Raw genomic sequence first — 121,896 nt, forward strand, 5'->3', positions numbered from 1 at the left:
CTGAAGTTCAAGTGAAGCGAGAAAAGAAACAGGTATGCGAAGAAGTGAAGACAGAGACCATAAAATGTCAAGACCTAAGAAATTTATTTTAAAAATGATTACATCCCTTGAAAGTTTCCATCTTCATTCCCCACAAAAATTTTGCTAAAAACAAACATTCTCATAAGTACTGAATCTTGAATATACGAGTGGTTGGGAGGAGACCAATGGAAAGTTCCCACTCATCCAGTCTGACCACAAATATGACCAAAATTTTTGTAGCCGGGTATGAGGTGTAAAAAAATAGAGGAAAGGCTAAGGTCATATTACTGCTTCCTTCTAGAATAATGGAAGAATTTCTTTGAATTTCAGCAAATATCATAGGGCTCTATAAGATACTCATTGTGGACAGGCGTTGGGAGTCCTTAATCAGTCTTGTCAGCCAACAAATACCTATCCATAAAAAACTTCCGATGCATCAGGAACTGTGCTATTTATTGGGGATAAAGTCTGAGAAATATAGACGGCAGCCTTGCCTTCATGAAGTGTGCAGTCTGGTGAGGGAAGAGAACATTAAACACACATTAAATGTGAATGTGATAAGAAGTATTGAGTGAAGCATGGGTGGCGTGGCTGCTGGTAAGCAGCGTGCATGGTCAGGACACAGCTGGGCATGGCGTTTCCTCTAAAAAATGACTTTTAGATTGAGACCCAAAAGAGAAGACAAAGAACCATTGTCAGCCTTTCCGACCAGATTCCTGTCTTTCCAAAGCTGGAAAATAAAACCCAAATTCTGTGTCTAGCCTCTCTGTCCAGAGGTACCTTTAAAAACAAGAGTGTATGGTTTCAGAATCATGGAATTCTAGAGGCGAAGGCTTTGGGGACTGTCGGTTATCTTTACCATCAGTGGAAAACTGGCTTGTGTTACCACTGTCTCAAATCATGTTATACTGCAGCTGCCCACTGTGAGTAGAGGAGAGGGATGTGAAAGCAGGAGGGTCTATTCCAGGTAAATCCTTCCTGAGAAAAGGCAGGAGTCACATTGCTCCAATAGCAAACTGGAGAGGACTTAAAAAGGGGAAAAATTTTATTTGGACATTTCTGATGACAGGTAACAGGAACTCAGCTCAAACTGGTAGAAGCAAAAGGAAGCAATTTATTGATTCAAGGAACAGAAGAGTCTGGGTGTTGCCATGGGGCTTGCAGCGCTACTAGATCTAGATTCTTGAACAATGTCCTTAAGGATATAGATCTTCGTCTTTGTCATTGTTTTTCTTTGTGTGGGTTTCATTGTCCATCAGCCTCTCTTTATGCAAAGATGATATTACAAGGCAGCTCCTGGCTTAAATGGCTCATGGAACCTGTGATCTCAGAAAAAAAATTGTTCTTCCTTACCAGTGACTTTATTACTTATCAAAAAAGGACACTGCCTGGTTCTACTTAAGTCATGTGAACATCCGCAATCCAGTCACTAGGTCCAGAGGATGGAGTACTCTGGTTGTCCATGGTCTCGTGCCAGCTCTTATGATGGGAATGCTGTGGTCCCTTGATTGACAACCCCATTCCAATCATGGAGAAGGTAGAGGCAGCTCTCAAGAGGAAGCGTCATAGAACAGATGAAAAAGTGAGTTAAGTCCACTAAAGAAAGGCGCATTTATGTATTCTTCTCCTTTGAGCTTACATTTGGCTCCTGTAACTAGAGGAAGAGTAGCTATGATCATCTGTTCTTACAGTTAATCCAAATCAACTGTTCTTACAGTTAATCCTTGCTCTGCCACTTGTTAGTTTGTCACTTTGAAATTTAAGCATCCTTGTGTGCCAGTGAAGATTATATATGCATCCATGGCTTAGCAGTACTCCATTCAGCATGGATTTGCAGCAGCATTAATCCTCCAGCACAGAAGATACTGACCAAAACGCAACCACGTGCCTTGCAAAGGTTTCATTGATATGCATGGAACAAGCCAATATATATATATTTTTAACATCTTTATTGGAGTATAATTGCTTTACAGTGGTGTGTTAGTTTCTGCTGTATGACAAAGTGAATCAGCTTTATGTATACATATATCCCCATATCTCCTCCCTCTTGCGTCTCCCTATCGCACCCCTCTAGGTGGACACAAAGCACCGAGCTGATCTCCCTGTGCGATGCAGCTGCTTCCCACTAGCTATCTATTTTACATTTGGTAGTGTATGTGTGTCAACGCTACTCTCTCACTTAGTCCCAGCTTACCCTTCCCCCTCCCTGTCCTCAAATCCATTCTCTACATCTGCGTCTTTATTCCTGTCCTGCTCCTAGGTTCATCAGAACTATTTTTTTTTCTTTTTTTTTAGATTCCATATATATGTGTTAGCATACGGTATTTGTTTTTCTCTTTCTGACTTACTTCACTCAGTATGACAGACTCTAGGTCCATCCATGTCACTACAGATAACTCAGTTTCGTTTCTTTTTATCAAGCCAGTATTTCTTTCGTTTGCTTGCCTTGGTCAGTCTTTCTGACACTAACATCAAATTTACTCAGATAACAGGCTTTGAATTGTCAGCAAATTGTTTGATCATTTCCCAAAGGAACCACATGGGGTGTTTGGTAGGCCGTGTGGCAGCTCCCATCTGTAGAGGTGAAATGGATGTGCGTGGTCCTCTATGCTGCAGGAATAATTCTAAAGAATTTTGTGAAGTAGTAAATCAGCACCCCCTCCCCTATGCATATGAAATATATCTTCATGAAGTTTAACCTATTATAACGTTAGAGCTTTAATTTCCAGGAACACGTTTTCCTACTTGGAACAGGACCTGTAATAGTTCCTAACTCAGGGTCGCTGCAATCAGGAAATGACTTGGTCCAGTTAAAGCACTTGCTGGCTGGCACACAGTGAGTTCTCTATCATGTAGTTGTTATTATTCATTTTCTTTTTCTTCTTATTATTTATTTATATTTATTTTTAAAATTTAGTTACTTATTTTTGGCTGCATTGGGTCTTCGCTGCTGCACGCTGGCTTTCTCTAGTTGCGGTGCGCAGGCTTCTTACTGTGGTGGCCTCTCTCGTTGCGGAGCACGGGCTCCAGGCGCGCGGGCTTCAGTAGTTGTGGCTCACGGGCTCTAGAGCGCAGGCTCAGTAGTTGTGGCGCACGGGCTTAGTTGCTCCACGGCATGTGGGATCCTCCTGGACCAGGGCTCGAACCCATGTCCCCTGCATTGGCAGGTGGACTCTCAACCACTGCGCCACCGGGAAAGCCCCTATTATTCATTTTCATCAAGTATCTGTTGACCAACTACTGTGTTCAAACCATGCAGACAAAAGATATTTGTGAAACGTATGAAATAATTTTAGGATAAAGAGAAAGATGCTCTAAAGGGATCCAAGGAAAGACATTCCTGGGGTTAAGTCTTTGGGTCTGAGCAGTTCCTGTCACCCAATAAAGCAAATGTAAAACACTAAACAAATCAAGAAAGAAATCTCTTAAGATTAAAAAATAAAACTAGAGAAAACATGGTTGAGTTATGCAAATTACTAATTTTGAAAAATCAGTGTCTAATTTAATCTCTATGTTGCAAATGAATTAGGATATTCTGAACAAGACTGAAAAAAAAAGCTGAAATTTGGGTTGATTATGTGAGGATTAGATCTGTTATATCCAATGATCTGTTTTAAAGTGAACATTTCTACAATTCTTCACTCCTTTCTGTAGTGTGCATATGATTTCATGGGATTTTCTTGCCACTCAGGCAGACAGGGCAGGCTATCAGCCACTTCCTTCTGGACAGGCCAGCCCCAGGCCTCAAAGGAAGGAGCCAGATTCTTCTGCACCTTTTCAGAGAACTTCTTCACCACAGATTCATGTTGCCAGTGTTGTCTTTGGGGATGCCAGAGAGGGTCTGGTACTCAGGAAAGAGCTGGACAAATGCCTCCCACCCAAAGGCCTCCTGGAGCTGGGAAGAGAAGGAAGGGGCAGAATGAGATGTCTGGTCTACAAAAGCCACGCCCCCCCCCGACACATACTCACATAAAATTACATGGTAATGCTTAGTTGTAAGCTATCTTTTAACACTGATTTAATTCTCAACAGTGGCTCTCTCCTTCTCCATTCTCTCATATGCTCATTCCAGTGACTGGTGTCATATCTTATTCTGCCTCACTCCAGTCTCAGAGATGGAGTCTGTGCTTGCACCTTACTTGGTCTCTAATAAATGGTAGTTACTTTTAGTATTTTTCTCCTAAGCTTAGTGGTAAATAAAGATTTTAATCTGACATAGATGAGGATCATCTTGTGGAGCTGAAAAGTGGAATCCTTCCACTTGAAAACACAGATACCACCCAGATGTAAAGATATTTTTGTTCTTTGTTGAAGACTCGACTCTTAGTAAGACTGCCACATTGTCTTATGGAGACAGGCAGATGTGTAAAAAGAATGCATTTTTTTGTGTGGGTAGAGCTAGGATGAACTCAGACATAGGGAGAGATGTGTACTTAGAGTCAGTTCCTGGAAGGCCCTCTGAAAAGGATAGTTGGGATTATAGAACTTGAGAGCTAGAAAGGACACAATCCTGGTCCATCATTTAGGAATCTATGACCCTGGAGAAGCACTGCCTTGAAGACAAGTTAAAGTAGAATGTCTCAGCCAACACCACTATCATTCTTTCATTATTGCTCAGCTGAGATCACAGACTGAGCCATTAGGAGATATCTAATACTAATTATAATCAACTTATTAAGTTACATTAAATTTTAATTAATTGAATTGAATTAAATAACTGACAACCTGGGGTCATTTCAACACAATTGTAACATGGGGGAGCAAGTAACTAACATCTCAAAGGAACATATTCAGGGAAGGCTTCTTGGAGAAGGTGACAATGGTCTGATTTTGAAAGACGGACAGTTTTCTTGGTATATAAAGAAGGCAAAACTATTTTGGTGAGAAAGAGCAATATTTGCAAATGTACAGAAACATGGACCATGGCAGTGTGTTCTGAAAACCGTAAACAGTTTGGATTTGCTGGCGAATGAGTAAGAAGGCAAGAATCTGGATCTCGAGGCAGGAGGAGAAGGCAGAGCCAGTTACTAAAGAGTGTGGCATTCTACTGGAGGCACCAGGGAGTTACTGAAGTTTTATCAGCTGAAATGTATGTTTTTTTTGTCAGCACCTTTAGAAGACAGGTCAGTTGGGGTCATGGATAGAAGCAGGGAGACTAGTGAAGAGGCTATTGGAATAGCTTGGATGACAGACGCCCGGGACTTGAATTTTGACCATGTGGTGGGAATGGAAGGTGAGGGGTCAGGGAGGTGGCCGCCTGGCCTGAATCCAGCCCCAGAGCTATGGAAGTCCAGGTAGAGAGCAGTGAAGGGAGTCTGCCCCCAAGGGCTTTGAATTGAACTTGTAGGTCAAGCTTCTGGGACACTGACTCTTTCATGCATGTGCTCAGACAGATTAGTTATTGCTAAGGAAAATGGAACAGTCCAAATTTATTGTGCGGCCTGAAGTAATCTCGGAATCTTTGGAATCGTGAACATCCAGACGGCGTGCGGTAGTGCCAAAGGCGCGGGGGTCTGGAGTCAGAACACCACACCTGAGTTCTAGGTCTTCCCCTTTCTCTCAGTTTTAAGGTCGATGACAGACTGCTTATGCCCTTTAACCTTCAGCTTCTGCACTTGCCAAATGAGGATTGTGATAATACGTCCTTAATGTGTTTCACGAGGCTGGCAAGGATTAGATGGGGGAAATGGAAGGGAAGGCTTTGAAAAGCTGAAAAACACTACACATGTTACTTCTTTTATAATGGAACTAGGACTTATCCACACTTGGGGTTTGAGTAAGAAGATACCATTTTGAGAAACTTGCTACCAGGTCACTTTCCCCAGCCTGTGTCCTTGTAATGCATTGTTGTAGTGAGGTGATGTTCTTGTCTTCTGAACTATAAAGATAACTCAGGAGAAACCACTCAATTTTGTATTTGGCAAAGCTGCGAGTCTACCTCAGTTTTCATGGCCAGAACTGTGTTATCGTGCTATACTTTTCACAGTGATTCTACCCACTTTCATTTATTTCCACAAAGTTCTGAGGTGGAGGGGAGGAGTAGGACACACATCATTATCCATTTTAGACATGTGAAACCTGAGCCACAGAGAGACACCACCATGCAGCCGTCTCCCATGTCCAGGGGAGGCGGTGTGCCCATGGCTGGTGGCGGTGTTGAAGGACTTGTAGTGTGGTCCCCGTTTCCCTCCATTTCTGCTCTGTACCTGAAGATATGTTTCCAGAGCCAGTCAGGGGGGTTCCCTTGTCCATGTGCATTTTGATCCTCTGCTCCCGATTTTGAGGACTCAGACGAGAATGGGCCTGATTCCCAGGGATGTCCAGCACTGTCTCTCTCACATAGACTGACCAGAGGTTGCACAGGGCCTCACTGGTATGAGGATGGATAATCCATCCAGAATGCTTCAAGTTGCGGCCCATCTCGTGGAAGAGACCCCAGTGCCTTTGGATCTTATGATCGTCTCATCAAGGAACACAGGCACTGACTGCACGTGGCACATGATGGGGTATCCAGACTGCACCCAACCTGAAGGAAGCAATGAGGAAGAAGAACTGAGGTGATGAACGATGTTCTTTGTAGATTATCTCTCTCCCACCATCCCAGGAAGCCCAGAACATTTTAAGTAGTCCCAGATTAATCAGAAAAGCATCCAACTTTACCCTCTTGTCCAAGCTTATTTGTAATCTAGCTGGTCTCCTTCCCAGTTTCTTGGACTTCTTCATTTTCATCCCTACTTGACCCCAGGGGTATACATACATGTAATGTGACTATTAGTGTCATCATTCCTTTTTTTTTTTTTTTCCATTTTTGCATGGGTGACTATTCCCGTGAATTGCTATGTGGGTGATGTGTTTCAGTGCCATGATGTCCTGTGTCTGCATTTGGGACTATGAGGGAAAACACTATAATTTCTCCCTTCTCTAATTTAGTCTTAATCCGTTTTATGGAATCATTTTGAGAGCCTGAGGACGGCAATCAGACTTCCTCATTTTTCTCTAAATACCTACCTTTACTCCAGGGTTTATTTTTTAAAACATCTTTATTGGAGTATAATAGTTTTACAATGGTGTGTTAGTTTCTGCTTTATAACAAAGTGAATCAGTTATACATATACATATGTCCCCATATCTCTTCCCTCTTGCATTTCCCACCCTCCCAACCCTCCCTATCACACCCCGCTAGGTGGTCACAAAGCACCAAGCTGATCTCCCTGTGCTATGCGGCTGCTTCCCACTAGCTGTTTATTTTACGTTTGGTAGTGTATATATGTCCATGCCACTCTCACTTTGTCCCAGCTTACCCTTCCCCCTCCCCGTATCCTCAAGTCCATTCTCTAGTAGGTCTGCATCTTTATTCCCGTCTTGCCCCTAGGTTCATCTGACCATTTTTTTTTCTTTTTCTTTTCTAGATTCCATATATATGCGTTAGCATACAGTATTTGTTTTTCTCTTTCTGACTTACTTCACTCTGTATGACAGTCTGTAAGGTCCATCCACCTCACTACAAATAACTCAGTTCCGTTCCTTTTTATGGCTGAGTAATATTCCATTGTATATATGTGCCACATCTTCTTTATCCATTCGTCTGATGATGGACACTTAGGTTGCTTCCATGTCCTGGCTATTGTAAATAGAGCTGCAATGAACATTTTGGTACATGACTCTTTTTGAATTATGGTTTTCTCAGGGTATGTGCCCAGTAGTGGGATTGCTGAGTCATAAGGAAGTTCTATTTTTAGTTTTTTAAGGAACCTCCATACTGTTCTCCATAGTGGCTGTATCAATTTACATTCCTACCAACAGTGCAAGAGGGTTCCCTTTTCTCCACACCCTCTCCAGCATTTATTGTTTGTAGAGTTTTTGATGATGGCCATTCTGACCGGTGTGAGATGATATCGCATTGTAGTTTTGATTTGCATTCCTCTAATGATTAATGATGTTGAGCATTCTTTCAGGTGTTAGTTGGCAATCTGTATATCTTCTTTGGAGAAATGTCTGTTTAGGTCTTCAGCCCATTTTTGGATTGGGTGTTTGTTTTTTTGATATTGAGCTGCATGAGTTGCTTGTATGTTTTGCAGATTAATCCTTTGTCAGTTGCTTCATTAGCAGATATTTTCTCCCATTCTGAGGGTTGTCTTTTGGTCTTGTTTATGGTTTCCTTTGCTGTGCAAAAGCTTTTAAGTTTCATTAGGTCTCATTTGTTTATTTTTGTTTTTATTTCCATTTCTCTATGAGGTGGGTCAAAAAGGATCTTGCTGTGATTTATGTCATAGAGTGTTCTGCCTATGTTTTCCCTCAGAGTTTGACGGTGTCTGGCCTTACATTTAGGTCTTTAATCTATTTTGAGTTTAGTTTTGGGTATGGTGTTAGGGAGTGTTCTAATTTCATTCTTTAACATGTAACTGTCCAGTTTTCCCAGCACCACTTATTGAAGAGGCTGTCTTTTCTCCACTGTATATTCTTGCCTCCTTTATCAAAGATAAGGTGACCATATGTGTGTGGGTTTATCTCTGGGCTTTCTATCCTGTTCCATTGATCTATAGTTCTGTTTTTTTGCCAGTACCATAATGTCTTGATTACTGTAGCTTTGTAGTATAGTCTGAAGTACAGGAGCCTGATTCCTCTACCTTTGTTTTTCTTTCTCAAGATTGCTTTGGCTATTTGGGGTCTTTTGTGTTTCCATACAAATTGTGAAAATTTTTGTTCTAGTTCTGTGAAAAATGCCATTGGTAGTTTGATAGGGATTGCATTGAATCTGTAGATTGCTTTGGGTAGTATAGTCATTTTCACAATGTTGATTCTTCCAATCCAAGAACATGGTATATCTCTCCATCTATTTGTATCATCTTTAATTTCTTTCATCAGTGTCTTATAATTTTCTGCACATAGGTCTTTTGTCTCCTTACCTAGGTTATTCCTAGATATCTTATTCTTTTTGTTGCAGTGGTAAATGGGAGTGTTTTCTTAATTTAACTTTCAGATTTTTCATCATTAGTGTACAGTAATGCTAGAGACTTCTGTGCATTAATTTTGTATCCTGCTACTTTACCAGATTCATTGATTAGCTCTAGTAGTTTACTGGTAGCGTCTTTAGGATTCCCTATGTATAGTATCATGTCATCTGCAAACAGTGACAGCTTTACTTCTTCTTTTCCAATTTGGATTCCTTTAATTTCTTTTTCTTCTCAGATTGCTGTGGTTAAAACTTCCAAAACTACGTTGAATAATAGTGGTGAGAGTGGGAAACCTTGTCTTGTTCCTGATCTTAGTGGAAATGGTTTCAGTTTTTCACCATTGAGGACAATGTTGGCTGTGGGTTTGTCATATATGGCCTTTATTATGTTGAGGAAAGTTCCCTCTATGCCTACTTTCTGGAGGGTTTTTATCATAAATGGGTGTTGAATTTTGTCAAAAGCTTTCTCTGCATCTATTGAGATGATCATATGGTTTTTCTCCTTCAATTTCTTAATAAGGTGTATCACATTGATTGATTTGCGTATATTGAAGGATCCTTGTATTCCTTGGATAAACCCCACTTGATCATGGTGTATGATCCATTTAATGTGCTGTTGGATTCTGTTTGCTAGTATTTTGTTGAGGATTTTTGCATCTATGTTCATCAGTGATATTGGCCTATAGTTTTCTTTTTTTGTGACATCTTTGGTTTTGGTATCAGGGTGATGGTGGCCTTGTAGAATGAGTTTACGAGTGTTCCTTCCTCTGCTATATTTTGGAAGAGTTTGAGAAGGATAGGTGTTAGCTCTTCTCTAAATGTTTGATAGAATTCACCTGTGAAGCCATCTGGTCCTGGGCTTTTGTTTGTTGGGAGATTTTTAATCAGTTTCAATTTCAGTGCTTGTGATTTGTGTGTTCATATTTTCTGTTTCTTCCTGGTTCAGTCTCGGAAGGCTGTAGTTTTCTGAATGTGTCCATTTCTTCCAGGTTGTCCATTTTATTGGCATATAGTTGCTTGTAGTAATCTCTCACGATCCTTTGTATTTCTGCAGTGTCAGTTGTTACTTCTCCTTTTTTGTTTCTAATTCTGTTGATTTGAGTCTTCTCCCCTTTTTTCTTGATGACTCTGGCTAATGGTTTATCAATTTTGTTTATCTTCTCAAAGAACCAGCTTTTAGTTTTATTGATCTTTGCTATCATTTCCTTCATTTCTTTTTCATTTATTTCTTATCTGATCTTTATGATTTCTTTCCTTCTGCTAACTTTGGAGTTTTTTTGTTCTTTCTAATTGCTTTGGGTGTAAGGTTAGGTTGTTTATTTGAGATGTTTCTTTTTTTAAAATTAATTTTTCTTTTTTTTTTTTTTTTTTTTTTTTGCGGTACATGGGTGTGGTACATGGGCCTCTCACGGTTGTGGCCTCTCCCGTTGCAGAGCACAGGCTCCAGACGTGCAGACTCAGTGGCTATGGCTCTCGGGCCCAGCCGCTCTGCGGCATGTGGGATCTTCCCTGACGGGGGCATGAACCCACATCCCCTGCATCGGCAGGCGGACTCTTAACCACTGCACCACCAGGGAAGCCCTGTTTCTTGTTTCTTAAGGTAGGATTGTATTGCTATAAACTTCCCTCTTAAAACTGCTTGCTGCGTCCCATAGGTTTTGGGTCATCGTGTTTTCATTGTCATTTGTTTTTAGGTATTTTTTGATTTCCTCTTTGATTTCTTCAGTGGTCTCTTAGTTATTAAGTAGTGTATTGTTTAACCTCCATATGCTTGTATTTTTTACAGATTTTTTTCTGTAATTGATATCTAGTCTCATAGCGTTGTGGTCAGAAAAGATACTTGATACGATTTCAATTTTATTAAATTTACCAAGGCTTGATTTTTGACCCAAGATATGATTTTAAAGTCCATTTTGTCTGATACGAGAACTGCTACTCCAGCTTTCATTTGCATGGAATATCTTTTTCAATCCCCTCACTTTCAGTCTGTATGTGTCCCTAGGTCTGAAGTGGGTCTCTTGTAGACAGCATATATATGGGTCTTGTTTTTGTATCCATTCAGCCAGTCTAGGTCTTTTGGTTGGAGCATTTAATCCATTTACATTTAAGGTAATTATCGATATGTATGTTGCTATTTCCACTTTCTTAATTGTTTTGGGTTTGGTATTGTAGGTCTTTTCCTTGTCTTGTGTTTCCTGCCTAGAGAAGTTCCTTTAGCATTTGTTGTAAAGCTGGTTTGGTGGTGCTGAACTCTCTCAGCTTTTGCTTGTCTGTAAAGGTTTTAATTTCTCCATCAAATCTGAATGAGATCCTTGCTGGGTAGAGTAATCTTGGCTGTAGGTTTTTCTCCTTCATCACTTTAAATATGTCCTGCCACTCCGTCCTGGCTTGCAGAGTTTCTGCTGAAAGATCAGCTGTTAACCTTATGGAGATTCATTTGTATGTTATTTGTTGCTTTTCCCTTGCTGCTTTTAATATTTGTTATTTGTATTTAATTTTTGATAGTTTGATTAATATGTGTCTTGATGTGTTTCTCCTTGGATTTATCCTGTATGGGACTCTCTTGCTTCCTGCACTTGATTAACTATTTCCTTTCCCATATTAGGGAAGTTTTCAAGTATAATCTCTTCAAATATTTTCTCAGTCCCTATCTTTTTCTCTTCTTCTGGAACCCCTATAATTCGAATGTTGGTGCAGTTAATGTTGTCCTAGATGTCTCTGAGACTGTCCTCAGTTCTTTTCATTCTTTTTTCTTTATTCTGCTCTGCTGTAGTTATTTCCACTATTTTATCTTCCAGGTCACTTCTCCGTTCTTCTGCCTCAGTTATTCTGCTGTTGATCCCTTGTAGAGAATTTTTAGTTTCATTTATTGTGTTGTTCATCATTGTTTGTTTGCTCATCAATTCTTCTAGGTCCTTGTTAAACGTTTCTTGCATTTTGGCTATTCTATTTCCAAGATTTTGGATCCTCTTTACTGTCATTATTCCTATTCTTTTTCAGGTAGACTGCCTATTTCCTCTTCATTTGTTAGGTCTGGTGGGTTTTATCTTGCTCCTGCACCTGCTGTGTGTTTTTCTGTCTTCTCATTTTGCTTAACTTAGTGTGTTTGGAGTCTCCTTTTCGCAGGCTACAGGTTTGTCGTTCCTGTTGTTTTTGGTGTCTATCCGCAGTGGCTAAGATTGGTTCAGTGGGTTGTGTAGGCTTCCTGGTGGAGGGGACTAGTGCCCGTGTTCTGGTGGATGAGGCTGGATCTTGTCTTTCTGGTGGGCAGGTCCATGTCCAGTGGTGTGTTTTGGGGTATCTGTGGCATTATTATGATTTTAGGCAGCCTCCCTGCTAATGGATGGGGTTGTGTTCCTGTCTTGCTAGTTGTTTGGCATGGGGTGTCCAGCACTGTAACTTGCTGGTCGTTGAGTGAAGCTGGGTCTTGGCGTTGAGATGGAGATCTCTGGGAGATTTTCGCCGTTGATATTACGTGGAGCTGGGAGGTCTCTTGTGCACCAGTGTCCTGAAGTTGGCTCTCTTCTCTCAGAGGCACAGTCCTGATGCCTGGCTGGAGCACCAAGAGCCTTTCATCCACACGGGTCAGAATAAAAGGCAGAAAAGAAGAAAGAAAGAGAGAAAGAAAGGAAGAAAGGAAGGAAGGAAGGAGATAAAGTAAAATATATAAAATAAAGTTATTAAAAAATAATTAAGAAAAAAATTAAAAACAAACAAACAAAAAAAATGGACGGACAGAACCCTAGGACAAATGGTAAAAGCAAAGCTGTACAGACAAGATCTCACACAGAAGCATACACATACACACTCACAAAAAGAGAAAAAGGGGAAAAAAAATACATGTTTTCTCCCAAAGTCCACCTCCTCAATTTGGGATGATTCGTTGTCTATTCATGTATTCCACAGATGCAGGTACATCAAGTTGATTGTGGAGATTTAATCCGCTGCCCCTGAGGCTGCTGGGAGAGATTTCCCTTTCTCTTCTTTGTTCGCACAGCTCTCGGGGTTCAGCTTTGGATTTGGCCCTGCCTCTGCGTGTAGGTCGCCTGAGGGCATCTGTTCTTCGCCCAGACAGGACGGGGTTAAAGGAGCAGCTGATTCGGGGGCTCTGGCTCACTCAGGCCGGGGGGAGGGAGGGGTGCGGATGTGGGGCGGGCCTGCGGCGGCAGAGGCCAGCGTGATGTGGCACCAGCCTGAGGCGCGCCGTGCGTTCTCCCGGAGGAGTTGACCCTGGATCCCGGGACCCTGGCAGTGGCGGGCTGCACAGGCTCCCCGGAAGGGGGGTGTGGAGAGTGACCTGTGCTCGCACACAGGCTTCTTGGTGGCGGCAGCAGCAGCCTTAGCGTCTCATGCCCGTCTCTGGGGTCCGCGCTGTTAGCCGCGGCTCGCGCCCGTCTCTGGAGCTCCTTTAAGCAGCGCTCTGAATCCCCTCTCCTCGCGCACCAGGAAACAAAGAGGGAAGACAAAGTCTCTTGCCTCCCTGGCAGGTCCAGACCTTTCCTCGGACTCCCTCCCGGCTAGCCGTGGCGCACTAATGCCCTGCAGGCTGTGTTCACGCCGCCAACCCCAGTCCTCTCCCTGCGCTCCCACCGAAGCCTGAGCCTCAGCTCCCAGCCCCGCCCGCCCCGGCGTGTGAGCAGACAAGCCTCTCGGGCTGGTGAGTGCCGGTCGGCACCGATCCTCTGTGCGGGAATCTCTCAGCTTTGCCCTCCGCACCTCTGTGGCTGTTATCTCCTCCACGGTTCCGACGCACCCCTTCCGCCACCCACAGTCTCCGCCTGCGAAGGGGCTTCCTAGTGTGTGGAAACCTTTCCTCCTTCACGGCTCCCTCCCACTGGTGCAGGTCCTGTCCTTTTTCTTTTGTCTCTGTTTTTTCTGTTTTCTTTTGCCCTACCCAGGTACGTGGGGAGCTTCTTGCCCTTTGGGAGGTCTGAGGTCTTCTGCCAGCGTTCAGTAGGTGTTCTGTAGGAGCTGTTCCACATGTAGATGTATTTCTGATGTATCTGTGGGGAGGAAGGTGATCTCCACGTCTTACTCTTCCGCCATGTTGAAGCTCCTCCTGTATTTTTAAGAAGTTACTTAGAATCAAGTCCCAGCAGAGTTTATTGTTGTAGTTGTTCGCTTATTTGTTTCGGTGAAACGCAATGAGCTGATTCTAAAATTTAAATGAAAGCAACAAAGAACCAAGAATAGTTGAATGTTCCTGAAGGAAAAAAAAGGTAGAACAAATATCAAGATTTTTTGTAAAAATATTGCAAAAGCATAGCATTGTCATAGAGATAGAAAAATTAATCAACAGAAAGGAAGAGAGAGCATCCAGGAAGGCCCACCCATATACAGACACTTGACCCTGTAGATGAGGGGGGGGGGAGCTTTTTAATGAACAATGCTATGATAACTGGGAATCCATGTTTTTAAAAACTGAAATTGTGTTTCTACTTCACACTACACACAAAACTCATTCAAAGATCTAAAATTGAAAGAAAATTTATAAAACGTTAGAAGGATACTGTAGAAAAAATATCTACATGAAGTATGGGTAAACAAAAAAATTAAGATACAGACAGCACTAACCATAAGGAAAAGATTACTAACTTTGACTACATAAACTTAAGAAACAATGTTTATCAAAAGATACCCTAAGAAGAAGGGCAACCCAGAGTGGGAGAAGTTATCAGCTACACAAAGAACTGACCACAGTTATATACACAAAATATCATGACACAGAAAATCCAACAGAAAAATGCATGAGAGACTTAAATGGGCACTTCAAAAACAAAACCAAAAAAAAATCTAAATGTCTAATTAATATATGGAAACTGTTCGACCTCATTAGTGACCTCTGTGCTGGATCTCTGAACATGTGAGATTTTGCATGAGCCGTTTAAAAGCAGTCTCTGTTTCCTACAGCTCTCTGGCTCTCCTGTACACAGGCCCCACAGGCCTAAAAGCCAGCTGTTTTGGGGCTTATCTTCCCAGTGCAGGACCCCTGGGCTGGGAAGCTCCATGTGGCGCTTGAACCCCTGGCTCTTTTGCGAGAGCCTCTGCAGTTGTGATTATTCTTTCATTCAAGGGTCTTCTCCCCGGGGTGTGGGTGTTGACTGCACTGCATTTCCACTCCGCCTACCCAGCCTGTGGTTCCTCTTTACAGCTTTAGTTGTGGAAAATCTTTTCTGCCATACTTAAGGTCATTCTCATTGATAGTTGCTCTGTAAATAGTGTAATTTTGGTGCGCTCATGGGAGGAGGTGAGCTCAGGGTCTTCCTACTCTGCCATCTTGGCCACACCTCCTACAATTATTATTTGAATTGTGCATATGTTTTACACAATTTTTTTGTGAGCATGATGCATTTCATAATAATAAGAATATTGTTGGGTTGCTTATTGTGACTCTAAAAACTCCAAATTTAGTTATTAGAGCACATTCTAACTTGTGTAGAAATCATGACAATGTTCATAAAAATACTTTTCCCCCCATTGTTAAAGTCTGTGTTATAACAACAGGATTATGGCAAGTAAAGATGAAAGTCCTACTTGCTTCTCAGTTGTATCTTATTGCTTCTTCATTCAAATTGTCTGTCCCTAGCACAGATTCAAAGAATTTCCATGTTTCCTCTAAATTTGATCTTTAAATGTCTTAAGACTATATCCCAACTCCCAACCCCTACTCCAAGGTCTCATTATCTCTGGAGGGGTTCCCAAGAGGTTTGAGTATTTTTGCTAGGAAATCATAATAGCCTAGTCAAATTAATTTAAATCACTATTGCCTTAAACTGAGAACTGTGTACATCAAGGAGTCTTGCTTCAAGTAAAGACAAAGAAAAATAGAGTAGAATCTCCCTCAGTACTATCTGTTCTTCTTTGTCCTTTTCCACTTGAGTGTAGGATTTTGGTAACAATTAAAGGAATACATTGACTCAGATCCTTCTAAGGGCAACCAGCTGTTCACATTCATACAACAATTTCTTGCCACTAGAGGAATAGCTAGAGCTCCCTAGAACATGAGTTCTGATTAAGATATCCACTGCATAATTCTGCTTAGAATCTTTTCATATATATATACACACACACACTTTTATGTATATTTGGTTGGTATCAATATATGAGACTAAAATTGTACTTAATCTGTATATTTGACCAGCGCTTTTCAGATTTACTTGTTCTATATTAGTTTGGATCCAGTATACTAATTGTCCCGCACACTAGCGCTTGATCCCAGGTTCCAGATCATCGGAGGTGGTGCAGGAATTTTCTTTGTACCTAAACATTTGATTCTGCAGCCTTTCAGGATCTTTGGGCAGGACATAGATGTTGCTTTCAGTGCTGTCTTAAGCAGGGCCACAAAGTTCTTGACAAAAAGTTTGAGAACAGAGAATCAAAACTAAAGACCCATGAGGTCAGAACTCTGCTCTTAAGAGTAGTGTTAGAACTCCCTGGTCATGGATCCTATTTTGATGAGGTGATGAATGACCAAGATATGGATGAAACTCCTCATGAATTTATTTCCAAATGTACTTGGACATTTTTTTGGCAGAGGTCTTATTAGCCTTAATTGTCCTGTGGCTGGAGATATTTTCGTTACTCAATTTTTAAAAATATATATTTATTTATTTTATTTATTTATTTTTGGCTGCGTTGGGTCTTTGTTGCTGCGCGCGGGCTTTCTCTAGTTGCGGTGAGCAGGGGCTACTCTTCGTTGCAGTGCGTGGGCTTCTCATTACGGTGGCTTCTCTTGTTGTGGAGCACGGGCTCTAGGTGCGTGGGCTCAGTAGTTGTGGCTCGCGGGCTGTAGAGCACAGGCTCAGTAGTTGTGGTGCACAGGCTTAGTTGCTCCACAGCATGTGGGATCTTCCCGGACCAGGGTTCAAACCCGTGTCCCCTGCATTGGCAGGTGGATTCTTAACCACTGCGCCACCAGGGAAGCCCCATTACTCAATTTTTAATAAGTAGTTTGTAGCACTTGACGTCCTTCTTTGAGTAGCTTTTTTCCCCCCAAAATTGGACCTTAGAGGCACCAAGCGGCCAAGTTTCCTTTTCTCTGTGGCAATGAGACAAATGGAAAGGCAGCCTGTACTGTGACCTGAAAAACTTGTAAACATCTTACTACTTCTTTTCCCCAGTGGGAGGTCACTAATTTACACATGTCCCAAAGCATTAGGCTGGAGAAGCCTAACCAAATCTTGAATGGGCTACCACTAGTTATAAGGCTACTAATCTTTGTACCTCTTTCTTACAAGAGCTAGTGTAAATGAGAGAAAGGTAATGTTTATTTTGGGAGAATATTTCTCTGTGGTCTGGATGGCCCCAGAGGTATATTTTGGGAAGCCTCTTGGGCTTGTTCTAATAATCATTTGTTTTATGAAAGTCATAAATTTAGTAAAAAGTGTTAACTAAAACTTTATATGTGTAATTGATAACGGCAGTAACTCTTTTGTATGCCAAGAATCTAAATCCATTTTAACAACGTTATGAGCTAAAGAGTAGATGAATTTGTTTCCATTCCAGTTGAAGCAAATTGATTTGGGTGGTTTTTTTTATGGATGTTAAAAGTGAAGAGCATATTGACCAATCTGTTTCTTCATGGGAAGAGTCACATGAATATGTCTTTTAAACTAAAACTAAGACAGAAACAGAGTTTGCCTCCATGGGAATAATTACACTGTTACAATTGATGGTCAGGAGCTGTAAGGTTTTCTAGGTGGCCATAAGGGGGAGACAAAGAGCAACATAGGCGACCAGGGAATGTACAATGCCAGAGATTTAGTCAAGATAGAAGATCACTTTAATTCCCTTTAGAAGTGCTTGTTATTTTATTTCAACAGTATTTGCCACAAGTATGAGGTGTTGTGGTTCCATTTAGTGTGACCAACCACTAATGCTTTAATTTTTTGAAATTAATTGTCCATTCTTCTAATAAGTCGCTGGCTATCTCGTGCTCAGGGGAGATAAGATAGAGGTATAGTCCTTTTTAATTTCCTTTAAAACTTTAAAGTAGCCATTATTACTTCCCTGAAGTATCCTATGGTGATTTCTTTCCTTAGAAAATTATCCAATTTGCTAGAAATTTCGGTATTTCAGATATTCGATCTAGTAACCTATAAGAATGCATGGGCTCCTTTGTCTAATAAGTCTTAGACATGAGGATGGAAGTTTGGGTATCCTTAAGAAAGAGCAAAGGACACTTGGATACAAGCCCTGAGGTTAAGACAAGCTTCCTCCAGGACTCCACGAAGTTGTTATTTGAAGCATAGGATCTTTAAAACCTTTCAGACTTGGTAGGGCAGGGTCTTGGTATTGAGGGATGTGTGCCTTGGATGCATGACCCTAATGGTTAAATAATTCCTGTTTGAGTAACTAGAAGTAGTCTGTTTGGTTTTTAGTAGTTTTTATGTGGTCATTTGTGACGCAGTAGCCATACCCATAGTTCCATGCAAGTAGAGCTACAGGTTGTGGCAGACCCAGTAATATAGTGTACGGTAGTATATAGTGTGCTGGCTAAAGTGTGGGTCCTGAGTCCAACTTCCAGGGACAGAAATGTGGTTTCACCACTTGCTACCTCTGTATCTCTGCTTCTTTCTCTGAAAAATGGAGACAGTCATAGTACTTATTCCATAGGACTGTTGTGAGGATAAACAAATCAAAAGCACTTATAACAGTTCCCTGGCAAATGGCATTCACCGGACCTGCACAGACATCCTTCGGAGCAAGTTTGCTCTGGAATACAGAATACTCTGAGAGTGTCACAGGTACACGCAATTAATTCTGAACTTAGAAACAAGCGGCAGAGCCACAGTCTCTCTGTAAGAGGGAGAAGGGCTCCAACTTCCACTACAGAGAATGTGGGGAAAAGTCAGGTTTTGTCTTTGTCTCTATGGCAACCTCTTAAACCCAGCATTATCCATTCATTTACTCATCCCTAGCATCACGGGTAAGAACACCAGTTCTGGAGTTGAGTTGCCTGCGTTCAAATCCTTTCTCTACCTATAGGGAAGCTAATCACATGCTGAGACAACCAGAAAATCAGGTACCAATATTTTCTTAGAGGTTAAATTTTGTATTTAATAAAAATTCAATAATGAACATGGCATAAGTCAGAACTTTGTTGAACTTCCATTTTCTCAGTGAATTTGTTTCTAAATTGAAAATCATCCTTGGAGACAAGCTCTACAGTTTTTTCATTGCTGTGGGCTTCAGTCAAGCCCCGACTCTTTCTCTTGTTAGCTTTGTGACTTCAGAAGCTATTTAATATCCTTAAGTGTTCACTTTCTCGTCTATGAAATGGGATAATAATATCCGTAAGATAACTCATAGGAAATACCTCACACGATGTCTGGGACATAAAGACTGTTCATTATGTGTTAGGTGTCTTTACTTTTCTTTCAATTAACAAATATTTACTGAGTACTTTTCATGTGAAAAGCACCTGACGAAGGACACTAGTGAAATAAAAGGAAATTATCCTAGAATTGGGAGAAGGATGTGCTGATGGGTTTCAGAAAAAGACATTCCCTAGGTTAGTTCTCCACCTGAGGAGTCTCTCTGTTTTCAACAAAGCTAATGGAATGGTATTGAAAACAACAAAAATATGGTTTAAAAGCAAGCTAGAGGAAAATGGGTAGATGTACACCCATTAATCCTGAGGATGCATCTCTAATTGGAATGCCACCCAGCCAAAGAGCCGGGATGGGTTGGAATGAGATTATGAGAAAGCTTGGGGATGCTGGTTTGTGGGGTAGTAAGTGAGTGTGGGTTAATTCGGTCTACTGCACTCAGGAATCCTGTTCCATTGGAGCCTGTCCTGGCCATGGCCCTCTCAGCACAGTAGCTGTCGATAACTGACAGTGCCTTGATTCCAAGGTGACCAGAGGAGTCAGACACCTGTTTTGTACTAAGACCCAATGGGCTTATGGAGTTGGTAGGGCTGCTGGAATGATTTTTTCCTTTGGTCGAAGCAAATGTACTCGAAGATGAAACTAACCAAGAAGACCAAACCCCAATAGCTTTGTAACCTCCAGTTTGAGTTCATACCACATTCTTGGGCTTAGGTTATACCCAAGAATCTTTCCAGAGGCAGAAGAAAGGACACATAGGATGGGCTAGGATCGTGAGGACTATCACTGATACCATGTCTGGGAACAGCACTGGTGTTCACTGAATACTCTCACACAAGACTGAATGCTGACCTCAGGGAGGTTGACTCTGAAGGGAGATTCAGTTTTCAGGTTGTCCACATGAAAGTGGGCAGACAGGCTACTGTGGGGCCTGGTGAAAGCTGAAGAGCTCCCTTATATGCGTCTGCAGGTTGTGTTCAAAGACGTTCACCATCATCAAACAATAGATTTTTATCCCATGTCATGGATAAGAATCCAGATGCAGACGGAGTTCAGTGATTTTCCGTAGAACCAAAGCTGGTTCAGGGCTCTCTCCATCATACCAGGCTGTCTCGCTTGCTGTTAGAAAGCTTCTCAAAGCAGAAGTTAAGAGCTTTGTTCAGGGCTGGCTGGGGTGAGGGAGTGATACCAGATTATAATGGAATCCATGGTCTTTAGAACTACCGGTCATAAATAGAAGCAAAGAGCCTGCAGAAACTCAAGATGCCAAGACGAAACATCCTCTTCTGGAGGATGAGGATGGTGAAGCAAGGCTCTTGATGAGAGCAAGAGCACCAGCAGAGAAACAATAAAAGAAGCACAGCAGCCTGAGAAGGTTGGTCCCATTGTGTCTTAGGACCTTAAAGGCCTTCCTGAGGAAGGAAGTAGGAAGTAGGAGGTAGGAAGGAAGTAGGAAGTAGGATTCAGGCTCAGGGTACACTAGGCAAGAAAGAGGGTGGCAGAGTTGGTGAGTGATCACCCCCCGTCCCGCACACACACCCCTTTGTGCACATCTTTTAGTCCTCAGTCTGGATGTACATCTGCATGGGGTTTTCCTGCCACTCAGGCAGACAGGCCAGGCTCGCAGCCACTTCCTTCTGGACAGGCCAGCCCCAGGCCTCAAAGAAAGGAGCCAGGTTCTTCTGTACCCTTTCAGAGAACTTCTTCACCCACAGATTCATCTTGCCAGTGTTGTCTTTGGGGATGCCAGAGAGGGTCTGGTACTCAGCAAAGAGCTGGGTGAATGGCTCCCATCCAAAGGCCTCCTGGAGCTGCAAGAGAAGGAAGGGGCAGGATGAGGTACAAGTTTGTGAAAATACCTGCAACATGCGTGTTCATGAGTGCATCTCATTTCTGGTGATTTCTTCCCCTTAATCATTCACTAGCTTCACTTCTCTGCTTACCCTTATCTCCCCATCTCAACCCTGCACATAAACACAATCTTATTGGCTCATTCCACTTCTTGGCCACAAACTCTGTACCCCCTGAATGTAGTAGGGGACTACATGAAGACCCTAATGGCTGAAAAGAGGTAAATACTCAATAAATGACAGTTATCATTATTATCCCTATTTTAAAAAATAATATCCCCAGTTCCTAAGTGTTTCCCAGGCATCAGACAGGTTTGAGCCTGACTGAGATGGGGATTTTGGGAGCCAAAATCTGGGCACTTCCGACACCTTCCAGACAGAATAAAACCTTCCAGACAGAATAAAACCTTCCAGACAGAATAAAACCTTCCTTCCAGACAGAATAAAACCTTCCTTCCAGACAGAATAAAACCTTCCTTCCAGACAGAATAAAACCTTCCAGACAGAATAAAACCTTCCAGACAGAATAAAACCTTCCTTCCAGACAGAATAAAACCTTCCTTCCAGACAGAATAAAACCTTCCTTCCAGACAGAATAAAACCTTCCAGACAGAATAAAACCTTCTTCCAGACAGAATAAAACCTTCCTTCCAGACAGAATAAAACCTTCCAGACAGAATAAAACCTTCCAGACAGAATAAAACCTTCCTTCCAGACAGAATAAAACCTTCCAGACAGAATAAAACCTTCCAGACAGAATAAAACCTTCCTTCCAGACAGAATAAAACCTTCCAGACAGAATAAAACCTTCCAGACAGAATAAAACCCTTGTTTTTTTCTCTTTTTCAGCCGTCTCAGAGCTGTGACTATTTTCAAGGCTACTGTTTTTCTCTGTGGAACACTGCCTTTGGGACAAAACAAGGAAGAAGCAGGTATGTCACAAGGGGCTCAAAATGAGAGTGACTCATACTTTACAGGGAACAGCCCACCTGAAAGCCATGGGCAGGAGACTCTTTTCAAGATTATAGAGATTTAGAATTAGCCGGGATCTTGAGGTTTCCGAGACCACGCCCTTTTGTGGAGGAGAACCCTCTGACTCTGAGGGGCAAAAGCCCGAGGCCAGATGGCATTTGGACCGGCCTCCCTCTGCTCTCACTGTTGTGCTCTCACTGCTCATCTGCTCTCACTGCTTGGCCTTTGACGATCGTCCTGCTCATCTCTCTTAATTAGTACTCAACAAATGAAACATTTATCACACACATAACGTTAAAAAATGTCTACAATGTGCCGGGTATTTCACTAGGCAAAATGATTAAGGCTCTTGTTCATCTGGAGGTCACTGGTCAGTGGGAGAGACAGACGTGTAAGTAAACAAATTACAAAAAATGTTGGCTTGTCAAGGAGATGATGTCGGGAGAAGAGGACAGGAGAGCTGAATTTTGACAGGTGACTTGACAGGTAACAGACAAGGTGTTCAAGCATGTTGCAGCTGCAGGAAGGAAACGTGAGGAGGTATAGGAACGAAAACAGCAAGATGTGTTCATAGCGGGAAGCAGCTCGGTAAACTGCAGGATAATTATGGAGACAGGAAATTGGGAGATGGAGATGGAGGTGTTGGCCAAAGCCTGATGAGAAAGGGCCTTCTGCACCCAGCTAAGCAGCTTCCATTGTATTCTGTGTGTGAAGGAGAACACTTGACGAGCTTAAACATGGAATATTCAGATTATTTTGGAAGTGGTGTGGAAGATGGATTATAGGTGGTTGAAGCAAGATGCTGGAAAGACTGAGGCGGCTTTTAAAACAGAAGAGGGTCCTGAGGATCTATGCTAAGGCAACAGCAGGAGGAATGATGGCGAGCAGACCTCCCCCAGGTGAAGAAAACAGAAGGTATCTCTCTGTCCTGGGACCAAGTCTCAGGCTCCAGGGTGAGGGGTCTCCCCAAAGCTTTTGCAAAATGATATTCATGGTGAGTGGGTCAGTAGGTAGGGTGGAGTTAGGGCTTTGCCTTACACTTCAGTGGCAACTGCCATGTAAGGTCCCTTTCCCTGTAGACCCTCAGACTGGCTCTAGAAGAATCCTGAGCTGATGCTACACAGTTATCTCATTGACTGGGGCTGTCTCACACTCACTCTTCAGAAAATGAGTGAAAAAAGAAAAAAAACTCAAAGGGAGGGTTCAGAAGTGCAAAAGCCTGGGCTTGTCGTTAGCTCCTGATTTTAGGTTCTGGGTCCATCATTTAAATGTGTGACATTGGGCAGGATGCTTAAACTCTCTAACTCAGTATGCGCCTGTAAAAAGTGGGCAATACCCACCATCTAAAGAGTCATGGTAGACAGTATAGGAGATCTGATATGGGGAGTGGCTTTGACAACTTGAAAATATAAAAATTCAAAGCAGGATGGGGGAGGGGAAAGGGATTTATGCTTATTTCATAGGAAATCGACTCACTTTGGGACTTCGGTGTTCTTCTGTTGGGTTGGTTATTTACTTATTCATTCTAAAGACATTTTGGGTTCAAATGGGTGATGGAAATATGAGAATCTCGTTGACAGATTTACCTCCTAAGAGGCCTTCTTGTAATGGAGTTGCCCCTAACACATCACTGTAATTATGAAGGGATGCAACACTCACTTGACGCATAAAACTAAGGTGAGGGAAAACGAAGCAAAGCAAAACGATCGCCATTTCCAGGGCACCTACTCGGGGACAAGGGACGGACGAGTGAGTGGGAGCGCTGGGACTCAGAGCTTCTGCTCTTGACCGATATACCCAGAGACTACACTCTCTACTTCTTTTCTTTTCACAGTATTTTTCATTTCCTCTTACATATCATCACAAAACCACAGTACGTGAGTGGGACAGGCATCATTATCTCCATCTTAGAGATGTATGACCTGAGAAGCACCGCCATGCAGCCAGGGGAGGTGGTGGGCCCAGGCTGATGGGGGTGGTGAAGGAGTTGGAGAGCTCCTGGGATCCAGGATGCTACACGACTGAGGGTCTAGTGGCCCGCATCTCCCTGAATTTCTGTTCAGTACCTTTAGATACGTTTCCAGAGCTGTCCACACATTCCAGTCGTTCAGGGGCGCTCCCTTTCCCAGGTGTGTTTTGATCCTTTTCTCTCGTTCTGGAGGGCTCAGAGCTGGGTGGGCCTGAGCCCTGGGGATGTGCAGGACCGTCTCGTGCACATAGACTGACCAGAGGTTACAGGTGGCCTCGGTGGTGTGTGGGGGGAACTCCCACCCGTGCTGCTGCTGGTTGTGGCCCAGCTCGTGGATGGCTCCCCACAGACCTCTGCTTCTCATGCCCATCTCACTGATGAGCTCCTGCACCGACGGCAGGTGGCACATGATAGGGTATCCTGAGTGCATCCAGCCTGGGAACGCAAAAGGAAGAGTGAGGCATGGTGGGCGTGGTCCACCCAAACCCATCTCCCTCCATTCCTCTCCATGGTGTATCTTTTTCTCGCCATCCTGGCTGCCACCATAATTCCAGAATCTCCATGCTGATTGGAAAGCAGATGCTTTCTTTGACTTGGTCTGAAGAGTCCCGACCCTTCTTCCCGGCCTCCACACTGGAGTTATGCCTCGCCTTCTCTCTGGCCCCCCAAATATTAACACTTTATATACTCATTCTCACTATAATTCAGTGCTTTCTTTTGTGTGAGTTTTCTTTGCATGTGAGTCTGCAACATTAGGTCCTGTGTCTGAATTTGAGATCCCTGAGGCTAGGGCAGTGCCGTTCCTTCTCCTGTGTACGCTACTGTTGGCCAGAGTTATACTTTTTAACAGTGAAAATCTTGTAGTTTTTTGAAGATTAGAAAACAGGTCCAGAGGAATTTTCCACATGTTGGAACCAGATTTCCGTGTGTTTTTTTTTTGTTTTTTTTTTTAAAAGATGGCCTTCTTTCCTCTAAACCACTGAATACTTAACATAAACCTCTTTACTCTCTCTTTTCATTGCCAACACGTTTGAAGGAGATATTTCTGTTTTAAACTCTCCTTGAAACAACACTCACTGCCATCTTGTACTCCTGGTACCAATTTTTCTGAGACTGTTCTCCCTCCTGTGAAATCTTACGCTTTAGATGAACATGATTTACCTTTTCACATGTAAACATCTTTTCATCTCCATCAAAGTCCATGTCTTGAACATCTTTTTTTTCCCTTACTTTACTGGTAAAATTATGCCTTACACATATTGGACGTTTAAAAAAGGCAAAATAGATGTCAGCAGAAGGAAGGAAATAAAGATCAGACAGGGAATAAATAGAGATTAGAAAAACAATAGAAAAGATCAATAAAACCAACAGCTGGTTTTTTGAGAGGGTAAACAAAATCAACAAACCCTGGCCAGGCTCACAAGAAGAAAAGAGAGGGGACTCCAATAAACAAAATAATAAATGAAGGAGGAGAAGCAACAACTGACACCACAGAGACACAGAAAATCACAAGAGGATACTATGAACAGTTATATGCCAACAAATTGGACAACCTAGAGGAAATGGATGAGTTTCTAGAAACACACAGCCTGCCCAAATTGAGTCAAGAAAAAACAGATAATTTGAACAGACCAATTGCTAGAAGTGAAATAGAACCTGTAATTTAAAAAACTCCCTACAAACAAAAGTCCAGGACTGGACGGCTTCACAGGGAAATTCTACCAAACATACAAAGCAGAACTTAACCAATCCTTCTCAAACTCTTCCAAAAGATGGAAGAGGATAGAACACTCCCAAAGCCATTCTATGAAGCCGCCATCACCCTGATACCAGAACCAGACAAAGACACTACAAAAAATAAAAATAAAAAACTACGGGCCAAAAAAAGGCAAAATAATTAATAAATGGTGTCCACAGACTAGGAGCATCCGTCTAGAGCACCCACCGGCTGAGATCTGCACATCAGCAACAATCCTCTCTGGACGGAGGAAAGGAAAGGGCTGGGCTGCCAGCCTGGCTATAGCCCGCATCATCTCATCCCAGAGGTGGAGTAAAGATTCGGGGTCCTCCAGGGCCTGGAGGTCTGCAGTTGGCACCGTCAAGATGATGTTGTCTGTTGCCAGCTCTCCCCAGGGAGCTGTGCTCTCTTGGATACGCCTCTTCCACTCCTCCAGGGATGTCTTACCTGGGAATAAAGGGCATGGAACCTGTCACCCACTTCCTCAACTTTCCTTGAGCTGAAAAACACAACTGGAACTCCAGGAGGAGGACAGTGAAATGATGAACTACTATCATGTGGGTCTATGTGCTGTGAAGTGAAGGACAGGCCCCCAGACCCTTCCCTCTGTTCTGCCCGGAAGTCTCCATGGCCACAGGGAGTCCCTCATCTCCTACCTCCACTGGCACCTCAGACAGTCCCTCCTCCTTCTGTCCACCAATCCTCTTCCCTCCCCTCCTTCAACCAGCCCATCAACACCACAGCACCCCCGGCTCTCCCACTCCCCTCCACGTTCAGTCCACTCACCCAGCCTGTAATATGGGGCAGGCACAGCCCTCTTGATGGTGACGGACACGGGGCCCAGTTTACTGCCCTTGGGCACGATGACATAGAGAAGGCCACCCCAGAGGCAGGAGACTGACAGTTTGGTCCTATCCATGCAGCACTGGTGAGTTACCACAGGGGCTCGAGACAGCTTGCTGGCACTCGTCAAGTCATCGGTGTGGCAGCCAATCTGTACCTGGAGAGGCGATTCCACCATGTGTGCTGTGGGTGTGTGGTACTGTGTGGATGGAGGGTATTAAAAAACTCTAGCTTCCCCTTTCTATGAGCAGTGCATGCAGACCTGTGAGCTTTTAGCACTCCAAAAACCATATGGACTGAAAGGTACGCAGAATCATTTTTCTAGGGATTTAAGCAGCTCCACAATGGACCACGATCAGGCAGACCAGGCATAACCCCGAGACTGACATTGACTAGGGTCCCGTGGTGCCTCTGTACCAGGCAGAACCTGGGCTCTCGCTCCAGGGTTCAAGCCCCTGACGTGATTCCGATGCTGGGAATGAGGCAGAGGGAATCTTCATCTGCCCTTTGTGCACAGACAGGAGGCCTATCCAGAGGCAGTGGGATATGGGGTGATGGGGGAGAACTGGTTCTGTCTTCCCCCTTTGTCTCAGCCTCCCCTCCTGGTCAGGTAGATGGAGTGCATTTTGTCTGGAGTCCTGTGACTGCTTTTCTTAGGTTTAATGTAAGCGAGCTCGAGAAAGGAGACTAACCCAAAAGAGACCCTTACTATGGTAAGAAGTGACCCTCAAAATTGAGGCAGGAAGAATTTTACTTCTGCATGACGGCCTATTTTTGTGAGTGACGGGGTTAAGTACACCCTTCAGTGATCAGGGTGAAGAGGTGAAACCCAGAAAGGCCGCGTTGGAGAAATGAGTGAGGTTCCGAATACGTAACAGACGCTCCTTCGCCTCATAGCCCTGTCGGGAGGTGGAAACCTGAGAGCTTGTGTTTGAGGACTGGATCTGATGTTAGGAGCTCTGGCATCTTCAGTCACTCCCTTAGGCTCCGTGAAACTTAGCTGTTTCGTCTGTGAAATCTGTAACGTGGGCAGAACAATGCCTTCCTGCACTCCTGGAAGAAGTGTCGCGAGCTGGATGAGAATGAGGCTCTGTGGCTCTGAGATGTGGCAGTGGCGTTCTGGCCTTACCTTCAGGCCAGCAAAAACTGCAGCTTCAGACAAGGAGACTTCTGCATTTTGTCCATTTGGGAGGTAGAGCCCTGTACTCACCCAGGAATCACCGCTGCCTGACAAAAGCCATAGGAAAGGCTGAGTTATTCCCCCACCTGACTCCACCCAACCTGGAACCTCACAGCCCCTCCCAGAGGTGCAGCCCTGCCCTGCGCACCTCATCTCATCCATGCTGCTTGCATCCATCCCACCTAATCCCTGAGCAGAACCCCAACCCCCGTCTCCTGGGAAGAAGTACCTGTTAGAGAATGGAGCTGGCCTACCTGAGCTTCAGCACCTGCAATGTCCTGCAAATCTCGCTAGCCCCACCTTCCCCCAGGTCCCTCATTCTGTACCTGGGTTGCTTCCATCAATCTCCACTGTGATGGCGTGTTCTGAGGGGTACGAACTGGAGCTGCAAGACCAGGTTCCAAGCCCCTGTGCCAGCTGAGAGCAGTCTGTGCCGGAGCGTGCCAGCTCCGTGGCCAGGCAGAGCAGTGCAGCCTCATAGGAGTCACTGGCAACTGGCTTTTCCCTGCTCACAGCTGGGAGGCCCGACAGATGCAGCATCTTCCTCAGGAGCCGGTGCAAGGAAGCATAAGCAGGGACCCCCTCTGCGGGGATCTGCAGGAAGCCTGCTGCATCTGCTCCCAGTTTGGCCAGCCAGCTCTTTTCCAGGTTCCCACCCCCGCGGTTCACGATAAGCTGGAATTCGGACAGTGCCTTGCGGAAGTGGTAGCTCTGCTTCTCAGGGGTAGGGACAGGGAAACAGCCTGGCTCCAGAGTCCGAGCTAGGATACTGAGGCCAAAGCAGTTGAGTATGACGTTACCAGGGAAACTAGCCAAAGTGGAGCGGCCGGGGTTCTGGGAGGCCCACCACCAGGCCTGGCCCCCAATCAGCAAGCCCCCCCCCTCAGCCACAAACTCCTGCAGCTGCTGAGCCTCCTTGTCACTGTAAGCCACGCAGCAGTAGACACTCAAGTCAGCAGTCAGACGGGGCTCCAGACTGCACTCCAGGCCATGTTCTGACAGCAGGGCACACAGATTCTTTAGACATGTGTTCACCCCAACTTTGCTCGTCTGGCCTCTCGCCAGCCAGCGCACAGCATTGAGCAAAAAGGGCCCCATCTTGGGCGTACAGAGCATGCCCTCGTGGGCAGCCAGAACCACGCGGCCCCGGCCATAGCGGGCCGCTGCCAGGAAGCAGCCGAGAGAGGCATCTAAGCCCAGGGGGAAGGCCAGGGCCCCATGCACCAGCAGCTGCGACGGGATTCCCCCTGTTTTGATGTCCAGCTCTGAGATCCCTTCCAGGAGCTCCTGCTGATCCTGCCCGAGATCCTCCCCAAACCTGGAAAAGAGACAAAGGAAAAGGAACAAAGGGGCTACAGTCAGTGAGTGAACCACTGAAATGAGCTCACTGAATAGAGCAATCTGTGTGGGTACAGAGATACACAGTTCATGCCAATCATCTTCTTCTCGCTAAGATTTGAGATTTGAATCACTCGTGTGACTCGCTTTATTGCAGTGGTCTGGAACTGAACTCGCAGTATCTCTGAAGTCTGCCTGTTACTAAACGTATAAATGAATTGTTAGAAAAATGGATCTGTTATTCTTAGAGAAAGTAGTCCTACTTAGACATTTTTCAGAGTAACATTTCTGTAAAAGAAGGCAGTAAAAATCAAATCCCCCTCTCCACGTGCTAGCACTGATCTAGGAACATGTTACAAGTAAACTATTTAATACTACACTTGAAGATTTATACAAACACACTCTTTTTAAAAATTGTCACTTAGGTGATTCTAATGTGCAGCGCAGAAGGACAGCCACTGCAGGCCACCTTCTCCAACTCTGAAGGCACTCCAGCCATGTGGCTGACAGGGTCTTGGTGCTCCGGCCGGGTGTCAGGCCTGAGCCTCTGAGGTGGGAGAGCTGAATTCAGGACTGGTCCACCAGAGACCTTCTGGCCTCACATAATATCAATCAGTGAGAGCTCTCCCAGAGATCTCCGTCTCAGTGCTAAGACCCAACTCCACTCAATGACCAGCAAGCTCCACTGCTGGACACCCCATGCCAAACACCTAGCAAAAAAGAACACAACCCCACCCATTAGCAGAGAGGCTGCCTAAAATCATACTAAGTTCACAGACACCCCAAAACACACCACCGGATGCGGTTCTGCCCACCAGAAAGTCAGGATCCAGCTGCATGCACCAGAAGACAGGCACCAGTTCCCACCACCAGGAAGCCTACACAAGCCACTGAACCAAACTTACCCACAGGGGGCAGACACCAAAAAAAATGGGATTACGAACATGCAGCCTGTGAAAAGGAGACCCCAAACACAGTAAGTTAAGCAAAATGAGAAGACAGAGACATATGTAGCAGATGAAGGAGCAGGGTAAAAACCCACCAGACCAAACAAATGAGGAGGAAACAGGCAGCCTACTTGAAAACGAATTCAGAATAATGATAGTAAAGATGATCCAAAGTCTTGGTAATAGAATGGAGATAATACAAGAAATATTTAACAAGGACCTAGAAGAACTAAAGAGCAAACAAACAATGATGAACAACACAATAAATGAAATGAAAAATTCTGTAGAAGGAATCAATAGCAGAATAACTGAGGCAGAAGAACGGATAAGTGACCTGGAAGATAAAATAGTGGAAATAACTACAGCAGAGCAGAATAAAGAAAAAAGAATGAAAAGAATTGAGGATTGTCTCAGAGACCTCGGGGACAACATTAAATGTACCAACATTTGAATTACAGGGGTCCCAGAAAAGAAGACAAAAAGAAAGGGACTGAGAAAATATTTGAAAAGATTATAGTTGAAAACTTCTCAAACATGGGAAAGTAAATAGTCAATCAAGTCCAGGAAACACAGAGAGTCCCATACAGGATAAATCCAAGGAGAAACATGCCAAGACACATATTAATCAAACTATCAAAAATTAAATACAAAGAACAAATATTAAAAGCAGCAAGGGAAAAGCAACAAATAACATACAAATGAATCTCCATAAGGTTAACAGCTGATCTTTCAGCAGAAACTCTGCAAGCCAGGACGGAGTGGTAGGACATATGTAAAGTGATGAAGGAGAAAAACCTACAACCAAGATTACTCTACCCAGCAAGGATCTCACTCAGATTTGATGGAGAAATTAAAACCTTTACAGACAAGCAAAAGCTAAGAGAATTCTGCACCAACAAACCAGTTTTACAACAAATGCTAAAGGAACTTCTCTAGGCAGGAAACACAAGACAAGGAAAAGACCTACAATAACAAACCCAAAACAATTAAGAAAATGGTAGTAGGAACATACATATCGATAATTACCTTAAATGTAAATGGACTAAATGCTCCAACCAAAAGACCTAGACTGGCTGAATGGATACAAAAACAAGACCCATATATATGTTGTCTACAAGAGACCCACTTCAGAACTAGGGACACATACAGACTGAAACTGAGGGGATGTAAAAAGATATTCCATGCAAATGGAAATCAAAAGAAAACTGGAGTAGCAATTCTCATATCAGACAAAACAGACTTTAAAGACTATTACAAGAGACAAAGGAGGACACTACATAATGATCAAGGGATCGATCCAAGAAGAAGATATAACAATTGTAAATATTTATGCACCCAACATAGGAGCATCTTAATACATAAGGCAAATGTTAACAGCCATAAAAGGGAAAATCGACAGTAACACAATCACAGTGGGGGACTTTAACACCCCACTTTCACCAATGGACAGATCAACCAAAATGAAAATAAATAAGGAAACACAAGTTTTAAATGGTACATTAAACAAGATGGACTTAATTGATATTTGTAGGACATTCCATCCAAAAACAACAGAATACACATTTTTCTCAAGTGCTCATGGAACATTCCCCAGGAGAGATCATATTTTGGGTCACAAATCAAGCCTTGGTAAATTTAAGAAAATTGTAATTGTATCAAATATCTTTTCTGACCACAACGCTATGAGACTAGATACCAGTTACAGGAAAAAAACTGTTAAAAATACAAACACATGGAGGCTAAACAATACGCTACTAAATAACCAAGAGATCACTGAAGAAATCAAAGAGGAAATTTAAAAATACCTAGAAACAAATGACAAAACACGATGGCACAAAACCTATGGGATGCAGCAAAAGCAGTTCTAACAGGGAAGTTTATAGCAATACAATCCTACCTCAAGAAACAAGAAAAATCTCAAAAAATCAACCGAAAGCAATTAGACAAAGAACAACAACAATAAGAAGAAAACCCAAAGTTAGCAGAAGGAAAGAAATCATAAAGATCAGATCAGAAATAAATGAAAAAGAAATGAAGGAAACGATAGCAGAGACAAATAAAACTAAAAGCTGGTTCTTTGAGAAAATAAACAAAATTGATAAACCATTAGTCAGAGTCATCAAGAAAAAAAGGAAGAAGACTCAAATCAACAGAATTAGAAACGAAAAAGGAGAAGTAACAACTGACACTGCAGAAATACAAAGGATCGTGAGAGATTACTACAAGCAACTATATGCCAATAAAATGGACAACCTGGAAGAAATGGACAATTTCTTAGAAAAGCACAACCTTCCGAGACTGAACCAGGAAGAAATAGAAAATATGAACAGACCAATCACAAGCACTGAAATTGAAACTGTGATTAAAAACCTTCCAATGAACAAAAGCCCAGGACCAGATGGCTTCACAGGCGAATTCTACCAAACATTTAGAGAAGACCTAACACCTGTCCTTCTCAAACTCTTCCAAAATATAGCAGAGGGAGGAACACTCCCAACCTCATTCTACGAGACCACCATCACCCTAATACCAAAACCAGACAAAGATGTTACAAAAAAAAGAAAACTACAGGCCAGTATCACTGATGAACATAGATGCAAAAATCCTCAACAAAATACTAGCAAACAGAACCCAGCAGCACATTAAAAGGATCATACACCATGATCAAGTGGGGTTTATCCCAGGAATACAAAGATTCTTCAATATATGCAAATCAATCAATGTGATACACCATATTAACAAATTGCAGGATAAAAACCATATGATCATCTCAATAGATGCAGAAAAAGCTTTTGACAAAATTCAACACCCATTTATGATAAAAACCCTGCAGAAAGTAGGCATAGAGGGAACTTACCTCAACATAATAAAGGCCATATATGACAAACCCACAGCCAGCATCGTCCTCAATGGTGAAAAACTGAAACCATTTCCACCAAGATCAGGAACAAGACAAGTGTGCCCACTCCTACCGCTATTATTCAACATAGTTTTGGAAGTTTTATCCACAGTAATCAGAGTGGAAAAAGAAATAAAAGGAATCCAAATCAGAAAAGAAGAAGTAAAACTGTCACTGTTTGCAGATGACATGATACTGTACATAAGAATCCTAAAGATGCTACCAGAAAACTACTAGAACTAATCAATGACTTTGGTAAAGTAGCAGGATACAAAGGTAATGCACAGAAATCTCTTGCATTCCTATACACTAATGATGAAAAATCTGAAAGAGAAATTAAGGAAGCACCCCCATTTATCATTGCAACAAAAAGAATAAAATATCTAGCAATAAACCTACCTAAGGAGGCAGAAAACCTGTATGCAGAAAACGATAAGACACTGATGAAAGAAATTAAAGATGATACAAATAGATGGAGAGATATACCATGTTCTTGGATTGGTAGAATCAACAGTGTGAAAATGACTCTACTTCCCAAAGCAATCTACAGATTCAGTGCAATCCCTACCAAACTACCACTGGCATTTTTCACAGAACTAGAACAAACAATTTCACAGTTTGTATGGAAACACAGACGACCCCAGGTAGCCAAAGCAATCTTGAGAAAGAAAAACAGAGCTGAGGGAATCAGGCTCCCTTACTTCAGACTATACTACAAAGCTACAGTAATCAAGACAGTATGGTACTGGCACAAAAACAGAAAAATAGATCAATGGAATAGGATAGAAAGCCCAGAGGTAAACCCACACACATATGGTCACCTTATCTTTGATAAAGGAGGCAAGAATATACAGTTGAGAAAAGGCAGCCTCTTCAATAAGTGGTGCTGGGAAAACTGGACAGCTACATGTAAAAGAATGAAATTAGAACACTTCCTAACACCATACACAAAAATATACTCAGAATGGATTAAAGACTTAAATATAAGACCATACACTATGAAACTCTTAGAGGAAAACATAGGCAGACACTCTGTGACATAAATCACAGCAAGATCCTTTTTGACCCACCTCATAGAGAAATGGAAATAAAAACAAAAACAGATGGGACCTAATGAAACTTAAAAGCTTTTGCACAGCAAAGGAAATTATAAGCAAGATGAAAAGACAACCCTCAGAATGGGAGAAAATATTTGCAAAAGAAGCAACTGACAAATGATTTATCTCCAAAATATACAAGCAGCTCATGCAGCTCAGTATCAAAAAAACAAACAACCCAACCCCAAAATGGGCAGATGACATAAACAGATATTTCTTCAAAGAAGATACACAGATTGCCAACAAACACATGAAAGGATGTTCAACATCACTAATCATGAGAGAAATGCAAATCAAAACTACAATGAGGTATCACCTCACACCAGTCAGAATGGCCATCATCAAAAAATCTACAAACAATAAATGCTGGAGAGGGTGTGGAGAAAAGGGAACCCTCTTGCACTGTTGGTGGGAATGTAAATTGATACAGCCACTATGGAGAACAGTACGGAGGTTCCTTAAAAAACTATAAATAGAACTACCATATGACCCAGCAGTCCCACTACTGGGCATATACCCTGAGAAAACCATAATTCAAAAAGAGTCGTGTACCACAATATTCATTGCAGCACTATTTACAATAGCCAAGACATGGAAGCAACCTAAGTGTCTATTGACAGATGAACGGATAAAGAAGATGTGGCACATATATACAATGGAATATTACTCAACCATAAAAAGAAACGAAATTGAGTTATTTGTAGTCAGGCGGACGGACCTAGAGTCTGTCACACAGAGTGAAGTAAGTCAGAAAAAGAAAAACAAATACCATATGCTAATACATATATATAGAATCTTAAAAAAAAAAGTGGTTCTGAAGAACCTAGGGGTAGGACAGGAATAAAGTCGCAGATGTAGAGAATGCACTTGAGGACACGGGGAGTGGGAAGGGAAAGCTGAAACGAAGTGAGAGAGTGGCAATGACATACATACACTACCAAATGTAAAATAGTTAGCTAGTGGGAAGCAGCTGCATTTCATGGAGATCAGCTAGATGTTTTGTGACCACCTAGAGGGGTGGGATAGGGAGGGTGGGAGGGTAACGCAAGAGGGAGGGGATATGGGGATATATGTATACGTATAGGTGATTCACTTTGTTATATAGCAGCAACTAACACAACAATGTAAAGCAATTATACTCCAATAAAGATGTTAAAATATTGTCACTTAAATCTGATGAGCATATTTACTACTTCTTATTGAGAAATGGTCAAAATGTAATGAATTGAGGAAAGATTTTGTATTTCAAGAATTTTTAAAACCCATTTGTAGATACTTTGTCAAGCAACAGGAGACTGGTTAAAGAAGTTATGGTTAACTGTAGATAGCATATCATATGGCCATTAAACTAATTACTGGAAAATGCTTCATAGAAAAAATTTTAAGTCAGATTCTAATATACTATGCTCTAAATAAGCCACATTTTGCACAACAAACTGCCAGGAACAAACAAACAAACAAAAAACAAAATCCACAAGACCAGAGAAACATTATCCAGAGTATGTTTATCAAAATGTCCTCAGTGATCATCTTGGCTAGTGGGATTTAGATGATTTTAATTACCTTTATAAAACTTTGTCTCATAATAAAAATCAAATGTTAATAAAAAGGTTTAGTCACTCAAGTAGCAAAACATTACTGAAGAAAATTCCTCCAGTACAGTTTCTCCTTAATTTCTCTTTAGCATGAAAATGGAGACACACGTTTTAATTTTGTCATTCCGTTTTCAACTAACATGGCCAAATGTCAAGAGGGTTCTGGCATCAGTTTAGCTTGTACCTTTTTTCCACCTGTAGAGGCTTAAAGACTTATTTTGTGGGGCAATGACGTTGAGCCACAACACTTAGCTTCCACACTAAGTGTTCTGCCAGAATCTTCTGACGGGCACCTTGTGAAGTCCAGCTACTGATAAAGCACCTTCACTATGGAGAGATGTGATAATGAGACTGGGAACCTGAAGGTTTACACTCATGTGCTTATAAAAATGTCTAACCGCCGCTGTCCAGCTTAGCAGGTCATTGGTGGACTCTGGCTCTGACTGGTCAGGATGATCCTGCTTCCTCCCTTGGCAGAGGAGCTGGAAGAGCCTGTGAAATTTACATCCCCTCTCCAAGCCACCACTTGCGTCTGGGAGTATTCAATAAAGATGACGTCCCTGAGTTGGCTAACATAGTACCTGATATATAGTAAGTCTTCAACACATGTTAGTGGGTATATAAAACACACAAATACACACAGAATATTTATCTGATAATGAAAGACTTCATATCTGATAGACAGGGACCTTAATACCTAAAAGTACTAAGGGTATACAGGGTTATGGGTTGAGTTGTGTCTCCTCCAAATTCATTTGTTGAAGTCCTAACCCCCAGGACCTCAGAATGTGACCTTATTTGGAAATAGGATCATTGCAGATATAATTAGCTAAGTTAGGATATGATGGGCCTAATCCACCATGACTGGTGTCCTTATAACAAGAGGAAATTTGGCCACAGACACGCACACACATAGGGAGAACGCCATGAAGAAATGAAGGTGGAGATCAGGGTGATGCTTCTGCAAGCCAGGGAAGGCTAAAGATTGCCAGGAAACCACCGGAAGCAGGAGAGCAGCCTGGAGCTTATTCTCCCCACAACCTCAGAAGGAACCAACCCTGCCAACCCCTTGATCCCAGATTTTTAGCCTTCAGTGGTGTGATGACAAAATTCTGCTGTTTAAGCCAGCCAATCTGTGGTACTTGGTTATGGCAGCCCTAGGACGTTAACACAGTCACAATTCTGAAAACTGATCCACACAGGACACTCTGGGGGTAGGAGATCTGTAAAATTGGTCTGGATGTATCCTAACATTCTTGGACTTACTTTTTTTGTTTTTAATTAATTAATTTTTGGCTGCGTTGGGTCTTGGTTGCTGCGCGCGGGCTTTTCTCTAGTTGCAGCGAGCGGGGGCTACTCTTTTGTTGTGGTGCGTGGGCTTCTCATTGCAGTGGCTTCTCTTGTTGCGGAGCACGGGCTCTAGGCGTGTGGGCTTCAGTAGTTGTGGCTCGCGGGCTCTGGAGCGCAGGCTCAGTAGTTGTGGTGCACGGCTTAGTTGCTCCGCGGCATGTGGGATCTTCCCGGACCAGGGCTTGAACCTGTGTCCCCTGCATTGGTGGGTGGATTCTCAACCACTGCGCCACCAGGGAAGCCCCTTGGACTTACTTTAAAAACACTGATAACTGAATCAGAAAGTTACCCAGGGGTAGGACCATATCTTGTGTGTCTCTAGTTCCAACAGCACCTAGTGTGGTGTCCGGTGGGAAGTACTACCTAGCGGTAGTAAGACATGCCACAGAAATGAGGGGGCAATCATGTAAAATTAACATGCAGTGGGCTGAGAGCAGCCCTCTGAGCTGCAATGCCTCTCACCTTTCTTCTGAAAAAGGACTCACCCTCTCACTTATACAGGAGTACATGTGTGTATATGTATTTATATGTGTTTATATATACACATAGGCATGCATATATACACAGAGACATGTGTGCACACCCATGTATGTATACATATACTATATATGAAATGATTATATGGGCCTGAGGAAAACTATGGAAGATGACATCCTGGGTTGTCAACATGGTTCCGGGGAAGGGGTGGGAAGATGGTGTGCAGAGTACCGTGAAGGAGGAGCAAATAAAAGCCTGGCGTTTAATCATACGACAGCTTACTATTTATCAGTTACAAGCAACAGGGAGACCTCTGAGAACTAACGTGGTCAGATGTTCCGAAACAGTATTTTGAGTAAAAATTTTAAAAATAAAAACTAACAATTTGGTGATACAATTTATATAAGGCAAAAACAAAACAAAATAAATATATGTCAATATATATGTCAAAAAAGTCAGGAAAAAAATCACAAGAGTGTAAGAAGTATTCTGAATTGTGTGATGGAGACAAGGGGCTGGTATTGAAAGAGCTGCTCAAAGGGGACTTGTCTCATCAGTATTTGTTTTTCAGATACGGAGAAAGTATGAATATATTTCTCAGGTAATTAAGAATTAAATTTTAAATGTTAAGGTAACTGATGGAAAAATAGAACTGAGAAGCGTAATCTACAAATATGCTGGGAGAATTTAAGGAGTAGAGAAAACTAGGTCAAATACTGTAAGGAAGAAAAAATGTAAAAAGAAACAAAGTATAAAAACAAAACCGGGAAACAAGGCAAGAGTAAGAAATACACTTGACTTATCACTATCTAGGACTGGATTAAATTTGTATACGAAGAGACAGATGCTCTCAGACTGGGCTAAAAACATCTAGGTATAAGCTGCTTACAAAAGACACAATCGAAACTATCAATAAATGGTACACAAAGATTGAAATGAGGAAATCAACAAAGGTATATCTGGAAGATACAACAAAAAGAAAGCAGAAGTGCCGGTACTAATATGAGAGGTAATTGATTTCAAAGAGGAAAGAATTAAACAAAAGATGAATATTTTCTATGAATAGAAGTTAAGCCTTCCAAAGATATAATTTTCATTAATTTTTATGGGCCTAAAAACAAAGTGCTGAAAGCAAAAACTGCTACAAAGAAAATTAAAATTTGATGAATTCATAATCACATTTGAAAATAGTCACAGATCTCTCAGCATCCAATGGATCAATTAAAAAAAAAAAAGAAAAAAAGGATAGAGATGATTTGAGCAGAATGACTGACAAACTTGATTAGAACCAGAACACAATGGTGCAATATCGCCTGGAATCTGAGGGTGAGAAAGTGAGAGCCTAGAATGCTGTGCTCTGTCAGTTCGTTGTGTAAATATAACAGAAATGAAGGCATCCTCAAACGTGATACATTAAAAATATAATATTTTAGAACACACACACAGGCATAGACAAGCAATTGACAGGATCCATATCAAACTTCTAAGAGCGTCTGCCTTAGTCCAGAGGTGTGAGACTGGGAACGGTGGTGTGGGATGAAAGACACTTTGCCACTCTCCTCTATACATTTTTTAATTGGAGTATAATCGCTTTACAATGTTGTGTTAGTTTCTGCTGTACAATGAGGTGAATCAGCTCTATGTATACCTGTATCCCCTCCCGCTTGGACCTCCCTCACCGCCCCCGTCCCACTCATCTAGGTCATCACAGAGCACCGAACTGAGCTCCCTGTGCTGTACAGCAGGTTCCCACTAGCTATCTATTTTACACATGGTATCTATGTATCTTATTTATGTCAAACCTAAGCTCCCAGTTCATCCCACCCGTCCCCTCCCGCCCCCCGACCCGTGTCCACACATCCATTCTCTACATTGCGTCTGTATTCCTGCCCTTGTATTTTTCATTATAAGCTTGAATTCATTTTGAAATATTTTTTGTAAAACGGTGAAATGTTTCGGGACTTCGCTGGCGTTCCAGTGGTTAAGACTTTGCCTTCCAGCGCAGGGGTTACGGGTTCAGTCCCTGGTCAGTGAGCTAAGATCCCGCATGCCTCGCGGCCAAAAAACCAAAACGGAAAACAGACGCAATATTGTAACGAATTCAATAAAGACTTAAAAATTGGTCTACATCAAAAAAAAAAAAACCTTTAAAAAAATTTTTTAAAAAGGTGAAATGTTTCTCAAAAGAAAAGAAAGGAGCGAGAGAGGGAGGGAGGGAGGAGAGAAGGAAGAAAGGAAGGGAGGAAGGCTGGACAAGCAAGCATAGAAGATGGGATGTCAAGGAATTCTCAACAGATGTTTCTATTTACCAATATTTGAGTCTTGTATAATATCTATTTACAGTATTTAAGTTTGTATAATAACAATGAAAGTAGCTATTATTTAATGAGGTTTAATATATTCTAGGCATTTACACATACAGATCATCTCGTTTAATCATTATAATAAACCTGAAAGTTATTATTCTTGCTTTATAGATGAGACAGAAAAGTTAGGCTATTTGCCCCATGTTTCTTAGCTAATAACTGGAAAGGACAGGAAACAAATCCAGGGTGGTTTGTCTCTATAAAGCCAATGATGTTGTCCACACACCAATAATCTCTCAACTACTGAGTTTTGAATGAAGACTACAGTTGGGTATGCGGCAATCAACAGGTATATTTTGTGCAAAAGAGGCTTTAAGTAGACATGAAAGTGTGAATATACTGCATTTATGGAAAAGGAAAAGCATGTGCTCCTTCAGAGCTGGAAGTGCAAGAGAGGGCACTGAGGAAAGGAAGGGAGAGGTGGCAGTGCTCAGGTACCAAATCACACCTGAGCAAACAGGTGATACAGGAGATGGCTTTCTGATGGAGATTTAAAACCTGTCATAGTAACGACAGCAATGATCAGAGAGTTCAGTGTGAGGCGAGCTGCTGTCATTGTCACCATGCATTGGCCTTGTCTCTTCTCTCCCATGTGCTGGCTACTAGACCTATTTCACGTGGGGTGTTTGCTGCTTAATTTGTTTTCTTCACTCTGAAATTCCCCCTTTTCATCTCATTCTGTCTCTTGTTTTATATAACATACATTTTTAGAAAGTTCTGTTAGAGCGTGAAGCATTCTCAAGGAGTGAATGTGTCCTCATTCATGTATTTATTCACTAATTATATAGTCTGCAAATATTCTGTTCTGTTCATTGGGTCATATTTTTCTTCCAGCCATGATTGATTCTGTTGTCTTTCCACACTAAATTTCTGTCTAATATTTCCCTTTTAAATTTAATATAGCCTTTTTATATAGTTATTACATAGTTTTTTTTTTTCACCATGGGCATGAGCAGATCTTTTGCATGTTCTGATATCGTGTGGGTGAGGTCCTCTGATGTTCTAAGTTACCCCAGACCAGTTTGTTTGTAGACACGTGCCACATCCACCACCTTCTCAAATTACATTGGGGTCTGTAGAATGCTTCCTTCCACTTTCTTATTGCTTAACGTCTGTATCTCTAACTGAAGCCAAAGATCGGCTGGGGCCTATTGCTGTCCTTACTGGGGGCGTGTCCCTCCCCTCTTTAGGGACCTAAAGCAAGGCCTACTCCACCCAGCCAGGCATGGAATGCACTGGAGGTGTTCAGCCCACCATTGTCTTTGGAAGATGGCGAACTCCAGCATCCCTTTCTGCCTCCACCAAATTCTGAAGGAGCTTTGCTGCTTTTACGTTTGAGGGTTTTTTCCCTTAAGTGTCTACTCACCCAATTTGTTCATTCTTCTACAGCATGAGAAGGCATCAGTGATACTTCTTGGATTTGTTTCAACTTTTTCCTGTGGTTGTGCATTGTGGGTAGGTACAGTCTCAGGAGATGCTGCACACCGTGCCACACATCAGTCACCTGGCACTCCCACCGACTGTGCTTTTGCAGTACGTGGGATCAGCATCAGAACCTCCACATTTAGTTGTTTGCTTACTACTTTTCATTCACTTGGTCAGATTTGGTGGAGAGGGCAATTCTGGGCTCTAGGCTCATTTCACACTACCTTTACCTGGAAACTCTATACATTTATGGGTCTTGAATATGAAAACAGAACAGTGCTGCTTACAAGCTGAGAGTCCTCAGACAAAGACCTTTGCACTCTATGGGAATGTGGTGATGATCAAGAGAGAGAACACATAATCTTTAAGAGAGGCATAAACCTAAGCTACTAGTTTGTATTTACTTTTATATGAGCAGCTCCTAATACACTCTAGGCCTTGTAGGTTATGCCATGTGTAAGAGTAATGAGCTGCTGATCTGAGATTAATTTTTCCCCGGACTCTCCTGTGTCTTGGTATAAAAGCAGCAAATGCCTTTGGGTCTGGCTTTGCACGTTAAAGTACAGGCAGGACCTCCTCAGGTGTGTAAAACTAGGTGTGCAGGCAGCTTTTGCCCTTGGGGACAGGACCTTTGAGAGGATCTTTTGTTGGTTTCATGAGACTGCTCCTCCCCTGGGCAGACAGGGCAGTTCCCTTAAGGAGCTCCAGAGCCTCCTGCAGCAATTTAAAGTCAGCAAACCTGTTCGGTCAGCCCAGGAGCCATTGACCAAGATTTGTTGGCAGGAAAGTTCACTGAAAACCTCAAAGGAGACATGCATGAAGGCGGCAGGAATCTGAGCTGAGGGCCTGGGCACCGTACACGCCTTTTAAGACTTTAGAGTTGATGGGGTCAGTCAACTCCAGCTCAGTTTTGGGCTGAGGCTGGAAGCCTGAGACACAGCACATTCTATAACTTGAAGCTGTCTGTAGGCTCAACCCTGGTACCCAGGCCACCCTTTCCTTTCTCGTGGTTTAGGATGTGTATTCGTTCATATATTTATTCATTAATTTACACAGTCTACAAATACCTGTTTCTCTCTACCATGTTTCACACATCAGGCACTGAGAATAACGCAGCACACGTGACAGGCAAGATCAGTGCATCCCTGGAACTTTAGTCTTTGGTTGGCTAGACAGGTACCAGCAAGCACACATGTTGGGTATTTACAGATTGTGATCACTGATGTTCAGGCAAGAGATGAAGAAAAGTGAAACTGGAAGTTTAGTCTTAGTTTCAAGAGTCATTGAGGAAGACTCCCCTGAGGAGGGTGTTTGAGCTGAAACTGAATAAGGAAAATAAATTGGCTTTTCAGGAGCTGAAGGAAGATCCAGAATAGGAAGAGAAATTTGAAAACCAAGTCTTACATTCAGCTTTGCCGGAGCTACCAGTGTAATTTTTTCGATTAACTGAATTTCCAAATATCTGATATTTTGTAAGACAAACTGTAAGGAAAAAATGTTGCCTGCCATCCCAGTTCTACGAGGATCAAGCCATTGGCCAGTGCGGTCACGCACTGAATTATATAAAATTCGAACACGAATCTGATCAAGCCTCTCAACCAGGTGGTGGGAAACTTTTTCTGAGCAGCCCAGTAATAACTATTTTAGGCTTGTGGGCCACATGCTTTCCACTGACACAACTCAACTCTGCCACTGTAACTCAAAAACAACCACAGGGCTTCCCTGGTGGCGCAGTGGTTGGGAGTCCGCCTGCCGACGCAGGGGACACGGGTTCGTGCCCCGGTCCGGGAAGATCCCACATGCCGCGGAGCGGCTGGGCCCGTGAGCCATGGCCGCTGAGCCTGCGCATCCGGAGCCTGTGCAAACAACCACAGACAATTTGGACACAAATGGACACCGCTGTGTTCCAATAAAACTTTATTTATGTAAACAGGGCGCTGGCCCACAGGCCATAGTTTGCCAATCCCTGCTGTAGAATCCAGATTGAACTTCCAATTTACAAGAAATATAGAGAACAGAGGAATACATTTAATGACACCACAGGGATTCAATCAGCAAAACTCAGATTGTTTTGAAGGAAACATATTCTGTACTGTGGGGAAACTTCAGGACAAAGTACCTAGTTTCTTCAGCAAAAAAGCAGCAAGAGATAAAAAGAATTGGAAAAGAAACTCAACATTATATGAGACATAAAATTGATATCAAGCAATCAAAATATTTGGGTTTTAATAAAAGACCAATTCCAACAAACAGTGAAAAAATAAGACAGTTATGGAAACGAATAATGACATTAAGAGAGTATTACTTCTTTTGGGTATGATAATGGTGCCTTGTGGTTATGTTTTCAAAACGATTTACATCGTTAGGGATACATATGAAAAAACAGATGGAATGATATGATGTCTGTGATTTGCTTCAAAATAATCTGGGGTGAAGCGGGGGTGTGGCTACAGATAAAATTAGATTGACTGAGTTGGCTGTTACTGAGCTTTGGGTAATGGCTGCATGGGGGCTCTTTGTACTGTTCTCTCTACTTTTGCATATCTGAACTTTTCCATAATTAAAACAAACATAAAACATACTTCAGATTCAGTGGCAGAGATGACAACTGTAGGCGTGGATGAAGAAAAACAGGTTTAGTTTGATGGACAGGAGTCCTTTGGAACAATTAAGAGCAGTTAGGTTGATGGGATTTAACCTTGTTTGTCCCTTAGAATTAAAGAGAAGTCGGAGTGAATCAGATCCACCCTGCCTCTCTGAGTAACTCATCACCTCCCAACCCTCTCCGAGGGAAGGAAGACCAAGGGAGCCAGGACTTGGGGCTGAGGACACTGCTCAATGCATACTAAATATGTGTACGCCCTTCCTTGTAGCAGAGCCTTCATTTCTTCAGAGGTGCCAGGGCGCATTTAAAAATGTTCGGCCCTTCAGACCCTCTGGCAGCTAGAGTTGGCCAGGTGAGCTAATTTTGGCCACTGAAATATAATAGAAGCCTAATGGTCAGGGCTCCCAGAAAATATATTATTTTCTGCATTAGAAGAGACATATTCAGCAGGTGTATTCATTCTAGCTTATTCTTGCGGAGGTGTAATCATAGTGCCTGAAGCAGTAGTACCAATCTTGTAACCATAAAGATAAAAGTGAAACATGTGATGGGAGGGGTGGGGGCCACGGGGGTGGGGAGAGAGCAAGAGAGAGATGGAGGGTGAGGGAGGAAGGGAGCGAGAGAGGGAGAGAATGGATTTGCATGAACGAACCTGGTCATCATGAAGCAGGGACTCAGTGCCCCAGGCCTGATTATCTTGCCCGGATTTTGTTACATGAGAAAAATAAACTCCTACGTGGTCAATCCACTATGATAAGGCTTCTGTTACATGTGGCCAAGCACAGTGAGTTACTGACAACAAGTTACCTAGAACCCCAGATATCCAAAACTAAACTCCTGACCTCCTCTAATCTGTCTTCTCATAGACTTTCACAGCTCCTTACGTGGCAACACACTCACCTTTTTTTTTGCGGTACGCGGGCCTCTCACTGTTGTGGCCTCTCCCGTTGCGGAGCACAGGCTCCGGACGCGCAGGCTCAGCGGCCATGGCTCACGGGCCCAGCCACTCCGCGGCATGTGGGATCTTCCCGGACCGGGGCACGAACCCGCGTCCCCTGCATCGGCAGGCGGACTCTCAAACACTGCGCCACCAGGGAAGCCCCAACACTCACCTTTAAGGCATTCGACCACCAAAATGCTTGACTCCTCTTTTCCCCCCCTCACTCCACATTCAGTCCATCAGCCAAGCCCGAAAGCAGGAAGGAGGAAGGAGCGGAGGTATGTGTCTCTCTCAGGCTGTGTCTCTGGCCATCACTGTGTCTTCTCTTAGGCTCCAGGTCCCATCAGACAGCCCCCGCATCTGGGGTCCCGGCTCCTGCTGGACAGGCCTCCACCAGGTGGCTGCAGCCCCTGGGCTGCTGGACCACCACTGCCTCTGCCAGTCCTGCTGCTGCTCATCTCCTGGCTACCTCGCTGCCTCCTGTGCAGCTTTCAGCTACGTGTCGCCTGCTTAGTCAGCTACCCATATTAAATCCCTTCTGTTTGAAACACCAGTTAATGCTGACCAGGCCTGATTGATAAGCCTTCCCTGATGACCCTAACTAAAACATTCTCCACTCCCCTCGCTGTCACTTTATCACTTATCCTGCTTTACTTTCCTTGTAGCTCTTATCAATACATGCTAGAGTATGTATCTATTTGTTTCCTTAGTTGCCTAATTTTCCACTGGAATATAAGTGTCAAGACAGCAAGGGTCTTCTGCATGGGGCCTGGCACATGGTATGTGCCTCACACAAAGAAACAAATGCTTTTCTATTCCTTTAAGAGATATTGACACACACTCTCCAAGTCTCAGGCACCAGACAGATCGATGAATAAGACAAGTTTTAGACTGTCGCTTTGGCCACAGGTGGGAGTGGCAGTGAGAATCCAGCCGCTCTTGGGCTTCAGTGCATTTTAATTGTCCTATTTTCTATTTGTAGTGGTTCTGAAAAGCAGTGGAAAATCAGGTGTATTTGGAAGCTCACCGAAGAGGGGGCTCAAATCTGTTGTGAACATACGTCAGACTCCCCATAGGGAAACACCACTCACCTGACCTGGAGAGGGATCTTGGGCACCTTTGTAGAGACCTTGAACCGGCTTCTGTCCCCACAGGTATCAGTGAAGTACACACCAGCCACACTGGTCACCTGGTTCCCTGGGAACTTGGACAGCACCTTGTCATGACCATGCTGACTGGCCCAATACCAGGCTTGGCCCCCCATGAGCAGGCCCCCTCCACGTTTCACAAACTGGATCAGCTCTGCAGTCATGGTGTCATTGTAGGCATTGATGCAATAAACCCCCGGGGGTTCTCTCGGTTCTGGCTGAATCTGTGCCTCAACCCCAGAGCCCTGCAGGATGTTTGCTAGTGATGCCAGGGATGGGTGCACTCCAACGGGAGCCCCAGGAGAGGGACAGAGCCAGCCCACTGCATTGAGAAGAAATGGGGCCAAGCCGGCGTCCAGCAGGTAGCCCTCATGGGACACAACCACAAGGTGGCCTCGGCCATAGGAGGACGCAGCGATGAGGACCTGGCCCTGATCATTCACCATCACCGGGAAGGCAGCCTCTCCAGTTAGAAGGAGTTCGCTGGGGATGGGGCCTTTAGGGACATCCCAGCTTGTCACTCCATCCATGAGGGCCTCAAAGGCAGCAGCAGGAGTTGTCGCCATGGTTCAGTCAGCTGCAGGAGAAGAAAGCAAAGACTGAGCTTGGTCAGAACAAATGAAGGAATGAGTGAAAACAAAAACAACTGAATGCATTCAGATGAAAACTACTTGTCAGGCCCCCACTGTGTGCCACGGCCTGGGGGTGCAGCAAGGAACACAACAGACAGGGTCCCTGCTTTCAGGAATCTAATATTTGAGAAGGGGAAGGACAATAATTAGGTAGGTAGATAAACAGATAAAATGCAGCAATTAATAAGTGTTAGAGGAAAATAAAACATAGTGATGTGATATCGAGCAACCGGAAAATTGCTTTAGATTGGGTGACAGGAAAGGCCTACAGGAAAAAGTGACCTTGAAGCTGAAACCTGACATTTAAGTTGAGGCCTGAAATGCTGCAGGAGAGCATTTTAGCAGTGAGAAGCCCCAGGGTGGCTGGAGGAACACACTGGGAGGAGCAGGACCTGAATGGAGTGAGGGCGGGGCTGGATCCCACGGAGCAGGTAGATCAAGGTGAGAGTCGACCTGAACTGACTTAGCATTTTCCTCTCTGGAAGAAAAGGTCAGTTGACCTTTCAGAAACTAAATTTCTTCTGGTAGCTTTGACCAAATGAATTGGAAACGCCTCCCAATTTATCATATCTGCCCTAACTAGGGAGCTCCCCTCCTCTACTTGGGGAGCATCCTGAGGTTTACCAGGTCTTTTAAAATTTGGTGTGCCTAGAACTGAGTTAATTATTCCCTTCAGAGCAGCTCCTCTTCGATAAATTACTTACACTTTAGTCTCTCCATTTACATAAGGAGAATAGTACAGCCCTTGGAGGATTGTTTTTGAAGATGAAGAGAATGCGAATAAAAATGCCTTGTCCAGTGTCAGGTGTACAATGAGCACTGAGAAAACACTAGTGTCTGTCCCTCTGCTGTCTTTTCTAGCTTCCTAAGTGACAAGAGCCATGTAGTAGGTGCTCTGGGGGCCCCGGACCGCCTGTGACTCCAGCAACTGCCCTGGAGGACTTCCCTGGGCACTGGGAAACCTTTCTCACCTGGCAGGTGCCCTGAAGTGGCGGCGAGCTGATACAGGGTAAGCTTCACCCGGGGGAGGGCGTCACGGATCAATGCCACAGGGCTGTCCTAGGTGCATTCTGGAGCCCCTCACGAGGTCACCCAAGGAACTGAGTTCCAGCTGCCCACAGCGGTAAAGAGCTCAGCGACAGCCCTTCCTTGGCTGGCTTCCCCTCCTTCCTGGTCTCTTCCTCCCCATGTCTTCACTGTGCAGTACTGGGCTCCCTTCCCAGATAAACCACCTGCACTCAGGTCCTTCTATCAGGTTTTGCTTTGGGGAACAATCTAAACTGACAGACACCAAACCCTTCCCTTCCACTACATCTGCCTCTGTCCTTCCTCCCTCCTGCTTCCGTACACCGTCAGCCACCTCATTTTGTTCATCTTCTTTCACGTATCTCTCAAATATCAGTCCCTTCAGTTTACATTCATATTTAGATGAAGCCAATCTGGTTTCTGTCTCCAGGATACATTCCCACCAACAATCTCCCTCAAGCCATCCTACTCACACGTCTTCCTAATCAGATCCCTCAGGTTCATCCACTCCCCCAGGTAAAAACTGAGTGGCTCCCCCTGGATTTTAAGCCTCCAGGGTACGGGCTCTCCACAGTTTCTTAGACTTCTTCCCTTCACTTTCTCCACCAAATCTCTGGTACGCTTGGCTCCCTGAGCATGCCCTGTATTCCTTGTAAAGTTCCAGCTCCTTTTTTTTTTTGGTTTTAAACTGCCGTTCCCATCTACCACCTCTTAATATTGCCCCCAGTAAAGTGAATTCACAAAAAAGCACCAGTTCCCAGCTGGAGTATGGAGCCCGTGGGTGAGTGAGCTCAGCTTGCGGATTTGGGGTAGGAAAAGGCAGCGAGAGATCAGGAAGCCTGAGGTCGAGCCAACCACCTCTGACAGGACAAGGGAGGTCTTTCACGAATCCGGGCCTCCCTAGTTTTACAGGAAAAGCACCAAAAAACCCAGGAGATATGTTCTCAGAACTTTGACCACAGCTCTCCATAACTACATGCCCGCGCGCGCGCACCCAGAATCACACCCACACACAATCACACATCTTTTGTCAAATTCTTGACTCACAAATTCAAAGAGGCGAGAGAAAAGTGTCTTGAAACAAACAGCAAATAGGGAAAGAAGGGCGAAACGAAACAAGAACGTGAACCTAAGAAGACAGACACCCCGATTGCCGGGAACCTTCTCGGATCTGTAACTGACACCTTGGGGCGTACCCGTGTCCCCAGGTGCTCGGCCCCCGGCCCACCCTACGGACCCGCTCGGATCGGCAAACTCACGCTGGGGCGGCCCGGGTGCGCGGTGCAGGCCAGAGCGTGGAGGCCGGAGCCGAGGTTCGGCAGGCGGTCCCGGCGCGGCAGGAGCTGCGGGGCGGTGCCCGGGAGGCTCCTCCCCGCCGTGCCAGGGGCGGGGCCGGGCTCCTGCGGGGTTCGCAGCCCGCCCCGCTCCCCCGGGAGGTGGGGCCTCTGGGCCCTCGGTTGTCCGGGCCGAAACCGGCTACCACCCCGGGCTATCCGAGGGTCGCGTCGGAGCGAGAGGGAGCTCCGCAAAGTTGCTGTCACAGTTGGTGAGGAAAGCACACGCCAAGTCTCCAGTAAGGCAGACTCGGGGCGAAGAATCCCCCAACAGCAACGTAACCCACGGCCGAGGCTCTGCTTGGGCCCCGCGTGGAACTGGGTCCCCTCCCCCCCGGTCCGGGGGTGCGGCGCCGGAGAATCCAGGCTGTCGTGTCGCCGCCTCAGGGCGGCTCCTGAGTTGAGGGGCTGCCCCCTGGTGGCCAGCGACCGGCCTTGCACCCCGTGCCAGGCGGGATTCTCGGCGGTCCACGGAGCTCCCGCAAGAGAACTGAGTCTAGGAGTGTAGGCAGAAATGCCGCCCAGTGATGTGCTTGCTGGGAAGGAAATGTGCCCGTTACAACACCAGACACGTCCATTCCAGCTAAAGCTATAGAGTGGCTGCTGCTTCGATTTCTACCTAAAATTGGTGGGAAGGTCAAAATCAAGGTTAAAGAGTTCTAAATTTGCCGCGAATCTGATTTTGCACAGCTGTGTGCAGATGCGTTGTTTTAACTTTTATGGAGTTTTTGTTTTGTTTTGTTTTAGGGGGAGAGAGTAACAGGTAGGGGTGGGGACACGCGTGCGTACTTGAGAGTGATTATGGAGAAGGGGGCTTTAGATCCCTATTTTATAATCCCCCCACCCCCGTTTGGGGCTAACGCTGGTTATACATGTAAATCATCGTACTGTTCATAAAGTTACCGGATGTATCTATTTTTTTAAAGGTTCATGACAGTCTTTTTATAAGCATGAATTAAAAGTAGCAGTTAATCTTACATCCTCGTTGATTTTAACATGCTGTGGACACTTCACTCATATTCTCTTCTGTCTCGGGGCTTATCAAGGCCAGTGCCTTCACCAGATCTCGAGCCCGTTCTCTTTGTAAAATAGGTAGCACCTCCTCCAGGATCTTGCTGTCGAGTTCCCTTTTATGTATTTTCATTTTTTAAATCTCTTTTTGACTTCTGGGTAAAAATATACTTTGGTAAACTTCATTTCTTGCGTATCTGTATAGAACATGTCATTTATTTCCTGCAGCTCACCCTCACCTTTGCCAAGAATGAAGTTGCAATCCAGCTTCTGCTTCTTCCACTTCATTCCCTTCCCAAGTCCAGGCTCCACCCCTGCCTCCCCTTAAGTGTACACTGGGTAGTGTTGACTGACTCTTCATTTTCCCTCTTTGGTGTTAAACTAACATAATGCTAATTATTATTCTATTTTTCTTTGGATCTTTACGAAAATATACTTTCAGGATTTTAAAGCAGTTTTTTTTTTGTTTGTTTGAGAGTGGGGGCAATCAGGAATGAAGTGCTGATACTTATTTTAATATGTTGTGAAATGCTTTTTGTTACGGGCTGAATTGTGATTGAGTTAAAATGAGGCCAGTGAGGTGGGGCCCTAATCTAATAAGACTGGTGTCCCTGTGAGAAGAGGAAGAGACACTAGGGATGCCCTCACAGAGAGGACAAGCCATATGAGGACACAGTGAGAAGGAGACATCCCTAAGCCACTGAGAGAGGCCTCAGGGAAACTGACCCCTGCTGGCACCTAGATCTTGAACTTCCAGTCTCCAGAACATGAGAAAGTAAATTTCTGTTCTTTAAGCCAAAGACAACTCAAAATTACCTAATCAGTAAATTTTAACAGTAAGTTAGTGGTTAAATTAAGCTACATCATACAGTGGAACACTTTTCAACTGTTAAAAGGAATGAAGTAACTCTGCAGGTACTAGTATGGAAATGTTTAAAAGTTTAATGTTTAAAATGTGTTGGTTAGTGTGTGTAATATTATCTTGTTTAATATAGAAAAAGATTTTATAGAGACACACAGCTTCTGTGTGTGTGTGTGTGTGTGTGTGTGTGTGTGTGAGAAGAACTTGATAACCATAGTTACCTCTGATAAGTGATTCCAGGGTGTTTGGGAATGGAGAATACTTTTCATCTACTGTAGTTCTTTTTTTAAAATAAATATTAATTATTTTATTTATTTATTTTTGGCTGTGTTGGGTCTTTGTTGCTGTGTGCAGGCTTTCTCTAGTTGTGGCGAGCAGGAGCTACTCCTCATTGCGGTGTGTGGGCTTCTCATTGCGTTGGCTTCTCTTATTGCAGAGCACAGGCTCTAGGCACACGGGCTTCAGTAGTTGTGGCATGCGGGCTCAGTAGTTGTGGCTCGCAGGGTCTACAGTGTAGGCTCAGTAGTTGTGGCGCACAGGCTTAGTTGCTCCGTGGCATATGGGATCTTCCCGGACCAGGGCTCAAACCCGTGTCCCCTGCATTGGCAGGTGGATTCTTAACCACTGAGCTACCAGGGAAGTCCTTCTTTTTTTAAATATAACTTTTCTTTTTCTTTCTTTATTTTTTCTTTTGGTTTTATTGAGTTATAATTGATGTACAGCACTATATAAGTTTAGGGTGTACAGCATAATGATCTGACTTAACATACATAAGGAAATGATTATCACAATAAGTTTAGTGAACGTCCATCATCTCATATAGATGCAAGGTTAAAGAAATAGAAAAAAGTTTTCTTTGTGATGAGAACAGTTAGGATTTACTCTCTGAACAGCTTTTGTATATCAGGTACAGCATGTAAATTATCTTTATCACGTTGTACCTTACATCTCTAGAACTTATTTGTCTTATAACTGGAAGTTTGTACCTTTTGACGACCTTCCTCCAATTCACCCTCCTCCCATACCCAGCCTCTGGTAACCACAAATATAATCTCTTTTCCTAGGAGTTTGGTTTTGAAGTATCATTGAGCTACAACACTGTATTAGTTTTCTGTTACATAACACAGTGAGTTGATATTTCTGTACGTTTAAAAATGATCCCCTTGATAAGTCTAGTTGTTGTCTACCACCGTACAAAGATACTACATAGTTATTGACTATATTCCTCACACTGCACATTTCATACCTGTGACTGATTTAGTTTGTAACTAAAAGTTTGTACCTCTTAATCTCCCTCACCTCTTCACCCCCACCCCCACCCCCTCGGCAACCGCCGCCTGTTCGTTCTCTGTGCCTATGACTCTGTTTCTGTTTAGGTTTTTTGTTTGTTTGTTTTTTTTTTGCGGCGTGTGGGCCTCTCACTGTTGTGGCCTCTCCCGTTGCGGAGCACAGCCTGCGGAGCATGCAGGCTCAGCGGCCATGGCTCACGGGCCCAGCCGCTCCGCGTCATATGGGATCTTCCCGGACCGGGGCACGAACCCGTGTCCCCTGCATGGGCAGGCAGACTCTCAACTACTGCGCCACCAGGGAAGCCCTCTGTTTAGTTTTGTGTGTTCATTTGTTTTGTTTTTTAGATTCCACATATAAGTGAAATCATAAAGTATTTGCCTTGTCTGATTTATTTCAGTTAGCATAATACCCTCTAGGTCCGTCCATGTTGTCGAAAGTGACAAGATTTTATTCTTTTCTGTGGCTGAGTAATACTCCATTGTGTGGGGCTGCAGGACCTTGGTGGTACCAGGGCTAGTGCTGGCCTACTGGCAGGTGGGGCTGGGTTCTGGCCCCTCTGGTGGGCAGTGGCGTGTCCTGGGGTGACTGGGGGTTCAAGGGGTCCTATGGTAGCTGGCCTGCTGTCTGCTGGGGCTGTGTTTCTACCCAGCTAGCTACTTGGTCTGGGGTGTCTCAGGACTGGGCCTGGCTGGCTGGTCGGTGGGGTCAGGTCCCAGTTCTAATAAGCTAGAGGACAGATCCCCAAATCACACTTGCCAACACCAGTGCTTCACCATGGGATGAGCACCCCAAAATGGCTGCTGCCAGCATCTGTGTCCCCAGAATGGGTCCCAGCTGCCGTCTGCCTCTTTTGGAGGCTCTCCAAGATGAGTAAGCAGGTCTGACCCTGGCTCGTTTCCTATTACTGCTTTTGCCTTGGGTCCCGGAGTGGGTAAGATTTTGTGTGTGCCCTTTAAGAGTGAAGTCTATATTTCTTACAGCCCTTTGACTATTGCGAAAGTAAGCCGTGCTAGCCTTCAAAGCCAAACATTCTGGGGCTTGTCTTCCCAGTGCAGAACCCCTAAGGCTGGGGAGTCCCAATGTGAGGCCCAGACCCCTCGCTCCTTGGGGAGAACCCCTGCAATTTTCCTCATTCTCCTGTTTGTGGGTCACCTACAGGGGAGTATGGGTCTTGATTGTACCATGATTCTGTCCCGACTACCCCTTTTGTTGTGGTTCCTTCTTTACATCTTTAGCTGTAGACGATCTTTTCTGGTAGATTCTGGTTTTTCTCATCAGTCCTTGCTCTACTATCCTTGTAAATAGTGTAATTTTGGTGTGGCCGTGAGAGGAGGTGAGCTCAGGGTCTTCCTACTCCACCGTCTTGGCCAAACTCCCCTCCAGGGGTTTTCTTTAAGGTTGCTCGATGTACAAAACTCCCTCCTACCAAAGTGCAATTTCCTTCTCCTAGAAAATGACTCTTTTTTCATATCTTAGCTCAGTCATCACTTCCTTAGGAAAGACTGTCCTAACCTCCAGAACTGTACTAAATCGTCCTTCTGATAAACCTCTGTTCTTACCCAGGTTGTAATTTTACAGTTATTTGTATGCTCATCTGATTAATGTTGTTCTCTCTCATAGGCTCTCATGGTATGAGTGTGGAGTCTGTCTCCTTTTTGCCCACCATTGATTTTGGTTCATTTCTGGAATGTAGTATCTTAATAAATATATAAATGTATGTTGAATAAATAAGTATATAGTGAATGTTCAAGAAATGTCTATTGAATTGGTGAGTAAATAAGTCTTTGGAGGATTAGTGCAAACCTGATTGGCAGAGAACCAAATGCAGTCATGTTGCAGGAGGAAGGAGCATGGCGAAACCTATACAAGGAGGACAGTTTGGATACAACAGATCAGAATTTCCGAATACTTCAGGATGGAAGCCCAGTGTGAGGCGAAGTTAGTTGAGTTCTTGGTCTCATACCAGCAAACAACTGACCTTTGAGAAGCAAAGTGGGAAACGAGCCCTGAGGGAGGGTCAAGCGAGTCCCGTGTCAGCGCTGAGCTCAAGATCTCTTCTGAGAGTTTGTGCTCTTAGGTTTTAACCGGTTTCTACCTGCATCAATCTCAGTCTTCACGGTAAAATACCATATTTACTTTACCATATTGTTCTAAAAGGACTCCTGAGCCTATTTCAGTGTTGATCTAACAGAAGAAGGGATTTCAAACAAAGGTGATTTTTCCAGGGTCAGAGAGCAGAAGCAGACCCACCATCAGTAACGCACCTGCCATTTGGGAGCAAGGGTTGGCTGAAGAGTGGAGACAAAGCAACATAAGGCACAGCATAAGGGTCCATTTAAAAAAATTGGGAAATGAAAGATGGTGACCAGCATGGATGTGACTAAGGATCATTGCTCATGTGAAGGTGTGAACCCCCAGGCCTTTCCTCCCACCCAGGAGAACACAGAAACTAGTCCATGAAAGTCAGCATATTCTCACGGGGCACATATTCTGTGAGGCACTCTGGGAGATGACGGTGATACTGTGGTCAGTAAGTCGAGAGAGGAGAGGAGACACGAAACAACTATAGTATCAGATGGATTTATGTAGAAGCTGAATTGGCTGCAAATTAAGTGCAAGGGAACAGAAAGGAAGAAGCAATGATTTCTAATCAAGATATCAGAGAAGAACTTACAGAGGTAACACTAAAACTTAGCCTTGGAGAAATATGTATGATCTTTGTGGGCAGATGAGGGTGGCAGACATTACAAAGTGAGGCTATGTCATAGTCTGCAGCATGAAGATATGTGTGTGAAAAGCTTGGTTTGAGAAAAAATGTTCATTGTGAGTGAAGCTTGTTAACAGGACTTGTATATATAGTGCTAGCTCTACGAGGCATTTGGGCCAGATTTTAAGGGACTTTGGCTGGTATACTAAGGAGCTTGGATTGTAGTCTCCAATTTGTAGGAAGGTTTTTAAGAAATGCCATGTAAGAAACACTGAGGTTACCTCCTCAACATCTTATTTTCTACCTCACCTCTCTTGTTCTTTCTAACCAAATCGCAGTTCTGTTCAGATAATCTACCTCTCCCCTACAAGATTCAGGGGGCAATGAAGCCATTTCCAGTTCCAAGGGTAGATACGAATTAGCTCAAGCCAAGCGTGCTAATCCACGCCCTTTGCACTGCAACGATGGGCTCCTTTTGGGTTATAAACAATGTAATAATTGTCTATCGTACACAGATCAGAGTTTTCATTGTTACTAGTGTTACATCAGTCCAGTTTTGTCAAATAGAGGAAAATCTCTGCAGTAATTCCGGTTTCTCACTACGCCAAATGCAGGGGTTACTTTATACGCATGCTTTCCAACTGTGGGCTAGCATTAATAGTCACTGGCCTCCTTCTTCAATTATTTTTAGTTACGAGTTAAACTTAATGTGGTCCCATATAGTCTTTCCCTAAAGGGCCTCAGGAATCTGGAAAGGATTAGCCACACTCTAATTTAGGAATGGAGATGGATGAATCCACCTATGTGCCTGTACTGGTATGAGTCACTGGCGAGGTTAATTAAGTCACTAAGATGATCCAGAACAGGTGTCTACAGCTGTTTCAAGAAGGAGTGTTTTTGTGGCTATGAAAATTCTCGGCTCAGGTCTCCCAACTGCAGGGAGTGGGTATGCAGCTGACGGACGGACCCAGCTGCTGTGCTCTAGAATCCTTGGCGCCAAAGCCACGTGGCCCAGGAGCGTCTGCTGGCCAGTGATTAAGTATGGTGGGGGCACTAAGGAGACATGGGACTTTTTTGGTTTGTGACTTTGGCTCGCGGACTCTCCAGAGGCCTTGTCAAAACCTTCTGAGACCCACAATGCAAACCATTCCCTCTTTCACTCTCTCCTCACGAAGGTTAAAACTACATCGCAGTCTGATGGCTCTTCCAGCCTCCTCTGGGTCTCTCTCCATCTCCTCTCACAAGTGTTTCCCTTAATAAACCTCTTGTACACCTGACCTCATCAGGCTTCTGCCTCTTGGAGGACCCAGGCTAATGTAAGTACTGTTATAATTATATCTCCTAACATTAAAATGCTCAAGTGTATTCATTAAAATTGTGTTGTAGTGGGAGTAAAGAGCAAAGTCATCAACTTGCGAGTATTTAGGGAAGACTCATCCACATTTTTCATTCTGTAGTACATGTATGATAACCTTTATTCAAATTATAGCATGGTCTGTTTCCAGGGGCAAGTTCCTGCCTGCATATTTATTTAAAGCAATAAGCTGGAGTTTGCTGGCCATCTTGACAGGTGGCCAGCCCTAATTCAGAGTTATAAAAGTTTTCATCTTCTCCTTTGGTGCATTTGTGAAATTAATGTGGGGTTTTTTTTGGGTTATAAGTATATGGAATATATATGGTAGGAGCCAGTAATATTCCAACCACAGAAGATGTCTTGGAGAAAATCACTGCCACTCCAGAGATATCCAGGCTGAAACTCTCTCCCTCCATTGATGATTGAGGGAGGGGGCTTCTTACATTTCTAAACTCCTCCCATTTCCAGGTCAGACATAAACTTTGGTTTTGTACCGAAGATTTCAGCCATCTGGGAACCAGTGGAGCTGACTTAGCCCAAGGCTGCGTGGATATTCTTCCTCCAGCTCTGAAATATCAGACCCAACGGGTAGGCACACAACAGATCCAAGTTCCTATAATTGCACCTACACCAGTGTGGTTTATACATCTTCATACACAATCCCACAAGGGTTGCAACTATCAAGATGCCAGAGGGGCTGTTGTATGGGGATTGGGAATCATGGAAGGCCAAATATCTCCATAACAAAATTCCTACAGAGGAAGAGTGTGTCAAAGTTCCTACTCTTATAAAGACCAGCAACATAATTCTTTTTCCTGCAAATGTTATTTCAGAATTTATTCTGAAGTTCCTGTGACATGAAGGCCTTCCTTCTTAAGTCTTCCCGTTATATATTGAGACTTGTGATCCAAAGTGTCTTTTAATTTAAACTGAGGTCGAATGGACATCGTTCAGCTTCTTGGGCAGGTGGGGGAAAGGGGGAAGGGTGGATATAGAATGACAAGCCAGGAGTAACTGAGTCTAAGGTTCCCGCTACTCTCTACACATTTGTCGTGATGGGCATCAACATATACGACTAAAATTTTCATTGCTATGCAAATTTTGTCAATTGTTTCCAGATCAATTTTCTCCGTATGAATTTGGTTCCAAATTCTACTTGCTGGATCCATCGGGTCATTGACAGGGGCCCAGAAATTAGTATAGAAAAGTATAGAGTCATGTCTCCATTCAGTCCCTTTGGTAGAGGCCATAACAACTACTGAGATGAGCCCCTCTTTCTTTTTAGTCAGAGAAATTTCAGAGGGGAGCAGCTGCAAAATTTATTGTGAAATGTGACTTGACTTTGAGGACAGACATTCAAAAGTTACAAGTGTGCATTAGGTTAATGGCCTCTAATAGAATGTTAAGGTCAGAAATCTGTGGTCAAGACTTACATCTGAGAAAGTAGCTATTGACTATTCTAGGGATGAAACTCATGTCTGTCTTGCTGCTCTCAATATGCCAAATATAATTTTACCTCTCTTTGCCGTGAATTATCTGCAGGCTTTGCTCCATCATTTCCTTTAAGAATTTGCTCAAATGTCGCCTTATCAGAGAGGCTTTCCTGGACCTCACTACCCATTGTCTACTCCTCTATCCCAGAACACTCTCTTCCCCATCCTTTGTTTTATGATACTTCACAGGACTTAACATACCTGATATATGTTTATTTGTTCATTTTTATGTTCTAACTGGAACACGGGAAGGGGCTTTATTATGTTTACCTTGTATTTCCAGACCCTGTAACAGTAACTAGCATTGCAGTCTGTGTTCAATACATGTTTATTTAATGAATTTTTAGGTGACTTGATGGCTAGACTAGAAGAGGGTGCCCAAATGTGGGAAATGTATCTTTCAGAAAGCAAAATTTTATACTGGTTTTATGAATGTTTAAGAAACATGTTACGAATGTTTCTTAAAAGAGGGCAGATAAAACAAGAAGGTTGGGCTTCCCTGGTGGTGCAGTGGTTGAGAGTCCGCCTGCCGATGCAGGGGACACGGGTTCGTGCCCCGGTCCGGGAAGATCCCACATGCCGCGGAGCGGCTGGGCCCATGAGCCGTGGCCGCTGAGCCTGCGTGTCAGAGCCTGTGCTCAGCAACAGGAGAGGCCACAACAGTGAGAGGCCCGCGTACCGCAAAAAAAAAAAAAAAGAAGGTTTTTAATTTAACTTGGAGAAGTGTTTCTCTAGTGGCTTCATCTAGTTTAGTGCTAAAAAAATGTTGAAAATCCGGGTGAGGCCATGGACCTTTACTACCTTAATCTCCTATCCCAACAGAGATTCTAAGTTTAGCAAGGGAAGTCTGAGCACTGGGGAAATGCATCTTCCAGTTTCCGTTTTAAATTTCAATTCCTTCTGTGTGCACCAATTATAGCAGTTAGCAAATGAAATTACGTGAATTGTAAAGGTTTGTTGTTATCCCTCCTATGTAAAAGCAAACTGCTACTCTCATGACTGCTTCCTATTCCTCCTAGGCATGGCCCAGAACCTACATTTAAGGAGTGGGCGTGTTTCAGACAATAAGTGAGTGCCCCTTGAGTATTGAGCACGGTCCCAGCTTCATTTTGGTTTACAACCAAGACTTCCACCAAGTCTAGGGGATCATTAGGGAACCGTCCTTTCCCAGGATATCTCTTGTGATATTAATTGTGATATTAATTTTTTTCTAACTTATCCCTTATGCTCAGTCAAGAGAAGTACAGTTTTGAATTTTCTGTAAGAGAAACAAAGGCTCTTTCTCTATTCTTTTGCATTAGGAAAGAAAAAAAAAAAGCAGCCCCTGACACCCAGGAAGTTGTCTGACACTCACAGCTAGAACATGGCCATGTTTGCCCTGTCGGACATAAAAATTTCACAGAACGTTGACATCAGACAAGGTCACTCTGAGACTATGCTAAATAAAGTTAGATGGAAACAAGATCTCTGGGCAACCACAAAATACCAGACACATCTCTCTCTTGTCCAAAGTGAGTAACTGCTGCTTTTTTTAAAAAAGCCAATTCCAGCTTTAAGCTCACTTTAGTCAGCCCTCCTTAGAGATGAGATTTATTGAGAAACTCGCTCAGAAGTGCCACTGCTTCCTGAGAGCATCCGATCCAGAACAAAGCCTTGCTTCCTTAGACCCTCCCTTAAACTACCTACCCAAGCCCAAATCCTATAACAGGTTCTTTCTAACGCTCTTTTACTGAGACTCCCACAGTTCCCTGTGGTGTGCATTTCCCCCAGCTGCGATAAGTAATACGTCCAACTTGTTCAACTACAGGTGTGTTCCTGATGGTCTTTGGCTGGAGGGCATTAACACCATCACCGGCTATACCTGAGCATATTCTCTCCTCCCCACCCCATCAAAGGCCCTTTTTTTTTTGCAGTACACGGGCCTCTCACTGTTGTGGCCTTTCCCGTTGCGGAGCACAGGCTCCGGATGCGCAGGCTCAGCAGCCATGGCTCACGGGCCCAGCTGCTCCGCGGCATGTGGGATCTTCCCGGACCAGGGCACGAACCCGTGTCCCCTGCATCGGCAGGCAGACTCTCAACCACTGCGCCACCAGGGAAGCCCCAAAGGCCCTTCTTTATCCAGTACCAGAGATCCACTGGGTTTTATCCAAAGGTCACTCAAACACTTCTGATAAGTCAGATCTTTGCCCTTTTATCGTTTATCTGAAAGTTTCCCTATGAGGACCTGAGATTTAAGTCTGCTCTAAGTTTTGATTAAGTTCGTCATCAATAAATAAGCTTATAGTGCCAATCATCCTGCGATTAAATGTCAAAAGCCTTAACTAAGGGTTGTTATTGTTTGCTTTGTAACAGTTTGGTTCCAAGGCTACACAGATAGCAAGAAAAGGAGAAACTATTTAAAAAAAAAGTTGGAGTTTCCTCTCCTGTCTCTGTTAACCTTGACAAAGGGTGAGGAATGAGCTTATCATCTTTCCAGGTTCTTGGATTCTGTTTACATCAGACACTTCCCAGATGAGAGGACTAGGCACAGGCAGAGCCTGCTGTATTGTTGAGAAGCGGAGCGGGGTGTTCTCTCTATGTCTCTGGGGCCTCTTCCCAACCACTTGACTTGTTCTTATACTGTACATTTGATCATTTTGCCCTCCCTCCTACCCTTTCAGCTCTATCTCCGTTCTCAAATTATACTAAATAATTTTGGCAATCTGTGAAAGTGCCTATGATGTCCAAATTTAGGCAGCTCATGCAAAGAAATTTTTAGTACCTCCACGTACGTATTTCTTAACTAATTATATATGAGTCCCTATATAGTGCAGATGAACAGGACTAACTCTCTGATGGCCCTCGGTGCACATATTTGCATTAACATAATCCTTGGCTTCTGACACTGTCATCACTGGTCAATGCATACCTTGTTTTTAATTTACTCATTTATTTATTCTATTTATTTCTAATATAATGAGCACCTATGAAACCAACCACCTAACATGACACTAGAACATTGGAAATAAACTGCTCAAGCTTTCCTATCAAAGAAACGCTTCTCTTTACAGCATTTAAATCACAAGAATCCAAATAAGTAACATTTCTGTAACTCTCTCGAATTAGATGTGGAATTGTTTTTGTGTATCTGTAGCTAGGTGTCTGAAAAGTTAAGGATAACCTCCACCCCTTCTCTACCACACTTGGAAGACTGACTCCAATTATGTGGATCAATGAAAGAAATCTGTTTCAAAATGGAAGCCAAGTAGGGGTCCAAAATCTTTGAAGGAGTAAAGAACATAGGCGTGAATTAGTCTTGAAAGAAGGGTGTGTTACTTTTGTCAGCAAGAATAGTCAATATCTAGGGCAGTATTTGATTACTTACTGGCCTGTTAAGTACATATATTAGGTGAGGTTGTGACATTGGGTGGGGACATTGGTTTAGGGACTAGGTAAATCAGAGAGTGATCTTAAGAGGAGATAGGAAAGATTTCCAATAAATGCAGTTGTTGAAGATTGGCAGTAAGGTCAGTCAATACTCATTAGAGAGCTCCAGTTGGCCTTGGAAGGTAGACAACAGAAGAGAGTAAATTAATGAAGAAGGAAGAGCCACCAAGAAACTAGGCATAGCAGGACACATGAAACTTGGGAGCCTGAAGATGTCCACTAGACAGCTGGCTGTTTCTCCCAACTACAGGGAAAAAATAGCGGAAAATCGATGATGATATTGAGGCAGTTTGGCAAAGAACATACCAAAGAGACTAACAGATGGATAGAAATCCTCTGACATCACCTGGTCTCGTATATGACTAAAACTTATCAAAACTGTGAAATGAATAGTTCAGGAAAGCGTACATCATGGTCTTGAAATGCTCCTGGAATAGAGACAAACATCATGTGTCTTCTTGGGAAAGAACACTAGTTGGTGATTTTCATGAACACCCTGTTGCACATTCATTCACTCAACAGATATTGAAAACCTGCTAGACAGTAAGCTTAATCAGCAGACACATGGTGAGATCGGGACAGGATTTGTTTTCTGTGGAACACCTGTAGAGACGAGAAGGGGAAGTGTGTCTGAATAGCTGGAGGGTATTTAGTGTGGTTAGAACTAGAGAGTGATGGGGAGATGTGATGAGCCTTGGACACACCGGGTGGATCCAAATGTGATGAGGGCCTTATAAGCCATTTTAAGTGTTTTGATTGGACTGTATCTTAGTTAATATGAAGCCATTGAAGGGTTTTTATTTAAGTTTATTAAAAAATTTTCAAAGTAATACATGCACAAGGTAAAAAATTAAATAGTACAGAAGGACTTAAAATGAAAAACACAGTTTCCCACCCCACCCTTTTAACCCTAGTCCCATACCCTAGAGGCAATGCATTTAACAATTTCTATTTTTAGATATTCTGTTAACTAACTTCCTAACATTAAATAACGTTTGAACAATAATTTCTTGACTTATTAACTTTAGACAATCTTTAATAATCCCCCATTACAAAAGATAAGGATTTAACTTACACTATTCCCACCTTTCATTTGCCTATCCTTTTCCAAATTTTTGATAGATGTCATTTTTAATACTTCTATTGGTTTATAGTTTTGAACAGTAACAATCCTTTAGTCCTTGTTCCATTAACTGTAGACTTTATCTTTTCATCCCCATTTGGAATAGGTAAGTAATTCTACTCTTCCCTCCACCTCTCTTCCCCCAACTAATTCTCAACCTCTTTCTGCTTTCTTTTTCCTTTTCAGGATTACTTTCCCTTTTATTTCTGAATAAAAGATTAAGCCTCTCGTGTTTTACCTATAGGCTGATCAGAACACTGAATACCAATCAATAGTATCTACATTATTTTGGCTTTGTAAATACTGTTTACTGGGAGCTAAGTAGAAGCTAGGATATTTTCTTCCAAACATAACCAATGTCATGTTTCCTGTGTCACTTGAAATGAAATGTACCTACTGCCAATATCAAAATGAGTCTCTTCTTACATTCCATGATTTTTTTTATTATTGTCTCATAATTGAACCTGAATTTGACATTTTTGTTTTGTTCTCTTGTTTACTAAAGAATGTATCTCCTCCATATTCTCAAACACTCCAGCTTCTCAAGGATATCTATGGCACAGAATGCATGTTCTCCCCAGAGAGCCTGAGACTGTGTACTCTCATCTGAAATGGGTCTCTTGGATAACTGTCACTCTAGAGTGAGCCATCCTATTGGATAACTGTCACTCTGGAGTGAGCCTTCCTATTGGATAACTGTCACTCTGAAGTGAGCCTTCCTGTTGGATAATGGTCACTCTGGAGTGTGCCATCCTATTGGATAACTGTCACTCTGGAGTGAGCTATCCTATTGGATAATGGTCACTCTGGAGTGAGCTATCCTATTGGATAATGGTCACTCTGGAGTCAGCCATCCTGGATGAGGTCCACTGTTTTCTGGATTCCATTTCTTTCTCTTTCCCGATTTTCATTCTCATTTTGCTGGAGAACTTCCTCAGTAGGTGAGAGAGAACTTCCTTTCCAGGTGCTAAGAGGGTAGACTTTCTGAAAACTCGCATGTCGGAAAATTCCTTTCGACTTGACTCTTGACAGTTTGGCTTGCTATGGAGTTCTGGGTACAAAGATTTTCCATGTGTGACGACACTTCTCTATTGGCTTCTAGCATTGTGTTGATGATGAAAAATCGGCTCCCAGTCTAGTTCTCATCCCTTTTTAGTTGAGCTAATTATGATGACCTAATTTTATTTTTTTCTCTTGGCACTTTCAGTATCTTCGCTCTATCCTTAATATATATCCAAAATTTCACAAGATTATGTCTAGATGTAGGTTGTATAGGGTCCTCTCAATTTGGAGACTTATTTCTGTTCAATTTTCTTTTCTTCACAATATTTCCTGTGTTCTCTCTTCCAGAAACTCGTAACAGTTAGATATTGTCTGTGTCTCTTTCCTCTCTTTATATTTTCTATTTCTTTTTGCTCTATATCTAGGGAGATTCCCTCAACCTTATTTTACAGCCTGTCTACTAAATATTTTTGGCAGTCCTATTTCAATTTAAGGGCTCCTCTTATTTTCAGGGTTTTCCCTTTCTTTGTAGCATCCTGTTTTTTATCTTACAAATGCACCTTAGATGTTTCCGAAGATATTTAAGTCATTTTCTTCCATGTTAACTGTTGCCCCTAGAGTCTGTTATATTTTTCAAATCTCCTGATTGTTTATTTTTCTCACATGCTGCTCCCCTGGTCCCTCCCCCAACCCCTACCCCTAAGGCTCAATGTCTGGGAATTCCCAGCTGACCATTTGCATTGAAGAATCAGTATAACTTTTTATAGGAGTTGCTGTGGGTTCCCTCTGCCATTGTGTGGTCTGTCTGCTTCTCCAGTAAGCCTTTCTGTGACTAAAAGCACTTGGTTACTTGAGTAGGGATCTCAGCCATCTGTAGAGAACTAACTGCTAGGGGCTCACTTTTCTCCCCAGAAGAGAAATTTATTTTGGAGCACCAACTCCTACCTTTCCTCAAGCAGTTTATTCGATTCCTTTACACAAACAACAACAATAAACAACAACAACAACAACAACAGACTTAACAGAAACCAGTGGTAGGTTGCCTGTATTCTGTGCAAAGGTTGGGGTAGAATGAGATGGGGTTCAATTTCACAACTGACATAATTCTTCAGCAGACAGACTTTTCAGGTGCCCAAATCTCTTTGGGGTTACATGTTCAGATCAGCTTATATTCCGTCTGAAAGGAGCTGCACTCTTTCATTATCACTTCTTCCACTTTCTCTCTTCCAGAAATGTGTTGAGATCTTCTTCACTTATAACCAAATTCCTTCAGTTTTCTTTGCTGAGATGTGTCAATTCTCTTTTACATTTCTTGACTTCGGTTTCAGTGGGGCCTGGGGAGGGAGGGAAGTAAACTTACATGTTCAGTTCATCATCTTAAATTCAAAGTCCCATTGGAAGCTTTTAGACAGGGGAGTGACATGGATAACTCGATATTTTTAAAAGGTCCCCGGGGCTGTACTGCTGAAAATGGACTAAGGAGGGCAAGAGTGGGTCTAAAAATTGTTCTAAATGACTGAGGATCTAATTTCCTTTCTGAAAACATACAGTGTCTGAGACTTTTGGGAGTCAGACACTTTACCAAAATAGCCCATCGTTCAAAATCCAATCAGTGCCCTGGAGATAAGGACTGAAACCCGAAGATCCCGGAACCCAGATGACTGGGACCGTACTAAAGGGACCATCCCAGCACTGTCCATCGGGAGCACCTCAGGAGCCTACCTCAAAGTCTTCCTTTGAACTGGCATTTGGGGTAAACAAAAGGACTTTCTGTTCTGATAAAATTAGATGAGAGCTAAGTAAAAACAGCCAAAGTGCTGGCGAGGAGGGACATAAAGTTCCTTCTGTTTGCTGGTGCATTTCTTCATTTCCTCATTTATTTGCTTGTTCAAAGCACTGTAGTTACTAAAACTCATTTGTATTCAGAACGCCTGGGTTCAGATCCCAGATCTATCACTTATTACCAATAAAGGCTCAGGCAATTTACCCAATCTCCATAAAATTCAGTTCACTCATTTGAAAAATGGGAGCTGTTCAGTTTCCATTCCATAGGTTACTGTGAAGATTAAATGAAACAGTCTATATACTTGGCACATACTCAACAACCCACTAATTGATAGCAATTATTTTCAATGCTGAATGAATATTTAACATCTATGTTTGAAGTACCTGGATGATGGATACTCATGAAATAAGGGAAAATAATTCTAGTATTAAGAAATGACACAATAAAAGAATCGAAAGAAAAACATTGTCTAGGTCAAATCTTATTGTCTGTGCATCCATCCAATTCCCAATTAAGCAAATAAAACAGTGCATTAAAGCAACTAAATCAAAAGACGTGAGCTAAAGGAAAACTGGCTGGATGTACACAGCATTAATCCTGGAGCCCCAACTCTAGCTGAAACTACGAAGAATTGGGAGGTTCTGAATAAGATTGGAAGAAAAGTTAAAAATCTCTGAATGTACTGTAATTAAATGAAATTTGGGTCAGTTGCATCCAGTTATCTTGTTCCAGTGTAAAGGTTCTATTTGTGCATGGACTTTATCTGCCAAACAGCGACAGGAATCTGTGTCACTGCGGAAATACAAACACCATCACTCAGCCGGATGCTCCTTGTTTGCTAAGGATGAACATCCTCATGGAATTGTTCTGGTTTACAAGCGACTTCCACTCTTAATCAAAGAAGGGATTTTACCTGAAAGATGGAATTGAAGAAGGAGACCAAACCCCAAGCAGCTTTTAAAACCCCACTATAAATACAGAGACCTTCCTTTAGATCATAGGGCAATATACCAGAATCCTTTCAGAGTCAGTGTATAAAAGTGTAGGATGGGATAGGGTTAATTCACTGCATCTGTAAATGCCATCTGAAAGTGCAGTCCTGATCTAAAATGATACTGAGTTCATTTGACAGTGACAGTGGCAGCTGACAGTTTCTCAGTACCTACTAAATGCCAGGTACTGTCACTTTTAGAGGCACTAAAATTTAATCCTCACAATAGTCCTATGAAATAGATCCCATTTTATAGATGAGGAAATTGAGTCACAGAGAAGTTCAGGAGCTTGCCCAGAGTCGTATAACTGACTGGTGAAAGAACCAGAACTTGGATGTGATAAGTCAACTGTGAGAGATGATGACCTTAACCCCTGGGCTGTGGGAGGAGAATGGGGAGTAGGAAACTCACTACTCTGTGGACCATCATGAAATAAAACCACCCCTTAGAGTGCATGCCCAGTATCCACACTCCTCAGAATAATCGGTCTGTCTTCACCCACAACCCTGTGAGGCAGGGATCTTTACCCTCACCTTACACACAAAGAAATGGGAGTTCAGAGATAAAACGACTTTCCCAAGAGCTAACCCTAGTTATGGGCTCTTCGCAATACACCAGACAGCTTTTGGAAAACTACCCAAGACATAAAAATATGAGTCATCAGGGAGCTGTCTGAATATCATGGTAAATTAGTATTTCAGTTGGGTTTTATGGTCAGGTTTTTGGGGAAATGATCAAAATAAAAGCCCAGGGAGTCCCCAGGGTGAGAGCCACCCTCTACGGGCTATGGCCCACGATGGAGAACCAAGGGCTGGCATAGGAGCAGGGGCCAAAGCTCTCAGCACTGGCCCAGCACAGGGTCAGGAGGGCATCTGATGGCTGAGAGCAGAGGAACGAGCTCATAAACAGAAGGCTTTGCTCCTGAGGAATTATGATTCCACTTTTTTCTGTGTTCTGAACCCACTCCCCAGAGATATGACTAAGATCTAGGGGCAGTGAGCTTGGGCGGGCAAGGCTAGAACCTAAGAGACAGAGGTCGAGGAGTGAATCCCCATCTCTGCCTAACTCCCCAAACCTCTCTACCTGCCACCTCGCTGGGCACTCCTTACATCTGTGTGAGGAGGTACAATTTCATAATATTTTCCTTCCACTCAGGCAGATAGGCCAGGCTGGTTGCCACTTCCTTCTGGATCGGCCAGGCCCAGGCCTCAAAGAACGGAGCCAGGTTCTTCTGCACTTGGTGGGAGAACATCTTCACCCACAGATTCATTTTGTCGACATTGTCTGTGGGCAAGTTGGTCTGGTTCCTATACTCAGTGAAGAGACGGATGAACGGCTCCCACCCAAAGGCCTCCTGGAGCTGGAAAGAGAAGGAAGGAGGAGGATGAGACATCTGATCTACAAGAGACCCAACAAATACTCTAAATGAGTTAACGCGTTTCACCCCTTAAACACCAGTTTCATGTCTATCACTGGCCCTCTGCTGTTTCACCTGCCAGCCTCACGTGCTACTCTCATGTTCTGACGACGAGAAGGGCCTCTGAGCCGGCACAGGGCTCAACACAAAGCAGACACTCGAGACAGCTGTGGTGAAAACTGTAGGATTTACTACCAATGTCATTACTCACCTATCTCACTAGACCATGAAAGTAGTCACAGGATATTACACGAGGATTTAAAATTGGTTGAAGTGAAAAAATCCACTGTTTTTCATAGTTGCAAAGTTAAACCCCAACAATTAGGGAACTCCCAGCCGTATCCTGACATAATCCACACTAACTGTAGGTCTATGTCAATTTGCAAGGCGACCAAAAACGGCCTTTGGGAGAAAAGGTGAGTCCAGTAGAAGCAGAAGACAATGTATAGTCTAGGTAGCTAGAATTAAGAGTAAGGCATAATTTTGGGAAAAGGCAGCCATCCCGAGGCTGTTGGAAACAGCCCATGTTAATTTGTTTATTTTTGGCTGTGCTGGGTCTCTGTTGCTGTGCACAGGCTTTCTCTAGTTGCGGCAAGCGGGGGCTACTCTTTGCTGTGGTGTGAGGGCTTCTCATTGCGGTGGCTTCTCTTGTTGTGGAGCGCGGGCTCCGTAGCTGCGGTGCACGGGCTTAGTCGCTCTGTGGCATGTGGGATCTTCCCGGACCACGGCTCGAACCCGTGTCCCCTGCACTGGCACGTGGATTCTTAACCACTGCGCCACCAGGGAAGCAGTTCCAACCTCAACTTGATTTCACAGAGGAGGAACTTCTGTCCCGATGACAAGGTTAAAGCAGTCTCCTAGCAGTGTCATCGTCATTCTTGTGGTGGAGGGGATCTGCAGTGAGAACTCCAGCAGGTGGAAGGGCCAGAATAGAGTGTGGCTGGCCTGAGACTGAGTTCCAGAATCCAAGGTGATGAAACTCTCCACAGTGAGCTGGGAACTGATCCAGGGACCGGGGGGCTGGAACTGGGGTGTTGTGTGATAACTAAAAGGCAAAGGCCACCCCCATGTCCAGTTCAGTGAGGAGACCTGGCTTGCTTATAAGGTGGAAACCGAGGCACAGCCAGGTCATAATAAGAAGACGGTTTACTCACCTAGGGAAAAAACAGCTCCTTTCCCACATATTGTGTGTGTATGTGTGTGTGTGTGTGTGTGTGTGTGTGTGCACGCGCGCGCGTGCGCGCGCAGTTCGGGATGTGTTCAGCCTTAGGGAGCTATTTAAACAGCGCAGTTTGGCTTCAGTCTCAGGTATGTCTAGGTTTAAAGCCAGTGACAGCAACTATATTTGTAGCATCACATTTGCCTCTACCAATTTTTAACCTTTCTCAGTGCTTTCTGTATACTCTCAAAAATCTCTTCAGAGTCCTGGGGTGAAGGGTGGGGCTGAGGCAATTAAGTCCACCTTAGGGCCATGCAAAGTGATGCCCTGAGAAGCATCCTCAACCAGCACCTTCACACCTGGGCGCTGTCAGGACCTCCCCAACCTGGTGTGGGAGGCGGGTCAGCGGGAGGTCCCCCGGGCACCACGCTACCATCTGCTCAGGGTCCCCACTGCGGGGCTCCCACCACCGCCCACACTGGCCCAGCACCTGTAAGTATGTTTCCAGGGCCGTCCACGCGTTCCAGTTTTTCACATTGGGACCCTTGCCCAGGTAGATTCTGACTCTCTTCTCCCGAACTGGGGGCCACAGAGCGATATTGGCTCGTCCTCGAGGGATGCCCAGGACCGTCTCGTGCACATAGACACACCACAGGTTGCAGGTGGCCTCGGTGGTGTGCGGGGGGAACTCCCACTCCTGCCGCTGCTGGTTGCGGCCCAGCTCGTGCACAGGGCCCCACAGCCCCTTGGTTCTGATGAGTTTCTCACTGATAAGCTCCTGCACCGACTCCAGGTGACACATGATGGGGTAGCCTGCGTGCATCCAGCCTGGGGAATGCAGGAGGGGGAAAAGAAGGTTAGAGTGCTCCCCACCCATCTAACAAAATTATTCTCTCTATTGTATCTCCCAAAACACCCAGTCCCCGCTGACCCCATGACTTCCAGAACCCTGTAATGCTCAGAAAGGCAAAACCCAGAGCCTCCCGGGCCTTCCTCCTTACGCTCTCATTCTGTAATAATGCTTTCATCGCCGCTCTGACTGGCTATGGGAGCCGAGGCAGGTTACAGATCGCCGTTCATGTTACTATTCAATTTTTCTGTTTCTCTGAGAGTGCTCTGTCTGTGTGAACCCATCATTATACTCTCTTCTCAAAATTAAGAACTTGCGGTTCTCATTCTTTAGACATGGAATTGCCCACGTCGACACTACCTTATAGTGATCATCTACATAAGCCAAATCTCCAGAGAGATTTCCTTGGTTCTTTAATTTCTATACACCCTTCATTTTTCAGGCCTCTTGACCTGCTGGCAAAGATCTCTTTATTCAGTGCTTTCTCCCAACACCTGTGACCTAGGAAGAGGCCCTCGGTCGGTTTTATCCACTCCTTGAAGTCCCCTGATGGAAGTCTGAAAACCCAGCATGTATTTTCTGCACCATTCCCACTGTTTGATAACATCTCTTGACTAAAACTGTTACATATTTTAACATACTGTGTACATATAGTTCTACGGCCTGCTTTTTATGTGTCATATAACCTCATCATATTTCCTTATGCCATCAAAAGATCACTTTAAATGTCTTCCTTAATGTCCACTGAAGGTATACACAATACATTACTGAACCATTCCATAACTGTTGGGCACTTAGGTAGTTTCCAATGTTTTGTTGGGGGACACAGCGAGTCTTTTTTTTTTTTTTTTGACGCATTTTTTTCCCTTTCCATTTAAATAGCAAGGATTACATTTTATATGCCTTGCCATAAGAACATTTCTACCCTGCTGGCTGCCCACTGCATGGCTGTTGCAAGAAGGAAGGCCCTAAGGGGGGGCAGCATGCACAGAGGTTCGCCCCAGGCACCCACCGACTGAGATCTGCACGTCGGCAACGATCCTCTGAGGCAGACGCAGGGGGAAAGGCTCAGCCCCTAGCCGGGCCACGGCCTGCATCACCTCGTCCCAGAGGCGTAGCAGCGGCTCAGGGTTCTCCAGAGTGCGAAGGTTTGCGGTTGGCACCGTCAAGATGATGTTGTCTGTAGCCAGCTCTCCCCAGGGACCTGGATTCTCCTGGATACGCCTCTTCCATTCCTCCTGGGATGTCTCCCCTGGAAGACAGGCCACAGCGCTTGAAACTTGTTTTCCCAAATCCCTGACATTAACACGTTCAACTTGCACCCCAGCAGGAGAACACCAATGCCATGAACAACCACATACCTGGTCTATCCTTCGTCTACAAAGGTCCCATGGATGGGATACGGTTTGGTCTTTATCCCCTCAGCCTCAAAGCTGACTGTAAGGAAGCTTCCCTCCCTTCCCTCCACCAATCCGAATCTCCCTCTTCCCATACCAGGCAGCCCCAGGTGACCTCCTCACCCCCAGCTCTCCCTGTCCCTCGGGCTCGCTCCAGGGCGTCCACTCACCTAGCCTGTAGTAGGGAGCATGCACAGCCCCTTTAACCGTGACAGGCACGGAGCCCAGCTTGCTGCCCTGCGGCACAATGATGTACAGGAGGCCCCCCCAGAGGCAGGTTATCGACTTCGTGGGCTTGTCCAGGCAGCAGCGGTTAATCACAAGGGGGCCTCGGAACAGCTTGCTGGCCCTGGTCAGGTCATCGGTGTGGCAGCCAATCTGCACCTGGAGCAGAGAGACCCCCACGTAGTGACCCTGGGGCATGCACGAGCCAAAGGGGAGAGCGCCCAGGACATGGGGACAGGAAGGGTCACGGGGCCATGACCCTAGGCAAGTCCAGGCATCCCACCATTTATAAGCCCTGTGCGCTAAACCCACGAAATTGTATCATCCCTCAAGGTCGTATGGACCAGATCGTGTAAATTCACTCTCGGGGCGGGTCAAACAGCTCCACAAAGGGTCACGCTGAGACGCTAATGTCGGGGCACCGGGTGTGGCCCAGATGCTAATTCTGAGGTGGGCGACTCCCACACAGAGTCCCTTGCTGTCTCTGTAACAGCCAGAATCCTAGGCTGCCTATTCCCCCGTGGTGATTCTGGCTTTGGGAAGGGGCAGAGGGGATCCTGCCTTTTGACCTGAGAGGCCCAGTGGGAGAAAACGTGACCGGCTGAGTGGAAGATTGACTCAGTTCCACCTGTTCTCCCAGGCCCCTATCCCTGCGCCAGTGGAGCCACCCCTGTCCTCAGAGGCATCCTGGGACTGCTCTCCCAGGTTTATGCTAAACAAGTTCCGGGACAGATACAGGCACAAAACAGACGCTAACCATCACGATGACCCACAAGGGGGATAGAGCAGGACGGCAGCTTAACGTTGTGAATACGGTGTGTGCATGTGAAAGTGACAGAGCTGACGTGGACCGGGCAAGCTAGGAGCAGTGTATGGTGTCACAGGGAAGAAGCCGGAGTCAGAAGGACCTCATGCTTTGATGTGAAATGTACACGGGATGGAACGTGGAGTAAGATTTATTGGACCGTGTGCTAGGGCACCAGCCATCTGGTACCTTTCTTATTCCCCACTCTATGACGTAAGTTAAAAGCACAAAACTTGAGCCAGAAGCTGGTTAGGTTTGAGTCCTGGGCGCTGAAATGTATCAAATCCATACATTTCAATCAATCAGTTAGCTGTTCTGCACCTTAGCTGCTCCATCCTAGGCAACTAAGGGGGTAGAAGTACATGCCCTTAGTGCCAGCTGGTTTTGTAGGAAGGTCAGGTGAGATGCCCACTATGAAAGCAAGAGCATCTGGCTTCCGTATTTGCGTTCCACGTTCTGTGGTGAGATGGGGCATGCCTTACCTTCAGGTCAGCAGAGGCAGCGGCTTCAGGCAGCGAGACCTCTATAATTTGCCTCCCGGGTATGTAGAGCCCGGTGCTCATCCAGCAATACCTGGTGCCTGCCGAAAGCAAAGGAAGAGTAGACGTTACCCTTCCTCCGTGATTCCATCGCCACCCAGCTTCCAGAGTCCCTTCACGAGCTCTGCACATCTTCCTGCCTCCGTGCTGCCCTGGCTCTACTCTTCCAAACATCACCTAAAACCTCAACCCCCATCTCCTTGAGAGTGCACGGCAGAGGACGGAGATGACCTCCTGGGGGTGATCAGATCTGGAGCTGAGCTGCTGAAGTCATCACGACCCATTGCCCTCCAGTTCCCACCCGCCAGGCTCCCACCCCTCATTCCTTACCTGGATTGTTGCAGTTGACCTCAACAGTGATAGGAGATTCCGAGGGGCGCAGGTAGGGGCTGCTGTACATATCCTCAATTTCTGGGACTAACAGAGAGAGGTCGCTTCCAGAGTGGGCCAGCCCAGTGGCCAGGGAGAGCATAGCACCCCTGCAGCAGTCGTTGATGACAGGGTTCTCTCGGGTCGCTACTGGGAGCCGATAGCGACTCAGCAGCTTCCTCAGGAGCCGATGCACCGACATGTAGGCAGGGATCTCCTCTGCGGGGATCTGCAGGAAGGCTGCGCCATCCGGTCCCAGCTTTGCCAACCAGCCCTTCTCCACGTTCCCTCTCTTCCTGCCCATTATAACCTGGAACTCGGCCAGGGTGGAACGAAAGTGATAGGTCCTTATCCCTGCCTTAGGAGTACGAAAGGGCCCAGGGTTGAGGCTTTGGCTGGTGATGCTAATGCCAAAGGGGTTGAGGAGGAGGTTTCCTGGGAACCGAGCCAAAGGCGACACTCCTGGGTTCTTGAAGGCCCACCACCAGGCTTGGGCTCCAACAAACAGGCCCCCGCCCTCTGCTACAAACTCCTGCAGCTCCTTGACTCCCACATCACTCACGGGCTCAAAGCAATAGACACTGGCATCGCTGGTCAGATTGGGCTCAATGCTGCTGTCTATGCCCCCCACTGCAAGCAGCCCACTCAGAGTCCTCAGTTCTGTCTGCACCACGACCTTGCCTCTGCGGCCCGCGTCCAGCCAGCGCACAGCATTGAGCAGAAAGGGGCCCAGTTTACCAACGGTGAAAAGGACCTTGTGGCCAGTCACGACCACCCGGCCCCGGCCGTAGCGGGCAGCCGCTATGACACAGCCATGGTAGGAATCTAGCCCCAGGGGAAAGGCTAAAGCCCCGTGCACTAGCAGCTGGGACGGGAAACAGTCCGAGTTGCTGATGTCCAGCTCAGAAATCCCGTGCAGGAGTTCATCTCTGTCCTCGGAGAGATCGTCTTCACAACTGCAAAAGACACACGTGTTCTCTATTACAAAGCGCTCAGAACAGCACCCAGCACATAGCAAGTGTCAGACTTACTAATACCATTTTTAGCTCTTACACGGGAACTGGGAGAACAAAGTGGGCAGACCTGGCCTCACTGGGTACGGAGACTTGTTGGAGGGAAGACAGAGACACTCAGCATTAATTCTGCTCTTTCTCTGTGTGCAAACCCTCCAAAGGATATCTCGAAAGAAGTCCTGCTGGGCGTACCCAATACCGTATCTTAAATATACTGGGTTTAAGTGTTTGTTTCAGCCTTTTAAACACTATACAAAGAACTGAATGGAAAATCATGGTTTCATTCTTATAAGGAGGCTTGTTTATAATTTCATGCATCGAATTTTCTACAAATAAAGTCAACAGAGAGCTGAGTCAGTCAGTGGCGTTAGTGAAGAATCACTATTATCTCAAAAGGTGGGGCAGGGAGCTGACCGGCCTCAGCTCTAGTGGGACCCTCCTGTTACGTGAACCCAACGCCTACACCCAGAATCCCACACATTCGTTGCCGGCCCAACAGGGGTGATACACATCTGTGCTATAAGGTTTTTCTCATCACCACCTGTTCCTATCTAAGGGTAACAAACTCCTATAAGACTTTCCCCAAATGGGGGAAGCAGCCCCAGGTAGTGGGATTATGAGGGGGTAAGAGGTAGAGTGATCTCTAAGCTTGAGGTCCCAGAGCTGGTTAAGTCACTCTCGTTAGGTAAATCTCTGGCAACCGTATGGTCAGAGGCAGTTGTAAGGAAACACTGAAAAATTTACAGTATTTGTGTTGTACTCTCTGTGGTTGGCAGAGCTGTAATTAACTGATGGGGAAACTATAGTCCTCTTAGCAGCTACATACCTTTCCTGAAGATAAAGGTATCACCCTACAAGATGACTCTCCACCTCCTTGAAGCACTAGCCATTAAAATCATTCAACTAGCTGTTCGTGCCCTGATTCCAAATTTACCAAACAACCTTGTGATAATAATAGTACTTCCCAGGATCATCTGCCTAAAGAAAGAAGTCACTGGCCAGGAAAACCAAAATCTTCTATTTTTTTGTGACATTTATATTTCTCTAGCAACATCCTAGTATATCTTTAATTTGCTGATTCTAAAGCAAAAACATTCATTTTTAAATTTAAGTACTTTATGCATACAAAATTAAATAGAAAATGTTTTAGTTCTTTTTTTTAAATAGATCTTTATTGAAGGTGTGGCACATATATACAATGTAATATTACTCAGCCATAAAAAGAAACGAAACTGAGTTACTTGTAGTGAGGTGGATGGACCTAGAGTCTGTCATACAGACTGAAGTAAGTCAGAAAGAGAAAAACAAATACCGTATGCTAACGCATATATATGGAATCTAAAAAAGAAAAAAAGGTTATGAAAAACCTAGGGGCAGGACAGGAATAATGACACAGATGTAGAGAATGGACTTGAGGGCTTGGAGTGGGGCGGGGAAGCTGGGGTGAAGTGAGAGTAGCATCGACATATATATACTACTGAATGTAAAATAGTTGGCTGGTGGGAAGCAGCAGCATAGCACGGGGAGATTAGCTCGGTGCTTTGTGTTTTAGTTCTTATCACGAGTTCTGTTCATAAATTTCATGCAATTAATTGTTTTACAAGTGTAGTCAGTGAAGAGGTGATTTACATTGGTATCAAGGTTTGTACATTAGCCTGTTACGACAAGATGAGCAATACTGAATGTGCAAAGTTGAGACCCAGACACTGCGTCACTAGCAGGACCCTAGATGCTCCCTGCTGAGTCGGAAGCATTGTCAGAGACGTGTCTGTTATTTCTGACAGCCATGGCTTATATGCAGGGGGAGATAAATGTTTCATAAAAAAACTTGAATTGGATTTTTACTTTTCTTTTCCCTCTCTGTTCTGAAATGAAACAAAAGTTATTTAAAAAAAGACAATAAAATCATGATAGCACTAGATTCACTATATTTCAAGAAGGGTGCAATCAGCAAGCTGGGACAGGAGGAATTTATAGGAAATATAAATCAAATGAAATCAGATTGATCAGAAACCCAAGAGAACAGAAGAGTCTGTAACTGCACATGTGTGAAAGAGAAGATCAAGAAAACAAAAGAACAGGGATTAATCATCATTTGTGAAAACAGCTATCCTTCCTTGCCTTGTTCTCAATCTCAGGGTATTTCACCATTAAGTATGTTCTTAGCTATAGGTTTTTCAAAGAGGACTCATCACACTGAAGAAGTTCCCTTTTATTTCTAGTTAGCTGAAATTTTGTCATGATTTGACACTGAATTTTGTCAAAGGTTTTTTTTGGTCTGTGTACATCTATTGAATATATATGGTTTTTCTCATTTTTTCTGTATTAACAGAATAATTAATTTGATATTTGAATGTTAAACCAGCCAAGCATTCCTAGAATAAGCCTTACTTGGTCATGATGTAGTATCCTTTTTATATATTGCAGTCTACTTATTTTATTAAGAATTTTTGTATCTATGTTCATGAGGGACATTGTTCTGTAGTTTTCTTGTCTTGCAATGTCTTTTTCTGGTTTTAGCATCAGAGAAATAATGTTTTAATAAGTTACAAAAACTTTCCTCTCCTCTTATTTTCTGAAAGAGTTCATGTAGCGTTAGCATCAAAAAAGATACAGTCCAAACTGTAAGCAGTGATTACCTCTGGGAAGAATTAGTAAGAGGCAGAGGTGGAGGACGAAGATCTTTCACTTTTTACTTTGTATACTTTGGGACTATTTCTCTTTTTTCCAGTAAGCATATTATTTTGAAATTGAAAAAAGGAAAATGTGCATAAAAAGGAAAACTGAATTGTGACTTAGCAATTTCTCTTCTAAAGTGGCATATCTTCCCACTTGAATTCACTCTCTAAAAACTTCTAGTTTATTTTGTGAGAACCAGTTAATACAATTCTTCTATACATGGCTAGGACTGTAGTAAGATGCTCAGAGTTAGGTAGGTATGCCCACCCCATCTCGCAGGGCCATGACCCTGACCAGCATCTGCAGTTAGCATTCTATCTATCCTAGCAATGACCTCCAAAGACTTGTGGATCCTTGTTACAAATAAGCTTATTAATATCTGTTGAGGTATTTTTGTTCTCCAAACTTGGGGAGTCACATACACGTTGATTATCTTCAGGAATTTGGCAGTTCTCTTGTTGCATTTCAGCTCATTTGAAGTAGTCAATTTTCAAAATCCTGAAATCTTCATAATCTGAAATTCAAAGACTTTTCTATATAATATCCCTTGGCCATCTTTCAAAATGAAGTAGAAATGTCTATATACATTTATATATGTGTGTGTATATATATACATACGGCATCAATTTAGATAACGTTTGCCAATTCAGGTTTCACAGGGGTGAAGGAATTTGGAGGAATTCCTCCAAAGGAATTTGGAGCATGTGGACATTTCAGAGCATGACCACTGTTCGACATGCTTTTCTCTGCATCTCTGATGACCGTGAATATACAGGGATTACTGAAGACTGAAAACCAGTCTCAGTGGAGTAATGGCTGACATGAGGGCAAGGACCTTCTACTCCAGCACTTCCCATTTAGAGGGAGAAAGAGAGTTGAAAGCACACGCTAAGGTCACGGCGTGCAGTTGCTGGCAGCAAGCCCAGGTTTCCAGGTTCTACCGAACCTTGATATCACAAGCCCTCTTCCTACAACAGTTACTTGGTATTTGTGACTTCCTCCAGGCCTGGTTATTGGCGACGTTTCTGCTCTTCTAATTCTCAGATCTTTGGAAATCATTTTTTTGAAATAAGAAATAAAGCCTGAGACATAGCATATACTGAATAAATTGCTGGCTAAATGAATGGATGAATGAACACACATAGAACTAGAACTCTAACAGAAGCCTGAGATTTGTGTTAAAATGAGACAAGGGCCGCCTTAGCCATAAAACAGATTAAACTATTGTGGTTGATTCTCCCCAAACCTCCCTCAGATCGGTTATCTAATGATATGTTTAATCAGCATCAAGTCCCTTTATCGGTAAAGCCAATTCAGTGTCTAGTCCCTGTTTTGTTAAATGTAGAAAGAGGGTAAAACATGGCAATCCATCATGATGCTGCTGCCTCAGTTTGGTGGATGAAGTAGGAAAAATACCAGTTAAAATATCAATAGCTGGGCTTTCCTGGTGGCGCAGTGGTCGAGAGTCCACCTGCCGATGCGGGGGACACGGGTTCGTGCCCCGGTCTGGGAAGATCCCACGTGCTGCGGAGCGGCTGGGCCCGTGAGCCATGGCCGCTGAGCCTGCGCGTCGGGAGCCTGTGCTCCGCAACAGGAGAGGCCACAACAGTGAGAGGCCCGCATACAGCCAAAAAAAAAAAAACATCAATAGCTTATACAACTGGAGAAACGTACGACTTGGGGCAAAGCAGCATAATGGTGGCTGCCAAGTAATTTTCAATGTTTGGAAATGATATTCATGACCTCATACGCTTACACTACCACAGCCTGAAGGCTGATGTCAAAATAATTAAAGTGTTTTAGGTACTTTGAACCTGCTTCTTAATTCATTTAATCCTCACAACCACCCTTAAAGGTAGTCATTATTAATCCTGCTTTAGAGATGAGGCTTACTTACGGCTCAAGGTTTTAGAGCAAAGCACCAGACAGAGCTTGGGAGCTTACTAAATTCGGCCTCCACTAAAATCTGCTTTTCCCAGTAGATAGGAACTCTCTTACTAGAATCTGAGTCTTGAAATGAGGCTGTGTTTATGACAATGGATCCAGTGTTTGTTCAAATGAAATACTTAATAGAAAGCAGGTGGGACTGGTTCTGCATTTAAAGTACAATAGCCATTGCCCTCAGATCTGGAGATAGAGTGGAGACCTCCGAGGATAAGCGGATGGAAGATTAGAAGTTGTTCAGGGAACAGAGTACAGGCAGTGTGGCCACAGAGACAACATGGTGGCCAGCGCTCTGAGTGCAGATCATGGTGCTTTCCAGGCAGGAAGTGAGGGCAGTGACTATGAGACTTGTGTCCTGATATCTGCAGGTATTCTCACCAGGCTAAAAGTAGATCATCTGGTTTTATTATTTAGGGTTTTATTTTTCCATCATAAAATTAGTAACTTCTTCTGATAAAAAACTTCTTCTGATAAAAAACTTCTGATAAAAATCTGATTCATCTTGATAAGACCTGTGGACAGTTTATTCTTAGAAGGTTCATCCTAATATCTTCTTTAGAATTTAATTTAGTAAGAAATGCACAAGTAGCAAGGTTAAAGCTATCTTAATTCACTCTCGCATGTTCAAATGTGGGTTTAAAAATAAATAAGATATTTGGGCAGAGTAACTAAACCCACAGGGACTTTCAATGTGAGCCTGTGATGGAAATAATCTTCCTTCTTGAATTCTAATAGAAGCATGTTGGTGTCTAGTATTGCTGAAAATGCGTTGATGATAATGTTATACAGTATTACATAATTACAAGAACACTAAAGAAAGATCCAAATCTTCAACAGTAGGCAAATGATTAAATAAATGAGGTATATACACTGGCATTTACATAAAATGAATCAAGTATAATTTTAAAGATTACATAGAATGAAGAAGTTTATGAGCAGAATTCAAAATAGCATGTATACTAAGATGACAAGGGAGCAAAATTATGAATGAGTGGGGAAAATAATGTGCAAAGGTGAAAAGAGAGTTGTATTGTGGGTTTATGATTTAATAATTTTAAAATGAAAATAAAAAAATAAGAGATCCAGCAATGTTGAAAAAGTAATCTAAAAGAGTATCCAATGAAGAAGAATCATAATTCAAAAGTACAGTTGACCCTAGAACAACATAGGTTTGAACTGTGCAGGTCCACTTCTACACAGGTTTTTTTTTCCAATACTAAATACCATAGTACTGCACGTTTCGCAGTTGGTTGAATCTAAGGATATGTGGAACCGAAGATACAGGCGGCCGACTGTAAGTTATACGTAGATTTTTTTTTTTTTTTTATACGTAGATTTTCAACTGTGTAGAGGGATGACCCAAACCCTCAAGTTGTTCAGGGGTCAGCTGTATTGGCAACACTGCACATGCATGTGTGTGTGCATGTTTCAGAAATATTAGAAAGGAAAGTGAAAAAAAAAGTGATCTATTAACGAGTTAGAATTTTAAAAATATTTTCTGCTTATTAAATAAAAAAGCATTTGTGTGTCATAAAGATGTGGAAGATTTTAAATGTGATTTCTGAATTGCATGTGAAGCAAGGTAATGAAATATATGCCTTCTTAAAAAATTTGATAGGACGTTTGAAAATTAAAGTTTATAACTGAAAATCATCTCTCAGTATCCCACAATCAAGAGATCTACCTATTACTGACATTCGGGGCTTTCTTCTTATGTAATATTTTCTACATATAGCTATATTTTTTTAACAAAACTGGGAACATATTGAACCACCATTAGTATCCTATTTTATTTCACTTAATAGTATCCCCAAAGAGCTTTCCCTTGTCCTTAAATATTCTTGGAAACATAATATGTTTAATGGTTAGTTAATAATCCATTGTATAGTGTTCTATAATTTCTACTCTTCCCAATAACAAATAATGCTGAATTGCACTCCTTATACATGAATCTGATTATATCTCAGATTATTTTTTAAAGTCCTATTTTAACAAATATATTTTCAAAGGTTGAGATTTAATTTACATAAAGTAAAATTCACACAATTTAGGTTTATAATTAATGAATTTGGATAAATGTATAGTTTGGTAACGACCACAACAGGAGGTGGGAGAAAGATAGGTTGATGCTGACCTTTCAGCATTGTTTTGATTTTTTGAACTCTGTGAATATATTACTTTGTAGAAGGAAGGAAATAAGGGATGAGCAAGGGAGAGGGAAGGAGGCAGGGAAGGAGGGTTGGATGGAACACACATACTGGGTGCTTGAGAGCTAATATTAAGGAAACTGGGGTGAGGAGGAGAGGTTTTTTCCCTACTCATCTCAACCTATGCATAGGTATTTCCTTTTTTTTTTTTTTTTTGCGGTCCGCGGGCCTCTCACTGTCGTGGCCTCTCCCGCTGCGGAGCACAGGCTCTGGACGCGCAGGCTCAGCGGCCATGGCTCACGGGCCTAGCCGCTCCGCGGCATGTGGGATCTTCCCGGACTGGGGCACGAACCCGCGTCCCCTGCATCGGCAGGCGGACTCCCAACCACTGCGCCACCAGGGAAGCCCCATAGGTATTTCTTAATGTAGATAAGTTAAGAAATGTATACATGTGACACACACACACAGACATATATTCTCTTGTACCTCTTCATTTCATCTCAGCCAGTTAACTTAGGAAATCATTGCTGCCATCTTGAATCCATCCACAAGTCAAAAAATGACCCTCATAACATATAAGTAATTCTATGATATACCTACCTGCACAAGCACAGAGTCAAGCGTTGCAGTGAAGTCTTACCTAGTGAATAACCGACGCTAATAACCCATAAATAATCTCCACAGGAGATTCTGTGCACTTCCCTTATTAAGTCTGATTTTTCCTCCTGCGTCAGCCTTCAAGTTGATTTCCCACGTGCACGCATGCACATACACACACACACGATTTAACCCAAAGGCAAAAAATTCAGATTCAGTGATGATGAGAGATGATATAGGCATAGCCAAAGAAAAAAGAGGTATGATTTTGATAGAGAAAAACATCTTTTAAGGCAACTAAAGGGGATTACGTTGTTAAGAAATAGAATTACGCCCAAGTTTTACCTTCCTGTTCCTCAGAATGAAGATCACTAGTAAGCTGAAGTTTGAGCAATCTGATCAATCCCTGTGCCTCTGAACAACTCTCTCCTCACTGCACATATGAGAATGGAGCTGTGGGGTGTTCCAGGAGTTCCATGCCAAGGAGAGGCCACAGCTCATTCCCTAAGTCTCTGTACGACCCTGGTGTACCATCCTCACTCAGTTCTACCTCGTTCTGCTCCCACCGGATAGAAATACCAATGTTCTTTGCTCCAAGGATGCTGAGAGTTTTCATGCACAATATAGGGCGTGGCCTCGTGTGATTGTTCTACTTCTGGGACTACTCCAGCTTCTCATCTCTCTCTTCATCCATCCAACACGTTTACTGAGCACCTACTAACCTGCTCCGTGTTCAGCACCGTATGAGGTGCTGGAGCACAATGTGAAGGGAACAGGCTGGGCAAGGCCCTCAAAGAACTTTCTGTGTAGCCTGTCTTGGAACCTATCAGCTGCCTCCTTCATCCTCCATCAGCAGGTCTTTTGCTTCCAGAGATAAAAATCGTCTCTGACTCCCAGATTTAAGGTCTAGCACGTAGAACTTACGCCATCTTTCTGGTATCTCAACTTCTAAATCCTCTGGTTTTTACTTCCATCCTAACCCTATCTGGCTGGACATTGCAAAACCTTTCGCACAGCTCTCTAGACTTTGTCTTACTGGACCCCTCGTGTCCGTCTTCCTTTTCCTTACACTTCAGTTGCAGGCAACCTTCACCTGTCACCTTCCTGGATTAGTCATGTGAACCCTGGGATTCAGCAATATATTTTACTAAACAAGATGCCGGGGGACATAATGGTCACTAAGATGTTTCTCCCCTCAAAGAGCTAAGTGATCTGGTCTGAGGAGGCAACAGGGATCCTGCCCCTCCAGCGCCTCAGGGTATTTTAATACTCTGGTTGATGTATGGCGAGTCCATGTTGAGTGCCAAATTCTCTTCTGTTAGCCTGGGAGTAGCCTGAAGACAAGAACCACCTTCTGCTTTTTAACCTGGGACCAGCTCCCCACTGGGGTAATGCACTCACCTAACTAAGACTGGGATCTTGGGCATCTTCTTAGAGACTTTAAAGAAACTCGTGTCCCCTTTATTGTCGGTGAAGTACACGCCGGCCACACTGGTCACAAGGTTCCCAGGGAACGTGAACAGAACCCTTTCATCGTCGCCCTGGTTGGCCCAATCCCAGGCTTGGCCTCCGATTAGCAAGCCCCCTCCACGTTTCATGAACTTGACCAACTTTTCAGTCATGGTTTCGTTGTAGGCATCAATACAGTAAACCCCCAGGGAGTCTTTCACTTCTGGTTCAACCTTGGCCTCTACACCAGAGCCCTCAAGGATTTTGGCCAGAGGTGCCAGGGATGGGTGTACACCAACAGGAGCCCCAGGGGAAGAGCAAAGCCAACCCACTGCATTGAGGAGGAAAGGAGTGAGCTGGGCCTCCACCAAGTAGTCCTCGTGGGACACCACCACCAGGCGGCCTCGGCCATAGGAAGAGGCGGCAATGAGGACCTGGCCCATGTCATTCACCATCACTGGGAAGGAGCCCTCTCCAATTAGAAGCAGTTCACATGGGATGGCATCTTCGGGGACATCCCAGCTTGTCACTCCATTCATAAGGGCCTCAAAGGCAGCAGACGGAGTCGCCATGGCTGGATCGGCTTCTGCAGAGAGGAAAGCAAAGACTCAGCCTGGTGAAGAATGGATAAACAAACAAACAAGCCACTAGCTGGGGCAATTCTTCCCATTAAGCAGATGAGACCGACACTGTGAACTGACTCAAGCACTCATCAGGGCCCTCAGTGTCTCCAATCCAGGAGACCCTGTTGTGCGCTGTCAGCTAACATTCTCATGGTCAGACTAAACAAGCTCGACATTTGCATCACATAGGAAGCAAACAGAAGTGAAGAATTCGGGCAGAACTGAGTCTCCAAATTCCCAGCGCCTGTGAGTGTGATCTTATTTGGAAATAGGGTCTTTGCAGATGTAATCAAGCTAAGGTGTGGTCATACTGGATTTGAGTGGGCTCTAATCTAATGACTAGTGTCCTTATAAGAAGAGGATATTTGGACACAGACACAGGTACACAGGGGAGAGACACACAGGCTACGAGAACATGTGGGCAGAGACTGGGGTGATGTCTCTATGAGCCAAGGAATGCCAAAGATTGCTGGTACACACCAGAAGGTAGGAGAGAGGCATGGAACAGACTCTTCTTCAGAACTTCCAGAAAGAACCAACCCTGTCAACACTTGGATTTCAAACTTCTAAGCCTCCAGAACTGTTAGAGCAGGGGTCCCCAACCCCTGGGCCGCGGATCGCTACTGGTCTGCAACCTGTAAGGAACTGAGCCGCACAGCAGAGGTGAGCGGCGGGTGAAGCTGCATCTGCCGCTCCCCATCACTCCCCATCTCTTGCGTTACCGCCTGAACCATCCCCGCCCCCCCACCCCGCCGCCGCCCGTCCGTGGAAAAATTGTCTTCCACGAAACTGGTCCCTGGTGCCAAAAAGGCTGGGGACCGTTGTGTTAGAGAATACATTTCTGTTGTTGTAAGCTACCCAGTTTGTGGTACTTTGCTGCGGTAACCAGTGGAAACCAACGCAGTGGTGTAGCATGCTATCTCCCCACCCCCACTGCTCCCCATTTGGCTTCCACGCTGATCGTATTAATCTCGGCTTGGGGCCAGAATTTCAGTCTGAAAAGTCTGGGTCCTCATAGAGGGTTCTCTGGTCACAGTCATAGGCTGGGTAAGAGGAAAGCAGAAGTCCTCTGGCTTGAGTCCAGGTCCCAGACAATCAGAAGCGGAGGTAACAATTTATGAACTTATGGCAGATTCTTACTTGCACCTGGACATAGCAGAGAAAGGTGTGTATGTCTGTGGATGCGTACTCACAAAACCCCTCTGCTTCTTCACCACAAGCTCCCCGCTCAAGGTCTCTCTGCAGTCTGAACTCCTCCATATGCACTTCACTGAAGCACTTCCCTCAAGGACAGACGTGTTGAATAGTCAGGACATCCAGGCCTCACTGACCACTCGGTGGGTCTGGACAGTGCTGCTCTCCTGGTCCTTGAGGCTATTACCACCTCCAACCTTAGGGCCTGAGCCAACCTCATCATGTGTAACCTCTCAAACCGCTTCATTCCTATCCTTCTCTTCCCTCTTCCGAACATGCAGATATTCTTTAGGTGTTTATCTCTGGCCCTTACTGCTTTTTTCCCTGTGAAAGAATATGCCCACTCAAGGTACTATGGCACAGCAATTACGAGCTCAGGCTCTGGAGTTAGGCTGAACTTAGCTTCCTCGTTCATTAAGTAGGGATAATACTATCTACCACATAGGACTGTTCTGAAGATTAAAGGAATAGCATAGGTTAAGTGCCTTACCATTACGTATTATATATGGATCTATAGATATGTAGACACATATACGTGTTCAATTATTACATATATATCTTTGCTTAAAGTTACTTGGTTACGAATAAGCTATTTAAGTATGTGCAAAATAGGGAATTCTTGTAAAGTTAAAACAAATCGAACCTAAGGTTAGATTTTACCAACACTGGATTAAGCATTTATCGACCCTTGATTTTACAGGTTTCGTATTTTGGAGCCAGTACTAATACTGATGATTGTTTAGTTCTCAAGGATTTCTACGGGCCCTTGGCAGAGGCCTTCTCTGTGCCTTCCCCAGGCCACAGATGCAAAGGCCCTGGTCCTGACATAAGCCATAAACTCAAGACCCCTATTAAAAGCACACTCTGCCATTTATAACTGTCTCTGAAACTGAAAAGTCTTAAATTTATTCTTTTCCCTCCAAGTTAGCTCCTCTTGGGTAAAAACATAAGCTCGAGGTCCCTAGTTGTTAAAGAGGGTAACCTCCACCCCAGAGAACTACTGAGAAGATACAATCAGCCAACAGTTGGTTAATAAGAATCTGTCACGTCCCTGGCTCCTCCTGGGGTCCACAAACAGCCAGGACAGCAAACGGCAAGGAGTCACAGTTGTGCCCCTTCTCTCTTCTGATCCATGTCCAGCTGGTCACAGTGTCGTTCGTCCTTCACGGTTTCCGATCACACTGCCGTTAACCTAGTTTGGGTCCTCAGCGATTCATTCCTGGACTAAATGGACCCGGCTTCTAAGTCACCAGCATCTGTTCTCGCCTTTATTCTTCTACAGCCACTGATTGTATTATTTCCCAGAAAAGAACCCCCCAGAGCTTTGCCTTTGCCCACAGGGGAAAATCTGAGCTTCCTCTTGGGGTTTAAGGCCCCCAGGGCTGCCTGCTTCTTACTTTCCAGCATATCTCTTGCAGCTTCCAGGATACTTGGCCTTCCTGGACATGCCCTGCTTTCATTTCAGATTCTCTTTCCGTTCTCTTTATTCCTGTTCCCTCTCCCACATCTTTCAGGCCACTGAAATCCTACCTTTCTGAGAGAAAATATTCACAGAAAAGGAAACTTAATAAATCTATGCAAATAGGCTCAATATCACGAATCAGGCAATTTAAATACAATGTACGTTGCCCATAAGATTGTCCAGAAAGAAGGGGGCAAAAAAGAAAGAGGAAGAGGAGGAGAGGAAGGTAAAGATAATAATGTCCAATGCCCCAAAGCTGTGGAAACACTAGCACGATCTGTTAGAAGGACTGAGAATCTGAAAGCAATCTGACAGTGGCAACTCAGTTTCAAAGGTGTGCCCATCTTAAGATGAGCAGGCCTACTGATAACCTTTCTTACAAAATAAGAACAGCAATATTAAAGATATACGCACAAGGATGGTCACTGCCCAACAAAACTGCAAATGGAGATAGATAAGTGAAAATCTAGACAGGGAGATAGACAGATGACAAACAATATTCCCTAGAACCATTTTTGACTCCCGTGGGTACAGGATCTCTAACCCAAAGTCACAGCTACCCAACTTCCATGTAACCCCCGGATAGGCCATGGCACTGAACCTGAGACCCTGGGGCACAGCCCCCAGGCGGCCACCCGAGACCCTGGGGCACAGCCCCCAGGCGGCCACCCGTACACACGCTGTGAACGACTGCCATGCTGCCCCCAGCGCTGATACTCCAGACACATCCAGAGCAGGGAACTCGCAGTTCTGCCTCACTAGTTGTACTCCGAGCTAGTTCATGGGAGAAGAAGTATCTGTAGAGAAGTGACAAAGGGATGGACAGGTGGCCTGGAGATTTGAAAAGTAGGGGACAAGGGAGAAGAGGGGTGCTTTTCCTGCTGAGTCTCCCACCTGGTTCCTGGGCTTGACGGGTGGCCTGAGGTGAGTGGGGTTTGGGTGGAACCACCTGAGCGCCCTTCTCTCTGCCGGTTTTCCTTGTTCCTTAGTCTGATAGCAAGGCTCTGAGTGTGGCAAGACAAGCTTTGAGAAGGAGAATGCTTGAGAAAAGCATGATAGTCTGTATTATAGAATACCACGAGGCTTTCATAAAGAACAGCGTTAAACCTATTTTTCTTCTACCTAGAAGAATGTCCTAGATATATCTGAAGTGAAAATTTCAAATTGCTATAATATGTAGGACAAAAACCCACCTTTGTATGGATGAAGTTACTAACAATAGTAGTACTAGCAATTTTAGTAGTAGTGACGACAATATAGTGCTTACCAGGTTGCAGGCATCATTATAAGCGCTTTACATACATTATTTAATCCTGACAATAGACCTATGAGGTATGTACTATCACTATCCCAATTTTAAAAATGCACAAGACCAAAAAACAAAACAAAAAACCTGATGGCCAGAGAATTTGTTACTTGCTTAAGTCACATAGGTGGTAAGTGGATCCTTCATTCAAACCCAGGAAATCTAGCACTGGAGTCCATGTTCTTAAGTACCAGAAATACATAAGCCTGTTACTAGGATTTTATATAAACAGAAAACTATGGAGGCCACATTTCAACAAGCTAACACTGACTGCATAGGAAAGGAAGAGGTGAACAGTATTTTTTCTCTTTATGTAAGTCTGCACAACAATCCTTTGAATTACAATTAAAAATAGCACAGGTGTCATGAAGAACCTAGGGGTAAGACAGGAATAAAGACGCAGACCTACTGGAGAACGGACTTGAGGATATGGGGAAGGGGAAGGGTGAGCTGTGACAGGGCGAGAGAGAGTCATGGACATATATACACTAACAAACGTAAAATAGATAGCTAGTGGGAAGCAGCCGCATAGCACAGGGAGATCAGCTTGGTGCTTTGTGACAGCCTGGGGGGGTGGGATAGGGAGGGTGGGAGGAAGGGAGACGCAATAGGGAAGACATATGGGAACATATGTATATGTATAACTGATTCACTTTATTATAAAGCAGAAACTAACACACCATTGTAAAGCAATTATACCCCAATAAAGATGTTAAAAAAATAGCACAGGTAATATAAATTCAATCAAGTAAACACATTAAATGATTGAATATATAAATGATTGGATTCATCAACTGAACTTATCTCACTCATTCTAAAATGTCTTCCTTCATCTCCCAAGTTGTGCATTTGTCCACCAATAAATGTGAATTCCTCCTCTGTGGAGGTTCCCTGAACTTTGTAGCTGGTTCTGTCCCCACTTTAACCAGCTATCAATGACTCCCACACTCAATTTTTCAACCAAATGCTTCTTCTTTGTGCCTGAATCCCTGTCTGCCCTCCTAGCTTGGTGAGCGCAGATGGACATAGCCTGGGGTAATCTCTTATTTCTCCCCTGAAGTTCTTCATCCTTGGTTCTCCTTCTGTGGATCCTGCTTTCTCTCCCCAGGCCTGCTAACTAATGGAACCCAAGGCACTTCGGGAGTAGAAGGCACCTCAGGCACGACCTGTAACTCAAGGAGAGAGCTTTACAGATCCCTTACCCCTTCCACAAAGAGGCCCCATGGCACCTAAACGGGGTCTCCCTTTAAGAGACGTATCTAGAAGGCAAGAAGGGTAGTGGGCCTGCCTTGGATATGGCACCATATCCTGCACTGTAGCTTGATCTGAAATCCCCAAAGTAGAGTAAGTACCTGAGGTCAGGGGACGTGATTTATATATCTGGATTCCCCACAAGAATGAAGAGGTGCTCCACGGATGGACGACTGAATCATGGATGTGAATGTAAGGGCAAACCTGGGATCAATTCTTCAGCATATAGCCACTCGGGCCTTGCAAAATGATCCATATCACAGACACTCAATCCTATAGGTCTTCTCGTCCTCATGCCTTTTTTTCCACGAACGCTTTGTTTAGTTTTCCTTCTATGTCCAGTATCTTTTCCAGTGTCCACCATCTTCTGTTAATAGTAGCCAGAATTGGGGTGGGTTCATACCAGCCCAATCTTACTTATTTTTCACTTAAAATGGTTTAATTCATACATTTAAAAGAATATGTAATGCACGTGGAAGAATTTGGATGGTAAAATAATAAAACGATTTAAAAATTAAACAGACTTCCATACACCACTCACCCAGATTAAACAACAGGCCGTTACTAACATCTTTGAAGGCCCTCTTGCTGCCCTCCAGAATCAGTTCCCCCCCATCCCCATAAAAACAGGCAGGATGCAGAACTCTGCTTTTTCTATTCCTCTAGTTTAATCTTAATGCGCTCCCTTCTTAATTCCTAAGTTCCCCCTGGGCTCTCTGTCTTTCTCTCACTCATATTTGCTCACTTTTCTCACTAGGTGAATCCCAGGAAAATAGCATAATGTAGGAGTATGAGCGCATAAGTGAGACCTGAGTTAAAAAAAAAAAATCCAGGTGTTGCCTCTTCCTAGCTGCTGATCATCTGGCTTCAGAGGGTGTCCTATCAAATGGACAATATGGGAGAGGGCCGGCCTTGACTCCGAGGGGCTGTCAGGACTAAGTTCTGGTGTGGGATCCTCCTCCCTCCTTTCCTCTCCAGGCCTTCACCAGGCCAGACTTTCCTCCCCAGGCCCAGAGCCAGTCTGCAAAGAGCATGTCGGTGACGTCAGAGGAGTGGAGAGGGGGCTGAGGTGGGGGGAAGCAGCAGAAGGAGGGGTGAGAGGAGGGAAGACAGCGGAAAAGCTCGCGTGCGTTGGCAGGGAATTCTCCAGGCCCGCTGGCACGGAGGTCTGTGTTGGTTGGAGGTACACAGACCATCGGCTCCTCTTAGACACACACACACATTGCCTAGTCTCGGTGGGGGCAATGCAAGTGGGCGAGGGATCTCAGTCCCAGAGAGTGTTTGCAAAGATCAAAGAGCACTAGGACAGAAGTGATGCTCTACCACCAGCTCCCCGTGTGACCCTGAGCAAGCCCTGCCACCTCCCTGGGCTACGGTAGTCTCACCCGATAAAGCTGCGAATTAGATGCTGTTTCTCTAGGCCATGTTTGTGCGCAACTCGACAACACAAAGCAATTAAACAAACATCAGATGTTAGAACCCCAAGAGGAGGAGCAATGCGGCAGGAGGGATGCAGAGCCGGAGAACACAGAACAATCTCTCACAGGAAGGCGGACACAACAGCGAGGGATTGTGCCCCTATCTGGGAACCGGCAACCCTGCCGCTCGCTGGGGCCCACAGGTCCGCCCGCGCCCCCCTCGCGCCCCCTCGGCCTCCGGCACCGCCCTCTCCCTACCCGAGCTCAGTCCACGGCCACCCGCCCCTGATCCAGCCTGCGGGGCATTCGGAGAGGGCCACTCACCAGGTCGCCCTGCAACTTCCAAGGCGGCAGGTGGGAGAAGGAGGGCTGGGGGCAGAGGGAGACGCAGGGTTTTGCGGGGAAGGGGCGTCCTAGCAAGCGGCGCTGGGCGAGCGAGCTGGGCGGAGACGAAGCGGGGGTGGGGTTCCGGACTAGTCTCCTCCTCCCCGCTTCCTCCTGGGCGGGACCGCGACCCCGAGGGGCGGCGCTTGGCAGGGGACAGCACTTCTTTGTGTCGCCGGCCCTGTCGGCTCGGCATTCCGGTGGCCCCCATTCTGGCAGTGGGGACGGCCCTCTAATTAAAGACAAAACTTCTCTGACTAGTCATTAGTAAAGGAAATGGCTGAACAAACCATAGACACAGTCTACAGAGTATTATTCAATTCTCATGAAGAGGTTAGATCTCCATTTCGTTGGAGGAATGTACTTGACATATTGCCTAGGGGAAAATAAAAATTGCAGAAATTGTTGAATATGCTTTCATTTTTATAATAAGAAGCATCCCTCCATATATTTGTATTATGGTGGGTGAAAGGATAGCTACATCTCTACCTGCTAATATTTGTTTAATTTGAGAAATAGTGCAGGGCAACTTTTATATAGCGCTGCATTATTTGCACTGTTACTGTGTTGTTTGGTAAATTAAAAATAAGAATATATTATATCTCAAGCAAACAATAGGTGGCTAAAATTGATTCGTCTGTGTACTTTTCAAATCCTCTTTCTTTCCTAAAGTCCTTTCTGATGACCAGTTGACAGTTGCTCCTCCCTTCTCTGAATTCCAAGTTCCTACTTTGTGTGGTGACTACACCTAGCTCAGGTGCTACGGTAGTATAATGTAGGATAATGGTTAGGAACTCAGACTGTCACCAGATAACCTGGATTCAGATCTTAGTGCTATACTTTAGGGGCTGAGTGACTTTGCACAAGTTACTTAATTCCTCTGTTCCTCGGCTTAAGCCTGGTGAGTGAATACAAAGTTCTTAGATCAATGTCTGGCATGTACAGTAAGACTGTAATGACTGCTTGTTAAATAAAATAAATATTCCGGTCATCCTAAGATTTAATAAATATGTTTCAAGAAAATGCATACTTTTTCATCTTGACTAGGCTTTTGGTCCAAATCCAAGTCATATTTCCTTTCTCCATCTCCCTTCAATCCTCTTTCCCCAAATTGAATCATATGAACAATAATTCAATAGGAGCATGTGGGCAGGTGAGCTCACTGGCAGGGTTTACATAGAGAAAATGCCAGGAACAGAAATCAAGAGGACCTGAATTCAGGATCCTGCTCGGTGAAGGAGTGATGGTGAGGCTGTCTTTTATCTTCTCCAGGGGTCAGGGTCCTCTTCTAAACAAAGAGGGCTGGTGACTTGCTTGCTAAGACCCTTTTGGGTCTGAAATGCCAAGACTAGTAGCACCAAGGTAAAACCTGAAACATTGTTTCATGAAAAATTTAAACTTCAAAACAAAAATGCATATACTGCATACATAAAAATAAATAATAGGACAAAAATATACACGGGAGGGATACAACCTAACTTACCTCTCAGGATGGTGGCATGAGACTTGGTGGGGAAAAGATTTTAAATGTCAGATTTTGTTTCTTAAAAAGGAGGAGAGGCACACACAGAGGGAGAGAGGGGGAGTGACGTTGAGAGAGAAAGAGGGAGCTGAAGGAAAGGTGATAAAATGTCAACACCTGATAAATCTGTTATATTATTTTCTGTACTTATCTGTAGCTTTGACAGATTTTATTATGAAAAATGTTTAGAAAGGGAAAGAATGCATTAGACTTTTGACGGTTACCTTCCCGGAGGAGAAGAAATAACAGAACTAAAGAAATAAAAGCCAGAGTGGTGGAAAAAAAAGCAGAGCCAGAAACAGACGTGGAGAAACCGCAGGGAATCCTCTTTGAGAGACATCTGCCTCCTTAGGCCCAACTGGTCTCAGACCAAAAACCCGACCACTTTCTCAGTCCCGCTGGGCCCACTCCCCTGGGACCCTGGCCGCGTCCCTCCCTGTCGAAGCCCGGCCGCAGGGAACTCGGTTGGTGCTCCGTGGCCTGCTCTGGTCCCAGAAACCATCTTTGTACAAGACTCACCCGTCGTCCAGCAATATCCACACCCGCTACTTCAAAGGGGGAAGGGACTCCTCTCCAGAGACGTGACAAGGAGAAGGGGCACACAGCCCGGGATTTGAAAAATTCGTGGAGGTGGTGGTGGACGCTGCGGGTAGAGGTGAGCAGCGGCGGGGGTGGGGGAGGGAGAAGGCGGCCGTCCCGGGAGCTGATTGGCTGACGCAGCGGTGGGGGCGGAGCCTGGCCGGCAGCCCACAAACCGCAGAGGCCCCGCTTTGTGTCAGTTTCTGAGCGCAGATGCCCCCAGCAAATGCAGGACGGAGAACCCCCGCCCCCGCCTTGGCAGTGCTGCAGGGCGGTTTGCGGAAAAAGAAATCCGTGATACTATTTACCAGCAAACGAGTTGGTGGATAGTGATAGTTCTTTATATAAAATAATACAACTATTTCCAAGGATGTGTTAAATCTATATATATTTGCCAGGAGTTTGGCTATATTTATTTATTTATTTATTTTTATCACAGCTAATAAAGGTTTTTTTAAATTTTTTTTTACATCTTTATTGGAGTGTAATTGCTCTACAATGGTGTGTTAGTTTCTGCTTTATAACAAAGTGAATCAGTTATACATATACATATGTTCCCGTATCTCTTCCCTCTTGCGTCTCCCTCCCTCCCACCCTCCCTATCCCACCCCTCTAGGTGGTCACAAAGCACCGAGCTGATCTCCCTGTGCTATGCGGCTGCTTCCCACTAGCTATCTATTTTACGTTTGGTAGTGTATATATGTCCATGCCACTCTTTCACTTTGTCACAGCTTACCCTTCCCCCTCCCCATATCCTCAAGTCCATTCTCTAGTAGGTCTGTGCCTTTATTCCTGTCTTACTATATTTATATTTTTAATAAACATTTAACGTGGTAGTAAAACGGAGATTTTGCAATTTTGTACAAATAAATTTAAAAATATTTTTATATGCTTATATAAACACAAATTTTATGGAAGACATACATCAAACTATAAGAATTGGACAGTAAAGCGAAGATTATTTGTATTTTTTCTTCATACACCTCATTAACGTTTCAATGGTAATATATATTATTTTGTGATAAAAATAGATAAATTTAATCAACGAAATAGATAAAATATCCTTGCTCAAGCAGCCGGTAGTGACCCTCCTATAAAAATGATTTCTCCCTGTGTATGGGTTTCCTGACTTTCGTTCCTAGTCCTGACTCATTTTAATCAAGGAAGAGTGGGATGCAACACTTGACTTTTGAGCCAGGATCTGGCTTTATGCCTGACCACGTGTTGTCTTGAATCAGGTGTCTGCTCATCTAGCTTGGTGAGCTCAACATTAGAAACCAAGGTGAAAACCACAGCCCCTTTTTATGGCTGGCCCCAAAGGCCTACAAGATCTGTGGGGCCTCTGTATACTGTCCTGTTTCCTCACCCCTCACCCATCACCACCGTGGTCCCTATACACTGGGTTGCTAAGGAGAAGATGTCCCCAGACCAAACTATCCTCAGGAAGAGACAATTTTAAAGCTTTCTCCCCTAGCACAAAACAGTGTCCAGGCTGGACCTTCCACAGGAATGTGGATTCAAGGTAAAGTGGATAGAGTACCACACCTTGTACTACTTCAGGGTTTCATTACAACTCCCCAAACCAGAGTAAGCCCAAGCCAAGAACTCTGTCATTCTTTTCCAGATTCTCCACTTCATGTGGCCGTAAACAGGTGATCCGTGATGTCCAACTGATGGTTGAATGGACAAGACAGATGATTGTGGGGTGAGGAAAGCAATCCTAGGATCACGCCTCTATGAAACAAATAGGACCGTGACATAGAAAACTGACCACATTGCAAATTTTCTGTATTGTAAGTTTTCTCCTCATCTTCGTGCTCTTTTAATTTTCTCCCTTAAGCCTTTTGTTTTCTATGTCTCCCAAAATTTCAACTGGTTCTATCCTCTCTTTCTCTGTTTCAGACTCTACCTTACTAGCTCAAGTATAAGTATAAATCCTGTATCCTTTCTTTTTTTTCTTTTTTTTTTTTTTTGCGGTACGCGGGCCTCTCACTGTCGCGGCCTCTCCCGTTGGCGGAGCACAGGCTCCAGACGCGCAGGCTCACCGGCCATGGATCACGGGCCCAGCCGCTCCGCGGCATGTGGGATCTTCCTGGACCGGGTCACGAACCCGTGTCCCCTGCATCGGCAGGCGGACCCTCAACCACTGCGCCACCAGGGAAGCCCCCTGATTCCTTTCTTATTTCTACTTCCCCTAGAGGTTCTGTTTTACTTTCCAGTTTCTGCCCTGAGTAATAGAGACTGCCATGAAATCCTGAAAGCACTGAAATAACTTTTGAGATATTAAGTTCTGTAGATACTCAGCAACATAGGAATGAATGAAGTTATTAACAGTCCATACTACAAAATGTTACGCAGTTTTTAAAAAGATGAGCTCAAGTCAAACCTCGAGGAATGCTCTTAACATATATTTTTAGTGAAAAATTAATGATCCTACTTTTGTATGTTTCTGTTTATCTAACAGGAAAAATAAGGATATATTTGGCTACCTCAGGAAGTGGGAAGGGTTGACCAGTAATTTTTTCTTTAGATATTTTGTATTTTTAAAATGTTACAAAAATTATTTTGAAATAAAAAATAAGATTTCAGTAATACCACTCTTAAGTATATATCCAACAGAAATGCATACACACATCACCAAAAGACATGTACTAGAATGTTCAAAGCAGCACCATCCTTAATAGTCTGGAAGTGACCCAAAAGCTACCCTCACTGCTTTCTCATCCCTAGTGCCGGCACTACCTTCTTTAAACTACTTTTTATTTTTTGGCCGTGCTGAGGCATGTGGGATCTTAGTTCCCCCACCAGGGATGGAAGCTGCGTCCCCTGCATTGGAAGCACAGAGTCTTAACCACTGGACCACCAGGGAAGTCCCCTACTTTCTATTATAAGAGTCTTAAATGTTACTTTCAGACCCACAAATATTGAGAATTTATTATCAAAATGTCTGCTTTAACAGAAACTCTAAAGGATAGATCTCAAGAAGAAATAAAATAATCTTAGATAAACAATCTGAGACGTAAGACAAAATGGTGAGAGACTTCCAATTCTGTCATTGAGAAAATACCTTGTTTAGAACAATGCTTCCACTAAAAACAGCAATAAAAGTTGGATAAAATGTAGGAAACAAGGGAAGACTTTGAAGAGCGAACAGTATAAGCAGGATGAGAGAAGCTACAATCCTGAGGGAAGGAAAACTCACGACATGAACTGCACATTCACTGTGGCTTCTTCTTTTAGGGCATTTTCCAGTTCACAATGCAGGATAACTGAGGCCAAGCAGGAAGTGTCAGCGTTACTGGTTCAAGATTACCAAACCAGTTAAAACTCAAAGGAGTGAAATTTCAGACAAGAAGAAACCTCAGAGAAGTGAATCTAAAAATCTATGTACAAATTCCCCTTAAGTCACTGGCTGACTCCTAAGCTATGCATGCACAGGGAGAGACCCAAAAAACCTGCAGAAAATAATGGCTAAAATGCCAATCAATTGAGCAGTCATTTCAGTAGCTGTACTATTATGGAAATATGGAGGTCCAGTCCCACCAAAGTAACTGATTTTTATCAACACTATCTGCTTTCAGTTGAGACATGAGAAGAACCATGGCATATGGATAAAAATAATGCCTGAGAAGTAAGGTCTATGCTCTTGGATAAAGGAAAAACCTGAAAGGGACCAGTTCTAAGAAAGCTTAAAGCTAATCTCTGATAGTATTAAAGTAATCTGCTGGTACTTTATCTGTCCCCCACGCCAGAAAAATCCTCTTTGATAAACAATAACATCAACCAGAACTTTCTGATTTTTCATTCATGATGTCCTGCATCCAATCAAAAATTTAGAAGGAGGCTAAAAATAAGGATGAATTATCAAGAACTCAAGAGAAACAACAAAAAATAGAAACAGACAAGTGGTTCAGACATTTGAGTTCTTAGACAGGGACTGATTTTAAAATAACTGTGATTAATGTGTTCAAAAATAACAGAAACAGGCTGGAGAATACCAGTATAGAATTAAAACGTAAAATATTAAAATAGAAATTTTAGAAATAAAACATAATCATTGAAATCAGGAATTCAATAGTTGGTTGTAATACCATATTAGACACAAATGACCAAAGAATTGATGAACTGCAACAAGAATCAGTAGAAAGTATCTAAAAATAACACACAGAGGAAAGAAAGGATGCATAAGGAGATGAAAGGATACAGTAAAACTATAATAGGAATTATGAGACATAGTAAAAAGTCTTGACATATGTGTAATTAGACTCCCAGAAGAAGAGGAGAGACAGTGAAACAGAAGCAATATGCTAATAATTAATGATTGAAAATTCTCAAGAGATGAAAAACATCAAAACTCAAATTAAAAAAAAAAACCCTCGGGCTTCCCTGGTGGCACAGTGATTGAGAGTCCGCCTGCCTATGCAGGGGACACAGGTTCGTGCCCTGGTCCAGGAAGATCCCACATGCCGCGGAGTGGCTGGGCCCGTGAGCCATGGCTGCTGAGCCTATGCGTCCAGAGCCTGTGCTCCACAACGGCAGAGGCCACAGCAGTGAGAGGCCCGCGTACCGCAAAAAAAAAAAAACAAGAAAAACAAAACGAAAAAACCCTCCTCATTCCCTAAGCAGAATAAATACAAAGAAAACTACATCTAGGCACATTATAGTCAAATGCTAAGAAACAAATTCAGAGAGGAAATCTGAAAGTCAGCGAGAAATAAAGGATACTTTCCATTTAGAGGAACAATAATACATCTGGCTTTTCAAAAGAAAATGATAGAAACCAGAACATAGTGGTATTGGTTAAAAAAAAAAAAAAAGACAATCTGCCAACCTAAAACTCTATGCACAACAAAAATATCCCTGAAAAAATGAAGGCAAAATACAGACAATTTTAGATAAACAAAAGCTGAGAGAATTTGCTAGCATTACAGTATAAAAAGCAGTACTTCAAAATTAAGAAAAATGATCCCAGATGGGAGTACATAACTATAGGAGGAATTGAGAATACTGGAAAGAGTAAATACCTGGGCAAATATCAATATTGATATTTAAATAAACAAATACGTCTTGTGGGATATAAAAGCATAATAAACATACAATAACAAGAGCACAGCTGCAAGATGGTGGTTAATGAAGATAAATGGTTTTAAATTTATTGCATTGTTTGAGCCTTACCCATACCCTGACACCAAAGTCAGACAAGGAGACTATAAGAAAGGAAATTACAGACCAACATCCCTGATGAATATAGATGCAAAAATCCTCAACAAAATATTACCAAAGTGAATTCAACAGTACATTAAAAAAATCATACACCATGATCAGGTGGGATTTATTCCAGGGATGCAAGGATGGTTCAACATCTGCAAATCAATAAATGTGCTACCACATTAACAAAATGAAGGATAAAATCATCTCAGCAGATGCAGAGAAAGCATTTGACAAAATACAACTCCCTTCCATGACAAAAAATTATCAACAGATTGGATATAGAAGGAATGTACCTCAACAAAATAAAGGCCACATATGGCAAGCCTACAGTTAACATCACACTCAAGAGTGAAGGCTGAAAGCTTCTCCTCTAGGATCAGGGACAAGACAAGGGGTCCCCCTTTCACTGTTTTTCAACATAGTACTGGAAGTTCTAGCCAGAGCAATGAGGCAAGAAAAAAGAAATGCCATCCAAAATGGAAAGAAAGAAGTTAAATTGCCTTTGTTTGCAGGTATCTCTGTTTGCAGATGACTAACTTCTTTTATTAAGCTTTTCTATATATAAACTTGCAGAGACAATTCAACATTATTACTTCTTCCAATCCATGAACAGAATAGCTTTTAATTTGTGTCTTCAGTTACTTTCATCAATGTTTTATAGTTTTCAGTGTACAGGTCTTTTACCTTCTTGGTTAAATTGGTTCCTAAGTATTTATTGTTTTTGATGCTATTGTAAATGGGATTCTTGTTTTAAATTTCCCTTTCAGGAAATTGCTAAATTGCTGTTAGTGTATAGAAACACAACTGATTTTTTTTTTATTTTAATTTAGGTCCTGACTAACTGGTACTCACTTATTTATTTAAATTTATTTATTTTTGGCTGCGTTGGGTCTTCATGGCAGTGCACGGGCTTCTCCTTGCGGTGGCCTCTCTTGTTGCACAGCACGGGCTCTAGACACGTGGGCTTCAGTAGTTGTGGCACGTGGGCTCAGTAGCTCCGCAGCATGTGGGATCCTCCCTGACCAGGGCCCGAACCCTCGTCCCCTGCATTGGCAGGCAGACTCTCAACCACCACGCCACCAGGGATGTCCCCACAACTGATTTTTGTAAGTTGACTTTATATCCTGTAACCATACATTCAACTGATCTCTGACAAATGTGCAAAGCACACACAATGGGGAAAGGATAGTGTCTTCAATAAATGGTTTTGGAATAACTGGATATCCACATGCAGAATAACAAAAGTGAATTCTTCCCTCATACCATATACAAAAAGCAATTCAAAATGCATTAAATACTTAAACATAAGATCTGAAACTGTAAAGCTACTAGAAGAAAACATTGGAAAAAAGCTTAACACTGGGCTGGGAAATAAATTTTTGGATATGACCCCAAAAACACATGCAATAAAAGCAAAAATAAACAAGTGGGGCTATATCAAACTAAAGTTTCTGCACAGGGAAGGAAACAACAGAGTAGAGGGACAACCCACAGAATGGGAGAAAATATTTACAAACCATATCTCCAATAAGGAGTTAATAATATCCAAAATATATGAGGAACTCAAACAACTCAATAGCAAGAAAACAAATAATCCAATTAAAAATAAGCAAAGGACCTGAATAGACATTTCACAAAAGAAGATATACAAATGGCCAACAGGTATATGGGAAAGTACTGAAATCCACTAATCATCATGGAGATGCAAATCTAAACCACAAGATATCACTTCACACCTGTTGGAAGGGCTAATATCAAAAAGAGAAAAAATGGCAAGTGTTGGTGAGGATGTGGAGGAAAGGAAACCCTTGCACATTGTTGATGTGAATGTAATTGGTACAGTCATTATAGAAAACAGTATAGAGGTTCATCAAAAAATTAAAATTAGAACTACCATATTATCTAACAATCCTAGTTCTGGGTATATATTCAAATGACATGAAATCAGTAACTGGAAATAATATCTGCACTGCCATGTTCATTGCAGCATTATTCACAGTAGCCAAGATATGGAAACAACCTAAGTGACTAACAAATGGATTAATGAATAAAGAAATTGTGGCATAGATACACAATGGAATTTATATAGCCATTAAAAAGAAGGAAATCCTGCCATTGTGACAACATGGATGAACCTCAAGGCATTATGCTAAGTTTTGAAATAATTCGGAAAGAGAAAGACAAATACTGTACAACTTCACTTATATGTGGAATCTAAAAAAGTTGAACCTATAGAAGCAGAGAGTAGCATGGTCGTTACCAGGAGTTGGGGAGAGGTTGGAAATGGGGAAATATTGAGCAAAGGTTGCAAAGTTTCAACTATGCAGGCTGAATAAGTTCTGGAGCGCTAATGTATAGCACAATGACTGTCGTTAACAATATTGTATTATATACTTGAAATTTGCTAAGATAGTATATCTCAATTGTTCTCACCAAAAAACGGTAAACTATGCAAGGTGATCAATATGTTAATTAGCTTGATGTGGTAATCATTTCACAATGTATACATATATCTAAACATCACATTGTACACCTTAGATATATGCAAGTTTTATTTCTCAATTATACTTCAATAAATGTTATGAGTTAAGTGTGCTATACTACTAGAATTACTGCTAAAACATTTGACCTAAAACATTAGAACATGTAACTTCCAAATAAGAGAAGGAGTAAAATGGGGAATAAAAGAGAGAAAAGAAAGAGTGGTTAGGAATGAAAGAGACAGATAAAGCAGAAAAAATTAAAAGCAAATATAAGATGGTAAAAATAAATCCAATTGTATTACTAATCACAGTAAATATAACTGGATTAAATTATTCAATGATGTTATAAATTGTCTAACAAAAATTTTAAAAACCTAGGATTTAAAGAAATACACATAAGTTTATGACATATATGCTTTTTTATGTACTGGTATCTCATTGTGGTTTTTATTTCTTTATTTTTAAATTTTTTAGTTTACATTGGACTATAGTTGATTTACAGTGTTGTGTTAGTTTCAGGTGTACAGCAAAGTGATTCAGTTATGCATATACATATACCTATTCTTTTTCAAATTATTTTCCCATTTAGGTTATTACAGAATATTGAGCAGAGTTCCCTGTGCTATACAGTAGGTCCTTGTTGCTTATCTATTTAAAATACAGTAGTCTGTATATGTCAATCCCAAACTCCCAATCTATCCCTCCCCACAACCTTTCCCCATAAATTTGTTTTCTGTAAGTCTGTTCTGTTTTGTAAATATTTTCATTTGTATCTTTTTTTTTAGATTCTACATATAAGCAATATCACAAGATATCTGTCTTTCTGTCTGACCTACTTCACTTAGTATGATAATCTCCATGTCCATCCATGTTGCTCCAAATGGCATTATTTCATTCTTTTTAATGGCTGGGTAATATTCAATTGTATATGTGTACTACATCTTCTCCATCCATTCATCTGTCGATGGACATTTAGGCTGATTCCATGTCTTGGCTATTGTGAACAGTGCTGCAATGAACACTGAGGTGCATGTATCCTTTCAAACCATGGTTTTCTCTGGATATATGTCCAGGAGTGAGATTACTGGATCATACGGTACTCTAGTTTTAGTTTTTTAAGGAATTTCCATATTGTTCTCCATAGTGCCTATACCAATTTACATTCCCACCAACAGCGTAGAAGGGTCCTCTTTTCTCCACACCCTCTCCAGCATTTATTGTTTGTAGACTTTTTAATGATGGCCATTCTGACTGGTGTGAGGTGATATCTCATTGTAGTTTTGATTTGCATTTCTCTAATAATCAGTGATGTTGAGCATCTTCATGTGCCTGTTTGCCATCTGTATGTCTTGTTTGGAGAAATGTCTATTTAGGTCTTCTGCCACTTTTTGATTGGGTTGTTTGTTTTTTGGTATTAAGCTGTGTGAGCTGTTTGTAAATTTTGGAGATTAATCTCTTGTCGGTAGCAGCATTTGCAAATATCTTCTCCCATTCTGTGGACTGTCTTTTCATTTTGTTTATGGTTTCCTTTGCTGTGTAAAAGCTTTCGAGTTTTATTAGGTCCCATTTGCTTGTTTTTGTTTTTATTTCCATTACTCTAGGAGACAGATTGAAGAAGATCTGTGATTTATGTCAGAGAGTGTTATGCCTACATTTTCCACTAAGAGTTTTATAGTACCTGCTCTTAAATTAGGTCTTTAATCCATTTTGAGTTTATTTTTGTGTATGGTCTTAGAGAATTTTCTAATTTCATTCTTTCACATTTAGCTGTCCAGTTTTCCCAGCACCATTTATTGAAGGGACTGTCTTTTTTCCATTGTATAGTCTTCCTTCCTTTGTCATAGATTAATTGACCATAGATGCATGGGCTTATTTCTGGGCTTTCTATCCTGTTCCATTGATCTATATTTCTGTTTTTGTGAAAGTACCACACTGTTTTGATGACTGTAGCTTTGTATTGTAGCCTGAAGTCAGGGAGCCTGATTCTTCCAGCTCTGTTTTTCTTTCTTAAGATTGCTTTGGCTATGTAGGGTCTTTTGTGTTTCCATTCAAATTAAAATATTTTTGTTCTAGTTCTGTGAAAAATGCCATTGGTAATTTGATAGGGATTGCATTGAATCTGTAGATTGCCTTGGGTAGTACAGTCATTTTGACAATATTGATTCTTCCAATCCAAGAACATGGTATATCTTTTCATCTGTTTGTGTTAGCTTCAATTTCTTTCATCAGGGTCTTATAGTTTTTAGAGTACAGGTCTCTTGCATCCTTAGGTAGGTTTATCCCTAGGTATTTTATTCTTTTTGATGAGATGGTAAATGGGATTGTTTCTTTAATTTCTCTTTCTGGCCTTTCATTGTTAGTGTATAGAAATGCAACACATTTCTGTATATTAATTTTGTATCCTGCAACATTACCAAATTCATTGATGAGCTCTAGTAGTTTTCTGGTAACTTCTTTAGGATTTTCTAGGTACAGTATCATGTCATCTGCAAACAGTGACAGTTTTACTTCTTCTTTTCCAATTTGGATTCCTTTTTATTTCTTTTTCTTCTCTGACTGCTGTGGCTAGGACTTCCTAAACTATGTTGAGTAAAAGTGGTGAGAGTGGACATCCTTGCCTGGTTTCTGATCTTAGAGGAAATGCTTTCAGCTTTTCACCACTGAGTATGATGTTGACTGTAGGTTTGTCATATATGGGCTTTATTATGTTGAGGTATGTTCCCTCTATGCCCACTTTCTGGAGAGTTTTCATCATAAATTGGTGTTGAATTTTGTCAAAAGCTTTTGGCAAATTCTGTCAAACATTTAAAGAATTGTTAACACCTATGCTTCTGAAACTCTTCCAAAAAATTGCAGAGGAAGGAACACTCCTAAACTCATTCTATGAGGCCACCATTACCCTGATACCAAAACCAGACAAAGGTGCCACAAAAAAAGAAAATTACAGGCCAATATCACTGATGAACATAGATGTAAAAATCCTCAACAAAATACTAGCAGATCAAATCCAAGAATACATTAAAAGGATAATACACCATGATCAAGTGGGATTTATCCCAGGGATGCAATGATTTTTCAATATCCACAAATCAATCAGTGTGATACACCACATTAACTAATTGAAAAATAAAAACCATATAATCATCTCAATAGATGCAGAAAAGCTTTTGACAAAATTCAACATATATATTTAAAACACAGATTTAGAAAGATTTAAAGTGAAAGGATGAAAGAATGATAAATGAGGTAAACACCAATCAAGAAACTCTTGATTTGATGATATATGAACACATTAAGAATTCAAAACAAAAGCATTAATATTTTATTTTAGCCATAATATTTTATATCCCTACATTATGATAAAATTTTCAATTTATTCCAATTCCCTAATAGCATTGCCTCAAAATATATAAAGTAAAAATAAACAGATCTACAATGAGAAATTTCAAAATTCACCATCATAGTGAGAGATTTTAATGTATCTATTTTTGTATTGATAATTTAAGCTGATAAAAATTGGTGAAGATATGGCAGCTCTGGATTTCATAATTAACACACTTGTTTTAAAGGTATATACAGGACATTATATAATTAGAGACTACACATTATTTTCAAGCACACAAAACTGACAATGTGCTAGGATGTAAAGCTACATTCAATAATCCAAAGGAATTAGTATCATAATTCTCTGAATTAATTATAAATTAGCTAGGCAACATTTACTAGAATATAATAAAATATTCTTTATGGAGTGACTGGAAATTCAAATACACATTTCTTAAAATTTCATGGCTCAAACAAGAAACCATAATAGAAATGATAAATATTTAAAGTATGATAGCAAAATATTCATATCAAATCTTGTGAGATAAAGCTAAAGAGCAGTGACACAAATGTATAGCCTGAAGAGCTTATGTAAGAATGATAGCTCAAAATTAATGAGTTAAACATATACCTTAAGAGCTTAGAAAAGAAATAACAGAAAAACTCTAAGAAAGCAGAAAGAAGTAATAAAATAAATAATAATGAAGAAAACAAACAGTTTGTGTGTGTGTGTGTGTGTGTGTGTGTGTGTGTGAAAGAGTTAACAAAGTAGTCCAAGTTCTGGCAAAATTAATCAAGCCAAAAAGAGAAAGAAAATATACACACATTAGTAATGAAAAGGGGGTCATAATAATAGAAAATATTTAAACAGATAATGAGAGAATATTGTGAACAAGTTTGTTCCATTAATTTTGGTTAAATATCTTGGAAAATGAAATTTATGAAAACTGATTCCTTAAGAAAACCTAAATAGTCCTATAATCTTTAAAATAATTGGACCAACAGGTTTAATATCCTCTGACAAACTAAACTCTAAACCCTGAGTGTTGTGCTGGTGATTTAAAGTAATATTTGACCAGATAATTCCAATCTTGCACAAATTCTTCCAGAGAATAGCAACGTGAGAATACTACTCATCTTATTTTATGAAATGATATTAACGACAGATAAGGTTAGTACCATAAAGAATATTTACAGGCCAATCTTAATTCACATATATAGATACAAATATTTAATGCTTATCCTTATATCTATATCTAAAAGTTATTAGATATTTTAGAGAGTTTATTCCAGGAATGTAAAGTTGATTTAATATTACTTTGAATAAACTAAACTTCACCACATTAACATACTTAAAGAAAAAAATCATGTGAGAAAATCAATAGCTATAGGAGAAGCATTCAATGAAACATTTACTCATAATAAAAGTGCTTACCAAAAGAAGAACTGAATTTTCTTATCATGGGACAAAGCATTTACAAAATAACCATCATGAATGCAATATTTAAAGTTGATATAGTGAAATCTTTTTCTTTATTATCTTAAGGATAAAACAAGACACCCCTCCCTACTTTTATTTAACATTATGCTGGGGTTCCTAGCCAATGCAGTAAGACAGGAAAAAGAAATTAAAAGTGTAAAGATTAGAAAGGGAGAAACAACACTGTCATTATTTTCAGATGATATAACTGGCTTTTTAGCAAATCTGACTCTATAGGTAATTTAGAATTATTAATGGAGCTTATCAAGTTTGATATATAATCAATATATAAAAGACAATTGGATTTCTATACACCAGCAACAAACAATAAGCTACAAAATATAATTTTTATAAAAGAAAACATTTACTAGCAATAAGAATATAATGTACTTAGAAATAAAGTCAACAGAAACGAGCAAAAGGAAAACAATGAAAGATACTATGAAACATTACAAAACATTAAAAAATATTACTGGTAAGCTAAATAAATGGCATTATATACCAAGTTCACAGATGGAAAAATTCACCTTGAAGAGAACATTTCTCCCAAAATTGATACATAGAATTAATTCAGTATCAATAAAAATTCCAGCAAGTTTGTTTCTTTGCTTGTTTGTTTCCTGTTTTGAAGAATTTGACAAGTTTATTTAAATATTTATATGGAAGATCAAAGGTCCAAGAATTGCTAAAAAAACTCTTGAATTAGAATGAAGAGGTGGGAGAATCTTTCCTACCAGATTTAAAGACTTATTATAAAACTATAGTAGTTAAAAACAATTTTGTATTGATGTAGAGTTAGACAAATAGATAATCAGAGAGAGTAGGGAGCTTAAAACAAATTCATCCACATATGAAAAACTTGATTCATGCAGATCACTGGTGCTAGGACAGTTGATTATTCATATGGAGTAAATAGTATAACAAGAAACTTCCAGGTGGATTAAGACATTGCCAAATACAAAACTTTAAAAACTTTTAGAGGAAAGTATAGTAAAAGTGAAATTAAAATTCAGAACTTAATTCATCGGCAGAGACAGGCAGACATATGGAGAAAGAAAAGCTAAGCACCGAAGTGAAAGCAGATATTTGCAGCATATGTGGTTAACTAGGGATTGACTAGCATCCAGGTTATGTAAAGAAAGCATTCCAATAGACAATACGAAAAATACAAACAACCCAACCTGAAAATGAATGAAAGAGAGGAAGCAGAATTTCTCAGACAGAAAGGAAAATAGCTCATCGTTATATGAAAATATGGTCAGTTTCATTAGTTATCAGAGAAATGTTAATCAGAATCAAAACTGAATGCTATTTCGTGCCTGCTCGACTGGCTAAAAATGAAGTTTGATAATACCAAATTGTGACAGGTATATGTAAAAACAGGAACTCTCATCTGTTGCTGGAGAGAGTGCAAACTGGCTCAACACTTTGGAAACAGTTTAGCAATAACCTAAGAAAGTTGAACATACACAAATCTTAAAACCCAGTATTCTACACCTAGGTGTACACTCCAAGGAACCAGAGTGAATGGGTGCACGTGAACCAGAAGGCATGTACAAGATAGTTAGAGGACATTATTTGTTAATATCCCGGGTAGTAGGCAGCCTTTAAAATGGCCCCCAATAATCGCTGCCTCTAGATATTCATGGTCTTGTTTAACCCCCTTCCTTTGAGTGTGGACTGGAACTAGTGACTCACTTCTAATGAACAGAAGATGGCAAAAATGATGGGATGTCACTTTTGAGATTAAGTTACAAAAAGTCTCTGGCTTTCGTCTTTCTCTGTCTCTGGAAGCCTTCACTCTGGTGGAAGCAAGCTGCCATGCTGATCTTATACAGAGGCCCATGTGGCAAAGAAGTGAGGCCAACCAAAGCCAGTGAGGCCAAGAGGCCTGCCAACAGTCATGTGAGTGAGCCTGAAAGGGGTTCCCTCCACCCAGCCTTGAAATGATTGTAGCCCTAGCCAATACCTTGCTTAGCGCCTGAGAAAGACACTGGGTCAGCTCCCAGCAAAGCTCCTTCTGGATTCTTGACCCACTGAAACTGTGAGATAATATGCTTTTTGTTTGTTTGTTTTGTTTTAAGCTGCTAAGTGTTGGGGTAATTTGTTACACAGCAATAGATAACTAATATAAACCCCAAAGGAGCAACAACTAACAAATGTAGAATGAATGAATTATAGTAGACTCAAGCCATAAACAGTGAAAATGAAGGAATCATCAACTGGCGTGAACTTCAAAAACTTAAGAATACGTATGGTGCAATGCCATTAATACTAAAGTAAAAAATAGGGAAAGCCAACACATATATATGTTTTTGGAATATACACACAAATGGTAAAATTATAAAGGAAAGCAAAGGCATGATTAATACAAAAAATCAGGATAGATGTTATCTCTCAGGGAAGGGAGAAGGATGAGCATGACCTAGGATGATACAAATGGGCTTCTAGGGTACTGCTATGTCCTATTTCTTGACCTAGGAGATGGTCAGGCACTCACTTTGTTAGCGTATATAACTTTTATTAATAAATTAAAAAAAATCAAACCAAAGAAAAAAAGAAAGCAAAGTACTGCAGTGAAGTCAATTCACAAATAAATATTTTGGGGTACAGAAGGATGGATGGATGGATGGATGGTCAGCTAGCCATACGTTCTGTCCTTTATGTCTAGTTAGACCTGCACGTCCTCCAAGAAGTTTCCATGATTAACTGATTCGTAAATTTTTTTCTCCTATACATAAGGCCTGCTCCCTCCATTTCAGGTTGAGCCAAGTCAGTGGCCAGCTCGGGTCTGTTTACCTGGGAACCGTTCAATCCAACCCTGACTGCCTCAGGCCAAAGGCACTGCATTCTGAAGAGTCCGCCCGACGCCCCGCACCCACTCTCCCGCACCTTGCCCCTCCCTCCCCCACCGCAGACACACTCAGAGCCTGAGGGCGCGTAGAGCACTTGGGGAGGAAAGCACTTTCACCTTGCGCGCTCTGCAGAAGCAAGCCACCCGCAAAGAATTCAAGAGCAAGTCCCTGGGAGGTGAAATGACATCGCCTCCACGGTTGCTTTCAGCTGAAATCTCGACGGCTCCCAGCGGAGCACAAAAAAGCACCAGAAAACAGGGGGTCCCGCGCCTCCAGACCAGCAAGGGTGAGTAACAACGAAGCAAGAAGGGAACAGAGATGGAGCTGCAGGGAGACACCAGACAAGGAGCCGAGAAATAAACAGCAAGCCATCCTCTGTGGCACTCACCTGCTGCCTCCCCTTGGGTACCGCAGAGGCCCCACGGCAGCCCTCACGCCTCCCGGACCCCACACAAACGCACGTCCCGGGCATCCGCATCGCCCACGTCGCCCGTCTCCCCGCCCGGCCACCCGCGCTGCGGACCGTGGCCTGTGTCATCGCCAGGCCTCTCCTGTCCAGAACCCATCGCGGGCCCACACTCACCCTTAGCCCCGCTATTCCCTGCAGCGCGGGTTGGGGGCAAAGAACACCAGCTAGGCGGGGGCGGCGGCCGTTCCCAAGGGGCAGGAGCTCCTCAGGCGAAAAGGGACTGGGCGGCTGACTGAGGACTGGGACGTAGAAAGGACGGGGGTTGGGGGTGGCTAAGAGGGGGGCGGTTCCGGGATCTGACTGGTGGCCGCGCTGGTGGGGGCGGAGCCTGGCCGGCCGCCCCAATTGCAGAGGCCCCGCTTTGTGTCAGTTTTTGCACGAAGATGCAGCCTTAAATCCGCCTTAAATCCAGGATGCAGACCCCAGCCCCTGCGCTGGGAGTGCAGGAGGGCCATTTGTCGAAAACGAAATCCGTCAGACTGTGAACAAGTGAACGGTTGAAAATAATAATATATTTTCATATAGTATAATGCACAATTATTTCCAAGGACGAGTTAAGTCTATGGGTCCTAGACATATTTTGAATTAAAAGAATGAAGTTGCCTTAAAATGGAGGGTATGGTTACATGCTTATATAAGAGAAGACAATCTCACGGTGCTTATATAGGGCGAAGGGCTAAGAATGAAGAAGTTGGCTATTGATACTTCATAACCACTGAATTTTTAAAAAATATCACATGTATTGTTCTGTAAACCAAATAAAACAGGAAGGTGTTAAAATTTTTTGCTGACCAACAAATAGGTGACAGATATTGGGCATGAGGGAGAGACAGAAAGGTGTAGCTGTTGAAAGCCTGGACCCTGAAGCCACTGCCACATCTTCTGCTTACCAGCTGGGGAGTGCATTCCTTTCTGTGGGTGCCCTAACAAAGGACCACGAACTTGGTGCCTTGAAACATCACATTTGCTGTCCTGCAGCTCTGTGGGTCAGAAGTCCAGCGAGTGAGCATCTCACGGGGTACATCAGGGTGTAGGCAGGGCTCCCAGTTCCTTCTGGAGGCTCTAGGGGAGAATCCATTTCCTTGCCTTTTCCGGCTTCAAGAGGCTGCCCGAATTCTTTGGCTTGGGCCCCTTGTTCCATCTGCAAAGCCAACAGTCTCATCCCTTGGATCTCTGTTTCTGTCATCACATCCCATTCTCTGCTTCTCCTCTTTCATTTGTTTCTGGGTGAGTTTGACCTGTTAGTTCCTTTGTGTCCTGTACCCAGCAGGCCTCCCTCAGTTCTAAATCTACTGCCCTTTTTATGCTCATTTCCTTCGGTCTTTCTGTTCCTCTTGTCCCTTTTACATTGTTCATCTTTGTCCCCCAGATAATTTAGTTTTTTACAGGTAGGAAGTGTTGTGGGTAGAACATCTTCTCACCAGAGCACGTGCATTGTTCTACTGCTGCTGAAAGTCTGCTGCTTCTAAGAGTTGTTGACACACATGTGACATGTGTGAGAAGGACGTTCTAAACTCCCAGGGGCTGTCAGGCAAGTTCCCAGTCTTCGTGGTCTCCTCTCTCCCTCCTTTCTTCTCCAGGCCCGCCCCAAGGCCAGACTCTCCTCCCCAGGCCCAGAGCCAGTCTGCAAAAAGCATGTCGGTGACGTCAGAGGAGGAGGGGCGAGGGGCCCGGGGGTGGGGGGAGGCAGCAGGGGGAGGAGAGGAGCTGTCCCCACTGGCAGGGAATTTGCTGGCTGAAGTCCATGTAGTCTGCTTGTGTTTGCAGGCTGGAGGAGGTTCACAGGCTGCACTGGCCTTGTCTCCTGCCAGCCCCCAACACACACACACACACACACACACACACACACACACACACACACACACACACACTCTCTCTCTCTCTCTCTCTCTCTCACACACACACACACACACACACACAGCAAAGCCTAAAGGACCTAAAGGACTGGGCCGGTGATCTTGGCCTCAGGGATTTTGTACTGAAACCACTGGAGCCTAATTAGACATCTGAATGTCGAGGGCATGCTGCATGTCCACCTGTGCTCACCCTTTCTGCTGCCTGTGTTTCAGTATTCCTTTTTTGATAAAGGTGGAAACTGGAGGAGATGTTTTAGCTCTGGAACTCTGTGACCAGTTGCACAGCAAAAACAACCCCAGCTGAAAATGGTGGGCTCTACTGCTGTCTGGGAAGAGAGTGTGGGCGGGCAGGCATGTGCTTGCCTTCTGACTGTCAGTTTTTGAGAGGAGGAGGGATATGGCAAGAGAGAAACGCAGCTGTCTTGGCGGAGAGAACGAGAGAGAGAGCTCAAGGCCAAGGAACCCGGGTCTTTCAGCAACACTCAGTCTGCAATCCCTCGACACCCATATGCATCCACCCGGTCCCCCAGGGATACCCCACTCAACTGCACAAACATTGGCTTTTCCCTTCACCTTCAAAGGACTTTGTGGTCAGAAACTACCCCTCTGTGCCTGGGTTGCCGGGTTGCTCACTTCTGGAAACCTCTGAGAAGTCAACTCCATTGTCTGCCCTCCAATCCCAGGTCAGGCCTGGTAGGGTAGCTCTGAGGGAGATCAGACTTTGCAGGGAAGTGAGGGGACTCATGACATGCCGGGGTTTCGAGGAAAGGAGGTATGGGAGAAGGGAGCAGAGGTCGTGCTATGAACACAAAGGCTGACCCTCCCCTGAGTAAGAGGGAATTCTTCCTGCCTTCAAACTAGGACGTGGCCTTTTGTCCTGCCTGCAAACTCCAGCTGAACCATGGGTTCTTCCTGAGTGTTGTGCCTGTTGACCTTCAGACTGGAGTTACACCATCTGCTTTCCTGGGCCTGCAGCTTGCAGACAGTCCCTGCAGATTTTGAGACTTGCCAGCCTCCATAATTGTGGGAGCCAATTCCTGATAATATCAATAAATCTCTCCCTGTCTATCTATCTATCTATTCATCCATCTATTCTGTTGGTTCTGTTTCTCTGGAGAACTCTAACACGGCCCCCACCTTCTCCTGGGTTATTCACTTGGAACTTGCTGACCAGCACTATGTACACCCCCCGTGCCCCCCGCACTGCTCCCAGCCTCTACATGGCTCTGCTGCTGGTCACTCCTGTTAACTCCTGAATACAAGCCCCTCGCAGGGGCTCCTCTTTATTCACAGAAGCAAAGGGTGAACTCAGGACAGGCCTTACTCCACGTGGTTCCTCGTGCTTTTTTTCTCCTCACCACCCATTAGAGATCTATGTTGTGCAGCAAACGGACTTCCAGTGTGGAAGGGGGAGATCTCAGTACACTGATTGTTAACCCTTCACCCTAGTCTGGGATAAAACCCCAAGGGAATCTGCTACAGGAGAGTCTTTATGGTTTTTTCCTCATCTCCTCATACGTCCCTCCCTGTGGACTTTTATAGGGACTAAAATAGATGTTTAAAATGGAATTATTACAAACACCAACACAAAGAAGAAAATTTTTAAAGCTCAAGCTTGGAATATTTTGTGTTTGGAAATCAAGTTTGCTCAGTCTTAAGTAGGAACTTCACTGAGAAATAAATATAATCAAATTAGGAACAGTGGGAGGACAGGAGGAAACTGGAGGAAGACTGATTAAGCTGGAGAATTTTTTTAAAAAGAAAGGTTAAGTGCTATCTCTTTTTTTTTAGGATAATGACTTCCTCATTTTTATGAAAGCAATACAATGCATAAATAGATGGGGAGAAAAGGAAAAACATAAAGAGGATCATACTGTACATACTATTTAATTTAAAAGGTATCTGTCTTAGATAGTTTGGGCTGTTACAACAAAAATATAGACTGGGTGAATTACACAAGAAATATTTATTTCTCACAGTACTGGAGGCTGGGAAATCCAAGATCAAGTTGCCAGCAGATTTGGTGTCGGGCAAGAACCCTCTTACTGGTTCATAGATGGTGTCTTCTTGATGTTCTCACATGGCAGAGAAAGAGAGCTCAGATTTCTTCATCCACTTGCTAGGGCACTGATCCCATTCTTGAGGGCTTCAACCTCATGACCTAATGACCTCCATCACATTAGCGTTTAAGATTTCAACATATGAATTCTGGGGGACACGTTCATTCCATGACAGTATTACTTTTAAGCTAACTTGAATTAAACAAAGAAGATGAAGAATTGCTCAGGTAAATGTTTCTCTACAACAGGAACATCTGAAATAATGTTAAGTGTTCTGCACCAGGGTTTTCTCCACTGGGCTGGGTGTGTCCTCTACTCATGGCATGATACTTTTGAACCCTGGGAAACCATGAGTGCTGCAGGTTTCCCGGTTCTCTGCCAAGACCATGATGGAGGTAGAGAGAAGTTTCTACACCTGAAAGATTGTACTCTGACTTTTTCCAGGGCTATTCACCATGTCATTCCACTGTCTCAGGACTGGATGATAGCAGTGAGAATTCTTAGCATTTTATACGCTCACCTTCTTCCCTCAGTACAATTTCTCAGCCTCTGCTGGGGCTGTTAGCAACATGAGTGAGGGTAGTGTTTAAACATTATTCTAGGATGAACCAAAATCTAATTTTTTGTAGAGGCAGGATCTGGAAGCTGGCTTCAAATACCCATTTTTATATAAGACATGGCTAGAAGAGAGCCTGGTATATAGCAAGGCCCATGCATTTATTATTAAATTATACTCACTTTCAGAAGTTTATGAAATGAGGTTGTGCCCCCATTCCTTCTTTGCTGTATGATAAGAAATATTTCTTTTGAGCTCTTACACCTTTCTTTAAATTAATTTCATTACATATTGATGGAAGGGAATTTTGTGATCTGGCCTCCTTCTGCCATCTTTACTTGGAAATTCCTACAGCTGCCGTCTAACAGAAGTAAGCATTTATGCTAAGCAACACGTTTCTGGAAAGATTTCATCTATTTTATTTTATAGAATTCTCAAGTGATCACACTTTTTACATTAACTTAAAAAAGTTTTATGGGTCATTTTTCTCCTAGTCTCTCAAATAAATAGTCTCTCTACCCTAAATCTGCAGTCTCTTTCTCTTGCTCTCTGTCTGTCTGTCTCTCTTTAAATCTCATTTAGAAATTCAAATAAGGTGTTTTGAAGAAAGAAAAAAAAATAACCTAACATCCTTCTAAGGGAAGAAAAACAATCTGTTTTAAAGCAAGATCCAAAAACAACAAAAAAAGTCTTGACACTTTTTTTGGTCCAGGCTCAGGCTGGGACACTCTTGGGGAAGCACTCTCTGACATTCCTCGGCTTATAGAAGTTACTGATGATGGCACTACCAGAGCCTGGGGGCATGGGAGCCTCCAAATCCACTCATTTTCCTCTAGCTAGCTTCTTCCCAGGCCCCCATTCCCTCAGATTCAGGGCCTTGATTTTAGGCATGTGACCCTGGGCAAGTCAGATTTAGGCTGGCCATTACTGGAGAAAGCTCTCAGATCCTGAAGACACTAGGGGTCTGCCTCAGCAGAGCTTGGGGCAGGGGAAGCCTCCCAACCCATCCATTCATCTTGAGCTAGCCAGCTGCTCTACCCTCATCCCTTTAAACCAGGGCCTGAATACTAGGTCAGCAAGTCCCAGAGGGGCTGGAAGCTGACCTAGACTTGTGTGTTCTGAAAGGCAGGAGACTCAAACAGACCCTTGGATGTAAGGGAAGCCTGTTTTCTCAACCCACCCACAACCCTTAAGTTAACTGCAAGTTCTTCCCCGAACCCATCACACTCTAGGGTCTCCATGTCTGGTCTAGTAATGGTCAATCCATGTTCATAGTGACCCTCTTTATCTAGAAGGTATCCTCTGCCCTCAATCTCTGCTCTTGCCCAAAACAAAACAAAGCCCCAAACCTCTATGTTTCGATTTGCTTATGGATAGAAAAATTAACATCCTCACTAAGTTAGATACCCATGTGGATTAACTAAAAAACATCCCTTAGAAATGGTGCAACCTACCAATGTGACTGATGCACTTCCAATGGCAGGTGCAGCAGGGCTGAAGAGGTCAAACCCAAACCTGGGTATGCAAACAATGTGATTATGTGAGGGTTTGGCTTCAGGGTATAAATCCTATTTATATCCTGCTTTTTTCCCAACTAAAATAGTGTGTGTGTGTGTGTGTGTGTGTGTGTGTTTTCATTACATTTTCTGACTGGTCATTGCTAGTCTGAAGGAATGCTACTGATTTTTTTTTTAAAGAAACTATCAAGAATGATATTAGTTATTGATTTAAAATTGATATAATATTTATCAGGTTAAGGAAATATCTTTTTATTTCTTAGTGTACCCAAATATATAAAATCTGGAATGGGTGAAGCATCTTATTGAACTTTTTCTCTTTTCTTTCTTAGTGATCCAGTAGATTTCTAGATTTTAACTTCTTACATTGGAGGAATGTATGTACTTGGTTATAGTAAATTCTGTTTTCATTAAGCTGTTATACATTTATTAAGCTATTTATATTTATTTAGAAATGAAACTCTTTTTTTCTGGGATATCTAGGGACAGAGTACTGTGGAATACCAACTGGGGACAAATTGGTCTATGGGTTTGTTTTCTTGTTCTAACTTTGCCAGGTTTACTACCAAAGCTATGTTAACTTTATAGAATCTAGACATGAATAAAGCTTTGTCAATATTTTGGTTTATTTATAAAATACTAAAATAACATATTTTTCATAATTATAAAACTACCACATGTTCATTACAGAAAATTGGGACAATACCAAAAATCAGAGAACAAAAATATTTGTCACCTATATATGCATTCCCAATATTAGAGATAATTGTGGTTAACATTCTAATCAATTTTAATTTATCTATATCTATATAGGTATCTATCTTAGATTTATGTATATTCAGATATTTATAAACTTGAAATTATCGTGTGTATTGTGTACAGTTCTATGTTGTATTCTTTTCGCCATGATTTATATTTTGGACATTTTACCATGTCATTAAATATTCTTTAAACATATTCTTTTAATAGCTGTATAACAGTTCAACTCATTTACTGAAATTATACTTAATTATTTTCCATTTTGAAATTAGGTTATTCCAGAAATTTGCTAGTCAAAAGCGTCTGGTTAAAAACATCTGTTTTACTTACATCTTGATCTGCATTCTGATTATAGGATGGATTCCTTGAAGCAGAAGTAATGAGCCCAAAGACATAGCCTTTAGAAGATTTTTGATACATACTGCCAAATTATCCTCTAGAAATGTTTGATATATTTCAGCTCAACATAAATGTATCCATCTGGACTTCCAATGGACTGAATATCTTCTTTTCTAAACATTATGTAGTATTTCCACATGTTGACTGAAATCCGTTTTGGTATAGTTTGAAACATGTGTTGCCTAATGGGCTTTTCTCTACTTTCTCTCCTTCCCGGAGTCCAACACATGTAGAGCCTAAAACGAGAGAGAGGCATATTTTGAAATATAAACTAGTGTATGGGGACGTTAGGAAGAGTTACTAGCTTAAAATCAGATTTGCGGTTGATATATCTGCTGCTCACGACTGCAGATGACAGTGCCAGGCACAGCAATCTCTGCACACGCCCGCTGCCGCCATCTTGGATGACACCGTCACGTGCAGCCTCTCCGCACACGGGCCCCGGTCGCCATCTTGGATGCAGTGTCGTTCGCCTCACTTCTGCACACGCTCGCCGGAGGCGAGGTGCCGGCGGCAGTCGTTCTGCGCTAGGAACTCCGGTCGGAAGAGCCGGGTGCGAGGCCTCAGCAGGTAGACCCCTGTGAGCAAGTGAAACCCGACTAAGCACAAAGGAAAAAAAAAAGGTGAGGCTTCATTTTATTACCCAGATTTTATTGTTATTGCCAGGAAATAGTAAATGAGCTTAACCTGGTGACGCTTCTGGGGCAGAACATTGGTTAAAAACGGCCCAGATACTTCAAGGGGACACTTGTGACGCTGTGCAGTGAGGTGTGATGGGGGATGTAGCCGCCGCCTCTGCCTCCCCAGAGAGGCTCTGTCCAAACGAGCTCATGGTGTGGGGCTCTGGAGTCAGACCTCGGTTTTCTCGGGAGGAGCGGGTGCCGGTGCCGAGCACGCTTACCCGTGAGCAGGCCAGTCTTTTGTTTGCCGTGTTGCTGGGCGCCTGGTAGGAGAATGCAGCGAGTGGAAATTCCAAGCACACAGTGATATGTTCTCTGTCTAATGTGTCCTGTTCCTGCTGCTGCTCTGCGGCGGAGGTTTTGCTTCTGTCTCCCAGCAGCCCAGCTGGATTGAAAATGAAGGTCACTCTTTCCCGCACCCTTGCCCTCCAGCTCGCTCCCTCGGGCCGGGTCTTGTGCCCCGAGCGGGGATTTGTCCCGAGAGGCACCGAAGCTCACTTTGTCCTTTACTTGTCTTTTATTTCCTGGTGAGGATTTGTTTCTGTTCCCTCTTCCTTTGTCACTTTTCCAGCTTGAAATACATCACTCGCTGTCATTTTGCAATTCTCAGAACTAGAAAGAAAACCAGTAGGAAAATCGAAAAATGGCATTAACCTGTTATTATCATAATTATTGTTCCTTTTATAGCTAAGTCTGGAGGAAGCATCTAATTGTAACTGGCCTTTGGGGACAGCAGTGAACAAGCATAGTTTTTGTATAGAAATGCCCTTGGTTCTTAGGAAGTTGAGGGTTTGACACCAAGAACCACAGACACTTGCATACAATGGAAGTGACCAAGTGTCCTAATTTTTTTTTTTTTTTTTTTTGGCGGTACGCGGGCCTCTCACTGTTGTGGCCTCTCCCGCTGCAGAGCACAGGCTCCGGACACGCAGGCTCAGCGGCCATGGCTCACGGGCCTAGCCGCTCCGCGGCATGTAGGATCCTCCCGGACCGGGGCGCGAACCCGTGTTCCCTGCAGCGGCGGCAGGCGGGTTCTCAACCACTGTGCCACCAGGGAAGCCCATGTGTCCTAATTTTTTTTAAATTTTTATTTATTTAGTTTTGGCTGTGTTCGGGTCTTCGTTGCTGTGCTCGGGCTTTCTCTAGTTGTGCGGCGAGCAGGGGCTACTTTTTGTTGCAGAGCACGGGCTCTAGGTGCGCGGGCTTCAAGTAGAGCTTACAAGCTCTAGAGCACAGGCTCAGTAGTTGTGGTGCACGGGCTTAGTTGCTCCTTGGCATGTGAGATCTTTCTGGGCCAGGGCTCGAACCCATGTCCCCTGCATTGGCAGACGGATTCTTAACCACTGTGCCACCAGACAAGTCCCCTAAATGTCCTAATATTATTGGGTAAATCCTAATTTCCTTCTGCCTTTGATCCCCCATCTGTTCTATGAGACCCTAGGCAGGTCTCTTGAGCTGTCTTGGCTTCAGGTGAGGCTAGTGAAATCTTACCTGAAGTCAGGAGCAGGACCACATCATCTCTGAAGGCCCCAGTGCTAAGATCTACAATTCTGTGAGTACGCTTTACTCAAAGATCCCAGAAACAAAGTCACAATCCAGCAAAATTTCAGGATTCCCACTCTCCACAGAAGTGTTCTGAGATAAGAAGAAATGCTAAAGAAATGAGATCGTATGTAAGTCAGAATACAGATCTCTAAAATAGAGAGGACTGAGAAAATGTATACCAGATTTCTGACTGTCTGTCAGGCAATGGGCAAAAAATTCTAATTATGCAATGAGGTTATACAGAGTTTTCTGTAAGGCAATAATAAAGTCCCTAAAAATGTGACCTGGTTCAGCTAAGGCACAGACAGGAGGCATTTAGAGTAAAACACAACTGACTGACTCACTGGCATAACCAGGCTCAGAGCCATTTGGGGTTCTTTTTACTGATGTATAATTGAAATGGAAGAGGAGGAAAGCAAAGCCAGGAAGAAATATGAGACTCAAGATGGAACGGCTGAGACTGCACCTTAGACCCAAGCTTAAGTCTCAGAGTATGATGGACAAGGTGACAGGTTGAACTGATGGTGGCTCTTTGCTTCTAAAGGCAGAGAGGACTGAGATGCAGCAAACCCCACCTTGGCCGGGGGAGGATTCAGGTGGAAAGGACATCTCAAATTTTGTTATTCATGAAGACTGGATGGGCATGAGATCACAGACTTTACTCTCCTGTAGGGATTTCACTTTAGTACTGAAGTTAAACAAAGTGTCTTAATAGTCATTTGGATGATTTTGTTAAATAGATGTCGGGCATTTGGATCAGAGACTGGCCCAATTCATTATTGATCACACAACCTCCCTGACCTTTGGAGATTCCATTATCTCCTCTGAAGGATTTGGCACTACCTATGCTTCTAAATGGAATTACCTAGAATCTGTGGCTGGAAATGGTTTTGCATGCATCTTGATGACAAAATGAAATGCATCTCTATCTGTGCAAATCTACCTGTATTAGGTCCTATAAAGCACTTGGCTGTTGCTTTACAAGAAAATATGGGAGTTTGTGAGTTTTTCTTGTTATGAACACTTGCTTCATTTATGATCAATTTATACTCCACACCTTAAGTGTTATTCTATATACAAACACTTCATTTCAATTAGACTTTTTATTGAAAGTTGAATTTCAGAGCAATATCTCTGAAGAAAATTTAACTACAATTAGGCTTCCAAATTAAATGTAAAATTCAACTGCTTGTGTTATTTTCTATGTGAAAAACTCAACAAAGATGGCAAGACGATTAAGGCCTATATTTCAGATGGTTAAATTTACATATGCCCAGGCAATAGTGACTCCATCATGATTCACTCCTCTGCCTAGAAGACAGTAGTTTCTTTTGATATTGGATACTTTAAAATGTAGAGAAAACCAACTATCATTTTATTAGAAACATAAAAGACAAAGGAATATGTAAAATGGCAACAGGTGTTGCATTTGTCATTATCTCTAGTCTGCTTCAGTCTAGAACAGTTCATATGTAGGAACATTGTACCGTTGGTTTCACTTTGAACATACAAATTAATGTGCAGAAAGTATATTTCTTCAATTTATACAACCCTTTATAAGGAAGACTAGATAAATCCTTTTATTCTATATAAAAACAAAATATATGTGTCAGAATTATTTGTCTAAATAGGTTGTTAGGGAATCATATGTAAAATGCAATTTTGATTTTCAAAAGAGGAGAAGGACTTGACAGGAGGATAGGAAGAAAGTGAAATGGCAAAAGTAGACGGGAGAGGAGAGCTGCGTCCACATCTGCCATCGTGAGTGGAGACTGCACCCGGGTCTGGATGCCACATGTATTAGTGCTGCGTGGCGGATTGCCATCTCCAGTCCCTCCAACATGTGTAAACGGGGGGTGCATATACTCGGCTCCAGGAGTTATGTAGCAGAAAGAGCAGATGGAAGGTAGCAAACTTGGGAACTCCTGCCTGTGCTCCATCCTTAATTCCTTATGTGATGCTGTCTGTTTTCTTCTCTGGACCTCAGCTTTCATGCCTTAGGGGGAAAAAAGGGATATGTCAGGACTGTGAAATTCTGAGATGAGAAATAAGGCGCAAGAGTAACACACGTGGAGTACAACAGAAACAGATAGTCGTCAAGAAAACTTTTGCCCACTTTGGGCTCACAGTCTCTAACCCAGAGACACACCTTCCTACGTTCCACACATTTACAAAGATCCGAGATTCCTACCACACGAGTGCTCAAAGACTACCTTCCTCCCCACCCGCACCCACGGAACTTTCCATCTGTCCTCTCATCCTTGACACCTGTTAAGCGAAATTTGCCACATTCCTGAAACTCTTAGAGGTACAATCTCCCTCTTTTGTGCTACTCTTCCCACTCAGAATGTGCTTAGAAGGAGATTCATTGTCAGGGGAGTGATGAAGAGACAGATAAACAGCCTGCAGTTTTAAAAAGTAGGAAAAGAGAGTTAAAAAGGAGAGTTATTATCCATAGAAGCCTCTTTTGTTCCTGCCGGCCTTCACTGGAGGCCCGAGGAGCTGGCGTTCTCTGTGGAGACACTTCTGATTCGACAAGATTTATAGACACAGCTCATGGGGCTCCTATGCTTAAGAAACTCATAAAGCTGGGTGCAAAGAAATTACAAAACTCTTAAAAATATTTTAATCTTATTAAAATGTGATTTTTCTTCTTTTAAAGGATCAAGTCTGACATAGCTTTCTCACTGAAGTGCTGTCAGACACATCCTGCACAGCTGAGGTGGCGAGTTCCAACAGGGTTTTGAAAATTATCACCAAGGGGCTTTCAGGTAAAGGAGCATACAGGAGAAGGAAGAAGGTTGTTTTGCATTAAAATACCTACGTACAATTAAAAAGCTGAGCTGCCTTCTGGGAATGGAAAGAATTAGTCATGGACGTGGGCTCTCCAGTGGCATTAGGAGCACCGTGCTTCTCCTGCCCTCAGAACTTCTCTGTTTCAGGGCATGGGGCAAGCAGAAAATATTTCCTTCAGGCACACTCACGAAATCAAACCTGTTCTCTCAGTGAGCTTCAAATGCCAACAAGACAAATTGATGACTGCAGTGGCAGAGGAAGGAGAACAGTATAAAAAGGCTGTCTAAAGAGAGTATAGTTAACAGCTTCCAGAATTATCCATGGGGTTCACCATGTTCCGTGGATGGTCTTCACCTTAGCACACATTTGGGGCTCAGTTTAGGGGCTGTGGGTGAGGGAAGGTGGATATCTTTAAATTTCAAAGATTATCTAAAGGCCTCCTTCTGTGGTAGGAGACTGAAAGAATATCTAAAGGAATAATAAAGGTATGGACCAAAAATTAAAGCCGAAAGTGAAATATTTCCATTAAGAATTTAAACAGATAGGTAGAAAGATAAAAATAAACCTCCCATCATTACAAGATCCAAAGAAAGCTACTCTTAACCTTAAATATTTTCTTCCTTTTCCTGTTTTTAAAAACATAGTTGCAAATTGGGTTTAATTAATTAAATGGCTCAACAATTATTAAAAAAATTTTTTTGAAATGTAGATTCATAGGAAGTTGTAAAAAGATGTACAGAGAGTTTCTGTGTACCCTTCACCTAGTTTTCCCTAATGGTAACATCTTGTATAATTATATTACAGTATCACAGCCAGGAAACAGACATTGGTACAATCCACAGAGTTTGTTCAGATTTCACCAGTTTTATATTCACTTATTTGTGTGTACAGTATAAATAGTTCTGTGCTGTTTTTTTTTTTATTTTTTTGTTTTTGGCTGCGTTCGGTCTTTGTTGCTGCGCACGGGCTTTCTCTAGTTGTGGCGAGGGGGGGGCTACACTTCGTTGAGGTGCGCGGACTTCTCACTGCGGTGGCTTGTCTTGTTGCGGAGCACTGGGCTCTAGGCGCGTGGGCTTCAGTAGTTGTGACACATGGGCTCAGTAGTTGTGGCGCATGGGCTTAGTTGCTCCGTGGCATGTGGTATATTCCCAGACCAGGGCTCGAACCCATGTCTCCCGCATTGGCAGGCGGATTCTTAACCACTGCGCCACCAGGGAAGCCCTCTGTGCTGTTTTTATCACATGTGTACATTTGTGTAACCACCACAGTCAAGGTACAGAACTGTTCCATCACCACAAAGCTTCCTCATGCCACCCCTTTATAGCCACATGCACCCTAACAACATACAATTTTAATTTTTGCACAGTTTCACTGTTATGGCCCTAGAAAAATATTATTGAACAAGCAAAAGTTCCTGCTCTATTGAGAAGAGACAGAAAATAAACAATTTTAAAAAATGAATACAGGCATACCTTGGGAATATTGCATGTTCAGT

At 43.1% G+C, this 121,896-nt stretch overlaps 2 protein-coding genes across 5 annotated transcripts; both read right to left on the reverse strand.

Moving 5' to 3' along the window:
• Positions 1-20,861: 20,861 nt before the first annotated feature.
• On the reverse strand, positions 20,862-46,610 carry TCAF2 (TRPM8 channel associated factor 2; the record flags this gene model as incomplete). Its single annotated transcript, XM_082846608.1, has 7 exons — positions 20,862-21,116; positions 24,194-24,531; positions 26,042-26,281; positions 26,621-26,834; positions 27,807-27,904; positions 28,184-29,175; positions 45,988-46,610. 7 exons carry the CDS (start codon positions 46,608-46,610, stop codon positions 20,862-20,864), a joined length of 2,760 nt encoding a protein of 919 aa, XP_082702734.1.
• A 15,368-nt stretch (positions 46,611-61,978) lies between these two features.
• On the reverse strand, positions 61,979-108,453 carry TCAF1 (TRPM8 channel associated factor 1). Of its 4 annotated transcripts, none has more exons than XM_082846604.1 (9): positions 108,348-108,453; positions 82,625-83,258; positions 72,805-73,799; positions 72,418-72,515; positions 71,076-71,289; positions 70,521-70,760; positions 69,149-69,486; positions 67,192-67,442; positions 61,979-64,638 (listed from the first exon to the last, which is right to left on the reverse strand). In XM_082846604.1, exons 2-9 carry the CDS (start codon positions 83,242-83,244, stop codon positions 64,629-64,631), a joined length of 2,766 nt encoding a protein of 921 aa, XP_082702730.1. In that variant the 5' UTR covers positions 83,245-83,258; positions 108,348-108,453; the 3' UTR covers positions 61,979-64,628. The 4 variants fall into 4 exon arrangements, with proteins under 4 accessions (XP_082702730.1, XP_082702732.1, XP_082702729.1 ...); XM_082846606.1 differs by having other exon boundaries at positions 67,166-67,442; positions 108,348-108,432; XM_082846603.1 differs by lacking the exon at positions 108,348-108,453 and adding an exon at positions 90,251-90,331.
• Between the last annotated feature and the right edge of the window lie 13,443 nt (positions 108,454-121,896).

Source organism: Leucopleurus acutus, assembly GCF_964270905.1.
Source record: "Leucopleurus acutus genome assembly, chromosome: 9".
Classification (NCBI taxonomy): domain Eukaryota; kingdom Metazoa; phylum Chordata; class Mammalia; order Artiodactyla; family Delphinidae; genus Leucopleurus; species Leucopleurus acutus.

Coding starts and splice junctions, on each gene's coding strand:
- TCAF1 (XM_082846604.1), bottom strand. CDS start 83,244: ATGGCGACTCCGTCTGCTGCCTTTGAGGCCCTTATGAATGGAGTGACA. Junction 69,487..70,520: donor CGACGTGCAGATCTCAGTCG/GTGGGTGCCTGG, acceptor TGCATTCCCCAG/GCTGGATGCACGCAGGCTAC. Junction 67,443..69,148: donor CCCTGGAAACATACTTACAG/GTGCTGGGCCAG, acceptor TTCTCTTTCCAG/CTCCAGGAGGCCTTTGGGTG.